Source organism: Ceratotherium simum, chromosome 5 (genome assembly GCF_057802395.1).
Source record: "Ceratotherium simum simum isolate JZ-2026a chromosome 5, ASM5780239v1, whole genome shotgun sequence".
In the NCBI taxonomy this organism is placed as follows: Eukaryota; Metazoa; Chordata; class Mammalia; order Perissodactyla; family Rhinocerotidae; genus Ceratotherium; species Ceratotherium simum.
In genome coordinates, this window is record NC_141904.1 from 26,612,890 (window position 1) to 26,757,068 (window position 144,179).

The 144,179-nt window shown below is 36.6% G+C and overlaps 1 long non-coding RNA gene across 1 annotated transcript; it reads left to right on the forward strand.

Annotated features, from left to right (window-relative positions):
* Positions 1 to 4,727: 4,727 nt before the first annotated feature.
* Positions 4,728 to 115,177, forward strand: LOC147916988 (uncharacterized). The gene is made up of 3 exons (XR_015552352.1): positions 4,728 to 4,787; positions 29,006 to 29,107; positions 115,080 to 115,177. It is a non-coding gene; the product is annotated as an uncharacterized LOC147916988 (long non-coding RNA).
* Positions 115,178 to 144,179: the final 29,002 nt, after the last annotated feature.

Consider the following 144,179-nt stretch of genomic DNA (forward strand, 5'->3'; position numbering starts at 1 on the left):
TTAGGATTCTTTTTTTTTTTTTTTTGTCTCCCATTTTTCTGGACTTAGCACTTAATGCATCATAATGACGCAATCAAACGTCTTCCAGAAAACCCTTATCAAAGTGACAGACATAAGGTACAGAGAAGATCCCCATGAGTTTCAGTGTTCATATACATCATCACCCACAAATAGCTGGCCTTATGAAATGGCTCAATAAAACTTAATTCAGGCTGGCCTGTGGCTTGGCAGTTAAGAGCGCGGGCTCTGCTACTGGCGGCCGGGATTCGGATCCCAGGCGAGGCACCAACACACTGCTTCTCCCACCATACTGAGGCCGCGTCCCACGTAGAGCAACAAGAAGGATGTGCAACTATGACATACAACTATCTACTGGGGCTTTGGAGGGAAAAAAAAGGAGGAGGATTGGCAATAGATGTTAGCTCAGAGCCGGTCTTCCTAAGCAAAAAAAAAAAGAGGAGGATTAGCATGGATGTTAGCTCAGGGCTGATGTTCCTCACACACACACAAAAAAAACCTTAATTCAAATGCCAGCTAGGAGACATTACTCCAACAAGTGAAGGAGGTTTTGTATACTCTGAAACAGCAAAAAAAAAAAATCGGTGCTATAGTTCTCCCAGCCAAAATAGATAGAGCTAGTAACCAAGGATCAGAAATGGGGTGGAACCTTTTATATTTCTATAAAATGACCCACATTTTAAATATTTGATCCTGTCCCCAAGAATATGGTATCTGCTGGGCGAAAGGTTTTAGTGGTCAAGGTTGAATGTTTCTACAAGGAGATAGACTCTCTTGTGACCACTGGATTGGAAGATGAGGCTGCTCTTTGGCCATTGGCTTCTCCTTACAAAAGGGGGTTAAGGCATTAAGTGTGACAATTGACCTTTACTGTCAAGGGAAAACACAATTCTTCCAAATACAGGGGTAATAGAGTATGGTTGGAGCCCAGCTATTTCCTACACTCCTCTTTGTATTTTCGATGCCAGTGGATACAATTATTGGAAGACTACTACAGCCTTACATAGGCAGTATCACAAGCACTTATGTCTCTGGGGCATGAATGTTTGGGTCACGCCTATGTGCAAAAACACCTAACCAAATTAGGGACTGGCTAAAGGACAGAGGAATATGTAATATGTTGCAAAGAAAAAAGTAAAACATACTAACTGTAGCCTTGTGAGCAGTTGACCGAATAAAGGCCACAGTATTTACTGGTATTTTTCTGCTTGCCCTATCATTTCTTTCTCTTTCTTCTGACTACTATCTTATCCCAGATTTGTGGGTGGTGGTTATGTTTATCAAGTCATCTGTAGATTGCAGAAGAACAAGATGAAATAGTGTTGAAATTAGAAGAGAGAGAGACATCAACAGCAGGACCAGTTGTTGATGCCAAGTGCAAGAACTACACAGTCCTGTGGAGGTTTCTTTGGGTATAGGGATGAGTGTTAATTTGTTTGCCCAGCATTATTTCCCTTTCTTTTAGTAATGACATGCTTCATTTCTTCTGAGGACTAAATTTCCTGTTTCATGAGGTCCCTGCAGGATTCGCAATCCTCTGGCACATGAACTGAGTGAGGACAACCAGGCAGAATAAAGACACCTGAAAATGTGACTCTTGAGAGGCCTAAGACAAGGTTGCAAACAGTTGGAGCTCAGTCCTTGCGGCACCCGGAGGAAACTCCCCATTATTTTCTTCCAACTAGTCTTTGTGGCTTCTTAGCTTTCTGTTCTTGCTGAGGTCTTATAGTAGTTAAACGCCTCCTGGGAATTTGTAAGCTTCCCAATAGGCTTTCAATCAATCGTCTCTCTGCTTAAGTTAACACAAGTTTGTTTTTAACACTTGGGACCAAACAGTCTAAATGGTACATTTTCTTAATTTATTTCACAGGCTCTTATACCCTGAAAACAGTATTGCATCTTGTTCTTTCATATTTTTTCTTTGTTCTTTTATCAAGACTGGAAATTAGAGGTACCACTAAGTAGCTGTTCACCCTGGACACGTCATTAGTCTCTGTAGGTGTCAGAGTCTTCATGTATAAAATAAGGTAATTTTTACCCTAAGTAGCTCCCAGAGTGGTTGTGGAAATTAAACTATGAGCAGTATGAGATGATGTTTAGAGAGACGTAAGGTATAATATCTAGCACTCTTAGGCACAAGCCTAATTAGGACAAGCTTTTATTAGAAGACTATTTCTCTGGATTTACTCTCTCTCGGCACCAGAATATTGCCCATAAATGGTTAGGTATACTCTGTACAGCCCACGTATATATTCATAACCAGACTCTGTCCTACATAAAGCCTTCCCCAGTGACCATCCACTTCTTTCCAAAGAGTAATTTTTTTTCTCTTCTTTGCTTTATATTCTCATAGCATTCTTCACCATTCCCACCACAGCACTTACCACACACAATTAAATACTTGCATATCTTTCTTTCACCTCTTAGTGATTGAGCGTTACTTGAAGACAGTCACCACGTCTTGATTATCAGTACTCACTCTTCTTGTATACATTCAGTTTTTCAATTAATTAATAAATAAATTAAAAATAACAAGAGAACAAAGAAAAACCAATAAAGCAATATTAACATTCCACATTTGTGCTTTAATAACTTTGCAGTACCAGGCATGATGTTAATAAATGCTACACAGCTGAACTGCGCTTACCAGGAGATGGATCCATGGTGCTTTCCAGAAAGTATAATTATGAATCATAATGAGAACATTCTGGAAGAGCATTTTTCAAAGGAAGAGGCTCTGGTTTGGTAATTTAGTTTTAGGACAGGTACTGTGTTAGAAGAATTTGATAGAAAGAACAGCTGTGAATGACTTTAGGAAACATTTCCAGGGCTACTGTGAGTACTGCACAGTGTCATTGCACAATAGTATTCACCCAGACTCCCCTGGATGACCACCAGAATACAGAGAGATTTGTTACTGTAATGAACATTTCTTCTAACATTGGTTGGAAGTTCTATCTGAGCAACAATTTATGGACTGTAATAGCTAGGTAGAGGAAGGTAGCTTATCCCAGGCACTGCTGTCTAAGAGACCACGGGTAATGCGGTGAGATATTATGGAACTTTATTCCACACTAATCTACATAACATATAAGAGGGCTTTATTAATTTCGTACATGTGATTTTGGTTCATTGAGACCAGGGTCCTATAAATGGGGGAATCAGTGTTAATGAACACAGCAAATCAAAAGAAATGTCCATTAGTATAGGGGTTAGGAACCATATTAAGAAAATGGTGCTAGGTTTACTTCTTAAATAATATTTACATGAATTTTAAGTTCAAAAGTGGAATTTTAAGTTCAAAAGTGGAATCTCAGTTTGAACTGGCCTCTCTGTTCCACTAAAGGGCATGAGCAATAGTTAAATTATGATATCATGGGATAGCCAAATTTTTATTTAGTTTCACTCTAAAAACACTCTAAAGCTGTCTTTATCTCTAAATGTTTTTTATAAGAATTTGAGAGAAATAATGTTTAAACAAGAGCCTTGGACTTTTTTTTATTTGCACTTAAAATTTTTATTTCCACCTATTTTTGTTCAAAGTAATTCAGAGTATGTGTATCTAGGTGTCATATCTTTGCAAAGCACTCTTGATAGTCAATAGGGATTTTAATCACTACCTTGGTAGGAAAAAAGTCACGCTATGCAAATTAAAATCAATGTAATTTGATATGAAAACAGCTTTAGAATCAGAACAAACATAACTTCAAATCTAGGATCCCTCACTTAATAACTGCATGGCTTGAGTATGTTACTTTACTTGACCAACTTTCTGTTTCCCCATCAACAAAGTGAGGATTAAAAAACAAAAAGCTTATTAGAATTTGGAAGGATTAAATCAGAAGAACAGAAGTAAAGATCTGGCTCATAGTAATAACTGAGTAATATAAATTTATTTTTACTTTTTATATTGTTTCTAAGAAAGGGATGGAAGGAAAAAGAATCATAAGGTTCAAGGGCAAGTAGATGGGAGAGCAGCCCCACATCACTGGAAAGGAGAATAAGAATAATGTGGAACCACATATTAGGTATTCCCTTATAATGGGGGCACAGGAGTGAGAATGAGAGCCCCTCAAGTCATATGTGAAGTGGAAATGACTGCCCATCAGCTGTGCCTCGCCTGACTTTCAGGAAATCTGCATTGTGGAAGAACTCTGGTGTTCCATTCAATTACTAACTGTGTATTCCTTGACATTTGTCTCATGAAATATGATTGCTATTTAAAAGGTAAAAAATGTGATTAATGTATTTCTTTTAGCTTTCATGATTTGAGAAAGAAGCGTCTTTTATATAACATAAAGAAAAATGAATTTCAGAATTTTTAGGTGAGGGAGGTTTCTCTATTCTAATCTTTTAATTAATTAATTAGGTTAGTTAATAATATAATCCTTCTAAAAAAATTTTCAAATTCTCTAAACATCGATCAGTGCCAGGTCAATCTTTCCTTGAATTTATTGCATTGTATTTTCCCATTTAATCTGTATCTTCACAATCTTTGACAGGTATACTAGTTTTCTATTGTTGCTGTAACAGATTACCACAGACTTGGTGACCTAAAACAACACCAATTTATTATCTTACATTTTTGTAGGTTAGAAGTCAGATGCAGGTCTTGCTGGACTAAACTAAAGGTGTTTTCAGGGCTGTGTTCTATTCTGGAGGCTCTAGGGGCAAGAAAAGAACTGGTTTTCTTGCCTTTTCCAGGTTCTAGATGCTGTCCATATTCCTTGGCTCGTGGCCCCCTTCCTTCATCTTCAAAGCCAAGAAAGGTGAGTGGATTCCTCCTCACACAGCATCACTCTGACTTCTGCTTTTGCTTTCTTGCTCTGCTTTTAAGGGCCTTCTTCTTTTACCTTGTCCCACCCAGATAGTTCAGGATAATCTCCCAATATCAAGGTTCTTAACTTAATCGTATTTGCAAAGCTCCGTTTGCCATGTAAGGTAATATATTTATATTATGGTTTCAAGGATTATGATGTGGATATTTTTGAGGGAAAATATTGTGAAATAGCTCTCCAGCTTTCTTTCTTTTCTCTGTCTCTCTCTCTCTCTTTCAGTTGACATATTTTTAAGACCGTTACGTTTTGGTGTGTGTTAATTTAGTTTATTACTTCTGACTGCTGTCTAGTGTACCTTTTTGTACATTCACCACATTTTACTTACCATTCCTTTATTGACAGACAAGTAGGTTGCCAACACTTCCTACCACAAACACAGCTATTATGAACAACCTCATGCATATTCCTTTGTAACAAGCATGGTATTTTTCTGGAGTATATACCTAGGACCAAGATTACTGGATAGAATAGTCCACACATCCTTAATTTTCGTTAACTACTGCCACAGTTCACTCTAGACAGGCAGCACAAGTTTGCAATCCCCTCTGCCACGGAACATAAAAGTTCTCACAGACCCTTATCCCTGCAAACACTGAACATTATCTGGTTTTATAATTTTTGCCAATCTCATGGATATCATGTGGTTTTTAATTTATGTGTTTTTTAATGCTTTTTATTTCAGTGTAACATATGTGAAGAGCAGGGAACAGATTGTAAGAGTGTAGAGCTTAATCACTTATAATAAATTGAACATGCTTGTGTAGCCAACACCTCAAAAACAGACAGAAGCCTCCACAACTCACCCGTTAGTTACTGTCCTCTCCAAGTGTAGCAATTACTCAGATTTCTATCTCTACAGAATAAGTTTCTAAGGAATCTAAGTAGAATAAAATAGCATGTTTTTGTTTATTGTTTGTTTCCCAGCACCATTTGTGAGATTTACAGGTGGATTTGTGTGTAGCGATAGTTGTTCATTCGCATTGCCTCATAGAGTTTAGACGATTCAGTGACAGTTTCTAGCATATGAACACCCAGTAAGTAGCACCTGTTGTTTCTATGAGCTTTTGTGTTTCCCAGTCCCTTTCTCTCCTAGCTCCTAGATACGCAGCCCCTGAAATGGGTCTCTCATACAAACTGCTTTCATTGTCAAGTTTGAATTAACTGGCCTTTCAGCCCAACCCCTGCCTACCTCTATCTTCATCTCCCATAACTCAGCCTCCACATCATTTACTGTTAACTCACATGAACTGTTGATCCTGTTGCCTGAAATAACTCATTTGCGGTGATAAACTCCTACAAATTTGCTGCATGATTTGTTTATCTGTTCTACTGCAGATGTACCTTTGTGTGGCTTTAACATATTATGAATAGTGTTGCAATAAAAATACTGGTAGATGACCTTTAGTGAACGTATATTTTTATATATACATGTTTAATAGATTCAAACCCGGTGGTGTAATCGATGAGTCATATAGTATGAGTTTGTTAATTTTTTACAGATATTACCAGAGAGTTTTCCAAAGTGGTTATATCAATTTCTACTCACATCATTAGTGTATGAGTCCCGGTCGCTCCACATCCTTATCAACAGTATTGTTTGTTTCTTTTCCGTTTGTTCATTCTAGTGGGTGTGTAGAGGTATCTCATTGTTCTTTTTAATTGCCATTCCCTGATGTCTAATGATGTTGAGCACTTTCTGTATGTTTATTGGATATTTGAATTTTATCTTTTGTGAAATGGCTATTCAAGTATTCTGCCCATTTTTGTTGGGTTGTTTTGCCTTTTGTTATTGAGTTATAGTAGTTATTTATATATTAAAAATATGAATCATTTGTTGGATATAGGTGTAATAAACATTATCTCTAACATTGTAGCTTCATTATTCACCCTGTGAAATGGTAACTTTGGATGAACAAAATTACTGCTTTAAGGTAGTCAGACTTAGTTTTTCCTCTAAAGATAGGGCTTTAAGAGTCTAGTTTAAAAAACATTTGTTTCTGAAAGTGCTATTGTTTTACCTTTCACATTGATAACTACTGTCAACCTAGAATTGTTTGTTATGTTTACTCTAAGATTGGGGGTGAAGTGCTCCCATTGATCTACCACTATTTATTGAAAAGACCCTACTTAATCCAAGGCATTACCATATCACCTTGTTTATAAATCAGGTGGTTCTGTTTCTGGATTCTATTCTGTTGCCTTGATCTCTTTGTCTATCCCTTCACAAGTAAGTCACATTCTTAATACCTATAGTTGTATGTTATAGCCTTGGTATGTGGTGGTGTAAGGTCTTCAGCTTTGTTTTTCTTTAAAATTACCTTGGATATCCTTGGTACCTTTCTCTTCTGTCTTAGTCTCTTTGGGCTGCTATAGCAAACTACCATAGACTGAGTGGCTTATAAACAACAGAAATTGATTTCTCACAATTCTGGAGGCTGGGAAGTCCAAGATCAAGGCACCAGCGGATTCAACATCTAGTGAGGATCCACTTCCTGGACAGCCATCTTCTCCTTGTGTCCTCACATGCCAGAATTTGCAAGGGAGCTCTCTGGGGCATCTTTTCTAAGGGCACTAATCCCACACATGAAGGTTCTACCCTCATGACCTAATCCCCTCCCTAAGGCCCTAGCTCCAAATACCATCGCATTAGGAATTAGGTTTCAACATATGAATTTTGGGGAGATCATAGACATTCAGTTTATAGCAACTTCCATATGGATTTAAGAACTAGCTAGTAAATAGCCACAAAAAAATTGCTGACATTTTTATTGAGATTACATTGAATCTAAAGATCAGTTTCTGGAGAGTATACATCTTTAAAATGTTATCTTTCAATATATGAACATAGTGCTTTATTTATTGATTGATATTTGTTTTCTTTAATTTCTCTTAAAAATGTTTTGTGCCAACATCCACAAAAAACAACGCCATTTACAAATTGGCAAAGGACTTGAATAGCTATTTCTCCAAAGAGGATATACAAGTGTCCAATAAGCACATGAAAAGATACTGAACATCACTAATCATTAGGGAAATTTAAATCAAAACCACAATGAGGTACCATCGCATACCACTGGGATGGCAACTATCAAAAAACAGAAAACAACAAGTGTTGGCAAGGATGTGGAGTAATTGAAACCCTTGTTCCAATTGTTGGTGGAAATGAAAATGTGCAAATTCTATGGAAAACAGTATGATGGTTCCCCCCAAAATTCAAAATAGAATTACCATATGATCCAGCAATCCCACTTCTGGGTATATACCCCAAAGAATTGGAAGCAGGATCTTGAAGAGATGTATATATGTTCATAGCAACATTGTTCACAATAGCCAAAAGATGGAAGCAATCCAAGTGTCCATCAATGAATGAATGGATAAACAAAATGTGGTATACACATATAATGGAATATTATTCAGCCTTAAAAAGGAAGGAAATTCTGACACATGCTACATTATAGAAGAACCTTGAGGACAGTATGCTAAGTGAAATAAGGCAATCACAAAAAGACAAATACTGTATGATTCTGCTTACATAATTTACCTAGAGTAGCCAAATTCAATGAGATAGAAAGTAGAATGGTGGTTGCCAGGGGAGAGAGAAGGAAGGAATAGGGAGTTGTTGTTTAATGGATATAGTGTCTCAGTGCCTATTATCTATTGTGTTGTCAGACTTTTTCTTATTGATTTGTAAGAGTTCTTTATTTTGAGTATGGGTCTTTTGTTAAATGTAATAGTGAATATATTCTCCAATTTCATGTGCTGCCTTTTCATTCTATTAGTGTCTTTTGATAAATATAAGTTCTTTCTTATAATGTAGCCATTTATTTTATTTCATTTTTTAATATAGATAGCACTTTTGGGGCCCTATTAAGAAATCTTTGCCCACACTCAAGGAATAAAGATTTTCTTCTGTTTTTCTCCAAATAGTTTATTGTTTTACAGGTCACGTTTAAGGTTTGATCCATCTAGAATTGATTTTTTTTTTTTTTTGGTGTGAATAAGTCAAAAAATGTATTTTCGGGGAGTGATGTCAGGGTCACTTCCCCCAATAAGATACAACAAAAGGAACCAGTCACAGACCAATAATGGACTCCTAGACAGTGAAAAGGAAGATCAGAAAGATCCACACTGCCGCACATCTGAGAGTGGAACGTGCTGGGCCCCTGCAGGAAGTGAGGAGAGGTAAGGAGAACTCCTGTCCCTCCCCATCAGATCAGTGATACTAGTCTGCACGGCTCCCAGAGAGGGCGGAGGGTTGGCCCTCTGTGGGGCAACTGTAGCTCTTCAGGCTCTCTCAGCCAGTGGGAAACTCCCACACAGAGAACTCAGAACTGCTACAGGGGTACCATCAACATCTGAGCACCCCAGAAGAGTGGATAATGAGGGGCAAGCAAGAAGCCCCCCACACCAGGGACCCAGAAAGCAAAAGAGAGAGCCTCCTCCCACGGATGCCGGACAGTGCAGCTCAGCTGACCAGACAAGACCAAGTGGCTGGCCAATCGCAGCGAGCAGCTGGGGCAGAGCACAGGGGGCTCAGATTACACAGCCCTTAATGCCCACACAGTGGTGGCGGGTGGAAATTGCAACCAGATATTTCCAGGATGAGGAAAAACAAAGCGAATACAAGAACCACAATGCAAAGATACATGAAATCACCAGACCAGAAGGAAAATGACAAGCACCCAGAAACCAACCCTGAAGACACAGAAATCCATAAACTAAACGACAGAGATTTCAAAATAGCTATCATAAAAAAACTCAATGAAATACGAGATAACACAGACAAACACTTCAATGAGATTAGGAGTTTCTTCACAAAAGAGATTGAAATCATAATGAAAAACCAATCAGTACTGATGGAGATGAAGAACACAATGGAGGAGATAAAGGAGAATCTGGAATCTTTAAAGAACAGAGCTGACAATATGGAGGAAAAAATTAGCATTATAGAGGATAGGAATACAGATATGCTCCAGATGGAAGAGGAGACACAAGTAAGACTAAAAAGAAATGAAGAATGTCTCCGAGAAATATCTGACTCTATTAGGAAATGTAACATAAGAATGATAGATATTCCTGAGGGAGAAGAGGGAGAAAGAGGAACAGAGAGCCTATTCAAGGAAGTAAGAGCTAAGAACTTCCCAAATTTGGGAAAGGAGCAGGAAATACCAGTAAGTGAAGCCAACAGGTCACCTAAATAAGTCAACAGGCAAAGGCCCACTCCACGATATCTAGTGGTAAGGCTGGCTAAAGTCAATGACAAAGAAACAATATTAAGGGCAGCTAGACAAAAACAAAAAATAATGTACAGAGGAACTCCCATCAGGATCTCAGCAGATTTCTCAACAGAAACTTTACAGGCTAGCAGAGACTGGAATGATATATTCAAAATACTGAAAGACAAAAACTTTCAGCCAAAAATACTCTATCCAGCAAAAATATCCTTCAAATATGAGGGAGAAATAGTAACTTTCCCAGATAAACAAAAGCTAAGGGAGTTCATGGCCACGAGACCCCCACTACAAGAAATACACACAAAGGCCTTCAGGCCTGAAAAAAAAAGAGGATAAAGGGAATACAAAGCTTGGAGCAAGGAGAAAAATAGGTAGACAAAATCAGAAAAAAAAGAGGATAAAGGGAATACAAAGCTTGGAGCAAGGAGAAAAATAGGTAGACAAAATCAGAAAAATAGTAGATCTTTACCAGAATAGGTTAGTAACCATTAAATACCAAAATCAAAGATCAAAGCAAAGAATTCACCAAAAATAAATATAACCTCATCACTGTAAACACACATCCACAGCACAAGATAGAATAAGGTATAACAAGTACGACTTAGTAGCAGAAGAGGAAAGAGATTGAGTTGACTTAGTATAAGGAAATAAGAGGCCATCAGATAATGGACTATCTCATACACAAGATTTTTTATACAAACCTCAAGGTAACCACTAAACAAATAATCAAAACAAAATCACATATGATAAACAAAGAGAAAATTAGAAGAGTCATAAGACAGAACAACCAAACTGAATTGGCAGTCCGAAACAAATGGGACAAGAAACAAAGGAAATGCAAAAGAACTGGAAAATAAATGACAAAACAGCAAAATTAAGCCCTCATATATCAATAATTACCCTAAATGTAAATGGATTGAACTCTCCAATCAAAAGATACAGAGTGGCAGGATGGATTAAAAAGCAAGACCCAACAATATGCTGCCTCCAGGAAACACATCTCAGCTCTAAAGACAAGCACAGGCTCAGAGTGAAAGGATGGAAGACAATACTCCAAGCTAATGGCAAACAAAATAAAGCAGGTGTTGCCATACTCATATCAGACAAAGTAGACTTCAAGATAAAACAGGTTAAGAGAGACAAAGAAGAGAAGTATATAATGATAAAAGGGACACTCCACCAAGAAAACACATCAATTATAAATATGTATGCACCCAACATAGGAACACCAAAGTACATAAAGCAACTATTAACAAATCTAAAAGGAGATATTAACAACAGCACAACAATAGTAGGGGATTTTAATACCCCACTTACATCAATGGATAGATCATCCAGACAAAAAGTCAATAAAGAAAGGGTGGACTAAAATGAAAAACTGGACGAGATGGACCTGGTAGACATATACAGAGCACTCCATCCAAAAATAGCTGACTACACATTTTTCTCAAGCATGCATGGAACATTCTCAATGATAGACCATATGTTGGGAAACAAGGCAAGCTCCAATAAATTTGAGAAGATTGAAATCATAACAAGCATCTTTTCAGACCATAAGGCTATGAAACTGGAAATCAACCACAAAATAACCTGGGAAAGTGACAAAAATGTGGAGATTAAACAACATGCTACAGAACAACCAGTGGATCATTGATGAAATTAAAAGAGAAGTCAAAAACTATCTGGAAACAAATGAAAATGAAAATATGACATACCAAATCATATGGGATGCTGCAAAAGTGGTCCCGAGAGGGAAACTCAAAGCGATACAAGCCCACGTTAACAAACAAGACAAAGCCCAAATAAGCAACCTTAAATTACTCCTAACATAACTAGAAAAAGAAGAACAAACAAAGCCCAAAGTCAGCAGAAGGAGAGAAATAATAAAAACCAAAGAAGAAATAAATGAAATTGAGACCAAAAAACAGTAGGAAAGATTAATGAAACAAAGAGTTGGTTCTTTGAGAAGATAAACAAAATTGACAAACCCTTAGCCAGACTTACTAAGAAAAAAGGAGAAAAGGCTCAAGTAAATAAAATTAGAAATGAAAGAGGAGAAATTACAATGGATACCATGGAAATACAAAGGATTGTAAGAGAATACTATGAGAAAATATATGCCAACAAATGGACAATCTAGAAGAAATGGGTAAATTCTTAGACTCATATAACCTCCCAAAACTGAGCCAAGAAGAAATGGGGAATCTGAATAGACCAATCACAAGTAAAGAGATTGAAATAGTAATCAAAAACCTCCCAAAAAATAAAAGTCACTGGCTTCTCCAGCGAATTTTACCAAACATTCAAAGAAGATTTAATACCCATCCTTCTCAAACTATTCCAAAAAATAGAGGAAGTGGGAACACTTCCTAACTCATTCTACAAAGCCAACATCACCCCAATACCAAAGTCAGACAAACACAATACAAAGAAGGAAAATTACAGGCCAATATTGCTGATGAACATAGATGCAAAAATCCTCAACAAATATTGGCAAACTGAATACATCAATACATTAAAAAGATCATACACCATGATCAAGTGGGATTTATACCAGGGACACAGGGATGGTTCAACATCTGCAAGTCAATCAACGTGATACACAACATCAACAAAACAAAGAATAAAAACTACATGGTCCTCTCAATAGACACAAAGAAGGCATTAGACAAGATACAACATCCATTTATGATTAAAAACTCTCAACAAAATGGGTATAAAAGGAAAGTACCTCAATATAATAAAAGCTATTTATGACAAACCCAAAGCCAACATCATACCCAATGGGGAAAGACTGAAAGCCATTCCTCTAAGAACAGGAACAAGGCAGGGTCTCACCACTCTTATTCAACATCTGGAGGTTTTGGCCAGAGCAATTAGGCAAGAAAAGGGAATAAAAGGAATCCAAATAGGCAATGAAGAAGTGAAACTCTCACTATTTGCAGATGACATGACTTTATATATAGAAAACCCTAAAGAATCCATTGGAAAACAATTAGAAATAATCAACAGCTACAGCAAAGTTGCAGGGTACAAAATCAATCTACAAAAATCAGTTGCATTTCTGTATGCTAATAATGAACTAACAGAAAGAGAGCTCAAAAAGATAATACCATTTACAATTGCATCAAAAAGAATAAAATATCTAGGAATAAAACTTACCAAGGAGGTGAAAGACCTATACAATGAGAACTACAAGACATTATTGAAAGAAATCGATGATGACATAAAGAAACGGAAAGACATCCCACGCACATGGATTGGAAGAAGAAACATAGTTAAAATGTCTATATTATCTAAAGCAATCTACAGATTCAACGCAATCCCAATCAGAATCTCAATGACATTCTTCACGGAAATAGAAAAAAGAATGCTAAAATACATATGGGGCAACAAAGACCCCAAATAGCTAAAGCAATCCTAAGAAAAAAGAACAAAGCTGGAGGCATCACAATCCCTGACTTCAAAACATACTACAAAGCAATGGTAATCAAAACAGCATAGTACTGGTACAAAAACAGACACACAGATCAATGGAACAGAATTGAAAGCCCAGAAATAAAACCACACATATACAGACAGCTAATTTTAGACAAAGGAACTACGAACAAACAATGGAGAAAGGAAAGTCTCTTCAATAAATGGTGTTGGGAAAACTGGACAGCCACATGCAAAAGAATGAAAGTGGACCATCTGTTGTTGCCATTCACAAGAATTAACTCAAAATGGATCAAAGACCTGAAGGTGAGACCTGAAACTATAAAACTCATAGAAGAAAACATAGGCAACACACTATTTGACATTGGTCAGAAGGGAATCTTTTCTGATGACATGCCCACCCATACTAGGGAAACTAAAGAAAAAATAAGCAAGTGGCACTTTACCAGATTAAAGAGCTTCTACAAGACAAACGAAACCAGAATCAAGATGAACAGACAACCCACCAGCTGGGAGAAAATATTTGCAAAACATGTATCTGACACGGGGTTAATCTCCATAATATATAAAGAATTCACACAACTGAACAACAAAAAAACAAAACAACCTGATCAAAAAATGGGCAGAGGAAATGAAGAGACACTTCTCCAAAGAAGATATACAGATGGCCAATAGGCACATGAAAAGATGTTCAACATCACTAATCATCAGGGAAATGCAAATCAAAACAACATGAAGATATCACCTCATGCCCATTAGAATGGCTATAAGCACCAAGACAAAAAACAACAAATGTTTGAGAGGATGTGGAGAAACAGGAACCCTTATACACAGCTGGTGGGAATGCAAACTGGTGCAGCCTCCATGGAAAACGGTATGGAGAGTCCTCAAAGAATTAAACATAGAAATACTCTATGATCCAGCTATCCCACTACTGGGAATCTATCCAATGAACCTGAAATCAACAATCCAAAGAGGCTTATGCACCCCTATGTTCATTGCAGCATTGTTCACTATAGCCAAGAATGGAAGCAACCTAAGTGTCCCTCGACTGACGATTGGATCAAGAAGATGTGGTATATATATACAACAGAATACTACTCAGCCATGAAAAAGACAAAATTGTCCCATTTGCAACAACATGAATGGGCCTGGAGGGTATTATGTTAAGTGAAATAAGCCAGAAGGAGAAAGACAAACACCGTATGATCTCACTTATATGTGGAATATAAGCCAACACATGGACAGAGAAAACTGTATTGTGGTTACCAGGGGCAATGGGGGTAGGGGGTGGGCACAAGTGGTGAAGGGAGACATATATATGGTGATGGACAACAAAAATGTACAACCCAAAATTTCACAATGTTATAAACTATTAAAACATCAATAAAAAAATGTATTTTCACATGACTGACTACTGCATTACAAACAATCACCTTTGTCAAAAATCAGGTGACCACAGGCACATAGCAGTTAAGTTCATACGTTACGCTTCGGCAGCACTGTGTTTGCCTGTTTGGCTCCTGGGCACGGACCTACGCCCCTCTCATCAAGCCATGCAGAGGTGGCGTCCCATATAGAAGAGCTACAACTCTACAACTATGATATACAACTAGGTACCAGGGCTTTGAGGAGAAAAAAAGAAAAAGAGGAAAATTGGCAACAGATGTTAGTGCAGGGCCAATCTTCCTCAAAGAAAAAAAAAGAAGACACTACTGAGATTTGGATCTATATTAAATTGGACAGGACAAAGCAAAGAGAAGGCCCAAACAGAAGTGGGGAAGGGAACCAGTGCGTGGAGATCTCCACAAGTATGAGACCATATTTTTGACCTCTTCACAAAAACAAGAGAAGCTGGTACTCTACAGTATGAAGCTGAAAAACTCTCCTAATCCAACCCTCCTTCTTAAAGTTCAGGAAAATTAAAATTACATAAAAATTAGGAATAGAAAAATCTTGTGTTTGAATCCCTTACAAAGGCATTACAAGGAAAAATGTGGTGGGAAGGATACCACATAACAAACCTATAGACAAAAAAGTAGCATGTCAAACAGAAGAAATTACAACCCACTATTTCAAAGTGGCCTGGAATAGACTAAGAAAATAACAGAAGACATGAGAGAACAACATAAATTACAATTAAGAAAAAATATGAAATGAAATTACAGAAATTAAGAAAGAATTAGAATAAAAGAAATGTATTTCAGAAATTAATATTAAACTATAAAAAACATAAAAGAATTAAAACAACAGGTAATTCCTCAAGATAAATCAAAGTTTAAGAGGAAGAATATTCAAAGTGAAAAAGAAATGACACATCTCAGATAGGATTTGAAGGAAAATGATAAATGTAGAAGATATTCAAGAAAGATCCAACATATGTATAGTAGGAATTCCCAATGGAGAAAAATCAAACACAAATATTAATAATAAATATTTAAGAAATTGAAAAGTCACTAGCATGGCCAACACTGAGACTTGGTCTAGTAAAATATAACAATAAACTTTAAAAATACTCTCTAGACTTCTAAACAAAAAGAGCAAATCACTCATAAGGGAAAGATCATTGTGTCATCAGAACTTTCTAATAGCAACCCTTTATGTCAGATGACAATGCTTGCCTAAGGAAACATATTCAAGGAAAGAATATGTGAATCAAGAATAGTATATCTTGCTAAACTGATTTTCAAAATAAAAGCAGCATTAACAGTTATCAAAATATAAGATCCTGGAGAATTTTTTTCCCACGAAACCTTCCTCAGGAATCTGCTACAGAATGAGCTTTGATTACCAAAGTAATTGGGAAGATATAGATTAAAAGACTACGCGTATATAAGTACATTGCATTTAGAATTAAGAATAAATTATGCTTATAAGGGAGAAATTATAGTATATCATAGTTGTATGCTCTGACAAAAGATACAGCTCAATTATTTAAAAAAATAGGAGGACAATGGGAAGAGTATGTCAAAATATAAAATACCAGTTATTACCTGGAGGTAAAATAATATTACTTCAAGTTACATCCTATGGGAGAGGTTGGAGTAAGGGAATAAAAGTTTATTAGCTAATTTCAGTCTTCTTAGTAAAGCGCCAATAGAAAGTGATTCTGAAAGGATATCGTAAAATGGTATTAATACTAAAGGAAACATGGGAACAGAAATGCAAACTTCCCTAAAATAAACCATATATTAAAATGATATGCTATCCTCTCTCTAAAGGTCATATTGTATAGGTATTTACTTTTCCTAAATAATGATGGAAGGGTAAACCATAAAATAATTAATTAATTAATTAACCTATAAGGGAGAGAATAGAGATAGAGTTTACACTTCTTTAAATGTGACTAATTTTATAGATTTGACTTGGAAATATGCAAATGTTTTATGTAAAAGTTAAATAATATTAAATATTTATTAATTTCTAAAATTACAAATATTAACTGCAGTAAATCAACATGTACTTGGAGGCATAGAAAGAGATTATTCGAAGTCATGTGGAACACATTAATTTGATAATACTCACTAATGCGGTACATTGAATTACAAGAAGAAATGCAAAATAAAAATTTATAAAATTTTTAGTAACCATATTATTAGTGGTAGTTGTCAGTACTATAATTTTGTTTCACTGTGGGTAATGTGGGGTAAAATTAATGAGTAATTATGGGATGTTTTAATTCTAGCATCTCCAGTGTCCTTGACAACTGGAATTTTTCACCATTGAAGAGAGTAGATGAAAATGTAAGAGAGAAGTTATGTAAAAATTTTGAAATCCTGACTTTGCCTTTAAAGTATCCGCATGATGCCATTACTTATCATATTACAAAAAATATTTCTTGGTCTACCCAACTAAGAGGACTAAAAACAACAAATAATTCAGAAGCAATGAGTACACTTAATTCTCATATTGTGGTCACACCAAGAGGAACCAGGGGATTTGGAGAAATTGCTGAGTTCAGAACTGGGGCAATAAATATATGTGTCTGGAACAACTTTACAGATCTAACAGCAAGGAAATTATCAATGACCACCAGAGTGGGGTCGAAAGAATTCAAAAGACAAATTTGAAGAGGCTCTCATGGCCAAAAGGGAGATACTTTGTAAACCAATAAAAAGGATAACTACAAGAGATTTAGAACTCCAAGAACATTTAATCCATGATTTTAAAATCATTCAAAAAAGTTTGATCACCACTGAAGAATGATAATTAATCAGCTCATTATTTATAAGACTGTTAAATAAAGGTAACGAATCACACATGTATTCTTCTTTTTCAATATGAACTGCACCGTGGGGTAAACAAATAGGGTAAAGAGGGTAAGTGTCTCTTTAAAAAACTATTCCAGCTAATAGATGAAAAAGAAATAATAGAAATAGGATATTGCAATTTTGCAATGTGTATGCCAACGTATATGCACTTTATATGCCATTTTGCAATCTTTAAGGACTTAATGGATCTAGGCCCTGAGGATCAAAAGCTGCTAATATCACAAAATGAGAGGCAACTAGACATTTGATGAAAGAACTCAACATTATTTCTCAGGTAACAATGCCAAAAATCAAACCAAACCAAAGCAATCTTGAATTTGGTGAGATTCTAAATCCAGCTATCAAGTTATAGGACATGCAGAGCACAGCAGACCAAGTTAAACACCATGAGGATGCAGTCAGCAAAAATTAAACCATGGCAATTCTATAGGACCACATTTCTTGAACAAATACATCTCAAGAAAAGAGAGAGAGAGAGAGAACCTAGAGAGAAAGAAAGAGACTTAAAAATATCAAACAGTTGTACTATGTAAACTTTATTTAGATCCTGGTTCAAAGAAACAAAATATAAACATAAAATAAAAGATCTTTGATATTTATGGTGCAACTGAAAATTTGAACTATCTGCATATTTGATGATACTAAGAAACTATTGTTAAATTTTTAGATGTTCTTATGATAAGGTGGCTATGTTAAAAAAAAGAGCTCTCATATTTTAGAGACATAACTATTTTTACAGATGAAATTATATCATATTTGATATTTGATTATAAAAGGAGATGTGGAAAGTGGGTGGGAATTAGAATGAAACAAGTTTGCCCATGAATTGATAACAGCTGGTTGGTGGTACAGGAAGGTTCATTTTAACATTTCATATAGTTTTGCATATGGTTGAAGTGTTTCATAATCCAAAATTAAAATAATAATAATAGTAAGTTACACATGCTTATCTTGGGGACAGCAGAGAGCATAAATGACATACAGAGAAAACAACTTATCTCCCTTTTCTCCCTGGGCCTTCACTGGTGATATTTTTATTCCTCTTTCTCCAGGAAGATTCTTTCCTTGTTATATGCCGTATTTGCTTAGAGCCACTCAGCCTCTTCTCATAAGGCATCAGTCTTAGCATTTTATTTATTGCTTGTTATTTTTGTCTGTCATTCATAGAGCTTGTCAGCCTTTCATTGTGTTTATAATAATAAAACAAACCCTGTTCCTGGGACCATCTGGAGTTCTGCTCCTTAATAACATTTCTTTCAACACCTACGAGCCCTGAAGTGGTTGTGAGCATGCTTCTAGGCTAAAATAGACATCTATTTCATGGCCAAGTTCTGTCAAATTTATTTATTTGAACATTGTGAGATCAATTTGCTATGGGCTTTTGGTTAGATCAGTGTATTTTAATTGGCACTAGACATGCACTGGGTTTTATTTATTTTTTTTTTTTTTATTTTTTTTTTTTTAATTTTTTGTTTATTGCAGTAACATTGGTTTATAACATTGTAAAAATTTCAGGTGTACATCATTGTACTTCTATTTCTGCATGGACTACATCATGTTCACCACCAAAATACTAATTACAACCCATCACCACACACATGTACCGAATTATCCCTTTCACCCTCCTCCCTCCCCCCTTCCCCTCTGGTAACCACCAATCCAATCTCTGTCCCTATGTGTTTGTTTATTGTTCTTATTATCTACTACTTAATGAAGGAAATCATACGGTATTTGACCTTCTCCCTCTGACTTATTTCACTTTGCCTTATACCCTCAATGTCCATCCATGTTGTCACAAATGGCTGGATTTCGTCGTTTCTTATGGTTGAGTAGTATTCCATTGTGTATATATACCACAGCTTCTTTATCCATTCGTCCCTTGATGGGCACTTAGGTTGCTTCCAAGTCTTGGCTATCGTGAATAAGGCTGCAATGAACACAGGGGTGCATGTACCTTTGCAAATTGGTGTTTTCAAGTTCTTTGGATAAATACCCAACAGTGGAATAGCTGGATCATATGGTAGTTCTATCGTTGATTTTTTGAGGAATCTCCATACTGTTTTCCATAGTGGCTGCACCAGTTTGCACTCCCACCAGCAGTGTATGAGAGTTCCCTTCTCTCCACAACCTCTCCAACACATGTTGTTTCCTGTCTTGTTAATTATAGCCATTCTGACAGGCGTGAGGTGATATCTCATTGTAGTTTTGATTTGCATTTCCCTGATAGTTAGTGATTTTGAACATCTTTTCATGTGTCTGTTGGCCATCTGTATATCTTCTTTGGAGAAATGTCTGTTCAGGTCTTTTGCCCATTTTTTAATTGGGTTGGTAGTTTTTTTGTTGTTGAGATGCATGAGTTCTTTATATATTTTGGAGATTAAGCCCTTATCAGATGTATGGTTTGCAAATATCTTCTCCCAATTGTTAGGTTGTCTTTTCGTTTTGTTGATGGTTTCCTTTGCTGTGCAGAAGCTTTTAGTTTGATGTAGTCCCATTTGTTTATTTTTTTCTATTGTTTCTCTTGCCTGGTCAGATGTGGTGTTTGAAAGATGTTGCTAAGACTGATGTGGAAGAGCGTACTGCCTATGTTTTCTTCTAGAAGTTTCATAGTTTCAGGTCTTACATTCAAGTCTTTAATCCATTTGGAGTTAATTTTTGTGTATGGTGTAAGGTAAGGGTCTACTTTCATTTTTTTGCATGTGGCTATCCAGTTTTCCCAACACCATTTGTTGAAGAGACTTTCTTTTCCCCATTGTATGTTCTTGGCTCCTTTGTCGAAGATTAGCTGTCCATAGATGTGTGGGTTTATTTCTGGGCTTTCGATTCTATTCCATTGATCTGTGTGTCTGTTTTTGTGCCAGTACCATGCTGTTTTGGTTACTATAGCTTTGTAGTATATTTTGAAATCAGGGAGTGTGATACCTCCAGCTTTGTTCTTTTTCTCAGGATTCCTTTAGCTATTCGGGTCTTTTGTTGTTCCATATAAATTTTAGGATTCTTTGTTCTATTTCTGTGAAAAATGTTGTTGGAACTTTGATAGGGATTGCATTGAATCTATAGATGGCTTTAGGAAGTATGGACATCTTAACTATGTTAATTCTTCCAATCCAAGAGCACGGAATATCTTTCCATTTCTTTGTGTCCTCTTCAATTTCTTTCAGCAATGTTTTATAGTTTTCGGTGTACAGATCTTTCACCTCTTTGGTTAAGTTTATTCCTAGGTATTTTATTCTTTTTGTTGCAATTGTAAATGGGATGGTATTCTTAATTTCTCTTTCTGCTACTTCGTTGTTAGTGTACAGAAATGCAACTGATTTTTGTATGTTGATTTTGTATCCTGCAACTTTACCATAGTCGTTTATTACTTCTAAAAGTTTTCTGGTGGATTCTTTAGGGTTTTCTATATATAAAATCATGTCATCTGCAAATAGTGACAGTTTCACTTCTTCCTTTCCAATTTGGATCCCTTTTCTTTCTTTCTCTTGCCTGATTGCTCTGGCTAGGACTTCCAATACTATGTTAAATAGGAGTGGTGACAGTGGGCATCCTTGTCTGGTTCCTGTTCTTAGAGGGATAGCTTTCAGTTTTTCACCATTGAGGATGATATTAGCTGTGGGTTTGTCATATATGGTCTTTATTATGTTGAGGTACTTTCCTTCTATACCCATTTTATTCAGAGTTTTTATCATAAATGGATGCTGTATCTTGTCAAATGCTTTCTCTGCATCTATTGAGATGATCATGTGATTTTTATTCTTCATTTTATTAATGTGGTGTATTACGTTGATTGATTTGCGAATGTTAAACCATCCCTGCATACCTGGAATAAATCCCACTTGATCATGGTGTATAATCTTTTTAACATATTGTTGTATGCGATTTGCTAGTATTTTGTTGAGGATTTTCGCATCGATGTTCATCAGTGATATTGGCCTGTAATTTTCTTTTTTTGTGTTGTCCTTATCTGGTTTTGGTATCAGGGTAATGTCAGCTTCGTAGAATGAGTTAGGGAGCTTCCCCCCCTCCTCAATTGTTTGGAAGAGTTTGAGAAGGATAGGTATTAACTCTTCTTTGAATGTTTGGTAGAATTCACCAGGGAAGCCATCTGGTCCTGGACTTTTATTTTTGGGGAGGTTTTTGATTACTGTTTCGATCTCCTTACTGGTGATTGGTCTATTCAAATTCTCTACTTCTTCTTGATCCAGTTTTGGAAGGTTGTATGATTCTAAGAATTTATCCATTTCTTCCAGATTGTCGAATTGGTTGGCATATAGTTTTTCATAGTATTCTCTTATAATCTTTTGTATTTCTGAGGTGTCTGTTGTAACCTCTCCTCTTTCATTTCTGATTTTACTTATTTGTGCCTTCTCTCTTTTTCTTGGTGAGTCTAGCTAAAGGTTTGTCAATTTTGTTGATCTTTTCAAAGAACCAGCTCTTGGTTTTATTAATTTTTCTATTGTTTTTTTGGTCTCTATTTCATTTATTTCTGCTCTGATTTTTATGATTTCCCTTCTTCTACTGATTTTGGGCTTTGTTTGTTCTTCTTTTTCCAGTTCCTTTAGGTGCATTGTTAGATTGTTTATTTGAGATTTTTCTTGTTTGTTGAGATAGGCCTGTATTGCTATAAACTTCCCTCTTAGAACCGCTTTTGCTGTATCCCATAAATTCTGGCATGTCGTATTTTCATTTTCATTTGTCTCCAGGTATTTTTTGATTTCTTCTTTGATTTCTTCGTTAACCCAATCGTTGTTCAGTAGCATTTTGTTTAATCTCCATGTATTTGTGGCTTTTCTGATTTTCTTCCTATAGTTGATTTCTAGTTTCATACCGTTGTGGTCAGAAAAGATGGTTGGTATTATTTCAATCTTCTTAAATTTATGGAGACTTGTTTTGTGGCCTAATATGTGATCAATCCTGGAGAATGTTCCATGTGCATTTGAAAAGAACGTGTATTCTTCGGTTTTTGGATGGAATGCTCTGTATATATCTACTAGGTCCATCTGTTCTAGTGTGTCGTTTAAGGCCAATGTTTCCTTATTGATCTTCTGTTTGGATGATCTATCCATTGGTGTAAGTGGAGTGTTAAAGTCCCCTACTATTATTGTGTTACTGTCTATTTCTGTTTTTATGTCTGTTAATAATTGCTTTATATATTTAGGTGCACCTACATTGGGTGCGTAGATATTTACAAGTGTTATATCCTCTTGTTGGATTGTTCCCTTGATCATTATGTAATGCCCTTCTTTGTCTCTTTTTACAGTTTTTGTTTTAAAGTCTATTTTGTCTGATATGAGTACTGCTACCCCTGCTTTCTTTTCATTGCCATTTGCGTGGAGTATCTTTTTCCATCCCTTCACTTTCAGTTTGTGAGTGTCTTTAGGTCTGAAGTGTGTCTCTTGTATGCAGCATATATATGGGTCTTGTTTTTTTATCCAGTCAGCCACCCTATGCCTTTTAATTGGAGCATTTAGTCCATTGACGTTTAAAGTAGCTATTGATAAGTATGTACTTACTGCCATTTTTTACTTTTTTTTTTTTTCCCTCAGTGTTTTAGTAGTCCTTCTCTGTTCCTTACTTCTTCTATACAGAATTGATGGTCACTTTAGTTTGACCTCTGTCTGAAAGCTGTACTCTTTAACTACCCTCCTCCCTCCTTTTATGTTTTTGATATCATATCCAACTTCTTTTTGTGCATTTGTATCCATTACGTTCTAATCGTGGAAATAGATAATTTTTCCTATTTGTGGTCTTCTCTTTTCCCCTTAAATCAGTCCCTTTAACATTTCTTGTAACACTGGTTTCTTGGTGACAAACTCCTTTAATTTTTGCTTGTCTGGGAAATTTTTGATCTCTCCTTCCATTTTGAACGATAACCTTGCTGGGTAGAGTATTCTTGGCTGTAAGTTTTTTCCTTTTAGCACTTTAAATATATCATGCCATTCTCTTCTAGCCTGTAAGGTTTCTGCTGAGAAGTCAGCTGATAGCCTTATGGGGTTTCCTTTGTATGTAACTTGACATTCTCTTGCGGCTTTTAGGATTCTCTCTTTATCTTTAATTCTGGACATTTTGATTATGATGTGTCTTGGTGTGGGCCTCTTTGGGTTTATCTTGTTTGGGGCTCTCTGTGCCTCCTGTACCTGGATGTCTGTTTCCTTCCTTAGGTTAGGGAAGTTTTCATCTATTATTTCTTGAAATAGATTCTCTGCCCCCTTGTCTCGCTCTTCTCCTTCCGGGACACCTATAACACGGATGTTAGTGCGCTTGATGTTGTCCCAGAGGTCCCTTAGACTGTCCTCACTCTTTTTAATTCTTTTCTCTTTTACCTGTTCACCTTGGGTAATTTCTTCTAGTCTTTCTTCCAGCTCACAGATCCGTTCTTCTGTATCCTCTACTCTGCTTTTGAGTCCCTCTAATGAATTTTTCATTTCCAGTATTGTATTCTTCATTTCTGATTGGTTCTTTTTTATATCTTCCATTTCTTTGTTGACATTCTCACTGAGTTCATCTATTCTTCTCCCCAGATCAGTTAGCATCCTTAACACTCTTAGTTTGAACTCTCTGTCGGGTAGGTTGCTCATTTCTGTTTCACTTAGTTCCTTTTCTGGGGTTTTGTCCTGTTCCCTTACTTGGAATGTATTCTTTTGCCTCCTCATTTTGCCTCTTTCCCTGTGCTTGTGTCTATGTATTAGGTAGGTCAGCTACGTCTCCTGCTCTTGGATAGGTGACCTTATGTAAGTGATGGCTTAGGAGGCTTCCAGTGTGCTTCCCTCAGTTCTCAATGTTCCAGGGTGGCCCCTATGTGGGCTACGTGTGTCCTTCTATTGTGGCCTGTTAGCTCTCCCTATAGGCGCCCAGGGAGGCTGAGTTATGCTCCTGGCCAGCTGTTGTAATGCTCAGCTGCTTGTAGTTGTTGTGGGCCCTTCAGTCTCTTTATCAGGTGTGAGGAGCCCCAGCACAGTTGGCTGCAAGTTCTAATACCACATCTGTGTTGCAGTATTTCTTTTAAGTGAGTAGGCCCCCAGCGTGGCAGGTTGTTAGGCTCAGGGCCTTAGAATTGCTGTAAACCTCTAGCCTATTAGGTCTCTTGTCAGCTCTCTGAGGATTGCAGCTGGGTGGGGCTGGCCTCAGGCACAGGAGCACCCAATTGTTTCAGGCTTTGGAAGGTGGGGCAAACCTCCTATGTGGGTCTTTGAGAAGCACAAGTCTTCTGCAGCTGACAAGCCCTGCCGCCCACAGGTCCACACACACAGTCAACACAGTCCTGCCCCGTGTGAGCGCCCCGACCTCCCCAAGCGGACCCAGTCTCTCCACGGCGGGAGCCCCACACACTCCGCCACCACCCCACACTCTCCACCCGCTCCTTGTGCACACCCTGCCCCGCTCAAGTCAGCTCAGTTGCCAGGCTGCAGAAAATCCAGTCACCAATCTATGCAGGCCCACACGTTGCCTGAGGGTTTGTTGTTAGGTGGGGCCAGTCTCTAGGGTGGGCTGCCTGCCCTGGCTGAGCTGGATTAAATCGGTGCTCTAGCGGGTGGAGCAGACCCTGGGCTAGCAGGTCTCAGGGAAAACTCCAATGGCGTCTGTGTCAGCACGCTCACACCAGGCCACAACAATGGCCGCCGCCAATGTCCCAGTCCCTGGAGAGGTCTCACCCCTCACCGAGATGCACTCAGGGCCTATTAGGTGAGTCTCTTGTCACCAAAGCAGTGTGCACCTTTCTTTCTGGTGATTTTAGGATGCTTTCTGGAACAGGTGAGTTTGTGCGCGGGCCCTTTAAGAGCCAGTTTTAGTTTCTTTGTGAGCCGGGTTTTCTGGGGATGCTACCCAATGCTTTAGTAGCAGCAAAGTCAGATATTATGCCGCTGGTCTCGATTGTGCTGGGTCCACACAATGCCCACAGCAGGGGCGCTCCCCGGCTCAGGGCCCCGCGTCTCCAGGGAGGCTGTGTACCTGTGAGCTGCTCCCGGCGGCCGTGAAGCTGGCGGCTTGTGAAGGCGGCGTTTTTCCTCTCCGGAAGGGAGTCTCTGCCTCTTCCACCCCAGTCAGGATTGTCCGTTGTTGCAGGAGTTCCTCTTATCCAGTTTTCAGCTCTGTCTCAGGGGTAATTTTTCCACGAGTAGTTGTAAATTGGCTGTGTCCACAGAAGGAGGTGAGTTCAGAGTCTGCCTACGCCGCCATCTTGACTCCCTCTCTGCACTGGGTTTTAAATATACCCTTGACATCCCTAATTGCAATACTACTTATTGCCCTGTTCTGGTAAACACCTGCTTTAGAGCAGTCATCCCATTCAAACTCCAGATACAACTGCCAGGTGTTTCTGATAGATGACACCGGTCGCTAAGCTATAAATGACAGTCATTTGTAATCATGAAGCCTCCAAGAATGTAAAAGGAAAAGTTGACTTATTCGGCAATAACCTGGAATCGTGAAGTAGTCTATTTTGAATATTAGCTCAGTTCTACTAGGCCATGTGGACTGGTGAGCAAGAAAATAATTAAATTGTAGAAAATCTAGAGGATAGTGCCATAATTTATGAAGTTTTTAAACAAAGTTAGTGGTATGTTTTTCTTTAGGTTTTGGAATCAATTTGATTCTTTAACAGCAAGGATTTTATTCAATTTTGCTGTATTAAAATCATTTTTTTGCCAAGATGACTCAACTTCAGAATCCAAAAAAATTAGATAATTAGATTTCCAGTTATATCAAACCATGAGCTTAATCGTTATGCTCTAATTTGAGATGTGCATTTCCTTGTAATTGATCCCTTTAATAATTTTACCACATGTTGTTCTTCTCTGATGACCTTGGCAATTTTGATCATAGCCAAGGTCATCAAAATTTTTACATGGAGTTGCTAAGTCCAAGGGGGTAACATTATATTGTATCTCCTGGAGTACATAGAATACAATGAGAATAGTGTTCCTTGGAGTTGGGCAAAGTGGTGGCACTGATATTTAGAATGTACAGAAGCAAATTGCTCCTGCAGTAGACTGAATTTTTGTGTCCCTCCAAAATTCGTATGTTGAAGTCCTAACCCCCAGTGTGACAGTTTTTGGATGTGGGGCCTTAGGAAGGTGATTAAGGCATGAGGGAGGAACCCTCATGAATGGGATCAGTGCCCTTTTAAAGGGGCTGAAGAGACCAAAGTTCTCCGCTTCATCATATGAGGACACAGTGAGAAGACAGCAGCCTGTGAACCAGTAAGCAGGTCCTCATCAGAGACCAAATCTGCCAACACCTTGATCTTGGACTTCCAGAAATATGAAACATAAATTTCTGTTGCTTATAAGCCACCTAGTCCGTGGTATTCTGCTAGAGCAGCCCAGATAGGCTAAAATAGCTCCTCTAAAATGGAACAAGTTATTGTTCCAAGTTCCACAAAATCTCTAGGAAACATTCTAAACACACCACCTTCTCCAAAGGTGAATCATTTTTTAACTTCACAGCACATTTTCTCTTTGATTGAAAACATGGATTTTTGAAACAAACTCAGTTAAAGGTAAAATGTTTCTGTAACCAAATTAGAGACTGTGATATTTAAACTATAAAGATTCCTATTTAAAAGTAGTTGTTGATTTGTTTCCAAGGCTATGAGGGGAATAAAGTAGAAATTTAAATGGCAGGCTTGACGAGAGAGGTCAAAGTTGCCACAGGCAAATGGAACGTGAAGTTTGAAATCTTCCATGCTACGCTAAACTCCGAAGCTATTATTTTTAGGAGGGTTCTAAAGTTGGCAATCAAAATTCTCCCATTCTTAGATGAAAAACAGTGAATTTAATGTAATGCTCTTAAAAATAAATATACTCGATTGGATGTTTGGTTACTTTAGAGCAGGATAATCTGATCACAAACCCCAGGAAAAAGAAAGGAAAATGCATCTGGGAAATGTTTTTGAAAGTGAGAACTTGGATCTCCTCGCACATATTTCCTTTAGTTTCATCACATAAAGCTACAGCTTTTTCAGATATTTCCAGAAAACTCCCCTATTGGTCAATGAGTTTTCCCATTTCCTGCACATGTTCATACTGTGTGTATCTTCTGTTGTTCAAATCTCAACATCATGGTTTTCTGTAGTTGGCTAAACCTGACTAAAACAAAAGTATCTTCAAACCCTAGTGTCTAACGTGATGAATCTGACAGATCTGCCACATAAACCTCTGAAAAGGGGGAGAAATAACACGTTTGTTTTTTAGAGTTTTCATTATCATCATGATAATCCGAACTTCTGCTTGCTGGTCAAGTTCGGGAGACAATTCGTGTCTACCTTCTATTCTACTAAATGGTGCCTGTGTATAAGTGAAGACAAAATCCATACAACTGTTAACACAACAGTCATGCTACTAAATAGCTGTTCATCCACATTTTCTGTAAACTTTAGCTCTAAGAGTAAAATCAAATATAATGATATAAATTGCTGTGAAAGAGAGAAAAAAGCTAATGATTGTCCTCAGGATTAGTGGAACTCTCCTTCTCTTCCTACATAATTCACAGCCAATGTCCTCTGACCTTAACATCCCCAAAAAAGGCAACTTTCTTGCCTCTCCTCTTGCTTTCAGGCTCAAATACAATATGAACTTCTTGCCATGGAATAAAAAGGCCTTTTATAATTTGATTCTAATTTTTTTTTGTCCAGGTTTCTGAAACTATAGGAGAATAGATTACAGCCTAATAAGCAAGGGAACTTTGAAGAGAATTATCCAAAGATGGAATTGGTTCTTATCACAGGTGGTGGGTTTACTCTCAGTGGACAACCACTTGGCAGTACTGTTTCAGATGTGATAGACATGCAAATGGAAAAACAGCATAGAGTTAATGCATGGTCAGACTCCCAAAGCTCAAATCACAACTTCTCTACTTTACTAGCTTCATGCATATAGGCACATTACTTTTGTGTGTTTATCATCATCATACTTACTTCATAAAATTGTGTGAAGATCAAATCAGCTACCATACATAAATGAGGTAATCATATAATTTATCATCCAAATCGAGTTACCTTTGAGATTGAAGAGGAGATTATTAATAATTATGTCAAGACAACAGGTGTTCTATCCTGGACATTCTACATAGAACACATTTTAAACACTGCCTGGCACAAACAAATGATGAGTAGATGTTAACTCTTATTATTGTTGTGATATTACTATTGTTTTTTTAGTTCTTTTAATGAAAGAGATGACCCTTAAGGTTTCTTCTCTTCCTTAAGGTTCTAAGATTTGCTGATACATAGCTGTCATTTGCCAGCCCTGGTGATTCCACTACTAAATGATCCAGCTCAGCAGGGAGCTGAGAGAAAGACCTGTGCATGGTAAGTGTGAAGAAATATGTTTTTTCCCAGAATCAATGTGCTTTGTCTTCAGCGCACCAGCTAAGCATAAAATGGAGAATACCTCTGTCAAATCTGTGGAGAAGACCACTTTATCACAGTGGCAACTTCCTTTCTTCCTATCAACTTTGTATCATAAAAGATGAGTAAATTGTGTTGATGTTCTCTGTTATGTCATGCACTGACATGATTGATATGAGCCAACCTTCATGTTGCATAAGAGAAGAGAAAATAATGGCACCTTGCAGCCAATGGAGAGTGTCAGGCACAGAGGATCTCTCTGAGTCTCTGCAGTTGCCCAGAAACATTTATACTATTATTTCTCTTCAAGCTAAGAAGAAAAAAAAATGAAGTCACATTTTTACAAGATAGGATGTAGTTGAGGGAGTATATTAATGATTTTTCTATACTGTAGTTAAAGAATAATTTTCAAAAAAGGTAATAAAATGACTCTCAGCCATGTATATGTTGAACATGTGCTAAAATGTTATTTAATTCATTAAGGAAATAAGGGAAATAGCAGATGTCAAACCATTTCAAAGGAGAATCCAAAGAACCGACATATTGCAGATCAGGACTACTGAAATGAATGTGTGAATGGAAGGCTAAACTAGCTTCTTCCAGAGTGGGAGAGGAAAGTCAATTGAACTTCTGACAAGCAGAATTTACATGTCTCTAGACATAAATTATTTTGCATTGTTATCAGTTATCTACAACCACCCATGCTGGTTGTAATGTAGCTCCCATATAGTCTGAATCAGATATCTCAAGGATAAGCTCTAGGCTAGGAGCTGACAAACTACAGCTGAGGGCAAGCCATCTGTTTTTGTAAATAAAGTTTTATTGGAACACAACTATGCCCACTTGTTTATGTATTGTGTATCATACTAAATGACAGAGTTGAATAGATGTAACCTTATGGCCTGTAAACCTAAAATATTTACCATTGGGCCCTTTAAGGAAAGATTTGCTGGCCCTTGCTATAGATAATGCATAGGTTTCCACTGAAGCACAGATTTTCCCCTATATCATGTAGTAGTAAAAAAAAGAATTTGGGAATTAGATAAATCTAGATTCAAATCTTAACTTTATTACTTAAGTTTAAGTATATATACTTAAGTGTATCATTTTAGGCAAGTTACATAAACTTCTAGATATTTAGCTATTAAACAAGTATAAAAACATTATTTTTTATTAAATAATTATGATAATACCTCTCTTTTATGGTTATCATAAAGATGAACTAAAATAGTAGATATAAAGAGTCTAGTAGAATTTTTAGATAGAAAGTGGTAGGGGGTTCAAAAAAATGTTAATTTCTATTCATCATCTTCTATCAGAATTCATCCTTAGAGCCAAAACTACCTGTAAGTTAACAGCCTAAAATTACTGGGCTTCTCATCAAAAGAGAGTTGGCCATTCACGCTGCCTGCAATAGATCTGGCCACCATACTATTCTTTGGGACAATAAAGAGCAGCCTAGTGTATCAGCCAGCACAATAAATTGGAGATTAGGCGATTAGAGACCCAGCCTGGTGAACTTGGAGAACTCTCAAATCTCTCTGGTTGTCAATTACTTTATCTCTAAAGTGAAAGTGTTGAGCTAGAAGTAGAGAACTGTTGGAGTCCTTCAAGGCCCTGAAAATCTGTGAAATGATGCCACAATAGCCTCTTTCTCCTATCCTTTCACAGCTGAGAGTCAAGTTTTGGGTAAAGGGAAAAGATGACGGGAAATAGAAGCCATATAAAGAGCAATTCTTTTTTCAGCATAATGCTATTGCTTTCTTCTTATATTTTCTAACAGGTATTCCTTTAGGCAGAAGATAGTGTCTGATACAGTCTTTGTTATCCATCCACTCTGCTTCTTATAGAGTTGAGTTCTGTGCACACTGACACTTAATTAATACCCAGTGAAGACAGAGATAATTCTTTAATGATTATTATCATTAACTGTTCCTCATAATATCCCTGGGAAGCACTGTCAGTATAATTGCCTCGGTTTTACAGGTGAGAAATCTGAAGCCCAGAAAAGGTGGAGCCACATGGCTAAAGTCACACAGCTAGTAATTAGCAGAGCTGGGAATAGAATTCAGCATCCCATGTCCTGGGATTTTGTTCAAACAAAATTATAACCACAGCCTGCCAAGGGACTAGGAGCCTTGGGGAAAGACAACCATCTGAAAAGACCAGAGGCTTTATACTGCCAGCCAAAAGCTCTGAGCAGAGTGGGCTCCTGGGAAGCTATTTATTTCTCACACATTAATATATTTTCTCAATCCTTGTGATGATCTCTATATGAAAAGTGTCGTTGTGATTCTAGATACCTTGTTAACATGGGTTTCTAATTCTTGGGTGAAATGTCTAGGCTTAAAGACATGAGCCAGCAATGAAGTTAGTGAATTTAAGGTATTGGTAATTAAGAAAGTAGGTGACACATGAACCATTATTTATTTCATTCACTTACCCAACAAATATTTATTGAATGCCTACTACCTGCCAGGCACTGATCTAGACATTAGGAATACAGCCGTTAACCAAAGTTCCTCTCCTGATGGATTTTACAATCTGGTGAGATATGGAAAATAAGTAAGCAAATATATAATATAAGGTTAGTATTAACAAACGCAATGGAAAATCATAAAATAAGTTTAAGAAAAGAGAATAGACAGAGTTCAGGGAGTTTGCTGTTTATATACAATTGTTAGGAAGAGCCTTTCTAGGGAGATAACATTTGAGAAGAAAACTAAATAAAGTTAGGAGGTGATGCTGGAAAAAAGTAGCTGGAGGATTTGATGTGCTCCAAGGCCTCAAGATATCACATGCTTAGTGTGTTCATGGAATTAGCCCCAAGTAGGCCAGTAGGGATGGAGCACGGTGAGTAAGGGGAGAACGTCAGAAAATCATGTTGGAGAGAAAGCTGAGCAGGCTTATAGGCCATGGTAAAGACTTTGAGTTTTATTCTAAGTGAGAAGAGAAAGCATTGGAGGGTTCGAGGGAGAGACGTAACATGCTCTAATTTATATTTTACATTGCCATTCCAGTAGTGCCATGGAGAATGGACCATAGTGAGTATAGAATGAGAGAAGAGAGAATTCAGAGGTCATTGCGTAGCTGGGGTGAGAAATTATGGAGTGGTTATTGTGGAAGTGGTGGATAAATTTTGGAGATGGGATATACTTTGAAGATAAAGCCAACTTACATTCTAATGGATTGGGTGTAGAATGTGAAAGAAAGAATCCAAGTTTTTGGCCTAAGCACCCCTAGAGACTGTTGGTATATTGACTGAGCTAGAGAACACAGATGAGGAAAAATTGGGGAGGATGCAAGATGTCAGTATCGGACAAGTTAAATTTGAGATGTTTATTTGAAATCTGAGTGAAGCTGTTCACTAGGTAGTAGGACTCGTGAGTCTGTAGTTCAGAGAAGTTGGAATTAAACATATTTTTGAAGTTATTAGTGTGTAGATGCAATTTAGACCGTAGAACTGGTCTAATTTAGACCATAGAATCCCTGACCATAGAACTGGTCAAGATCTCATCAAGAAAGTAATTAAAGATTGAGCCCTGGGGCATTGCAATGTTTAGATTGAAAAAAGTGAAGGAAGATCCATATTGTAAACTGAGAAGAGGAAAAGCCAGGAGACTATGGGATCCCACAGGACAGGTGAAGCATATTTCAAAAGAGGCATGTTTGGGGGCTGGCCCAGTGGCATAGTGGTTAAGTTCGTGTGCTCCGCTTTGGTGACCCAGGGTTCACAGGTTCGGATCCCAGGCACGGACCTATACACTGCTTACCAAGGCATGCTGTGGCAGGCATCCCACATATAAAGTAGAGGAAGATGGGCACGGATGTTAGCCCAGGGCCAATCTTTCTCAGCAAAGAGGAGGATTGGTAACAGATGTTAGCTCAGGGCTAATCTTCCTCACCAAAAGTAAGAAAAAAGAGGGCATGTTTGCCTGTGTCAAATGCTGTTGAGAAACTGAACTAGAAGAGGACTGATAACTGACTGTTGAATTCGGTAACGTGGACTTTGGTAACAAAGTCCTTGATGACTTGACAGAAATGGTTTTAGTGGAAAAGTAGGAATGAAAACTTTGTCAGAGAGCATTCAAGAGAGAATTGGAAGAAAAATATTGGAAAAAAGACCAAAAAAATTTCCTTTTGAGATGTTCTAAAGAAAAGATCAAAGAAATTGGGCAATAACTGGATGGTGATGTCAGGCAAAGAAATAACTTCTTTTTTTAACGTAGGAGATAGTACTTCATGTTTGAATGCTTATTGGAATAATGTAGCAAAGAAAGGCTTGCCGGGCAAAGGGACGAGGAATTGATGGGGGTGATAGGCAGTGAAAGTTTATAGAACCAATGAATTAGAAATTCTTGTGGGTTTAAAAATCAATTGGATTTGTGTTACTGGAAGGATTGAGTTGGAAATATAAGAGATAAGAAAGCGCAATGCTTGAAGTTGAGGTCTTGTCAATAGACAAGGTCCAAGGGTGTAGGAGAGTGAGGCTATTGCCTCCTTGTACGTTACACTTGCAAATTCATTGATCCCCAAGAGGACAAGTGCTAATTTTGTTTTCAATTTTCACCATAAATACTCAAAATATATGTATCTAGAATAAAATGTAAATATAATTAAACATTCCCTATTTATAGGATGTTTATGCTTTGTGTATTCATAGCATTCGGCAATGGAAGTGGATAAAGGAGAAGGTATAATTGCTGGAGTACAGGCTGGGTGTAGGCTCCAGGGCACAAGTGGATGGACTGACTTTAGGATTAGTGACAATCCATCCATTCTAACAGAAAGGAAGGTGGAGTATATGAAGACAAATAGAGACAAGTTGGTAAGCTTGGAAGAAATATGAAGATATGGAAACTGTGTCCTGATTGCAATTTCCTCAGTGAAATGAGAAGCAAGAACTGCAAAGAAGGGAGAGTGAATTGAGTGGGCAAACGGAAGAGGATTGCTAGGCAGCCCTGAGGGCCTGTGTGAGGTCTGAGGTCATAAATTTAAAGTGAGACCAGCCAACACATTTATATGTAGTATAATATTAGGGTTTTCTGTTGAAATAAATTTTTTTATTGAAATCCCACTTCATCTTTTTTTGTTTACTACCATCAAACATAATATCTTCAGGCAATGAGAAGAGGATTTTGTTTACATGAAAATTGGATGATAAAATTAGGCAGCCCTCATCCACTCTTCTAGAAGCAAATAGACTCTGTACTTAAACGAATTTCTTTGCTTCAATTGAAGAGTTTTTCAGATACATTCCTTCTTCTAGAGATATGCATGTTAACAGACTTTCATTTTATATTTTGAGAAGAAATAACTTTGTATATTATATGTCATAATATTGATTATGTAAAATGTAGAAGAGTCAGTTAAAAATATAAGGAAATAAAAATCATCAGTGTTCCCATCAACCAGTGATAATCACTAGTAATGTATTAATATATTCTTTCTGGGACTGTCTATGTAAATAGATTTATTATGTCTCCCAATGGGGACCATACTTTAAAAAGTTTTATTATATACTTATTTAAATATAATAATATATATACTAAATGTCTTTCAATGTCATTCTTCTAGCATACCGTTTTTAATGAATTCTTCTGTGTGATATTCTCAATCATATTATACACAGCTTCTTCGTGCAGCTGAAAATTGATTCTAAAGTTCAATGGAAGAGATAAAGTCTAAAAATATCTAAGAATAATCGGAAAAAACAAAAAATAACAATAAAAATGTGCATATATTTTAACCCTAGCAATGCCATTTTTAAGATATATGTTATAGAAATATTAGTACTTCTGCAAAATAACATTTGTATAGGAAAACTTACTGAGGCTTTACTTCTAATAATTCAAATTAAAAAATCACTCAAATGTTTTTCAGTAGGTGACCAGGTAAGTAAATGATGATATATTCAATTTAAAAGACAGGGTTTTCAGGACATATTGTCCAGTGGAAAAAAAAAATCATCAAGTAATAGGTATAATATGATGTTTTTAATGAAAATGGAATAAAGAACAGCAAAACTTTCTATATTTAAATGCATATAAAAGAAAGTCTACGAGGCTATACACCAAACCAATTACAGTCATAATCTCTGTGACAAGAAATGGGATTTGGGAAAAGACAAATAGAATAATTATGTAAGAAATCATTACATTTTTACTCTGTGTATTTGTGATTGGTTTACTTTTTTATATTGAGAATGTGGTTATACATTATTTATCAATTATTATTTACGTATATATTTGTGTATATATTTAAACAGTACATATTTACATTTTATAAAGCACCAAAATAAAAGTATTAACAAAAGTGAGATTTATTGGCAAATTTTTGGAGCTTGTTATAGTTAACTTTATCTGGGACATGTGTGTTTATGGATGTGGGCAGTTGAGGTCTCGTTAAATAAGTGAATTTTAAGTTAAGGTGCAAAGAATTAGCACATGTTAGGCAAAAATATCAGAGACATAGGAAACAGCACGTGTGAAAGCTCAGAGGTAAGAAGGAGTGTGACATATTTGAGGAACAGAACTAAAGAATGGCTGAAGCATCAAGATTAATGAGGGGAATACAGATCATGAAGGGTCCTGTAATCCATGCTAAGATTTGGAGATCATATTAGAGAGCAGTAATTAAAGAGTTTTTAAGTTAAGGAGTGACGTGATCAGATTTACATTTAAAAAATCTCAGGTGTGCTTGGGAGTGGAGACTGCATTGGAAGAGAGCATATTTGGATAGGGAAGACCTGTCCACACAGAGTGGTCCAGATGAGACAAGATAGTAAAGTGGACAAGTATGGTAGCAATGGATATGGAAGCAACTGGATTGATTCAAAGAATATTTATGAAGGGGATTTACAGGAATTGCTGGTAGGTTGGATATGAAAGTAAAGACAAAAAAAGTCAAGGTTTATGCTTTAAAGAAGAGGCACATGTAAAACACACAGAAAGGTTGCAAGTATAACAATGAAAAGATATAGATGAGGCAAGTAATTACTTAGATCTAAATATTTAAGAACTTCTGTAAATTGATAAGGAAACAAAGCCCTATTTATTTATTTATTTTTCCAGCTTTATGGAGATATTATTGACACATAACATATGTAAGTTTAAGGTATACAATGTGATGATTTGATACATATATATTGTAAAATGATTACCACAATAAAGTTAGTTAACACCTCCATTCCTTCACATAATTATAACTTTCTTTGTAGTAATAACATGTAAGATCTACTCTCTTAGCTACTTTCAAGTATATAATACTTTAATTTTAATTATAGTCACCATGCTGTACATTAGATCCCCAGAACTTATTCATCTTATATCTGGAAGTTTGTACCCTTTGACTAACAGCTCCCTATTTGCCCCACTCTCTATCCGCTGACAGCCACTATTCTACTTTCTTTTTCTGAGTTGAGCTTTTTCAGATTCCACATATAAGTGAGAATATACAATATGTGTCTTTTCTCTATCTGACTTATTTCATATAGCATAATGCCCTCAAAGTTCGTCCATGTTGTCACAAAGGCAGGATTTCCTTCTTTTTTTATGGCTGAATAGTATTCCTCTGTGTGTGTGTGTGTGTGTGTGTGTGTGTGTGTGTGCGCGCACTCATGTAAGCCACATTTTCTTTATTTATTCATCCTTCAATGGACACTTAGGTGGTTTCTATATCTTGGCTAATGTGAATAATGCTGCAATGAACATGGCAGTGCATATATCTCTTGGAGATAGTGATTTCATTTACTTCGGATATATACCCAGAAGTGGGATTGCTGGATCATATAGTGGTTCCATTTTTAATTTTCTGAGGAGACTCTATATTGTTTTCTATAATGGCTGTACCAGTTCATATTCCCTCCAACAGTGCACAAGGTTCCCTTTTCTCCACATCCTCTCCAGCATTTGTTATCGCTTGTCTTTTTGATAATAGCCATTCTAACAGGCCTGAGGTGACATATTGTGTTTCTTTTGTTTTGGTTTTGGTTTTGGTTTTGGTTTTCACTAAGGAAGATTTGCACTAAGCTAACATCTGATGCCAGTCTTCCTCTTTTTTTGCTGAGGAAGAGGAAGAGTCACCCTGAGCTAACATCTGTTGCCAGTCTTCCCCTATTTTGTGTGTGGGCTGCCGCCACATGGTCACTAATGAGTGGTGTAGGTCTGCACCCAGGAACCAAACCTGGGCCGCTGAGGCGGAGCGTGCTGAACTTAACCACTAGGACACCGGATCTGGCCCTCATTGTGGTTTTGATTTTCTTTTATGATTTCTCTTACGGTTAGTGATGTTGAGCATCTTTTCATGTGCCTGTTGACCATTTGAATGTCTTCTTTGGAAAAATGTCTTTTCAAGTTTTCTGAGGATTTTTTAATCAGATTGTTTGGTTTTTTGCTATTGAGTTGTATGAGTGCCTTATATATTTTGGATATTAGCCCCTTATCAGATATGTGCTTTGCAATTATTTACTCCATTCCATATGTTGATTTTTCATTTTGCTGATTGTTTCTTTTGCTGTACAGAAGCTTTTTAGTTTGATATAGTGCCACTTGCCAATTTTTGCTTTTGTTGCTTCTGTTTTTGATATCATATCCAAAAAGTCATTGCCCAGACCAATGTCAAGGAGCTTCTTCCCTATGTTTCTTCTAGGAGTTTTATGGTATTAGGCCTTATATTTATTTTAATCCATTTTGAGTTAATTTTTGTGAGTGGTGTAAGACAGGGATCTAATTTCATTCTTTTGCATGTGAATATTCAGTTTTCCCACTTCCATTTATTGAAGAGACTATCTTCTGCACATTGAGAATTCTTGGCACCCTTATCAAATATTAATTGATCATATATGTGTGGGTTTATTTCTAGGCTCTGAATTACAGTCCATTGATCTAAGTGTTGGTTTTTACATCAGTACCATACTGTTTTGATTACTATAACTTTGTAATAAAGTTTAAAATCAGGAATTGTAATGCTTCCAGCTTTGTTTTTCTTTTTTATGATTGCTTTGGCTATTCAGGTTCTTTTGTGTTCCATAAGAATTTTAGGATTGTTTGTTCTATTTCTGTGAAAAATGACACTGGAATTTTGATAGAGATTGCATTGAATCTGTAGATCACTTTGAGTAGTATGGACACTAAAAATATTAATTCTTCTGATCCATGAACACAAGATATCTTCCCATTATTTGCGTCTTCTTAAATTTGTCAATGTCTTGTTATTTTCAGTGTATAGATCTTTCACCTCTTTGGTTAAATTTATTCTTAAATATTTTATTATATTTTATGTTATTATAAATGGGATTTTCTTCATTTCTTTTTCAGATCATTGTTAGTGTATAGAACTGATTTTTGTGTGTTGGTTTTGTATCCTGCAACTTTACCGAATTCATTTATTAGTTCTAATAGTTTTTTGGTGGAGTCTTCAGAATTTTCTATGTAAAAGATCATATCACGTGAAAACAGACAATTTTACTTCTTCCTTTCTAATTCTGATGCCTTTTATTTCTTTATCTTGCCTGACTGCTCTAGCTAAGACTACTAGTACTACATTGAATAAGAGCAGTAAGAGTGAGTATTCTTGTCTTGTTCCTGAAAAGTTTTCAACTTTTCACCATTGAATATGAAGTTAGCTGTGGATTTGTTATATATGGCCTTTATATGTTGAGGTATGTTCCTTCTGTACCCAAATTGCTGAGCATTTTCATCACGAAAGAATGTTGACTTTTGTTAAATGTTTTCTCTGCATCTATTGAGATTACGATATGATTTTTATCTTCAATCTATTAATGTGGTATACCACATTTAATGATTTGTATATGTTGAGCTATCCTTGCATCCCAGGAATAAATCTCACTTGATCATGGTGTATGATCCTTTTAAAGTGCTGTTCAATTTGGTTTACTAGTATTTAGTTGAGAATTTTTGCATCTATAATCATTAGGGATATTGGCCTTTAGTTTTTTTTTCTTGTAGTGTCCTTATCTGGCTTTGGCATCAGGATAATTCTGGTCTCAAAATGAGTTTGGGAGTGTTCCCTCTTCTTCAATTTTTTCAATTCCTCTTCTTCAAACATTAGTTTCAGAAGAATTGGTGTTAATTCTTCTTAATTGTTTGGTAGAATTCAACAATGAAACCAGTTGTTCCTGGGCTTTTCTTTGTTGGGACGTTTTTGCTCACTGATTCGATCTCCTTGCTGGTAATTAGTCTGTTCAAATTTTTTATTTCTTCATAATTCAATTTTGGTAGGTTTTGTGTTTCTAGGAATGTGTCCATTTCTTCTAGGTAATCCAAATTATTGGCATATAATTGTTCATAGTAGCCTCTTAAGATCTTTTGTTTTTGTGTGGTGTCAATTGTAATGTCTCCTCTTTCATTTCTAATTTTATTTATTGAGTCTTTTCTCTTTTTTCTTAGCTAATCTAGCTAAAGTTTTGTCAATTTTGTTTATCTTTTTTTAAAAAATGGGCTCTTAGTTTCATTGATCTTTTCTATTGTTTTTCTGGTCTTTGTTTCATTTATTTCTGCTCTTTGTTATTCTTTTCCTTCTGCTAACTTTGGGCTTAGTTAGTTCTTTCTTTTTTTCTAGTTCCTCAAAGCGTAAAGTTAGGTTATTTATATGAGTTTTTTTCCCCTTAATTTAGGAGTATATTACTTATAAACTTTCCTCCTAGAACTGCTTTTGCTGCATCCTATAAGTTTTGGTATGTTTTGTTTCCATTTTCATTTGTCTCAAGATTTTTTTGATTTTCATTTTGATTTCTTCTTTAACCCATTGATTGTTCAGTAGCATGTTGCTTAATCTCCACATATTTGTGAATTTTCTGGTTTTCCTCCTGTTAATTGATTTCTAGTTTCATACCATTGTGGTCAGAAAAAAAATACTTGGTATTATTTCAATCTTACATTTGCTAAGGTTTGTTTTGTGACCTAACATATGATCTATCCTGGAGGATGTTTCACGTGTGCTTGAGAAAAATATGTACTCTGATGCTTTGTGATGGAGTATTCTGTATTTGTCTATTAAGTCCATTTGTTCTATGGTATACTTCAAGTCCAGTGTTTCCTTATTTATTTTCTGCCTAGATGATCTGTGTGTTGTTTAAAATGGAATGTTGAAGTCTCCTACTATTGTTGTATTATTATTTTTCCCTTCAGATCTTTGAGTATTTGCTTAATAGATTTAGCTGCTTTGATATTGAGTGCATACATATTTGCAATTGTTATATTCTTCTTGATGAATTGACCCAATCGTCATTATACAATGACCTTCTTTGACTCTGGTGGCAGTTTTTTACTCCTATTTTGTTTGATATAAGTATGGCTACTCATGCTTTTTTTAAGTTTCCATTTGCACAGAATATCTTTTTCTACCCCTTCACTTTCCGTCTGTGTGCCCTGAAAGCTGAAGTGTGTCTCTTGTTGACAGTATATAATCGGGTATTGTTTTTTAATCCATTCAGTCACTCTATGCTTTTTTTTTTTTATTCTACATTTTTTTTATTGATGTTTTAATGGTTTCTAACATTGTGAAATGTTGGGTTGTACATTTTTGTTTGTCCATCACCATATATATGACTCCCTTCACCCCTTGTGCTCACCCCCCACCCCCACTGCCCCTGGTAACCACAGTCCAGTTTTCTCTGTCCATGTGTTGGTTTATATTCCACATATGAGTGAGATCATACAGTGTTTGTCTTTCTCTTTCTGGCTTATTTCACTTAACATAATATGCTCCAGGCCCATCCATGTTGTTGCAAATGGGACGATTTTGTCTTTCTTTATGGCTGAATAGTATTCCATTGTATATATATATACCACAATTTCTTAATCCAATCATCAGTCGAGGGACACTTAGGTTGCTTCCACTTCTTGGCTATGGTGAATAATGCTGCAATGAACATAGGGGTGCATAAGCCTCTTTGGATTGTTGATTTCAGGTTCGTTGGATAGATTCCCAGTAGTGGGATAGCTGGATCATAGGGCATCTCTATTTTTAATTCTATGAGGAATCTCCATACCGTTTTCCATAGAGGCTGCACCAATTTGCATTCCCACCAGCTGTGTATGAGGGTTCCTGTTTCTCCACATCCTCTCCAACATTTGTTGTTTTTTGTCTTGGTGATTATAGCCATTCTAAGGGGCCTGAGGTGATATCTTAGTGTTGTTTTGATTTGCATTTCCCTGATGACTAGTGATGTTGAGCATCTTTTCATCTGCCTATTGGCCATCTGTATATCTTCCTTGGAGAAGTGTCTCTTCATTTCCTCTGCCCATTTTTTTATCAGGTTTTTTGTTTTTTTGTTGTTCAGTTGTGTGAGTTCTTTATATATTATGGAGATCAACCCCTTGTCAGATGTATGTATTGCAAATATTCTCTCCCAGCTGGTGGGTTGTCTGTTCATCTTGATTCTGGTTTCGTTTGTCTTGTAGAAGCTCTTTAATCTGATAAAGTCCCACTTGTTTATTTTTTCTTTAGTTTCCCTAGTCTGGGTAGGCATGTCATCCGAAAAGATTCCTTTAAAACCAATGTCAAGTAGTGTGTTGCCTATATTTTCTTCTATGAGTTTTATAGTTTCAGGTCTCACCTTCAGGTCTTTGATCCATTTTGAGTTAATTTTTGTGAATGGCGATAGCACATGGTCCACTTTCATTCTTTTGCATGTGGCTGTCCAGTTTTCCCAACACCATTTATTGAAGAGACTTTCCTTTCTCCATTGTATGTTCTTAGCACCTTTGTCGAAAATTAGCTGTCCGTATATGTGTGGTTTTATTTCTGGGCTTTCAATTCTGTTCCATTGATCTGTGTGCCTGTTTTTGTACCAGTACCATGCTGTTTTGATTACTATTGCTTTGTAGTATGTTTTGAAGTCAGGGATTGTGATACCTCCTGTTTTGTTCTTTTTTCTTAGGATTTCTTTAGCTATTCGGGGTCTTTTGTTGCCCCATATAAATTTTAGTATTCTTTTTTCTATTTCTGTGAAGAATGTCATTGGGATTCTGATTGGGATTGCATTGAATCTGTAGATTGCTTTAGGTAATATAGACGTTTTAACTATGTTTATTCTTCCAATCCACATGCATGGGATATCTTTCCATTTCTTTATGTCATCATGGATTTCTTTCAATAATGTCTTGTAGTTCTCATTGTATAGGTCCTTCACTTCCTTGGTAAGATTTGTTCCTAGGTACTTTATTCTTTTTGATGCAATTGTAAATGGTATTATCTTTTTGAGCTCTCTTTCTGTTAGTTCATTATTAGCATACAGAAACGCAACTGATTTTTGTAGATTGATTTTGTACCCTGCAACTTTGCTGTAGTTGTTGATTGTTTCTAATAGTTTTCCAACAGATTCTTTAGGGTTTTCTATATATACAATCATGTCATCTGCAAATAGTGAGAGTTTCACTTCTTCGTTACCTATTTGGATTCCTTTTATTCCTTTTTCTTGCCTAATTGCTCTGGCCAAAACCTCCAGTACTATGTTGAACAGGAGTGGTGAGAGTGGGCAGCCCTGCCTCATTCCTGTTCTCAGAGGAATGGCTTTCAGTCTTTCCCCATTGAGTATGATGTTGGCTGTGGGTTTGTCATATATGGCCTTTATTATGTTGAGGTACTTTCCTTCTATTCCTATTTTATTGAGAGTTTTTATCATAAATGGATGTTGTATCGTGTCAAATGACTTCTCTGCGTCTGTTGAGATGATCATGTGGTTTGTATTCTTTGTTTTGTTGATGTGATGTATCACGTTGATTGATTTGCGGATGTTGAACCATCCCTGCGTCCCTGGTATAAATCCCACTTGATCATGGTGTATGATCCTTTTAATGTATTGTTGTATTCGGTTTGCCAATATTTTGTTGAGGATTTTTGCATCAATGTTCATCAGTGATATTAGCCTGTAATATTCTTTCTTTGTCTTGTCTTTGTCTGGTTTTGGTATCAGGGTGATGTTGGCCTCGTAGAATGATTTAGGAAGTGTTCCATCTTCCTCTATTTTTTGGAATACTTTGAGAAGGATGGGTATTAAATCTTCTTTGAATGTTTGGTAAAATTCACTGGAGAAGCCATCTGGTCCTGGACTTTTATTTTTTGGGAGGTTTTTGATTACTATTTCAATCTCTTTACTTGTTATTGGTCTATTCAGATTCTCCATTTCTTCTTGGCTCAGTTTTGGGAGGTTGTATAAGTCTAAGAATTTATCCATTTCTTCTAGATTGTCCAATTTGTTGGCATATATTTTCTCATAGTATTCTCTTACAATCTTTTGTATTTCCATGGTATCCATTGTAATTTCTCCTCTTTCATTTCTAATTTTATTTACTTGAGCCTTTTCTCTTTTTTCCTTAGTAAGCCTGGCTAAGGGTTTGTCAATTTTGTTTATCTTCTCGAAGAACCAACTCTTTGTTTCATTAATCCTTTCTACTGTTTTTTTGGTCTCAATTTCATTTATTTCTGCTCTGATTTTTATTATTTCTCTACTTCTGCTGGCTTTGGGCTTTGTTTGTTCTTCTTTTTCTAGTTCTGTTAGGTGTAATTTAAGGTTGCCTATTTGGGCTTTTTCTTGTTTGTTAAGGTGGGCTTGTATCGCTGTGAGTTTCCCTCTCAGGACCACTTTTGCTGCATCCCATATGGTTTGATATGGCATATTATCATTTTCGTTTGTTTCCAGATAGTTTTTGATTTCTCCTTTAATTTCATCAATGATCCATTGGTTGTTCAGGAGCATGTTGTTTAATCTCTACATTTTTGTCACTTTCCCAGTTTTTTTTTCATGGTTCATTTCCAGTTTCATAGCCTTATGGTCTGAAAAGATGCTTGTTATGATTTCAATCTTCTTAAATTTATTGAGGCTTGCTTTGTTTCCCAACATATGGTCTATCCTAGAGAATGTTCCATGCGTGCTTGAGAAGAATGTGTAGTCAGCTGTTTTTGGATGGAGTGCTCTGTATATGTCTACTAGGTCCATCTCGTCCAGTTTTTCATTTAAGTCTACTATATCTGTATTGACTTTTTGTCTAGATGATCTATCCATTGTTGTAAGTGGGGTGTTAAGATCCCCTACTATTATTGTGTTGTTGTTGATGTCTCCTTTTAGGTTTGTTAATAGTTGCTTTATGTACATTGGTGCTCCTATGTTGGGTGCATATATATTTATAAGTGATATGTCTTCTTGATGGAGTGTCCCTTTTATCATTATATAGTTCCCTTCTTTGTCTTTCTTAACCTGTTTTATCTTGAAGTATACTTTGTCTGATATGAGTATGGCAACACCTGCTTTCTTTTGTTTGCCGTTAGCTTGGAGTATTGTCTTCCATCCTTTCACTCTGAGCCTGTGCTTGTCTTTAGTGCTAAGATGTGTTTCCTGAAGGCAGCATATTGTTGGGTCTTGCTTTTTAATCCATCCTGCCACTCTGTATCTTTTGATTAGAGAGTTCAATCCATTTACATTTAGGGTAATTATTGATATATGAGGGCTTAATGTTGCTGTTTCGTCACTTATTTTCTGGTTCTTTTGCATTTCCTTTGTTTCTTGTCCCATTTGTTTTGGACTGCCAATTCAGTTTGGTTGTTCTGTCTTATGACTCTTCTAGTTTTCTCTTTGTTTATCATATGTGGTTTTGTTTTGATTATTTGTTTAGTGGTTACCTTGAGATTTGGGCAAAAAATCTTGTGTATGAGATAGTCCATTATCTGATGGCCTCCTATTTCCTTATACTAAGTCAATTCAATCACTTTCCTCTTCCCCTTCTAAGTTGTTCTTGTTATACCTTATTCTATCTTGTGTTGTGGCTGTGTGTTTACAGTGATGAGGTTAAATTTATTTTTGGTGAGTTTCTTCCTTTGATCTTTGAGTTTAGTATTTAAGTGGTTGCTAACCTATTCTGGTAAAGATCTACTATTTTTCTGAGTTTGTCTACCTACTTTTCTCCTTGCTCCAAGCTTTGTGTTCCCTTTCTCTTCTTTTTTTCAGGCCTGAGGGCCTTCTTGAGTATTTCTTGTAGTGGGGGTCTCATGGCCATGAACTCCCTTAGCTTTTGTTTATCTGGGAGAGTTACTATTTTTCCATCATATTTGAAGGATATTTTTGCTGGATAGAGTATTCTTGGCTGAAAGTTTTTGTCTTTCAGTATTTTGAATATATCATTCCAGTCTCTTCTAGCCTGTAAAGTTTCTGTTGAGAAATCTGCTAAGAGCCTGATGGGAGTTCCTTTGTACGTTATTTTTTGTTTTTGTCTAGCTGCCCTTGATATTGTTTCTTTGTCATTGATCCTGGCTAGCCTTACCACTAGGTGTCGTGGTGAAGGCCTTTGTCTGTTAATATATATAGGTGTCCTGTTGGCTTTGCTTACTGGTATTTTCTGCTCCTTCCCCAGATTTGGGAAACTCTCTGCTATTATTTCCTTGAATAGGCTCTCTGTTCCTCTTTCCCTCTCTTCTCCCTCAGGAATACCTATAATTCTTACGTTACATTTTCTAATAGAGTCAGATATTTCTCGGAGTCTTTCTTCATTTCTTTTTAGTCTTAGTTCTCTCTCCTCTTCCATCTGGAGTATATCTGTATTCCTATCCTCTAAAGTGCTAATTCTTTCCTCCATATTGTCAGCTCTGTTCTTTAAAGATTTCAGATTCTCCTTTATCTCCTCCATTGTGTTCTTCATCTCCATCAGCACTGATTGGTTTTTCATTATGATTTCAATCTCTTTTGTGAAGAAACTCCTAATCTCATTGAATTGTTTGTCTGTGTTGTCTTGTATTTCGTTGAGTGTTTTTATGATAGCTATTTTGAAATCTCTGTCATTTAGATTATGGATTTCTGTGTTTTCGGGGTTGATTTCTGGGTGCTTGTCATTTTCTTTCTGGTCTGGTGATTTCATATATTTTTGCATTGTGGTTCCTGTGTTGGTTTTGTTTTTCCTCATCCTGGAAATCTCTGGTTGCAATTTCCACCTGCCACCACTGTCTGGTGGTAAAGGGCTGTGTAGTCTAAGCCCCCTGTGCTCTGCCCCAGTTTTTCTGCTGCGATCCGCAGTTTTGTTTTTTGTTTTTTTTTTTTCATGCTGCGATCCACAGGTCCAGTCGTTTGATCAGGTCTGCCGCAGATCGCTTGGTCTGGTCTGTCGCGGATCTCTTGGTCTGGTCTGCCATGGATCTCTAGGTCTGCTCTGGTCAGTTGAGCTGCAGGGTCTGGTTTGCGGGGACGGGGGAGCTCTCTCTTTTGCCCTCTGGGTCTCTGACATGGGAGGCTTCTCGTTTGCCCCTCATTATCCACTCTCTGGGGTACTCAGATGTTGATGGTAGCCCTGTGGCTCTTCTGAGTCCTCTGTGTGGGAGTTTCCCACTGGCTGAGAGAGTCCGAAGAGCTAGGGTTTCCCCGCCGAGGGCTGCCCGTCCCCCCTCTCTGGGAGCCGCCTGGACCAGGATCGCTGATCTGATGGGGAGGGAGAGGAGTTCTCCTTACCTCTCCCCACTACCTCCGGGGGCCCAGCACGTTCCCCTCTCAGATGTGCGGCAGTGTGGATCTTTCTGCTCTAGCTTTTCACTGTCTGGGATTCCATTGTTGGTCCGTGACTGTTCCTTTTGTTGTATCTTGTCGGGGGAAGAGTTCACGGGAAAGCTCACTCCGCCATGATGCTGACGTCACTCCACTCTATGCTTTTTGATTGGAGAATTTATTCCAATCACATTTAAAGTAATTATTGATAGATAAGGACTTACTAATGCCATCTTATTAGTTATTTTCTGGCTGTTTTGTAGTTCCATTGTTCCTTTCTTCTTCTTTTGCTGTCTTTCTTTGTGAACTGATGATTTTCCATAGTGGTATCCTTTGATTCCCTTCTCTTTATCTTTTAAGTATCTATTATAGGTTTTTGCTTTGTGGTTACCAGGACTCTTTCATAAAATATCTCGTAGATATAACATTCTATTTTAAGCTGATAACAACCAGCTGGAGTGGGTCAAAAGCCTGGGCCCACAATAGTCATCCTGGTGCTAGACCCAGCTGGGAGCCTGGGTTTTGCAGGGGCTGATGTTAAGCCTGGTGCTGCTGGAACCACTCAGAGCTGCAGGAGCTGGCTGGTGCTGGGATGGGCTGGGAGCCTGGATTTGCTGGAGTCTACTGGTAGCCTGGTGTCACAGGAACTACCAGGAGCTTTGGGAGCTGGCATATACCAGGATGGGCCAGGGGACTGGGTTCATCGTGGCCTACCAGGAGCCTGGTGTTGCAGAAGTCTCCGGAAGCCATGGGAGCCACCTGGGGCCACTGTAGCTGGCAAGCAGCTGAGTGAGCTAGAGGCCTGGGTTCACAAGAGTCCAATGTGAGCTACCTAAGGCCACAGATGTTGGCCTAGTGCTGGGGCGCCCGTGGAGGGTCCATGGCAAAATTGGGCACTCACTGCACTCTCTTTCTCTCATGGGGAGAGTGTCTCCATACTGGGCTGCTCAGGTTTGGTGGAGGGGTGATGGAGGTAATGTGAATCTATCTTTCCTATTGTCTTCAATTTGTCTTTTCTTATTTCTTTTCTTCACTCAGGTGCTATAATCTCTTACCTGGAATCCTTAGTTCTTGTGATGGTATTTTTGTGCGCAGATAGTTGTTCACATTGATAAGTTTGGGAGGGAATGGCACTAGGAATTCTTATACTGCCATTTTACAGACATCACTTTCCCCAGAAAACCCAATCTAAAAAGGAAGTGAAGGTATGACTACACCTTGCAGAGAGTGTGGGCAATGAAAAAGTATTCTGAATAGAATCTCGGAGCTCTTCTCATTTTGTGAGAGCCAGTTGTCTGAGAAAGTGTAACCCCCTTCTTCCAGCTGGAAGGACTGGACTCAAACAGCTTCCTATAGGTTCAATAGCTCTCTACACCTGCAAGTAGGTTCTCCTCTTTCCAAAAATCAACACTCCAGAGAAGAGGAGCAACTACCTAATGTTCTTATTGATGCAGACTTGGGTCAAATATGGACAGTAGTGAAAGCAAGAAGTATCTCATTATCATCCCTCCTTTATACAACAATAATTATTTCAAGAGATGAAACCTTGATTTTACATGAAGCAACCCTCCAAACACCCCAATGGTTCATTAGAGTTAAAGTAATGGTGATGCAGCCCAAATTCTGACATTAGGTTAAGTGGCAGTTCTATTTTTCAGTGTACCAAAATCTTTTTTTTTCAGCTCATGTTTTCATTAGAATGGCTTTTTTTTTTCCTTAGTTTAAATAAATTAGAAAAAAAAAGAATGCAATTGGAGGTTGGAAGCTGCATGGCATATTAGCAAGATTCTATTTTTCTCTTTCATCCTAACTTGAAGTATAGAAAATAAAGATCTCCAAGTGCAGGCAAGATGCGTTTCTCTATTTCTGGGGATGACAAAAAGACAGCAACTTGGCTTAACAGCAACAGGGATGATTTCGACTGAGCATTATAAAGGCTATCTTAGTCATCTTAGACATAAAACATTGAAATAGGCTACTAAAAGAAATTGACGTAGTTCCATCTTTAGAAGGCTTTGAGAAGGGAGAGGAGATAACATGATATAATACCACTTCAGTGACGAGGAAGATAATTCCATGAAATACCAAGCCAAGAAAATGGGGAGAGAGAACACTTTTCCTTAGGTCTTTGAAAGGGGTAAATTGATTTATTTCAGGTCTTTCTAGAAGAGGGTTATCTTCCAGGTGGAGACAATTCCAAACCTGTTTTCCTGTTCTGAATGACTGGAGAGAAGAGTGGATAAAGAGGACACTTTTTGTGGGCTCCAAACTATAATCCCTTTTATCATCAAAAGAAAAGCTCCAAACCTTAGTCTAACGTGGTCTAATGTTAATTGCTAATTTGACTTGACTGACTCATCAATGATCTTCTTTGGGGCTAGAGTGAATGAGGAAGAGAAGTCAAGTGTTTATTCTGCTCTAACTCATTAACTTTAGCAGTGGGTTCTATTTTGTCATTCATAAAATGGCTTAAAATAGTGTTGTGAGTATATTTTTTTTCTTTTTTTTGAAAATTTAAGCTGTGTGGAATTGACTTAGGCATCTCACTGAGAGTAGAGGTGATAGGGTTGAGGCTCCATACTTCCTACTCCTGCCTTTCTTTTTTAAAAACAGCTTTGTTGAGATATGGTTCACATACAATACAAGTCACCCATTTAAGTGCACAATTCCTTGTTTTTTAGGATACTCACATATATGTGGAAACGTTACCACAGTTAATTTTAGAATATTTTTGTCACCTCAAAAAGAAACTCATGTCCTATAGCTATCACTCCTAACATCCCACCTTCTACCCCATCTAGGCAACCACTAATCTACTTTGTGTCTCAACAGATTTCCTTCTTTCGGAAATTTAATATGAATGGAATCACATAACATGTGGTCTTTTGTGACTGGTTTCTTTCACTTAGCATGATGTTTTTGCATGTTGTAACATGTATCTGTGCTTCATCCCTTTTTGTGGCTGAAAATTATTCCATTATTAAGTGTCTTTTTTTAGAAACATGGTTACAAATAAATTTTTATTTGAAATAAACACATATCTTTAAACTATACTAAATATAAATAAATATATTTGTTCTATACTAAAAATAGTAATTTGAATACTAGCAATGTGACAGCCTCTAATTCTGCTGCAAATCTGGTATTCTTTGGGCCTATAATTCATCTTTTCTGTAACTAGAGATTATACTAACTATTCCCAGTGAGCAAGTGATCCCAACTTCCTTTACTTATAATAGAACTAAAGAGAAGGTGAGTTAGTACGTGATCATATTTAGTAGTATTTTCAAGTTAAAGATGACTGTTCCCCATCAAGTCTTCCTTCTTAACAAAATACAGTATCCAGAACTCTATCTGATGTGCCAAATCTCTTGAAAACCTCCACGTAAAATAGTAAAGTGATCAAGTCTGTGTTTTCTAGAGTCCATTGACTTAGCTTTGAATGCTGATTTCATTGTTTTCTACCTTGGGTACCTTTGGCAAGATACTTACTTATTCTAAGCTTCAATTTTTTCATTTGTGAAATAAGATAATAATTATATCTGCATCATAGAGCTTCTTTGGCAGACAATTTAATGAGAAAATATATGTGAATTTCAGGCATAGTTTCTGGCATACTGAATGCCACTAAGCACTTAATAAATATGAATTGCCATTATTAATATTATTATTATCTTTATTTTTTATTATTATTCACACTTGAATCCTAATATGTAGCATAGTGCTGATTGCATATTAATTGCCCCCCAAATATTTGTTTAAGGAAGGAAAAGGTGAATTAAGGAGCTTCCTAAGTCAGGGGGACTCTACATTGTATTTTTCGCCTTATGAACCCTTGACTTCGCAACAGTTATCCATTTTGTATGAGTCATTTAGGGAAGCAACTGGAGAAAGTCTTTCTCAATGACAATAGCTAATGTCAAATTCTGTCTTGAACCTCTTGTTGTCATCTCAGGGAAGAGAGCAGATATCATGATATTTCATTTCTATGACGAAAAAGAGTGATGATATCACATCCCCTGCCCTCCCTCCCTTGATGAGATGATAACATCAGAATCCTTGGAAGCATTTCCTCTAAAACCACCCTGCATTGATTTTTTTTTTCAGCTGCTCTTCCTGGGGACTCAGCAAATTCACAAAGTGAAGGAAGCAATAATTCTCTGGCCGAGAAAACTGCTGAAGTAAAGCCATATGTTCTTTCCATACCCACTGGTAGAACACAGAGCCAGCCTGAAAAAAATGCTGATCCCCTGCTGTTTGAAACTGTTAATTTCTGAGCAGTGGGGAGCCTGGGGTAAAATCTCTGTATTTTTGTTGCTTTTAAGTTCCTGTGGGTGTGTATGTTCATTTGAGTTTTAGGTTGTAGGCTCCTTTGATTTAAGACAAGGAAAGTCCAGAGTTGTCTTTTAGGAATAAATTACAGTTTATTGAAAGCTTGCCTTTTCCCTGAACATTTTTTGGATACATAATAAAACATAAAATGGGACCTTTTTAAAATATAGTAGGGAAAAGATGATGCAGTTCTGCCCTGTCCTCTGAACTCCTGAATCTAAGCAATTGGAGAGGTTAGGTAGATATTCCTTGAGTAAACATGGGAGTGAAAATGAAATTTTGTAAGGATAATGAATGAAGGAGAGAGATTGAAATTGTAGGAGGGAAGGTCTCAGATGATCACAGCTGTCTCTAATTTCACCTCTTCAGCTCCTGTCTTCCTGTGAGCCGCCATATCTCCTTCTGGGACTGATGCTGTCTCTACCTTGTCTGTTCTTTGGGCTCACTACACTCCCTGGGCAGAATGGGGATAAATCTTTATGTTCAGCCAAGATAAACTTGTAGTTTTTCAAAAGGAATGTTTTAGGAGAAGGAAAAGAGGGGAACTAAAACAAAACTAAACTAAAGAAAACTAATCCCTCCCCTGAAAGAATAGAGAAAATATAAAAACATGGAGGAAATAGAGGCCATAGAGATAGGTTCATCATTCTCAACATAGCTATAGATTGGCTTGGTGGCCATGCCTTAGCAGGGACACAACCCTTTGCTTCTTCTCTCTGTTTACCTGAAACATCTGTACTTATCTCAAACCTGTGTTTGCCCTGGGCTTTTATAAGGGCTCCCTATGAACTATTTGCCTAGTTCAGTTCCTTTTGAAGACACATGACCCGAATAGATGTTATCATCCTTGGAGCCTCTATGCTATACGTGAGCCTTTTTATTCGGCCTTGCTTAAATCCTGGATTCACTACGTTCTAATTGTGTGCTCTTTCTAGGTCTCAATGGTGTCAACTATAATACGCTGAAATTCTAAAATCTACCCTGGAGGGCTGTTGTAGGTATTATTTATATCATCTTCATTGTTATTAGCAGAGGGTCTAGCACAATGTAGGAGCTAAGCAAAATGGTAGGTATTTTTATTAATACCATGGCTAATTGGAAACATCTATCTCTTCCTGTGGCTGACCTTTGCCACCTATTGGAGTGTTCTAAGTTCCTAGCTTCCAGTTTTCAAAGCATAGGTGACTGACAAATTATTATGAATCATTTCTATATCATTGCTGTTTATCATATATCACGTCTAATTATAGTACTTCCTGTTGTTTTCGGTACTCCATGAAACAACATCTATAAAGTTCCATCCACAGAGTGAGGTATACAACAGGCACTTAATTCTTTCCTTCTCTAACAGCAATGTTCACTGTTTCCCATCTCAGAGATGCTAGAGCAGCTTTTATTTTTAGGAGAATGTGGCTGCTTATCAGAACTGGAAAGGAAAACAAACATGTGATGAGTCAAAGTATATGTAAATTCTACTCCCCTCTTCCAGGTTTATTTATTTATTTGTTTATTTATTTTCTTGAGGTAACATTGGTTTATAACATTACATAAAACTTTGGGTGTACATCATTATATTTCAACTTCTGTATAGACTACATCGTGTTTACCACCAAAAATCTAGTTGCCATCCGTCACCATGCGAGTGTGCCCCTTTATCCCTTTCACCCTCCTGCTACCCCTATCCCCCCTGCTAACCACAAATCTACTCTCTGTATCTATGTGTTTGTTGTTGTTGTTTTATCTTCCACATAAAAAGTGAAATCATACTGTATTTGGCTTTCTCATTCTGACTTATTTCACTTAGCATAATACTTCAAGGTCCGTCCACATTGCAAATGGCAAGATTTTATTTTTTATGGCTGAGTAGTATTCCATTGTATATACATATACCACATCTTCTTTATCCATTCATCTATGGATGAGCCCTTAGGTTTTTTCCAAGTCTTGGCTATTGTGAATAATGCTGTGAATATTGTGAATAAGAACATAGGCTAGCATATGTCTTTTCAAATTAGCATTTTTGTGTTCTTTGGATAGATACCCAGAAGTAGAATAACCGGATCATATGATAGTTTCATTTTTAATTTTTTCAGGAATCTCCATACTGTCTTCCATAGTGGCCGAACCAGTTTACATTCCCACCATCAGTGTACAAGTGTTCCCTTTTTTCCAACTCTTGTTATTTCTTGTCTTTTTAATAATGGCCATTCAGACAGACATGAAGTGATAGTTTGTTGTGGTTTTGATTTGCATTTCCCAAATAATTAGTGATGTTGAACATCTTTTCATGTGCCTGTTGGCCATCTGTATATCTTCTTTGGAAAAATATCTGTTCAGATGCTTTGCCTATTTTTTAATTATATTGTTTGTTTTTTTTGTTGTTGAGTTACATGAGTTCTTTATATATTTTGGTTATTAACCCCTTATCAAATACATGATTTGCCAATATCTTTTCCCAGTTTGGTAGATTGTCTTTTCATTTTGTTGATGATTTCTTTTGCCATGCAGAAACTTTTTAGTTAGATGTAGTCCCATTTGTTTGTTTTTGCTTTGGTTTCTCTTGCCTGAAAAGGCGTATTCAAAAAGATACTGCTAAGACCTATATCAAAGAGCATACTGACTATGTTTTCTTCTAGGGTTTTTATAGTTTGGGGTGTTACTTTCAAGTCTTTAATCCATTTTGAGTTAGTTTTTGTGTATGGTATAAGATAGTGATCTACTTTCATTATTTTGCATGCGGCTGTCCAGTTTTCCTAGCACCATTAATTGAAAAGACTTTCCTTGCTCTATTGTATGTTCTTTGCTTCTCTGTCAAAAATTAACTGTCCGTAAATGTGTGGGTTTATTTCTGGTCTCTAAATTCTGTTCCACTGATCTGTGCATCTGTACCAGTACCATGCTGTTTTGATTACTACAGCTTCGTAGTATACTTTGAAATCAAGGAGTGTGATGCCTCCAGCTTGGTGTTTTTTTTTTTTCCACCCCTCAGGATTGTTTTGTCTATTTGGAGTCTTTTGATTCATATAAATTTTAGGATTCTTTGTTCTATTTCCATGAAAAATGTCTTTGGGACTTTGATAGGGATTGCATTGAATCTCTCAATTGCTTTAGATAGTATAGACATTTTAACTATGCTAATTCTTCCAATCCATGAACATGGAATATCTTTCCATTTCTTCATGTCTTCTTTGATTTCTTTTAATAATGTTTTACAGTTTTCAGCGTACAGGTCTTTCACCTCCTTGGTTAAAGTTATTCCTAGGTTTTTTATTCTTTTTTTTGAGAACATAAATGGGATTGTATTCTTGATTTCTCTTTCTGCTATTTTGTTGTTAGTGTATAGAAATGCAACTGATTCTTGTTATGTTGATTTTGTACTCTGCGACTTCATAATTAATATTTGTTAATTGTTTCTAATAGTTTTTTTGTGGATTCTTTAGGGTTTTCTATATGAAGAATCACATCATCTGCAAATAGTGATAGTTTTACTTCTTCCTTTCCAATTTGGATCCCTTTTATTTCTTTTACTTGCCTAATTGCTCTGGCTAGGACTTCCAATACTATGTTGAATAAGAGTGACAAAATGGTCATCCTTGTCTTGTTCCTGTTCTTTTAGGGATAGCTTTCAGTTTTTCACCATTGAACATGATGTTAGCTGTGGGTTTGTCATATATGGCCTTTATTATGTTGAAGTACTTTCCTTCTATACACATTTTATTCAGAGTTTTTATCATAAGTAAATGCTGAATCTTGTGGAATGCTTTCTCTGCATCTATTGAGATGATCATGTGATTTTTATTCATTTTGTTAATGAAGCATATCACATTGATTGATTTGTTGTTGTTGAATCATCCTTGTATCCCTGAGATTAATCCCACTTGATTGTGGTATTTGATCCTTTTAATGTATCATTGTATTCAATTTGCTAATATTTTGTTGAGGTTTTCCAGACTTAATTGTCTAATAGTGAGTTGTCTAATCCACATTCAAACTTCACTTTTCTGTTGGCATTGACTTAAATACTGAGTAGTGTAATAAACCGTGTGCCACACTATATTATTTTTAGTTGGGCATCCGCTATGCTAGGCTTGAGCAGTAGTGAACTGGCCTAGAAGACAAAACACAGACGATTTGATATTTTAAGAACAAAACGTAAGGTGAAGCTAAACACTAAGTCTAGAACCATGTAACAGATTGACGCCACTAACTTGAGCAGAGCAGAATATCATAATTGGGCAATGGTCAAAAGAGCAGAAGCAGTCGCCAGGAGAAAGAAAACATTGAAAGAGAAACAAAGTGTATTTAACATAGAAGGAAGGTTGTTGAAAAGACATGAGTCTGTAAATTGCAGTTTCCTCACCTATAAAATGGGAATGGTATTTGTCTTACCTTTCTTCCAAGACTGTAATGATATAAACAGTAGTAAAGCATTTGATCAACAGTCAAATACTATGTATATTATAAGGTAAAAGTAACCTATGGGTTGGATCCTGCATGCAGAAGTATTTTGTTTGGTCAACACGTGGCATCCAGCCTGTGGGCTACAGGCAATATGGATTTCCTTGAAACACTGAAAGATCTAGAACCTCTAGGCCAGTGTTACTATATAAGGACAATTGGCTGGCCATTTGAGTTTGTAAGCTGTCATAAGAAATTCATGTCTCCTGCTCAGGATATGATTAATCAGGGCTTGGGGCTGAGGGCTCAGGAAGCAGCTCTCTGCACCTGGCAGAGTCTGACAAAATCTTTGCAGTCAGATTAACAAAGCAGTGATATGTTGTCCTATCATGGGGGGCATGGACATGCAACATCGTTATGCAAAACAATTCATTATCATAGCTGACCTTGTATTGGGCTTTGACTGCATACTGATGTGGCAGAGCTCACTGAAGATACATGGATAAATGCCATGCTTAAGCATTGTGTGAACAATTGGTAGCAGCTAGAAAGCTAGCTCTTTCTACCACAAGCTCAGATTGAAGAGAAATGCAGTTCTGGGGACACTAGTCATTTTGCTTTTTCTGAGTCCTTTCACCTCTGCTTCAGCAAGGTACAAGGGATTCTTTTATTTATTTCTGAATGAGTTTTTTTCTTTTTCTCCTTTAATTCTTCTTCCACTCTGGTGCTTAGGGGATCAGTGGGGTGAGCCAGTAGTGGGGGTAGCACTTTTTCATTCTTTTTAAAGTATCAGTTCTCCTCTTCTCCTTTTTGAATAGTCCATGATAAACCTACTTCCTCCAGAATCTCCTTTTTCTCAAAGCCAGTTCTCCTCATTCAACGGGTCTATGATGTCACTCGCAGATTGTACCGTGAGGGATCACTTTCTTGCACCTACATTAGGCTACTGCCCTCAAACACCATGATCTCATCAGGAATATTTAGTAGAATACCCAGCAAGAAATTTAAACAGAGCTTCAGTCATGCTTCATCTCTGCTATTTATGAAAAGGGGAGGCCCTTGTATAATTTGACTAACTCTCCTTAGTTTTAGTTTCTTCTTTCTCAAAATGGCCGTCATAGAGAGAGAGAACAGTAAACCCTGTTTTCTGGGTACCTTCACAGCATTAAAATGCCATAGATTTCTGGGTGCACTCTGAGCGTGGGACAAGTCAGGTAATCCAGGCTTCAGTGTGCTTGTCAGACCTCGTGACCCTAGACTTGGCTGGGAGAAGTACATAAGAGGTCCCACTGAGACTTTCTGGAGTAAGCCACATTCTCCAATTTATCAGAGGGTGCTTGCCTACTTACTCATTTGATCACTGTCCTTGAGTGCACAGCTCCCTTATAAGAAGCAATTGCAATGGTGGGGGAGTAAAACTAGTTTCATTCACATGCCAAACCTGCACCTCAACCAAAGCAACATTTATAAAACACACTGATCGTCTTCGAAAAAGATATTGGTGTCACAGGTCAGTTTCCCCAGGACGTGCCCTCTGAGGTACAGGTTTGTGTATGTGAAGTTAATTAGGAAATGCTCTTGAAATCAGTACTCCTAGAACAAAAAGGAAGGAAGCAGGATTGGGCAGAAGGAAAGGTTGGGCTGTGATGCAATCTCAATAAAATTTTTAGCCAATCGCATGGATAAATATGGCTAGGATAGCTGTTCAGAGTTTTCCTACTTCACCACATTAGGGTGAGGGTCAGGCCTTTATACCCCATATTAACTAATCATTGGTTGTGGGCTTCCTGTAAGAAGGGGGGCGTAACCTTCAAAGGGCAACTCTCTCTAGGCCAGAGCAATTTGGGATGGGGAGCACGGGGTAGAGAAGCTGGACGAATGATAGATTTTATGCTTTTTCTTAGTACAGACGTTCCCCCTTTCAAAACTACCCAGATCTCTGCATGTAAAAAACCCTTACTTTTGCATAATGCTTTATATTTCACAGACATTATCACATATGTCCCTCCTCCATGACACTTTTTGAAGCCAGTGAAGCAAAGATTATCCCCATTTTAAAGAAAAAGAAACAGAAATTTCCAGACTCTTTCCAGTGACTTCTTCCCTGTGTAGCCTTCAGCAAATTATAATCTCTGTGGGATTTCGCTTCCTTTTCAACAAAATGGAGATAAAAATAATTTACCTCTCTAATGTTTCATCCCAGATTAGGATCTAAGATTGTGTACCTTGCACAGATTTATGTGTTTGCTAAGTGGAGGAGCCAAGCACAGCATGCATGTCCTGTGGACTACTGCTCCAGGGCTCTCCCAGGATAGAGAGACTATCCTGTGGACTACTGCTCCAGGGCTCTCCCAGGATAGAGAGACTATCCTGTGGACTACTGCTCCAGGGCTCTCCCAGGATAGAGAGACTATCCTGTGGACTACTGCTCCAGGGCTCTCCCAGGATAGAGAGACTATCCTGTGGACTACTGCCCCACACTGCCCTGATGGGACTGAGGTCAATAATGGGACTACGTTCTGAGATTTCAAAGACAGCAGCATGTGAAAGAACTAGAATGCAATCTGAGAAAATATCCCCAGTGTACAGATGTCCTTGGAGTATTTGGAATTGCATGAATAATAATGAATAATATTTCCATGCTTCATGTGTCATGAGATTTTTTTTTCCTCCACATAGAATGATTTGTGCTCCTAAAGTGGAATCACGTGGAACCGACTTGGCAGGATTCCATGCAATGCTCTTACCTAGCTTTTTTAAACCAACGGTTGGCACAAGCCTTTTTCTGGGGTATAAACGCTATTCTCTAAATTTAGTTTACTCCAATGGTGAAAGACAGAAGCCATGATGTCTAACTCAAGTGTTTGTCATTCTCAGATTATATTCCTATCCTCTGGGTATTTCAGTTACACTCATTCCAACTGAGAGGGTTTGCAGAACGACTCTGTACCCGTGAGTAGTATCTTTTTTCCCTATCTGTGGGGGTGACGTTTAGCCTACCAAATTTTCTTGCAATTTCAGCCAGCATTTAGTGCCCAGGCAGATTACCTGAAAATGAGGGGCTAGAGCTGACCCAAGTCAGACCTCGTCAGCGTTCAGCAATACAAGTACAAGGCGAGTAAGAAAAGAGGCAAGGCACGTGGAAAAGAGTTCTGATCAAAGAAGAGCAGTGAAGCAGAAAATAAGGACATCGTCAGGTTGTTTGGTCCCAATTTCATGTACTTTACAAGCTGTTTATTACAATGCGAGGCTTCCTGATCTACCTAAGTGTGGCTTTTCTAATACTATGTTTCTGATATTTTAGGAAACCTGGCTGTGTTCTGTATAAACTTTGATTTTAAAGAAAGGAAGTGAAAATATGCATTTGGACCATCAATTTAGAGGAGAGAATGCTCCTAGCACCCAAGTTGAAAGAAATGGCTTAAGGCGGGAAGGAAGAGGAAGTAGTTCTGCTTACCATTCTGCCTTTGTCCTTGACAACTGTTCTTGGAAGATTGGATTATGAACTACCTTCCTAGATTTGTCTGAACTTTCTCTGATGTACCCTGTTGCATCAGAAATGTTCATTCCTCATCTCAGGTACTTCTCTCTTAAAAGCTTCACTTTTAACTCTTAAATCTCTTTGAGGGAATTTCTTAAAGCGTCATATTGGTTTAAATTGCATTCTTTAATACATCCATTCATTTCACTTATTTGTAATCACAAATATTACTGAATGGTGCATTTCCCATCTTTGCAAGAAGCCAAAGTGTCCTGGTCACCATTTAGTTTGACAATAAATAGTGAATTTCACTTTGTCCCCTCCTAATGTGCTATAGTAAAATGACCTGACATAATGCCATCAGAGAAAGTTGTCAAGTCCCTCAGCTTCAAGTTCTGTCACCTTTTGATGGGGAGCGACAGGAGCTTATCAGTCAAATTATAGCATTTAGAGATGAAATAAAAGATTTGAAGTGAGATTATATGAACAGCCAGAGGTACTATCAGAGCCATAGTAGACATAAGCTGGAAATAATAACTTCAGCTATAATACCGACATCCATTTTTTAGAATGGGATAGGCACGTTAGAGCTTCTCTAGAATATTCTCAAAAGTGTGGTGTGCATTAAACCAAATGAAACTAAAGCACAACAATTTTGTCTAAAACCATAAATAATGTCAATTATAAACTCTCTAGGAAGTCACCTCTTAAAGCTTCCTTCATCCTCTGTCTTCAGGATTATTCTGATCATCATTTAAACATCAGGTCTGTCTCATCTTAAACAATCTAATAAACAAAAACAGTGAAAGGCACCAATGATTATTCAAACAGCAAAAACTCTTTAACCTCAGTTTCCTCTCTAGCTATTTAATCATAGCTACCCATTGTCTCTTCTGTTTAGAGTGAAATATCTGAAAAAAAGTGTTGTCTAATATAAGATGTTAACAATAGGAGAAACTGGTTGTGGAGTACATGGGAACTCTCTGTACTATCTTTGCAATTTTGCTGTAAATCTAAAACCATTCTAAAGTAAAAAGTCTATTTAAAAAAAAAAAAAAACCAATGTTCTCTCTTCACTGCCTCCATTTTCATCAACTCCCACTCACTACTCAGACTACTGTAGTCTGGTTCACTCAGCACTGAACTGAAATGATTCTGCAAAGTTACCAATAATCTCCATGTTGATAAATCTAGTGATCACTGTTAGTCCTTATCTCCTTTAACTTCTCAGTCATATTGAACACTTCTGATCACTCCCTCCTTTTTGAAACATTTTTGAAGGAAGAGACTTCTGCTGTTTATCTGAAACAGAAAGCTGAAAGTGCTGTGTGCGAAGTAAGGGAGAACTGTATTTGAAGAGCACGGTCATTTTTTAACAATCAGTAGAGTCTGGGGAGGTTTCGAGTATAAAGATTGACAGATTTTCAGAAGTGAGCGTATTTAGGGATAGGTTAAACTTCAGCTTTGGAAGATTGGTTTATTGGAAGGAAGTTGTTGCTGATTGACTGACTTTTAAATGTATGGTTACCAGAGCCAGTAGCCATGCAGATCATCACTGACCAATTGAGATGAACTTAAAATCAGCTCTGGAAACTATTTTTCATATCTTGCACTATGACCAAAAAACAATCAGTCTTTTTCTTGGATTATTGGAGTGAATCATCTTTTTAATTTCTCCCTTGGCCTCTGTTCCTCTCCTAACTTTCCTCCTATGTCGTTAATTCACCCCTTTCAAGTTTTACTTCCCACATCATCTTCCCTTTTAAAATGCTAGACATTTATGTGTTAGAATCCCTACATTCCATACACTTTATGACTATGCAATTTCACCCAGCCTTTGGACCTCTTCTCTCCTCATCAATCCCTTGATGATTTCATCTAATCTTACGGCTTTAAACACAATTTCCTTGTCTATATCTGCTCAAAGTAGATTTCAAGCTGACACCTTACCCCACTACCCCGTATATATCTAACTGCCTGATGAATATCTTCACTTGGTTGCCTAATGCACATTTCAAGCTCAACATGGCCCAAATGAATCTTTCCTGCTAAAATTCACCTCAATCCATAGCTTTTCTCATCTCAGCTAATGGCAATTCAATCACTTTTTAAATTTATTTTTATTGAGATATAATTGGCATATGACATTGTGTAAATTTAAGATGTACAACGTGTTGATTTTATATATTTATATATTGCAATCTAGTTACCCCTATAGAGTTGGCTAACACCTCTATAAAGTCACATAATTATTTCTTTTTTGTGGTGGGAACACATAGATTTAGTCTCTTAGAAACTTTGAAGTTTGTAGTACAGTATGGTTGTTTATAATCACTATGCTATGCATTAGATCTGCAGTACTTATTTACCTACTAGTTCCAAGTTTGTACCCTTAAACCACATCTCCCCAATTCTCCCACCCCCTAACCTCTTAACCACCATTATATTCTCTATTTTTAATGAGTTCAGCTTTTTTAGACTCACATAAAATTGATATCTTACAGTATTTGTCTTACTCTGACTGACTTATCTCACTTAGAGATCTATCCATGTTATCACAAATGGCAATATTTCCTACTTTCTCACAGCTGAATAATATTCCATTGTGTGTGTGTGTGTGTATATATATATATCCATGTATCCATTGATGGACACTTAGGTTGTTTCCATATCTTGGCTATTGTGAATAATGCTGCAATAAACATGGGAATGCAAGTATCTTGGCAATATCCTGCTTTCATTTCCTTTGGATATATGCCTCTAAGTGGGATTGTTGGAAATATGGTAGCTCTATTTCTAATTTTATCAGAAACCTCCCTACTCTCTTCCCTAGTAGCTGAACCAATTTACATTCCCACGAATAGTGTACAAGTGTTCACTTGTCTTCACATGCTTGTCAACACATATCTCTTGTTTTCTTGATGATAGCCATTCTAACAGGTGTGAGGTGATATCTACTGTGGTTTTGATTTGCATTTCCCTTCTGGTTAGTGATGCTAAGCACCTTTGCATGCACCTGTTGACCACTAGGATATCTTCTTTGGAAAAATTTCTATTTAGTTCCTCTGTCCGTATTTTAATCACGTTGTTTGTTTTTTTTGTTATTGAGTTGTATGAATTCCTTATATATTTTGAACACTCAATGGGGAAAACATAGTTTCTTCAACAAATGGTCTTGGGAAAACTGAACAACTACATGCAGAAAAATGAAATTGCATCCTTATCTTACACCACTCATAAAAATTAACACTAAATGGACTAAAGATTTAAACATAAAGCCTGATGCCATAAAACTCCTAGAAGAAAACATAGGGAAGAAGCTCCTTGACATTGATCTGGGCAATGATTTTTTTGGATGTGACATCAAAAGCACAAGCAACAAAAGCAAAAATAAACAAGCGGGACTATATCAACCTAAAAAGCTTCTACATGGAAAAAGAAACAATCAAAAAAACAAAGAGGCAACCTATGGAATGGGAGAAAATATTTGCAAACCGTATATTGGAAAAGGGGTTAATATCCAAAATATATAAACAACTCACAACTCAATAACAAAAATAATATGATTTAAAAAGTGGGCAGACGATCTAAATTGACATTTTTCCAAAGAAGACATCCAAATGGCCAACAGGTACATGAAAAGATGCTCAGCCTTGGGATAATTCAGCCCCATCCAGTGTTGCCTTGAGAGAGTGTGTGGCACTGGGAAAGTTCCTCTTACCATCTCCACTGTGAATAAACTTTTTTTTTTTGCTCCAGTATTGTGCTGGAATCTCCCCTTGTGAAGGCTGGACTTCTGCAAATTCTCTCTCATCCATGGTTATCTACCCAGTCAACCTTCTCCAGGTTTTTCCAACACTTTGGTGAGAGGCGTTGGGGCAGGTTCACTGGCTCTTCTGGTTCTGCAGCCCAGAGGTGTATCTGCCTATTATTGGATGCATAGGTGGGCAAGACTCCTTCCAGGCCCCTGGCATATGGTGTTGGATCTCACAACTCACACAAATGTGCTTTTGTTTGTGGATGGATATTTAATTCATCTTTAAAAGAGAAGGACAAAAAGGTGGAACGTCTTAATGCCATGATGCTGGTGTCACTCCCCACTTCTGGCCTCAATCTTCTCAGTTGGAGTAATTCTTGACTCCTCTCACACCACACTATCCAGCCTGTCAACAATCTAGTTGTCTCTAACTTCAGAATAAATCTGTAACATGATCACTTCTTGCCATCTCCATGGCTACCACCTTGGTCCTCAGCACCATGATTGCTTGAGAAGGTTATTGCAATAGCCTCTGAACTGGTTTCCTACTTCTACTCTTTTATTTTTTTAGTTGAAGTATAATTGACATACAACATTATATTAGTTTCAGGTGTACAACATAGTGATTCGACATTTGTATACATTCGTAAATGATCACCACAATAAGTCTAGTTACCATCTGTCACCATACAAAGTTACAGTTTTTTTGAGTGTGTGTGATGGGGACTTTCAAGATTTACTTTCTTAGCATCTTTCAAATTTATAATACAATAGTACTGACCATAGCCACCATGCTGTACATTACATCCCTACGACTTATTTATTTTGTAATGGAAGTTTGTACTTCTTGATCCCCTTCACCCATTTTGCCCATCCCCAAACCCCACCCCTCTGGCAACTACCCATCTGTTCTCTGTACATATGGGTTTGGTTTGGTTTGTTCATTTGTTTTATTTTAGATTCCATATATAAGTGAAATCATACTTTTACTTTTGATCTTCTCATCTACTGTAAAGTTGAGCGACCAGCCTAGTTTTCCCAGGATTTCCTGGTTTTAGCACTGAAAGTCATGTGTCTCAGGACACACCTCAGTCCCAGGAAAACTGGGATGGGTGGTCACTCTATCTATTATATACTCTCAAAACAACTTCCAGAGTTTACCTTTAAAAATATAAATCAGATCATATCAATCTTCTACTCAAGTCCTTCATTGACTGCCTACTTCACTCAGAGTAAAAGCTAATACACTTACAATGGCCTATGGGACCCTATGCGCTGTATCCCACTGCTTCCTCTGTTTTCTGCCTTTTGCTATAACTCCCGTTCCCATTTATTTTGCAACAGCCACAGTGACTTCTTTTATGCTCCTTGAGCCATCCTGGTGTCCTCCTCCCTTAGGATCTTTGCACTGGGTTCTCCCTCTGGGATACTCACCCTCTGGATACAAACATGAATCACACCTTCACTTATTTCAGGTCTTTGCTCAAGCATCACCTTTTCAATTATTCCCACCCTGACCATCTTATTTAATATTACAGTGCCCACTCTCATTACTCTGAATCTTAATTTCCATGCTTTTTATCCTTCATTATATTTAATACATTCTAACATATATAATTTACCTATCAATTATGTTTATTATTTGTCAACAATAGAATGTAAGCTAATGAGGGTAGGAATCTTTGTCTGTTTTGTTTACTGATATATCCCCAGTGATTAGAACAGTTTCTGGCCCATAGTATGTTCTCAATACGTATTTGTGAGATGAATAAATGAATGGCTTCATTTACCATCTGCACATGGAGTGTTCTCTCTCTTTCTCTTTCTCTGTTTCTCTCTCTATTTCTCTCTCTCTCTCTCTCACCTAGACCTCTCTTAACAGTTTAGACCTGTATATATTTCTGCCTTTGTAACTATAACCACTAGAGTGTCCTACTGGAATTTCAGACTCAATTTATTCAAAGTTTAATTCATTATCTTCCTATTAAAGCCACACCTCCTCCAGTGTGCTCTGTCTTAGTGAATGACCATATTTTATATCTGATTATGTATGCTAGGGACTTGAGAGTTATCTATGACATCTCTTTCTCTATGATCTACCATATCTAAAATTGTGTTACTTCTGAATAAACGGAATCTCTTCATTTTACTCCACCTATACTATCAATATCCATGCCCACATTTCTATCATTTCTCTGCTGGAAAATGTCCTTAACTGATCTTTTTTTTTTTTTTTTTTTGGTGAGGAAGATCAGCCCTGAGCTAACATCCATGCTAGTCCTCCTCTTTTTGCTGAGGAAGACCGTCTCAGAGCTAACATCTATTGCCAATCCTCCTCCTTTTTTTCCCCAAAGCCCCAGTAGATAGTTCTATGTCATAGTTGCACATCCTTCTAGTTGCTGTATGTGGGACACGGCCTCAGCATGGCTGGAGAAGCGGTGCGTCGGTGCGCGCCCAGGATCCAAACCCAGGCCGCCAGCAGCTGAGTGTGCGCACTTAACCGTTAAGCCACGGGGTGGCCCTTAACTGATCTTTTTATCTTCTCTCCTCTCTGCTACTCTGCAGCCAAGCTAAAACACAAAAATATAATTATGTCGCCTTGTGAATACACACATACCATCATCACCATGCTAAAACATTTAAATAATTTTTATTGTCTTTAGAGTAAATACTAAATCATCAATATGGCCTCCAAGGCCTGCCATGATCTGGCCTTTGCCTACTTCACAGACTTCCTCTGGTGGTAACCTCCCGCCAGTTCTCCTAATTCTAGCCATGGAAGTCAGCTTGAGTTCCTTAAAAGCTTTATGCCCTTTCTGGCTTGAGGCTTTTACACATGCTTTCCTTCTGTCTGAAATGCTCTTCCTTTCCACCTTTTCCTAATTACTACCTGCTTCAGAGCTCAGCTCAAACACTGATCCCTCTAGAAAACCTTTTATGACTCTTCAGACCTGATCAGTGTCACTGGATAGGCTCTCATAAAATCATTCATTTCTTTTCATAGACCTTTCACTGCTGTTTCTCAAGCATTTAAACAGTTTGTCTTAGTCTGTTTAGGTTGCTACAACGAAGTACCAGACACTGGTAGCTTATAAACAACAGAAATTTATTTCTCACAGTTTCTGAAGCTGGAAGTCCAAGATTAGAGTGCCAGCATAGTTGTATTCTGGTGGAGGCCCTCTTCCGGGCTGCAGACTACCAGGTTTTAGCTGTGTCTTCACATGGTGGAAGGGGCTAGTGAGCTCTTTGGATTCTCTTTTATAGGAGTACTAATCCCATTCATGAGGGCTCCACCCTCATAACCTAAGCACATCCCAAAGGTCTCATCTCCTAATACTATCACATTGGGCGTTAGGATTTCAACATATGAATTTTGGGGAAACACAAACATTGAGACCATAGTGCAATTCATTGCACATTTTAGGCGTTCACTAATATTTATGAATGAATAAATGGATGAACGAGTAAGTGAGTGAAGATTAAATTCTGGTTGACACCTCCCTGGGCTTGTCCTTCCTCTCCCCTCTTTCTCCTTATAGTATATTGATGCAAGTCCTCCTAACTGCAGGATATTTACTTCTTGAGCATCACATCTATCACATGTTTTTTCAGTAGTGATAAAGAATTACTTTTCTTCCCTTAGCAAGCATAGTTACAAGTTAATTGATAATTAATTTTCAGATGTTCATACGTATGTAAAATAATAAACCTCTGCATGCTTTCAACTCTTAGTGTAGCGCTGATAGGAAGCCAGGATATCAAGAAACTAAAAGCCTGGGACAGCCTCTCACTTGAGAGGCTTTAGGTGAGGGAAAGTGTCCTTGGGTGAAATTAGGATGATTATAGAGTGTTTTAATGGAAGACATCAAGTGCTGATTGGGGTAGTTATCAGAACTACAAGTGCAGATGAAAGCAAATATTAGAAGGTGAATTGCACAAGAGAAAATTTCTACTCAGGTAGGAAACACTAGGCAAATTGATCCAACTCTCTTGGAGAGAGCCTTGCAGACTGTCTTGTAAAAGCTTCAGTCATCAGTATACTTATCTTGCCAGCTGTATTAGGATAAGTGCCTTATTTCTGGTTGTTCCTACCATCCAATTTGTATTCTTAACATAAATGTACAAATTTGAGTATATGAAATTTCTAAAAAGATTGTGGAAATATGTGTTAGTCAACAAAATGTTATGCTTGTTTCTGAAATTCAGGCATATTAGTAATGGCAGGATAAGATTAGCTCTTCTAACAGAGAATCAAAATACTAATGGCTTAAATGATTAAACAATTTTTAAAAAATGTAACAATATGTGTATTAGTGGCTCAGAGGTAGATTAGATCTTTCATAGTGTTGGGACCCAGATCTAGATCCTGCTCTTCTGTCTCCAGGTGCTGCTGTAATCCACTACTACTTATAACCCATATTATAGCTCCTTGAGAAGGACACAAGGAGGAGGGGAAAGTATGCCCTAGAAAGTGCACACATCACTTCTGCTCACATCCCATTGGTCAGAACTTAGTGGTATCCATAGCTGGCTCCAAGGGAGGTTGAGAAACGCACTCATTATGATGAATGACCATGTGCTTGCTTAAAATGGGGGATACTATTACTATGAGAGACAAGGAAGAACAGATTTTGTGGGAAAACTAACAATCTCTATTATAGTAAGTAATTCTAATCTCATCCATTTTTTACAAACTTCTCAATCAACTTTTTTGCTGGAGTTGGTTTCCAGGGAAAATACTTTTTGGAATACTTTCTGCTTTTGCTTAAAGAAGGCAATGGTAAGTAAAAATATTGGTAACTAAAGTCAACATCAGAATGAGTGGAAATTCTTAAATGGAAAAAAATAGTTAGCTAGGAATGAGTTAGCTAGCTAGTTAGTGAGTTAGCTAGCTAACTCATTCTAACTAAACAATTAGCTAGAAACAGAAGTCAACTGAGTTGTGTTTTTCTTGATGCAAACAAAATTTTGTGAATATAGACTACGTGTGCTAGAAGCTCCATATTCTTTTTGTTTCCTCTATGCATTCTGAGTGGCTTGTATTTTTCCTAGTTAATTCTTGCTCCTATCTGTGGCATCCACTGAATTAGGGAAAGAACCATCTCCTATCTCACTTATGGCACATTGTTTACCATTGCTGAAATCTAGTTGCAAAACAGTCAATCTTCTTTGATTTCTCCCAAAGTCATCACTCACACAAAGCATTAATGTGGATTGTAGAATTTATGGAAGATTTTCTTTTGTAATGCTGGGTGTGTGTGTTCGTGTTATCCATCCATATTGAAGACAACAAAATATTTACTATTAGTTTGTTTCTTAAAATGTCTCTTTAAAATTTCTGCCAACTTAGTCTCAAGCCTGCCCTCTCTCTTTTCTTTCCCTTCTCTTCTCTGCTCTTTATCCCTCTTCTAAATTCCTATTTATTTCCTATCTAGAATAATTTAGCTTTTTCCTATTTCTTATTTTCCTTTCAGCTCTGCTCATATGAAAGTATTCTTTTAAGCATAGATGGTTTTCAGCTAATTTTTGGTACCAGATATTAAATATTGGTGTTTTTTTCTTTCTATATGTGATCTAACTATATACATTTCCTGGATCTGAACCATCTACTAAAAATATAGTGTGAGCCATATATTTACTTTAACATTTTCTAATATCTACACTAACAAAGTAAAAATAAACATTTATAATTAATATGACTAGTATATTTTATTTAACCAAATAAATCTAAAGTAATATAATTTCAAGATGTAATGAGTATAAAAATTATTGAGATATTTAATCTTATTTTTTATACAAAGTCTTTAAAATCTGGTGGGTATTTAAACCTCTAGCAAATCTCAATTCAGATGCTAAATTTTCACTGGATATGCTTGATCTCTATTTAGATTTCATAACATTTGTAGTTGAAAGATTAGATTTACATACTTAAGTCATTCTCAACATAAATAAGTTTTCCAATAATTGAACTGAACACCAAAATATAATTTTCCTTTAATATTGACATCTGCCTTGATAAAACTTGTTCATCCTTTATAGGAAAGTTGATTTGACTTTGAAGCAAAAACATATCAGTTTTGAGACTTTAACTGTCCAAGTTAAGTAAATTCACAACTCTTGTGTCAATTGAGGATTATTAACATTGAATGCAAAGAGGCACTCCAAAATTGAGGGGCAATTCTAAATCTGACAATATGAACAAAGCCTTTTAAAATTTTTCTTGGGGCCTGCCTTGTGGCATAGTGGTTAAGTTTGCATGCTCTGCTTCCCACTGCCCATGGTTCACAGGTTTGGATCCCCTGGCATGGACCTATGCACTGCTCATCAAGCCATGCTGTGGCAGCATTCCATATACAAAGTGGAGGAGGACTGGCATGGATGTTAGCTCAGTGACAATCTTCCTCAAGCAGAAAGAGGAAGATTGGAAACAGATGTTAGCTCAGGGCTGATCATCCTCACCAAAAAAAAAAAAAAAAAAATTTTCTTCTGTAGTTTCACAGCTAATTTACATTAGCACAGTCCATTCTGCGTATTGATTCATATTAGAAAAAATGTGTAAAATCAATATTATTGATTTATATTTTAAAAAGTCTTAATTTCAAAATATATTCTAGAACCTCTCTAATCAGCTCACAGATAAACTCTTCTTTCTTTGAAGGTTTAAATTTAGTTTGTTCATATGCAGTAGAGAACAATCCTAATTTATATTGCCATTTTTGTCTTTGACTTTTGAACATTTGGCGAGCACTTCCTTTCTTTCAAGAAAAGTTTGAATTTGAGTTAACAGTACAGTAAATCTTTTTAAAACTATTCTATTGCTCAACCAATGAGCGTTGGCAAAGAACTTAAGATCATTAAGTATACTGCCTTCTATTTCTTTGAAAAATTCCCAAAACCGGCTATGATTCACATATTTATGACGCTTGTCATAGTCTACTTCAAAAACTGAAGCATAAATATTTTCAACATGTATCATACAGTGGAATGAAGCAATAAGGGAACTCTCAATCTCTTGTTTTGAAATCTCAATAAATCAGGATTTTTGACTTAATATAGAGTACTATTTATAATGATAAAAGTTTTTTTTTTTTCTTATCCAGCTGAAATCTTTCTTTGAAAGCTGTAAAGTATTCAAAGGCATGTATGCCCTGAGGTTGCTATTTTAGACTGCAAATTGACAACATTGCCTCATAAATTTGAAAGACCATTGAGACAAAACACACCCAAATATTTAATTAGGTAGTGTGTTTTATATTACATGACTCATCTAAAGCAAAAAAACTACTGGAAATTTTTCAAATTTTGAATCAACTGATCTTTGATATATTTGGAAAGGTATACTATGGGAAATTGTTTGCTGGCTTAACTAAAGATCTTTCAATTTTTAAAAATTAAAATCTTTTCCTTGTGACTCACTGAATTTTTATATCTGAATAATTTATTTTACCATCTCTTGATCTAAAAATGGTTTTTTGGGTGTGTGTAAGAATCTCAGCTGTTTTACAGCTGTCCAATAATACACTCTTAGATCTTGTTAAAAATAATTTATAAATTTTTTGGACATGTAGTATTTATTTTAGATGATTAATTTCTTCAGTTCTTTTTTGGCTATTAACATAAAATTTCTCCTCATATTTATTATGTCCACTTAACATTGTTCTCTTTATTATCCCTAAGACTGTTTCTGCAAATCAAGCAACTTTTTTATTTTTTAATTTATTTTATTTATTCTCTTATTTTTTATTTTATTGAGGTCATATTGGCTTACAACATTGTGTACATTTCAGGTGTACATTATTATACTTCAGTTTCTATATAGAGTGCATCATGTTCACTACTGATAGATTAGTTTTTATCCATCACCATACATATGTATTCCTTTACCCCTTTCACCCACCCTCTACCCCCATCACCTCTGGTAACTACCAATCTGTTCTCCTTATCTATGTGTTTGTTTATTTATGTTACACACATGAGTGAAATCATGTGGTATTTGTCTTTCTCTGTCTGACTTATTTCACTTAGCATAATACCCTCAAAGTCCATCCATGTTGTCACAAAGGGCATGATTTTGTCTTTTTTATGGCTGACTAGTATTCCATTGTGTGTGTGTGTGTGTGTGTGTATATATATATATATGTATATATACACATACACCACATCTTTATCCTTTCAGCCATTGATGGACACTTGGGTTGCTTCCATGTCTTGGCTATTGTGAACAATGAATCAAGCAACTTTTTTATTTTGCTCTGCTGCAGCTAATTTTAATTGTCATATTTATATTTTTATTTAAGAAATAAATTAATTATAATTAAAATAATAATAAACATTTTAATTTAATTGCCAGTTACAATTTATACAGGTATCGCTGCTGTCTGCATAAAATATTCTTGCCGTCTGCATAAAATATTCAAATAAACACTTTGCAATATTACATTGGTTCATAGAAAAAAGTCATTCAAACTAAATCAATCTATAGACGTTGCCTAGACTGATGATAGGTTTATGTATAATACTAGAAATGATGAATGTTCCTAACGTGTGCACTATAATATAACAATAACATCCTACACAATCCAACAGTTAAAGTGAAATGTAGCTCTACCAAAATAATAAAGTTGTGTAACACAAAAATATTTTACACTGCTTAAGGGCCAGCCCAGTGGTGCAATGGTTAAGTTTGCATGCTCCACTTCCATGGCCCGGGGTTCGCAGGTTCAGATCCCGGACACAGATATACACACGGCTCAACAAGCCATGTGTGGCACCCTCCCACAGATAAAGTAGAGGAAGATGGGCATGGTTGTTAGCTCAGGGCTAATCTTCCTCAGCAAAAAAAGGAGGATTGGCAACAGATGTTAGCTCAGAGCCAATCTTCCTAACCAAAAAAAAAAAAAGATTTTACACTTCTTAAGTTTTTAAATGTAAATAAATTTAAATTAAATTAAATTAAAGGTTAAGTTCCCAGTCTCACTAGCCACATTCAAATATTGAACAGTCACATGTGGCTAGTGGCTACCATATTGGATAAGACAGTTCTAAGTGCTACACTGACATTTCTTAATGTTTAACACTCAGTGATTTCTTACCTTTCTTAATTACAATATCTTTTAAAAGAATATATTTCTCTGGACTGTGTACTTTGTCATAAATATTGTCTTTTATGTTTTCTTCCTACCAAGCACATTGACTAGGCCTCAGTAAATATTATATGAATGAATAAATCAGTAAACCTACATTTTGGCATTGTTTTATATTCCTTCCAATGATAAACTTTTCCAATGTATTTAAAGCAACCTTTTTGAAGAAAGAAGAATTCATTTAATTCTTCATTATCTCTCATTTAGTATCAGTATGATTTAGATAACTTTACTTGATTCTTTCTTAAAATCTCTTATTATGAATATTTCAAACAATCACAAGAGTAGAGAGAAAAATATCAAAATCTCTTCCCTAAATCATCAGATTTAACTTACCAACATATAGCCAATCTGTATCCCCCAAACTCTCCCAACCCCACAACCACCACCACTGGATTACTTTAAAGGAAATCACTAACTCACTCATGTATCCTTCAGAAATACTTCAGTATGTTACTCTGAAAGACACACTTTGTTGAAACATAAACACAGTACCAATTTTATATCTACAAAATAAAAAAATAATATCATAAAATCCCTAGTCAATGCTCAAATTTCCTAAATTGTCTCATAAGGGAGTTATACAGCTAGTTTGTTCAAATCTGAAACTAGACAAATCCTACACACATCAGTTAATTCTCTTTTAATCTATAACAGTGTCTTTTACATCCATTTTATTTCTTGATATTTCTTGATGTTTTTGAAGAAAGAGGACCACTTTTCTCTTCAGAATTATCCACGTTCTTTATTTTTTGGGGGATATCTCTATGGTGACATTCAACATATCCATCTATCTCCTGCATTTTCTGTAAAATAGTGATCAAATCTAGAGACTAGGTCAGCTTTTTGGCCTTCTCTGCAACCATCAGCTTTCGTTTCAATTCTTTTCAATCATCTCAACCATTATTACTCACTTAAATGCTTTTCAGATACCAGACTGTTGGTGCTATCGTTCTCCCATAGTCTCCTACTCCTAGTGGGTTTATGCTTTTTTAATATCAATTCAGGAAAATGTAGAAATAAATGCTTGTATCCAATTGCTATGTTTCCATTTTCTCTGTCAACTCAATATAATCTGCATTTTGGCCTCCTCTCTATCATAAATACTCTCTTTAAAGTTACCAATAACCTCCACTTTAGCAAATCCCACTGACAGTTTTCGTTACCACAATATTTCATATAAGACTTTATCCCCTCATGTTTTAGAGATGACGTTCTCCTGGTTCTTCTATTTCTGTATTCTTAGTTTTCTTTAATTTTTCATCATTCTTTCCTCCTCTTCTATTTGTCTCTCAAGAAGCCTCTATTTTCTTGTCTAGTCTTTTTATATTTTTATGGAGATCTTTTTATGTTTCTCTCAACTTAAGACTATCCACACTTGAATTCATTATTTTCTCACAGACACATATTTCTTGTTTTATGTAAACTTTATAGAAAAGGGAAATATGTTTTCCTTGTGCATAATTTTATTCCCAATCTTAGTAAGTGCCTGGCATGTGGTAAGCATATAATAAATGTTGTAGAATGACTTAATCAATGAGACTTAATCCCATTTGGTTTCAATTATTTTCAGTCATCTCAATCATTATTACTCATTTAAATGCTTTTCAGCCACCAAACGGTTGGATTTAATCCCATTTTAAAGGGAAATTTTGTTTTCTTATGTCTCTAACTAGATATCTTCAATTTCCTTCTTTGGATTTTCTATCTCTGTCACTAGTTAAATGTTGTTCTCCAGGTTTCATTCTGGGCCTTCTGTTCATCTCACTCCAAACTCCCCTTCTATGTTTTCTCTTAAACAGCCGTGACTGTGGCTACTGTGTTTATACTGGTGACTACTTATGTTTGCATCTCTAGTTCCAACTTTTACATAAAGCTCAAAATTCATATTTTCAATTTCCTCTTGTGTACTAGATTATAGAATCACTATCCACCTACCTGTCCAAAATAGACTCTCCCTTCATCTTCCCATATTATTGAATCAGTCACTAAATCCTATGTTGTCCAATTTCAAATCCAGTTGCCTTTTAGGTTAAATACTACTATCTAATCAATATCCCTCTTTTTCCTTTTCTCATTGTAACACTGTCCTAATTGATCTTTCTCTCCCATTTTAGTCAACTCCCATATTCTCACACTGCTTAGAAAATTATCTTTTTAAAAATCAAACTCGACTCTATATCTCCCTTGAATAAAAACTTTTTTTTTTTTTTTGGCTCCTGTTATCTACACACAGAAGGACCTGACAACCTATCTTTCTAGACTTATTTTTTAACTCCAGTCCTCCACCCTCAACTCTTTCCTCCTCCTTCTATAGTGAGCAATGGTGGGCTCTCTATTAACAAACCCAGTGGAATTATTTTATCTATTCCTGAACGTGCTACCTCCTTTAAGGCATTTCTGTATATTTTTTAAAGATATATATATATATATATATATTTACCTCTTCCTGGAATACCTTTCTGCCTCATCTTCACCTGAGGAATCATTCAATATCACTTTCAAGTGGATATTCAGAGGATATCTGTAGATTTTAACATATTTGAAAAACTATCTTCCTTTATTTGAAAAAGTTATTCTCTTCTGCAAAGCCTCTAGCTTTCAAGGGGGAGATGTATGGGAGGAAGGGGACAGTGCTAAACCACACATGATCAAGCAAGTCAGTCCTGCTAATTAGTAGAATGGCAAGTGTGGAGTCTGGCCAGGGTCAGACCTAGCTTAAAAGCAACTCAGCAGCTCAAGTCCTATTTCTGTTCTGATGCTTTCTTGCAAGCAGTCAGAAACATTCTGTGTTTCCTTAGCACTCTGTTCATAGTTCCATTAAAACACATATACATAGTTTTCTAGTCATTTGTTGACATGTCTACTGAAATGTGAATTTCTTGTGGATAAATCCAGTTCATCTTCATATCCCTGGATATATAGTTTACTCTAAACTCGTTTACTTTGAATGAATAAATTTGGAAGAAAAAAAGAGTGAGAGGCATGTTGAAGACTCATCAATAAAAAATATATTCTTTATGGCTCTCAAGTTTCTTGGATTATGTATTTCTAGAGGGTAGACTGCACTTGCCATGGCAAGAATTTTTAATAAAGGGTTTCTCTTAACAGAAGTCTTTTAAAGTATCAGAGTTTCTTACATCTGCAGATTGAGATTTCAGTTTATCTTGAACAGAGCTTCTTGTTTAGGAGCTTTTAAATAGCCTGATGTGTGATTAGCTCTTGGTGGACCCTTTTGTGACTTGAGCAAGGCCACAGCTCCTGTGGTCTCTGGTATGTAAAATTGCTAAGGAAGGAGGAGAAGAAGGACTTTGCCCATGAATCCTAGTTTCTGCTCGGAAGCAAACGAACACTACCTTCCCTTTCTTTCATTTACTATATAAGAATCCTTTTATTTAAAATTCTTGCCTTGGCAGGCACTGTGTAAAAAATATTTTAATCACCAGATCTTTTATTAAAAAGTATGGTATTGGCCCAAGTGCTACTCTCTACCTTCTAGAAATATGTAATCCAAGAACTTGAGAGCTATCAAGGATAAGTTTTTCATTTCAGTGTTAGGGAGATTTACTTAGTGAACTACAGAGCTCCAACCAAGATTGATAGAGGCATGTTTAATAAGGTTCCTGCAATAACATCACCTTAGGGAGGCAAGAAATCTAAGCTTGAGTCACCTGAGTTACTAAGGGCAAGTATAGGTTTCGCTGTGTGTGATTCTGCTAGTTTCTCTAAATCCAAATACTTGGCAAGAAATTTGGTTTGGGGAATACTAGCTGTATATGTGACTCTGAACTAAAACAGCTATAATTTGGAGCCCACGAGTTGCACCACATTAGGAGGCGTATGGGACTGGCATTATCCTCTGGACAAGTTTCCAAAGAACTTTATAGGATTCTGCTCCAACAATAACAGCAATAGTACCTTCACCAATCTCCAGATCCTTCTATTCTTGATGTCAGGAGATAGCTGACCTACCTTTGGACTGGATTAGCCCCTAGAATTCCTGGACAATTAAAGGTCAAGGGAAAATAAGCCTTGATGGGTACTGGTGAGATTCCTTCTAGTAAGTCAAGGGGAATATGAATGATTAATTAAAGAATAAAGTGATGGCATATTTGTTCTCTGCAGTTGTGGTGAGGCTTATAGCAGCTAGAGTACTTTGCAGAAGTCCAATTGTGTGATATCTTTTAGTGAAATCATGCAGTTATGAGTACTTAAGTGAAAAATACTGTACACATGAAAGAAACTTTGTAATACATTAGCGTGAATTTAGAATTTACATAATATCTATGAAAATATTATAGTAGCAGTTACTTTGAATGAAATTATTTTAAATAATTTGAATGAAGTAACCTTGCTAATATTATTACTCTGATCTTGTACAAGGGAACTATCCCAGGTATATATCTATCATAAACCATTTATCCAAGGCTATGATACAGATGTTCTTAAGTCTAAAATACAAATAATATGTATTTAGAGACAAAACATATTCCAACCAGGAAAAAAAGGCAAGACTTTTGTTGTCTTTCATGACCCATTTAATCCTATTGCTTTACATTTATTATGGATGTCTCTGAACAGTGCCAAAAATGACAGGTGAAAAGTGAAAGATTAAATCATTTTCAACCAACCACTTGCTTGTCCACACTGTGCCAAAAATAAACATGCCATTTAAAATTTTTTCTTCACCAAGTTGCATGATTTTTTCCCACTCTCATTTCTATTATTTTCTTTCTTTCTTTCTTCTTGCTTTCAATTTAGTTTGCTCTTCTTTTTTTAGTCTCTTAAGTGGAAATTTAGGTGATTTACTCTAATCTTTTTTTTTCCTAAGGTAGGTATTTAAAGTTATAGGTTTCCCTCTAAGCACTGCTTTCACTGCATTCTATAATTTCAACAACATACAAAAACATGCTTCCATATAGTTTCATTTCCCTCCCTCCTTTATACTGTTATTAAATTCTATCTTTATATATGATGTGTCCATCAACTTAGATTGATAAATATCTCATTATTCCATTGTCTTTTAAATTAGATAGTAAAAAACAAAACAAAAAGAACAGGAGTTAAAAATAAAAAAATACATTTATCCTGTCCAAATTTAAACTGGTAAATTTATACATATTTACCTATGTGATTATCTTTACCAATGCTCTTTATTTCCTCATGTGGATTCAAGTTACCATCTATTGTCATTCATTTCAGCCTGACGGACTTCCTTCAGAATTTCTTGTAAGGCAAGTCTACTAGTGACAAAAATATTAGTTTTTATTTATCTGGGAATTTCTTAATTTCACCTACATTTTTGAAGGATAGTTTGCCAGAAATAGAATTCTCAGTTGACAGTTTCTTTCAGCACTTTGAATCACCCCACTGCCTTCTAGCCTTCATGGTTTCTTATGTGAAATCAGCTGTTATTCTCATTGAGGATCCCTTGTATGTAATGAGTCACTTCTTTTTTGTTGCTTTCAAGATTCTCTCTTTGAATTTAGCAATTTGATTATAATGTGTTTTAGTGTGTATCTTTGAGTTTATCCTACTTGGAAGTGTTATGCTTCTTGGACATGGAGTTCATAACTTTCATCAAATTTGGGAAAATTTTGACTGTTATTTCTTCAAATATTCTCTTCCCTTTCTCTCACCTCTCCTGCTAAGACTTCCATATGCATATGCTTCTGTGTTTTATGATGTCCTACAGGTCTCTGAGGCTTGGTTGATTTTTCTTACTTCTTTTTTCTTTTTGTTCCTCAACTGACCTGTCTTCAAGTTCACTGGTTCTTTCTTCTGCCTGCTCAAATTTGATGTTGAAATGCTCTAGTGAATTTTTTATTTCAGCTCCATATATCTGATTAATACTTTTCAGCCGCATAATTTCTATTTGGTTCCTTCTTATAATTTCTATATCTTTATATTCTCATATTGTCTTTAGTTATTTAGACATGATTTCCTTTAGCTTTTTGAACATATTTAAAATAGCTGATCTAAAGACTTTGTCTAAGTCCAATATCTGTGCTTTCTCGGAGACAGTTTCTATTTTGATTTTTTTTTCTGGGAATGGGCCATACTTTTTTATTTTTTTGCATATCTCACAATTTTTTGTTGAAAACTAGATATTTCAAATAATATAATGTGGCAACTCTGGAAAGTAGATCCTCCCCCTGCCTCAGGGTTGTCATAGTTATTGTTTATTATAGTTGTTCTTATTTGTTTAGTGACTTTTCTAAACAAATTAAAGTCTGTAGTCTGTATCTCTGTCATATATGGCTACCGAAGTCTTCACTCAGTCTGCTTGTCCGTCAGCTGATGATTTAATAGATATTTTTTTTTAATTCTTGGAACCAGTAATTCTCAAAGTCTTTGCTGCAGAGCTACGTGTGTGTTGGGACATGCCTTTAACACTGAGGCAGGCAGTTTACAACTTTGCCTTAGCCTTTGCTTTCTGTTTTCAGCACCTCAAGGAGGCGAGAGGGCCTTCTCAGTTCTTTCCTGAGCAAATACACCACTGTGCAGAGCTCTGGGAATGCACATGGCTTTCGAGATTCCCAGGAATAAGAAAGAGCTTTTGCAAGCCCCTACAGATACCTTATCTCTTAGCTTTTTCTTCTAAGCTTTGATCAGTCGATTTTTTGCCTCAACTGATCCATCACCTCAGGTAGCCACAATGTTAAAACACTTGACCAGGTTCCCCTCCCCCTTATTCCACCCACCAGGGAGAAGTGTTTAGCACTAGGTGAGTCTATGTGAGCTCAAATAAAGACAAACTTTTAGAGTGGGGTCTTGCAAGTAACCATCAGACAGATCAAATAGTGGTAGTTCTTTGGGAATGAGATCCATTCTTTTCCCTATAGTACTGGCAACACAAGTTGTTATTTTCAAATCTTCCACTGATCTGGGGAATGGAAGATGGACTAGAGTAAGTTAAAACACTACAGAGCTTGCGCTTCTTAGTGATAGGCATTTTTCTTGATTAAATGCTCCCCAGGTTGCTGCATGCCTGTGATTAATTTGAAGAATTTTTAAAAAGTTGATTCTGACCATTTCTTCCAGTTTTATTTTTATTGATTTTGTGGAGGGACAGACTTGCAAAGGTCTTTAATCTGCCATTTTCACTGAAGTCACCATGAATGATTTTTTTTAAATTATATTGATGTAGAGCTCAGGTAGACATATAAAAGGAGGTTTTAATAACTCAGTCTCCAACTTAAAATAATTATATCTTTATTGAACACTTATGTAATGGGTAATGTGCTAGGGGATTAAATGTGTTATTGGATTTAATCTTTTTAATACCTGAAACTGGTTGGTACCATTACTCACTCCCGTTTTACAGATGAGAAAACTGAGAGACAGAGAAACAGATGGTGAATTAATTTGCTGAGGAGACAAACCTAGCAGACTAACTCACGATCTATTGCTTATATTAAATATGATGTCAGGTTATCTCTAAGAAATTCAAGTTTGGGATGACTGAAGGTCCTTAACAGGATAAATAACTTCCTGTTATGATTGTTGTTGGGAGCATTTTTGCATCACATGAACAGTAGGTTCGGAAGATCTTGAGCATGTACTATGCAAAACACCTTACCAATAATGTCATTTTAGACCTCAAAACAACTTTATGAGATATTTCTAGTATTCTTATTTTTCTAATGGGAAAGATGACACTTAGAAAGTTTAAATAACTTGTCCAAAATCAGTGCCACAGAAGAAATTTAATCCAGAACTGCTTAACTAAAAAATCTCATTCTCTTCATCTCAAATCACTGGCCTTAGTGATGTATTTGGGAGCTAAAAACTATTAGCTTATTCTCTCACATAGTAACCCATTACTTTCCTGGAAACAACTGATGGAAAAGAATGTATGAAAATTTTGATCTTATGTTAATGTTAACATTCATTTAGCATCCACTGCATACCACATTCTCGCCATGCATTATCTTTAATCTTCATTTCAATCCAGTAAGGTAGGTATCTTGATTCCTTTTTTTATATAAAAACTAAAGTTGAGAAAATATAAGTATTGCCAAAATCACACAGTTAGTAAATGGCTGACCTGAAAATCAATTGCAGGCTTATCTGATTCCAGAGCGCAAGCTTTTCCCATTGTGCACAGCTGCTTAGTACTTTGTACAAAAAGTACTTGGAAGATATTGTGGGTGATAAATGGGCATCAGTCGCACACAATGGCAAGGTACCATACTCCTGTTAAGACTTAATTGAATGGCCATCCAATTTTTTGAGAATAATTGCTCTCTGTTTTGGAAGCTCAACATGAAGTTCAAACTTAACACAAATGGAAATGTATATCCCACTGAGAATACTTCTCTCAGACAATGAAAAGTACTCAGATATATCCAAAATGTACCAATCAATTCTTCTCTTTTAGAACCTAAAGAAAAGCAGAATTAAAAAAACATTTTCTTCATGGATCTGCTGGTACAAAATGTAACTGGTTCTCAATAATGTGTTCTATTATAATGCCTTCGCTCTAATATTCTGCTAGGTTTTTGGGATACAGAATGGAAAATCCAGTCCCCAACCTCAAGGAGTTCCCATTATTTATCCATATACATAAAACATTGCATCATTGCTGTAAAACAGAGTCACAAATTCTGGGTATGGAGAAAAGGATAGGCTGGTAGTTTTCCTTCGCTTTTCTCCAATGAGCCACACCCATGGCTTTAAATCTCAGCTATATTTATGCAACAGAATGGAGAGATGAAAAACTGATCCATGGGTTCATGAGAATTCAGTATATTATCATAATGATAACTACCATTTAATGGGTACTTACTGTGTGTAAGACACTATCTTAGTTTTACCTGTATTACCACCTCCTACTATGGAGGTATCAGCAATATCCTTGCTTTTTAGATTAGAAAATTAAAGCCAGAATGAGTTAAGCAACATACATAAGATCATACAGCAGATGGACGTCAGGGATGGGATTTGAACTCAAGAATTTTAGCACCAGGGCCCTCTTTGTACCACTGCATTGTGTAGACTGACAGACAAAGCCAATGGGGGAAATATGCATTGTTCAATTAAATGATGGTGCATTTAGCATCAACAAAGTATAACTCCAATATGTTCAAGGACATAATTAAAATAAGTTACAAAATGGGACATACTTGGAAAAGTATTTGAAACCTATGTGATGGAAAAAATTGATATCTTTAGCATGAAAGTTATTTAAAATCAATAATAAAATGATAGACACATTACATATTAAAATAGACTTAGATAAGAAACAAAAGAAAAGTTGTAAGTGGCCAATTAGCTCAAGGCAATAGGTTTAGATCCTCTGGTAGCTAAAAGAACGCAACTCAAAGTCTCAATAAAATGCCAGTTTAACCTACACAGTTAGCAAAGGTTAAAATTTCTAAAAAATGATTTGCAATTTTAGAGAGTACATGGGGAAAATGACATGTTCACGCATATACAATAGTTTTAATAAGCTTTTGCAAAGAATGACACAGGAAACAAAAATGTGACAAGCAGAAATAAAATTGTCTACATTAAATGAAAATATATAATGTCAACATGACTAAGGATATAATTAAAACAAATTACGAAAGCAGATATATGATTGCAACCAAGAGTCTGAAGCAAGCCTTGAAGATACATAGATTCTTCCCCCAAAGACTTATGGAATATATTCTCTAAGACCTTAGGTATGCTTTTAATGACTGCATGTTTCCAACTCAAAAATTCATGCGTATAAAATTTTTTCATGAAATGTGGCACTCTATCCTATAAGTTTTAAAATGTCAGGTTTACATGAAATGTAAGTAACCTGGCTCCTGAGACTGGTTCTATATTACACTGGTTAGTTATACAGAATGAGAGTGAAGGGACATAGAAAAATTTTGAAGCTAAAAAGTGTATGTTGTCACATTTTTTTAAATGTTATTTTATGATAGAAGCAGTAATTACATTTCTATTTCAAGATGAAAGCCTAATTGAATCCTTAATATGATTTAGAAGGAAAAGAAACTTCTTAAATGTACATGAAATCATTCAAATGTACTACCTGTAGGTACAAACGTTATTTAGAAAGAGCTATAATATTTTCTCTGTGCAGGTATTAAATCCCCTAATTTGCAGGTATTTTCTTTGTCACAGGAGTAGAGCACTTATATACTTTCCTAAAGTGCTTTAATGCATGTTTTCCCATTTGACTGTCAGAATTATGTAAAGAAAGCAAATGTAATCACCCCTATTTTAAATACCAGGAAACTGAGGCATAGTGATTTTAAACTCTGTATATAAGTCTCATAGGATGTTGGTGACAGAATATCACAAACTGTTCTGTTGTTTCTTTTTTTTTTTCTGGTCTGATTGTCTTGTTTGCTTTTTCTTCAAGGGTCGTTGAAGCACAGGTTGGGGAAGGCACTCTTTATTCATTTGTACATTGATTTCATAAGTAACACATTTAAAATTCTATTGAACCAACTTAACCTCTCATTTCCTTTTATACTTTCTTGACAAAGTTGCTTCTCTGGCTAAGTGATTGTCATTACATATCTTCCCCCAGCCCTGAATTTGGAGGAAAAAATAAAACTTACTGTATATCTTTTAGCACAGCATTGTTCAATAGGAATGTAATGTGAACCCCCATGTAATTTAAATTTTCTAGTAGCCACATTTTAAAAAATTAAAAGAAATAGGTAAAATTAATTTTATTATATTTTATTTAACCTGTTAAAAACAAAAATTCAACTGAGTAAATTTTAAAGATCATGTTGGCTTTATTTGATGATTTTTGAATTGGGCAGCCTCCAAAGAGCTGTACAAAATGAAAGCCTTTTATAAAGAGAAGGGGGTAGGAAAAGGAAGTTACTAGCAAAGAGTGGATTGTTTGTGGCAAGGTCATCTTCCCCTGGAGGTGGCAGGAGTCTATCAGGCAGATCCCCTCACTAGTGCTGACCATGTAATTCCAGATTGACTGGTTTATGATACCACTCCTGGGAAAGATGGAAACTGTAAGTAAGTTAGATATTAAGTCCTGGTCTGGTGACATAGGCTTAGCACAAGTGACCCCATTTTGGTCCCGTTGTCTCTTTTATTGACAATTTCTCTCTTTTCATCAGACTCTCTGCCTGAGAAATGTGACCAAAATTTAAGGGATCACTGCCACTCCCAGCTACCACTCTGAAGTTCTCACAGTTTTTGCTGTCCTCTGTGTGGTATTCACAGGTCATGACATTTTTTTGCTGAATTTCTGTGATAGTCACAGGTCATGATTTCAGGTTCACATTTTTTAGGTTGATCTTTCTCTTTGTTCCTTTTCTGATGTACCAGTCTTAGGGAGATCATTTGCTTGGTTGTTAGTGGCTGCAAACATGCATTTAAAGCCTTTGAGAGAATACAGCGCATCAGTGAAACTACTATGATTATTATAAGCAAGATAATTCTCAGTGTCTGGAGTGCACTTTGGAGCCTAATACCCAAACCAATCCAAATCAAATAATTCAAAGAAAGACCCCATAGAAGGAGTCACTTTCATAAGCCAAGTGGCTTGTTCGGTGATCTTATGTAGCTGAGTTTCAACTTCCCCAGAAGTATTAATCCAGGTGCAGCAGGTGGTATTGGCCACAGCACAGACACCTCTTTGTTCAGCTGAAAGAAAATCAAAGGTTATCCTATTATCGAGAACAACCCTGGCTAGAGAGTCTAAGGATTTTTGTTGGGCAGCTATCACTTTTGTAGCAGACTCTGCAATATTTTCAAGAGTTAAGAAGAGATACCTGATCATAGCCTCATTTGTACTCGCTCCTAACCAGAGAAGTAGGGACCTGCCAAAGGAAGCAAATCCTAAATCATGAAAGCATCCTGGTAGGTCCTTTCTAACTCGACAATATAAATTCAGGGGAGTTGACCAATGAAGTATCTCAGTTTGTTTGTGAACAGTTAGGGGCACATTAGATAATCTAGGAGGCATTGCTCAATTATGCACTAGCCATCTAGGCATTCACAGGCCCAAGGAGAGTGATCACCACCACAGACAAAGGTAAATCCTGTTGAGGCACAAACCACTCCTGCTAAGGTCGCACTAGATGTTCTGGCCATAAAAGTCAGACTCTAAGTGACTTCTAAGGGTGGCGTGAATCAATTGTAGTTTATGGTGACATTGGGAATAGAAGAAAAATTAGCCACAGGGAGGACCAGGGGGTCTCTAGAATCATGGACATAACAGAGTTTTTGATGACAAATCCCCTTGGAAATGTCCTGGGAGATATGGATGATGACGTTATCTTTCCAGGCCAATGCCAGAGTAAAGGAAAGAAAGAGAAGAAGAGAGGATTTCATGTTTAGTTAGAGGGTTTCATGTTTAGTTAAAGTATGAACTCTTGATCTGGCATCTTGGGTGGAAGCAGTCTACATCAACGTCAGCTACTTCTCTTCCTTGACAATTTGATTCAGAGGTCTCTAGCATCTGCACAGGACCGGATGTCAGGTGGAGACTTCTTCAGTTGTGGGATGTGTACCCAAGGCTCAATGCCTTCTAGTTTCACAGCAGTGCCAGTGGTCTGGAGCACTTGGCAAGATCCCTTCCAATGGGGTTCAAGAGTTGTCTTCTCCTGATGGTGTTTCCAGAATACCCACTCGCCAGGTTCCAGACTGTGACCACCGAGATCTTTTGAATTGGGATCCAATTCAAAATTGGGATGCTTTAAAGAAAAGCATCTTTAACCTGTTGATGATAAGCTTTAGCATAAGACATTCAAGACTTACAATAGCTGGGCATATTAGTGTGAGATAACAAATGATCAGCAGAATGTTGTATACCAACAGACATCGGTCTACCAATGACTATCTCATGTGGAGTGACTTTATGTTTCCCAAAGAGGGTACTGTGAACAGTCAGCAAGACCAAAGGCAATACCTTAGGCCAAGGGAGTCCAGTAGTTTCAGCAAGTTTAGAGATTTTAAGTTTGAGAATCTCATTAGTTCTATCAACTTGGCCTGATGATTGCAGGTGATAGGGACAGTGATAATTCCAAGAAGTTTGCAAGATTTTCATTAAAGCTTGTATTATTTGCTCAGTGAAGTGGGTGCCTCGATCACTGGAGATTGTAGAAGGTATACCCCAAGTGGAAACACATTTTCTAACAATTTCTTTGTCACTGTGAGGGCATTAGCCTTGCAGCAGGAGAAGGCTTCAACCCACCCAGAAAACATAACAAGAACATACAATAACAAGAACATATTGGTAACCCACACTAAGTGGCAGTTGAATGAAGTCCAACCGCAGGTGGACTTCAAAGGGTCCAGAGGGAGAAGGTTTGAGGCCTCTGGAAACAAAAATATTTTCTCCAGGATTATGGACCTGACAGGTCAGACATTGGTGGTAAACGGTTTCTGCAATTTTATAGAAGTCTCCTCATCAGTATTTCTTCATAATTTGAGTCATCTTAATTGCACCATAGTGGATGAAGCAATGTAATAACTGAAAAATGGAGTCAGTCAGGGAGCCAAGAAGAACCAAGCAGCCATCTTGGGTTTCCCATAGCCCCAACTATTCATTGAATTTACAGCCATTGTTTGCCCCTTTTAATTTCACTGATTCAGGAACAGACTGTTGCCATGTTGCAAGGACATGAGGATGGCAAAAGTATGGCAGCAAGGGGTCATTTTTTGCAGAAGCAGAGTGGATTTCATCCACATGTGCCAAAACCTTTATAGATTCTGTTGCTGTTGCCTTTGCATAAAATTAACTAGGGCATTCTCCTGATACTCAAGTTCAGTCTTTTCAGCGTGATTTTGATGACAGCAATTTCAGAAGGTAAGAGAATAGCAGTAAGAAGCTCATTAACTTGTCCATTTTTTTTTTTTCTGAAGAAGATTTGCCCTGAACTTACTTCTGTTGCCGATCTTTGTCTTTTTTTACTTGAGGAAGATTAGCCCTGTACTAACATCTGTGCCAATCCTCCTCTACTTTTGTATGTGGGTCACTGCCATAGCATGGCTGACAAGTGGTGTAGGTCTGCGCCCAGGATCCAAACCCACAAACCTGGGCCGCTGAAGCAGAACATGTCGAACTTTAACTGCTACGCCAAGGGGCTGGACCTACTTGTCCATTTTTGATTGAGGTCCCAGTGGATGTAAGAAATTCCATTTGTTTCTATAACATTCTCAAATCATGGATGGCCCCAAAGGCATACTGGCTATCAGTATAAATATTAACCATTTGTCCTTTTGATAACAGGCATGCTCTGGTAAAGGCATGGAGCTTTGCTTGTTGGGCTGATTTAGCTCGTGGGGGATTCCCCTCTCAAGTGGTTCCTATTGGGTAGTAACAGCATAACCAGCTTGGGAATTCCCTTTTTCAATTTTACAGTATGACCCATCAACAAACAAAATTAGATCAGGATTAGTCAAAGGAGTGTCTAGTAAATCAGGACACCATATCATGAAATGAGACTTTATTACCTCATGGTAGTGGGGCTCAACTTTGTCAGGCAGGGATAGTAATGTACAGGATTAAGAATGTTGCAATGTTTAAGATGCATATTACATGGTCAAAGCAGAAGGGTCTCATAGGAGGTTAGTCTGCTTGCAGAGAAATGTTGAGTCAATTCAGAATTAAGAAGACTTTGGACAGTGTGTGGAGTCTGTAAATAAATGTCACTTCCTAGGGTTAAATCCGCTGAGGCTTCTACTAACTTTGCAGCTGCAGCTGTAGCCTTCAGGCAGTGGGATAGGCACAATCAACGTATATGCTATAATAGGCAATAGGCCTGTGTTTATTGCCATGTTCTTGCACGAGTGTTCCCAGGGCTTGGTTATCTCTTTCATGTACAAATAAGGGGAAAGGTTTTGAATAGTTAGGTAGCCCTAGGGCAGGTGGTTCTTGCAGTGCTTGTTTTAGTCTTATAAAGGCCTGCTTATGTTTATCTTCCCAAGGAAGGGTTTCAGAGACTGAAATTTTAGTAAGTTCTTAGAGTGGGGAAGCCAATAGAGAAAAATTAGAAACCCACAGTCTACAATAGCTAGCTAGGCCTAGGAATCCACGAAGCTGTTGCTTAATTGTGGGCCTAAGGAATCCTTGGATTAGCTTAATTCTTTTTGGAGATAGCAGGATTCCTTCAGCACTTAGATTATGATGTACATAACGAACAGTGTCTAGCGATAATTGTAATTTTTCCTTAGAGACTTTATGTTGTTTTTCAGCTAACTGTTGCAGCAAATAAATGGAATAGTTTATGGATACCTCTTTGGTAACTAAGCATAGCAAGAAGTCGTCTACATACTGTAAAAGGGTTAATTTCCTGAGGAACTGGAGGGTACATAAATCTTGGTGGAGCACTTGGGAGAAATAAGAAAGGGCCTAATTGAACCCTAGAGTCATAATTGTGCAGGTATATTGTTGATTGTTCCAAGCAAAGGCAAATAAATATTGGCTATTTGGATCTCAGGAGATGCTGAAAAAGGCTGAACATAGGGCCACAACTGTGAATCATTTTGTGTGTGGTGGAACTTGTGACAAAAGGGAGCTAGGCGGTGAGCACTCTAATAGCTTTGAAGTGCTCGACCTGTGCCCACCAATTTTGTGGCTTTTTGCCTTCTGAGATTTCCATTAGCAATAGCATTTACCTACACAAAACAAGACAAACTAGCATGTGCACATTAACGCACCAGCAGTAACCAAACAGATGTTACTACAGACTGGACAAAAAAAGAGAACAGACCTTAAGTGCACACCACCAGCGGCTCCCAATGTGGAATTACAGACTGAACCAGCAGACCACATCAAATGAGGACTGCAGACTTAACCAAGGGCTAGGGACTCCGGTTCTGAGTGGAACTGTCTTCCAGTTCAGGCTGACCTGCTAAGCCACAGCCTGGAAAGTCAATTATATCAGGAGCCCAATGCAAAAATAGCAGAGCTCAGAACTGAGAGAAACTTACCTACAACCCTCAGAAACAGCAAGAAAGACAGAGAACTCCAAGGGTTTGCAGGTACCACGTCTATATTTCTTGTTGTTCATGAAGCCATCAGAAGTTTCCTTCAGATCCTGTTGCTGTCACCAAAAACCAAAATTCAACTGTGTAAATTTTAAAGATCTTAGTGGATTTATTCAATGATTCATGAATCAGGCAGCATTCCAGCTAGCAAATAGAAATGAGCTCCAAAGAGCTGTACAAAATGGAAGACTTTTACAAGCTGCAGAGGGTGGGACAAGGAAGTTGCTAGGAAAGAGTGGATTGTTTGTGGCAAGATCACCTTCCTTTGGGGGATGGCAGGGGTCTATCTGGCAAATTAGCTCACTAGTGTTGACCAGGTAATTCTAGATTGACTAGTTTATGATACCATTCTTGGGAGAGGTTGAAACTATAGTTAAGTTAGGTATTAAGTCTTGGTTTGGTGATGTGGGCTTAGCACAAGTGACTCAATTTGGGACCTGTTGTCTCTTTTTTAACAAACCCAGTATGTCCAAAATATAATTTGAACTTATACTCAATATAGAAATTATTAATGAGATATTTTCCTTTTTTTTGTATTAAGTCTTTGATATTTCTTGTGTATTTTAGACTTACAGCACATCTCAATTTGAACCAAAATTTTGAGTGCTCAATAGCTAAATGATTGGACAGTACAGTCTGAGAGCAATTGGAACCTCTGATTGTCTATTTTGACTCTTTGTTAAATAAAATTTGAAATATTTCTAGACTTTAAATGGACTCTGGGAAATATGTCTGCTTGCAGATTTACCATTGAAGCTCTGCTAGTTAACTTTTGTTCTCATAATCTGTGCATAATTAATGAATTGGATTGTAAACTTCTTTTAACGATTCTTTGTGCTTTCTTAGCTCCTCACTTATTCTGATCTTCTTCTTCCTCTTTTCAGTAAGATCTTTCCCATCTCCACAAGAACCAGCCTTAGGATAGGAGCAGTAAATCACGTATCTTGAGAGCAAAGAATGTTTCCTCTTCCAAAAGAATCCCATTTTCCTTATTGATGCCTGATTTCCACAGAAGTCATTTAGTTCCTTTTATTTATTATTTTATTAGTCTACTAGCCTCTATAATAGATAAACTCCAAAATTTCAGTTGCTAAACCCCAAATTTACTTCTCTTTCAGATAATAGGCCAGATACAGGCTCCTTTTCAGCAAGGACCCCGGGGAAAAGGTGGTGGTACTTCCAATCCACAAAGTCATTCAGATGCCAAGCAGACTAAGGCCCTGCCTTCTTGAACATATAGTTTCCAAGATAGTTCTTTTAAGCACTGCCATTCAAAAGTCAAGGAGCAAGGATAAAGAAGGTACATACATTCCCTAGCTACCTCAATCTATAAGCAACACACATCATTTTTAATTATATTCCACTGGCAAGAGCTAGTCACACACTCACACTAAATGTAAAACAGTGTGAGAAATGTATTGCCTGGCTGCTCTATGCTTCTTAGCACCAGCTCTCCTAAATGGAAATAGGGCATAAATCTTCGGTGGACACCAAGCCTTCTCTGTCATAAGTGCTGATCTCTTTTAATCATAAATCTTGTGGAGGATCCCAAACTGAGAAATCAACAGTGAAATACTAGAGATGTAGAGACCTGGATTCAAATTCTGGTTCTAGCACTTGAAAAAATTAATCATGTTCCTTGAATCTAGTTTTTCCCATTTCTATCAATACGATTAGGAATTGTGGCAGAGATGGAAATCATTTTTCCAGGATCATTATCCCCTTCTTATTAATAAAATAAACTGTAGCTTTGTTGGGTTAGGAAATTCATCAAGCTAAAAGCCACATTTCCCAGTTACGGTTGAACATATAATTCATTTTTGGCCAATGAAAAAACTGGTCATTCATTATTTTTGGTTTAGTTGTTGATTGTTTACTGATGTTTCCACATGAAAGTACAAAAAAGTTTTAGAGATTCAGGTCCTTTCTTAGGAGCACTATCTCGTAGGAAGTAGGTAAATGTATACAGAATTTCTGAGGGATCAAAAAGTTGTGTATAAGGTAGGATAAACTATGTTGTGCTACAGTAACAAACAATCCAAAATTTCAATGGCTTAACTCAACAAAAATTTTTTTATGACTCACGCAAATTCTGCTGCAAACCTAGGCAATTCTTTATGACAACTATTCTCCATGCAATAGATCAGTAACAGGGGCTAAAGATGTACTTACTTTCCCTCAAATTCAGAGATTGCCAGGAGAGCAGCATAGAGACCTGCAATAAGTTGGTCTGTGTCTAAAGGATGCAGACATTAAAATCTTACTGACAAGACAATGAAAGAATGTTTACATGTGTAACTATATCTCTTGTACCCTCCAATTTTAAGTACTCTGTTCCAATTTCTTAATATGTGATGAGGTCTAAAAAATCTCCTTTGGAAAGCTTTAAATGATTATGAATAAGTAGCTTTCATTTCATAATACATTGAGTGCAATTATTGATCCACTTTACCACCAACTCTGTTGTAGTTAACTAAACATGATTCTCTCGTAAAGGCCTCTCTTCAAAAGCTGTCTCCAAATCACTGTTTTCTGAAAGCCACCAGTTAAAGGGTGACATCTTGCCCAGGTAGACTAATGGAAGTCAAATCCCATTGTAAAAGCAGAACTGAAAGTATACTTCATGCACATCTGGCAACGCGTCCATTTGTACCTAAGAAAGGCGTGAATAAGATTATGTCTCAAATAAATTATCCACTAATTATGACAATTAACTAGCTGTCATAGGTATTCAATTATCTAATTATTTGACAAAATTGTGTGCCAGGTGTTCCCTATGTCCACATTTCCATTATGTTACATTTTATTAACAAATCTGCTTCATTTTGAGGAACATTCTAACTTAAAATACCTGGACTCCATCAAACTATTTTCTTTCTTTTTTTAATAAAGACCCCAATTTACAAATGAAGTCATCTGAATAATGCATGAAGAATGTGTGTGGATTCAAACTCATTTGTCCACATCACAGCAACTGTTTGTACTGGCCCAACTGCTTACTATGCATACAGATGTTAAATTGTGCATCTTCGATTGTCTGTTTATAATGCAAAATGACAGTTTGACTTGATTTTATCTAGCAGAAATAACTAAGGCATCCACATTGGTGAATTTGACCCAGGTTTTATGAAATGTCTTGCAGTGAAACCTATGGATGAATTAAAATGCATCTCTTCATTTCTGTATGAGTGTGTATGTGTGTGCTCATTGCACAGCATTTTTCAATAACCGGAGATTTTCCTTCTTAAGCTCCAAAGAGAAGCAATTTTCCCCATGAATCAAAAGAGTGTAAATAACACTGTTTTTCCCTTTTGGTTTTACCTCCCACTATAAAATAGCTGTGAGCGATATGCTCAGGAATACGGGTACCTGCTTTAGCAAATGTAAAGAAATAAGTCCTTTGAAACTGCATTTTATTTACACGGAAATTCATGTAGGATTTTAGAAGGACTTGTTAGGCTCTACCCTGTTTGTGATGGTGAATATAACTCCCAGTGAAACCAGGAATAAACCTTGTTCTACAAAGCAAGTGACTTTAAAGGCCTTTGATTGCATTGTCCAATATTGTATCAAAAGCACCCCTACACTGACATCCATTGATAAACATAAAAACAAAAATATCTAAATATAAACGCAAAGAACACAGGGAAAGAAAGCATAAAGAAGAAACTCTTTTATAAATACATGGTTCTGATTTTTGTAGAACCAGAGTTTACCACAATTCTTTTCCCATTGTCCCTTTCCACTCCAAATCCTAATTAAATTATTTAGACATTTTCAAAAACGAGCTGGTCTTTCTGCCACCTGTGCTCTGCTCCCAGCCCTCACCCATTTACTCTTCCTTGTAAAATTTAAATACAGCTTCAAGAGAACATAATTAAGACCCTGATCTTATCATCTTATTATGCTATTTCCCCACACATCTTGTGTGGGTTTGGGGTCAAGAGTCATCTTTGTAAGGCTCAGATGGAGAAGCAAGTCTAAATAATTCACTTAGCTGTTCGAGATTCTCTACTATAGAGCTATGTAGAATGTCTTGTCAGTAAGATAAGTTTTCTGGGCTTATCCCTTGCCGTAATCCATTCTCTTCCTTTTTCCTATCCGTCTCCAACACCTCAATACCACTCAATTAAACATTATTCTCCCAAATAACATATATTGCTCCACTTGAGGGTCCTTGTTAATATATATATAGATTATATATATATAATCTATCTATATCTCTATATCTTACTAGAATGTCCTTTCCTGAAATATCCACTCGTCAAAACACTGAGATATTTTTACAGATCTGCCAGTTCCACTGAGCAACCAACCTACCCACCCAAGCAGGAATATTTTTTTCCACAGCCCCATCCAGAGCATTATATTCATTTTTATTGCCACATTTATATATTTATGTTTTGCCTATCAGAGGTGTTTCTATCAAACTGCACTATTAAATTATAAACTACTACATTACATAGTGGAGACTGTTTATTTTCCTTTGCACTGCCTTCACAACTACCAAGATGCTGAACACAAGAGAGGTAGATATTTGTTAAAATTGAATTTAGATCACTTATTCGACAAGTAATTATTAGCCACATAGTATATACTTGATGTGGGGCTAAGAGTTTAAAATGAAAATATGAATGAGGCACAGAAATATAAAATATGTAATTTGGGGAGATTCTGCTACAAGATGGTGGAATAGGAAGTCCCAGTCCTCATCCTTCCACAGAAACACTAATTTAATAACCATATATAGAGCATAATGCCTTTATAAGAACCCCAAAAATCTAGTTAAGAAATTGTAGCACCCCAGGAAAGCACAGGAGCAAGAACAATTGCATTGAAAGGGGTCAAAGGAACAGCTTCACTTTATCCATGTCTCTCTTTCCTCCAAATCAGCACAGCTCAGCCGAGAAAGATCTCCTTGGTGATTTCTTCCATGAGGAGAAGAGAGAGCAAGGGTGCATTCAATGACCCCAGCCTTTCAGGGCACTGCCTGACAGATACACTCTTGTCTCACCTCACCCAGAGTGCTGAGAAATCCAGCATAGTTGAAATGCCTTAGAGCAGCTAAAACAACAAAATGGATGAGTGACTCTCAGCAGATTGTGAGGATCTCAGCAGCCAGTTTGGGTCTGCAGGATTGAGAGATGGCACACAATTCTGAGACTTATTCTTCAGGAGGGAGGGAGAGAAGTAGAGCTTACACTCAACGTACCAGCATCTCAGTGTACTCCCCTAGGGAAAACAGGAGGGCAGCTCTTAGTACCTGGCACAGTTCAGTGGGATTGGGACAACATGCACAATCCCGAGTTTTCTTCTTCAGAAAGGAGGAAGGGAGGGAGGGAAGTGAGCTTGTACCCAGTGTCCCAGCATTTTGGTGCACTGCTTTAGGGAAAGGAGCAGATGACTCTCAGCACCTGCCACGGCTCTATGGGACTGGGAAAATGCACACAATCCTCAGACTTCCACCCCAGTAGGAGAAGAATATGTACATCCATAAAAAAGTTTTGAGATACTCTCAGAATCTCCTGCTGGGCAGATTGGTGACGGTGTTTCTCTGCCGAGGCCAGTCTATAAAGACTGGAAAAAGTGGCTGCTTCTTAAAATGTACAGACACCCATGCAATGCTACAAGAGACACAACAAATTAGGGAACTATAACACTATCAAAGGAACAAAAAGTAGCAAACACTAAAGAAACCTATGAATTGCCTGACAAAGAATTCAAAATAATATTCTTAAAGAAGCTCAGTGAGCTACAACAGAACAGAGATAGTCGACTCAATGAAATCAGGAAAACGACACATGTACAAAATGAGAATAACAACAAAGAGATAGAAAACATAAAAAGCCAAAAAGAACTTCTGGAGCTGAAGAATACAACAACTGAACTGAAAAATTCAACAGAGAGCTTCAATAGCACAGTTGATCAAACAGGAGAAAGAATCAGAGAACTCAAAGATGAGTCATTTGAAATTATTCAGTCAGAGAAACAAAAAGAAAAAGAGTGAAGAAAGCTTAAGAGATTTATGAAATATCATCAAAATAAGCAGTATATGCATTATGGGAATCCCAGAAGGAGAAGAAAGAGAAAGGGGCAGAAAGCTTATTAGATAAATAACGTCCAAAAACTTCCTAAATTTGTGAAGGGAAAAAGACATCCAAATTCAAGAAGTCCAAAAGACTCCAAACAGAATGGTTCAAAAGAAGTTTACACTGAGGCACATTATAATCAAGATTTGAAAACCAAAAGACAGAGAATTTTGAAAGCAGCAAGAGAGGTGACTCTTCACATACAAGGGAGCCCCCAAAAGACCGTCAGTGGATTTCTCAGCAGAAACGTTGCAGGCCAGAAGGGAGTGGGATGATATATTCAAATAGCTGAAAGAAAAAATATTGCTAATCAAAAATTTTATACATGGCAAATCCGTCTTTTAAAAGTGAAGGAGAGAGAAAGATGTTCCCAGACAAACAAAAGCTGAGGGAGTTCTTCGCCACCAGAATTGCCTTGCGACAAATGTTAAAGGGAGCTCTTCAAGTTGAAATGAAGGGACCCTAAACAGCAACATGAAGCAAATGAAAATAGAAAACTCACTTTATAAAAGTAAATACAAGTGCAGAATACTGTATTACTGTAACGGTGGTGTGTAAATCACTCTTAATTTTAGTATAAAAGTTAAAAGAAGAGAGTATTAAGAATAACCATAACTACAAAAATTTGTTAGTGACACATAATATAAAAAGATGTAAATTGTGACACCAATAACATAAAATGTGTGAGGGGAGAAGGAAAAGTATAGATGTGATTGAAGTTGTTATCAGCTTGAAATAGGCTGTTATAATTATAAGATGTTTTATGTAAGCCTCATGGTAACCATACATACACAAAATACCTTTAGCAGATACACAAAAGAAAAAAGAAAGAAAGGAAAAGTACACTACAAACAGTGAAACACAAAGGAAGACAGCAAGAGAGTAAAAGAGGAAAAAAAATTACATGACAGAAAACAATTAACAAAATGAAAATAGTAAGTCCTTCCCTACCAATAATTAAAGTACATGGATTATATTCCCCAGTCAAAAGACATAAAGTGGATGACTAGATTAAAAAGAAAATATTCAACTATATGTGATCTACAAACAACTCATTTTAGATTTAACGGCACACGTGGGGTGAAAGTGAAGGGATGGAACAAGATATTGCAGGCAAATAGTAAACAAAAGAGAGCACAAGAGGCTGCACTTAGATAAAATAGATTTTAAGTCAAAAACAGTCACAAGAGACAAAGAAAGGACAATAAATAATGATAAAAGGATAAATTCATCAGAAAGATACAATTATAAATATAGATGCTCCCAGCATCAAAGCACCTAAATAAATAAAGCATATATTAACAGAATTGAAGGAAGAATGGACAGTAATACAATAATAATAGGAAACTTGAATACCCCACTTTCAACAATGCATAGAACATCCAGACAGAAAATCAATAAGGAAATAGTGAACTTGAATAACACTGTAAACAACATGGACCTAACAGACATAGATACAATATTCCACTCAACAACAGCAGAATACACATTCTTCTCAAGTACACACAGAACATTCTCCATGACAGATCACATGTTAAGCCACAAAATAAGTCTTAACAAATTTAAGAAGCATGAAGTCATATTAAGTATCTTTAATGACAACAATGGCATGAAACCAGAAGTTAGTGATAGGAAGAAAATCAGAAAATTCACAAATACGTGGAAATTAAAAAACATTCCTGAACAAGAAATGGGACAAATAGTAATCAAAAGGGAAATCAGAGAATATTTTGAGACAAATGAAAATGAAAAAATAACACACTAAAACTTATGAGATGCAGGAAAAAGCAATACAAAGAGGAAAGTTTATAGTAATAAATGACTACATTAAAAAGGATGATCACAAATAAACAACCTAACTCTGCATTTTAAAGAACTAGGAAAAAAAGAACAAACTAAGCATAAAGGTAGCAAAAGGAAGGAAATAATACGAGAGTAGAAACAAATGAAATAGAGACTATAAGAATAAAAGAGAAAAAATCAACAAAATTGAGTTAGTTTTTTGAAAAGATAAACAAATTGAAATATTGTTTGCTAACCTAAGTAAGAAAATAAGAGAGAAAACTCAAATAAATATAATTAGAAATGAAAGAGGAGACAATACAACTGATGCCACAGAAATAAAACCCATCATAAGAGACTACTATAAACAATTGTACACTAACAAATAGGATAAGCTAGAAAAAATGGAGAAATTCTTAGAAACATACAACCTAACAAAACTTAATCAGGAAGAAATAGAAAACTTGAACAGATTCAAAACAAAGAGATTGGATCAGAATCAGAAATCTCCCAACAAAGAGAAGTCCAGGATCAGATGGCCTCAGTGGAGAATTCTACCAATATTTAAAAAAGAATTAATGCCAATCTTTCTCAAATTCTTCCAAAAAATTGAAGAGGAGGAAACACTGTCAAACCCATTCAATGAGGCTAGCATCACCATGATGCTAAAGCCAGACAAAGAAAGTAAAAGAAAAAAAAAAAATTACAGGCCAATATCCCTGATGAACAGAGATGTAAAAATCCTCACCAAAATACTAGCAAACCAAATTTAACAGTACATTAAAAGGATTACACGCCATGATCAAGTGGGCTTTATCTGTGGGATGCAAGGATGGCTGAACATTTGCAAATCAATCAATGTGATACACCACACTAACAGAATGAAGGGTAAAATTAATAATCATCTCAATAGATGCAGTAAAAGCATTTTACAAAATTTGACACCCTATCATGATAAAAATGCTCAATAAAAGATGTATCGAAAAAATGTACCTCAATGTAATAAAGACCATATATGACAATTCCATTGTTAACAGTATATTCAGTGGTAAAAACTGAAAAGATTTCCTGTAAGATCAGGAACAAGAAAAGGATGCCCACTCTCACCACCTCTATTCAACACAGTATTGGAAGTCGTTGCCAGTCTAACTAGGCAATAAAGAGAAATAAAGTCACCCTAATCAGAAAGAAAGAAGTAAAATTGTCTCTATTTGCAGATGACATGATCTTATATACAGAAAATCTTAAAGACTCTACAAAAAACTGTTAGAACTAACTAATGAATTTAGTAAAGTTGCAGGATACAAAATCAACATACAAAAACCAGTTGTGTTTCTATACACTAGCAACAATCTGAAAAAGAAATTAAGAATACAATCTCATTTACTACGGCATCAAAAATTTCTTTTACTATTTAGGAATTTACCCAAGGAAGTGAAAAACTTGTACAATGAAAACTGCAATACATTGATGAAAGAAATTAAAGACACAAATAAATGGAAAATCATTCCATCCATGTTTATGGATTGGTAGACTTAATACTGCTAAAATGTCCATACTACACAAATTGATCTACAGATCCAATGTTATTCCCATCAAAATGGTATTTTTTATATAAATAGGAAGAAACAATCCTAGAATTCATATGGTATAACGAAAGATCCAGAATAGCCAAAGGAATCTTGAGAAAGAGGAACCAAGCTAGAATCATCATACTTCCTGATTTTAAAATATATTGCAAAGCTACAGTAATTAAAACAGTATGGTACTTCCATAAAGACAGATGTATAGACCAATGGAACAGAATAGAGAGCTCAGAAATAAACTCATACATATATGGTCAGTTGATTTTCAACAAGGGCATCAAGAATACACGATGGAGAAAGGACAGTCTCTTCAACAAATGGTACTGGGAAAACTGGATATCCACGTGCAAAAGAATGAAGTTGGACCCTTATCTTACACCATACAAAAAAAGCAACTCAAAATAGAGTAAAGACTTAAGTGTAAGACCTAAAACTGTAAAACTCCTAGAAGTAAACATATGGGGAAAGCTTCATGACTTTGGTCCTGGCAATGATTTCATGAATATGACACTAAAAGCACAGGCAACAAAAACAAAAATAGTCAATTCTGACTACATCAAACTAAAAAGCTTCTGCACAGTAAAGAAGAAGTCAACAAAGTGAAAAGGCAACCTATGGGAATGGAGAAAATATTTGTAAACCATATATCTGAAAAGAGGTTAATTTCAAAAATATAAAGTAACTTCTACAACTCAGTAGCAATAAATAAATGAATGAATGAATAAATAAATAAATAAATAAATAAATAACCAGACTGAAAAATGAACGAAGGACCTCAATAGACATTATTCCAGAGAAGACATAAAAATGGCCAACAGGTATATGAAAACATGCTCAAAATCACTAATCATCACGGAAATGCAAATGAAAACCACAATGAAATATCACCTTAAACCTATTATAATGGCTATTATCAAAAAAACTGAAAAGATAACAGATGTTGGCAAAGTAGTGGAGAAATCGCAACACTTGTACACTGTTGGTGGAAATACAAAATGGCGCAGCCACTGTGGAAAACAGTATGAAAGTTTCTCAAAAAATTAAAAATAGAACTACTATAATCCAGTAATTCCACTTGCAGGTATATATCCGAAAATAATTAAAACAGGATCTCAAAGCGACATCTGCGCTTCCATGTTCATTACATTACAGCATTATTTACAATAGCCAAGTATGGAAACAACCCGAATATCTATTGACAGGCAAGTGGATAAAGAAAATGTGGTATATACATACAATGCAATATTATACAGCCTTTAAAAAGAAGGAAATCTCGGGGGTGGCCCGGTTGCGTGGCGGTGAAGTTCATGCTCTCTGCTTCGGAGGCCTGGGGTTCCCAGGTTTGGATTGAGGGCATGGACTTTACACACAGCTTATGAAGCCATGCTGTGGTGGTGTCCCACATAAAGTAGAGGAAGATGGGCACGGGTGTAGCCCAGGGCCAATCTTCCTCAGCAAAAAGAGGAGGATTGGCAATAGATGATAGCTCAGGGCTAAACTTGCTCACCAAAAAAAAAAAATAAAGAAGGAAATCTCACCACTTTCAACAATATGTATTGACTTGGAAAACATGCTAAGTGAAGCAACTCAGTCACAGTAGGACAAATATTGCATGATTCCACTTACATGATGTATCTAAAATTGTCAAACTTGTAGAAGCAGAAAATAGAATGGTGTTTGCCAATGGATAGGGTAGGGGAAAATGGGAAGTTGTTTTTCAATGGGTGTAAAGTTAGTTATACAAGATGAATAAGTTCTAGAGATCGACTGTAAAACATAGTGCTTATAGTTAACGATATTGTACTGTGCACCTAAAAATTTGTTAAGAGGGTAGATCTCATCATAAGTGTTCTTATCGCAAAAAAAAAGTGAGGAGACACAAGGAAACTTTTGGAGGTGATGGATATGTTTATTATCTTAATTATGGTGATGGTATCAGAGTTACATGTATATGTCTAAACACATCAAATTGTATACATTAAGTATGTGGTATTTTATCTATTAATTATACCTCAATAAAGCCATAAAAAAATAAATACCACACAAGAGTCAAATTCTCCCCCCACCCAAATTTAATTCACAGGGAAGTAATTAACTCTATTGGTGATTGAGGTGTCCAAGGTTATTCTGTTTAACCTATACCTTAAAACCTGAGCATGAAGTTGTGAAGAGGGAATTTTAGTAAAAGGAATATTATGATGTAGATACTAGAATACGTGTTGTAATGTCAGAATGACCAGTAATAATACTAGAAAGATAGGCTGAGTTCAGCTTTTGAGTGGTCTCAAATGTCAAGAATAACTCTAATTGTTTCCCACCCAACAGCAACACTCCATGATCCTTTTACCATGCTTGCAAGACTACCTTCAACTATTAAAGCTGAAAGTATCAGAACTCCCCTTTCCCAACCTCCCTTGAAGCCATAACAGGGAATTTGATTCTGTACTGAACAATATTTTGTGAGAAGAAATTTTCTATAGGGCTTATGGGGAAGTTTTTTTCCCCCTAACACGAAGGAAAAGTCAGGAGATACTGACTTTGATTCTTGTTGTGTAATATTGTGATGCCTGGAGCAATGAATCCTGCACCTCTAACTTTTCCCTCCTGTATCCTTGTAGAGCAAAGCAGAAAGTTGGAAATACACAAATCCTTGATAATATTCTTGTTTTACTGATTTAACCAGCCTTGAAACTCTCTACCCCTGAACTTGTTATGTGATAAAATTCTTATCTGTGTTGCTTGAGGTACTACAAATTGGGAGTCTGTTACTTGCAGCTAAATTTTCCTAATTGGTACAATCCTACAAATACTATGAGGACATAGAATGGGGCAAAGCAGAAAAGTAACAGAATCAGATTTATATTTTACAATACATAGCCGGGGAGAAGAATGGATGTAAGATTAGTTATAAGGCTTTAATGTTAAGGTGGGTAAATGGTGATGGGAAAATAAAGTCAGCAGCAAGAGATGTGTTAGAGCACTGTTTCCTTAAGCATGCTCCATAGGATGTTGGCTTTGAAGGATTTTAGCAGGTAGTAAATAGAAAAATTGGGGGATCAAATACTAATTTGGAAAAACACTAAATTAAGTCAAAATAAGTAAACTCTGATTTGCTAAAATGCAGTGTAAACTCTTATCTGGAGGATCAAGTAACAGGATTTTCTGTATGTAAAAGAATGTTTCTTTTCACTGAAGCATTTTGTGGAACTAGTGTTTCACAAAACACATTGTAGGAAATTCTAGACTTGGGTTATATTTATCTGATAGAATCCCCAAAATCTGAGGACTAAATATAAGATAAAATGCCTCAGTTTCTGTTTTGAGTGGTGAGATGAATAGTGGTACCATTAATTGTGAGAGAAACTTTTGTGGGAAGATAGTAAGTTCATTCTCAGACGTCCTGAATTTTGAGTTGCTTGTGGGGCATCCAAGTGGGAAAATTTCTGGTAACTATGTGAGTATGCATCTGAAGCTCAACAATGTTTTTCCTAGACATGTGGGTAGTGATTAAAGTCTTATGAGTAGAAGAAATTGTTCTGTATTAAATTCTTTAGTATAGACTTTGATTGAGCTTTCTTTCTGTCTAATTAAGGGCATTTGAGGCCTGAAGAACATCCTTTGCAAATAGAATTTGACAGTAGTTGCCAGTGAAATGTCTGAGATAGGGAGATGTAGGGTTGGTGCAGGCTGCACATTTTTAACATAGCTCTTCATCTTATATCGCTTTTCTCCATTGAAAAAAGGCTCCTTTGAAAAGTACGGATTCACTCCTTAGAGTTTAGAAGTGGATAATGAGTGTTAACCTCCAGTAATACCTGTGATGTGTGAACTCTGGGCAATGACAGAATTTCTCAGGTCTATCTCAGTCTTGAGTGCAAGGGTTTCTGTTATTAACTTCAGCTGAACGTGAAGCAGGACTTCTTGAGATGGAAAAACTGGAGTGTCCATTATGAGCTCTCTGAGCTACAAAGCCCTATGAACCCGACTAAGTTTATATTTTTAAAGAGGCCAAAAGCTTCAAATGTTGATGTTTTTAGGTGGAGAAACATGGGCACCATTTTGTGGACTCTAGAACACGGTGATTCACAAAGACCACTCATTAAACACTCTCTCCTTCCTGAAGGTAGTTTGTGTGTTTATCCTTCTAACACTTCATGTGAACATGTATATCTGAACTCTCTTCTCTCTTAACCGTCTACTGTGCTCTACACATGACATGATATGGAGAAACTGCAGAGCAAAACTGCCAAGTCTGCCATCATCTCAGTCAACTTGTGGAGCCCAGCTATAGACATTGGGATCACTGATCCTCCCACATTTTCTTGCTACGTATTCAGGTAATGACCAGTGGACATGCTTAAACCTTTGACACAGAAACAAAAGCAAGCAGGAAGTGATGAAACAGGGAAGAGAAAACAGTGAAGCATATGTAGAGCATATATACAAGATTATATAGAGCATATTTGCCAAGAGAACACACGTTATAGAATTTTCTCTCCCAAGATTTACTTAAGTTTAATTTTATTTGGGGCAGTTATGCTGAATGTCTGACATTATGTTACACTTGGCAAGAAAAAACTCAATAAGAAGATATTCTTACAGTACATCTCAGAATTTTGAAGTCAAATGAAATTAAGAGAATTTAATATTTTCTCGTGACAGCCAAAATAACTGGTCACTGGACATATGATGCATTGGAGATGACTATCAAATCTTTGTCACAGCCCCATGAAGAAAGGGTGTTAATACGCCCTTCCCTTGGGTTTATTTATTTATTTTTGCTATGTGACTACTTAATAGAATGTGGTAAAAAAATCACACTGTGCCAGTTGGAAGTTGAGCCTTTAAAATATCTAGCAGCTTCTGTTTACTTACTTTTGGAACAATCACTGCTAGGTATTCCCTCTCAAATTCCGTCTGCTGCTCAAAAGCCAAAGTCACATGGAGAGACCACAAGTGTGAGTTCAGTTCAACAGTCTCAGTTGAGATCCCAGCCAAAAGACAGCATCATCTACCAGGCATGGGAGGAAGCCATTTTGGATGTTCCAGCCCAAACCAGTCCCCAGATGATGTAGCCCTAGCTTACATCACACAGAGAGGAACTACCCAGCTAACCTTGGTCAACATACAGAATCATGAGAAATAATAAAATGTTTGTTTTAGCCATTTAGTTTTGATGTGGTTTATATGCAGCAGATGAAACAGGTAACATGGCTTATTCTTGGGGACAAGTACGTTCTCAATTCTTTTAGAGGACTTTAGTAACACTGAAGAAAACTCCTGTCAGGTGACACTAGTGAGAAAATAAGGAATGGGTCAGTATGCCATTTATGAATTAATAGAATTTGATGAGATTTGTGATTAGCTGCACTAGGGGATCCCAAGCACATATTGGTATCTTATTTATAAAGGAAAAACAGGAAGCAACTATGTTCAGCTAAAAAGGTATGGAGAGAGGCTGGCCCCATGGCTTAGTGGTTAAGTTCGGCACACTCAGCTTTGGCAGCCCTGGTTCACGGGTTCAGATCCCTGGTGTGGACCTACACCACTCATCAAAATCCTACAGAGGAACAAAGGAGGGAATAGTTAGATCTTTCTTGGTCAATCAGAAATGGTATTCATTGAGGAGTTTTCACTTGAGATGAGTTTTGCAGGATGAGTAGGAATTCGTCAGGTGGTCAATGGAAGAGAAAAGTCTAAGCAGAGGAAGTAACGTATACAAAATCACAGAAAGAGACAAAATAGCAATGAGAAGTAACTATGAGAAACTGCAATTAGGGTAGTTCTGGTGCACAATTTGTGGAAGGAGGCAAGAGATAGGAGGGCATGTTGTGGTATTACAGACCAATCTACTAAGCTCAATATTTCCATTTGGATTGATTTCCCCTCTTTGAATGCCCAGGATACTTTGTTTAGTTACACTTTATATTGTAGATATTTGACGGCATTTTCCACATTCTATCCTAGATCATAAATTCTTTGTACCTGAGGCATTTGTTTAACAAATATCCATGTGCTCCCCTAGATTTCCCAGGTTCCTTTTGGCTGTTTAAGATTTTTAAAAAGGCCCGTGGGACTCTAACCTCCTGAGAGCAGAAAGTGAGCCGAGATGGTTGTACAACCCAAAATGGTCATACTCCACAAAGCCCAGAGCAGATTATGGCTGAGGAAAAAATGGATGAGGAAGAGGACAGAGCCAAGGGAAAATAGATAACTTTTAAGAGAGAAGAGTCAGGGCCTAATCAAGGGACTACCTCCCCAATCCCCAGAGTAGGGTTCCTTATAATATTTTCCTAGTGGGATTTAGACTTGTTATGTTCCAGCAACTACTGTATGTCTCCCATTCTTCTCCTTCCAAAAAAAGTGTGTATTGTAGTTATCCTATTTCGGCATTGGTGTGGAGAGTAAGATAACTGGCCTTGTTATTCAGCAATCTCAAGAAGGTGATGTTCTATACCCATTCTGATGGAGAAACTACTGATCCACACCCAGAGACTCTAGATGTTGAGGATGCGGTGTCTGTGTGGGACTTCTTGTTGTCTCTCTGTGGGAGAGTTTGAGTGTATGCACTGTATTTGAAGAAAGGAACAAAGGGATATACTGATTCTAGAAATATGACCTACAATCACCAAATATTTGTATGCACTCTACTCATTTCCCAGACATGTTTGCAATTAGGTTGGGTCTGTATGATTAGATACAGCCAATAGACTGTGAGCAGAACTAATGTGCGTCACTTCTATAATAACACATAAGGTCTAGTTGATGCGTCTAACCCTTTCTTACATTGCCATGCAGTTTGAAGCGCATCTGGTTTATATAGTGTAACCAAAAGATGGAGGAAGATATCCTAACCTGCACAGGACTGTGTTAAATCACTGAAATCTAGAAACTTATTTATTGCAACAACAACTGTTAATCACTTTAATGAATGGATTCCTGGGAGGAAGTGCTTAGCAAGAGCAAGCACATAGCAAGGCTAAATAACTAGCATCCCTCATTTCTTCTCCAATATCACAACACCCTTGTGAGAGATATTTACATCTTTTATATCTTTCAATCCTTTATTCAATCTCTGCTCCATTTCCACAATTGGTATAACAAAAAGTTTGTTAATTTGGCCTTACCCTCTGTGTGCTTTCTGAAGTGAAGTAACATATCTCTGACTGTGGCCTATTTTCCAAACATGAGTGAATTTATTATCCTACCATTCAGCCAGAAATTACTTTTCCTTCCCTGTTTTGCAATCCCCGTCTAGTGGATTGTTAGCTGCAGTCTCATAACTTGAAATGTTCTCTCCAACTTGTTGGAACAATAATATCTCTAACTTAAATTTCCAGGGCTGGTGTTTCCCATTGGTGTTCTTTGCTTCTGCTAATTTAATATCAGGACACTTCTTTTCTTACTGTACATTTCTTCAAAGAGAAAGCAATTTTCCATATTTAATACAGAACTCAAGAGTTTAAGGGCTCATTCACATATGGCAATGTATTTGATTCTCAAACTAACTCTGTGGAATCAGGCATGAATGGTATTGTTTATACCTTATCCCCATATTCCAGATGAGGAAAATGAGACCCAGGGGACTTCCTCAAATCCCCTGGCTGTGACTGCTCACCCATAAATTCTTATTCCAAGTCTCACTTTTCCACTATACCTTTATTACCTTTAACCAATTCTCTCATTTGTTCCTGATCCTATATCTTATATATCCATCAATCATTCATATGAAATCTGACATGTTTTGAAATCTGTATTACTATGCCTAAACTCATGTTAATATAACATGATATAATGTCATGAATTTTAAGGAAAAAAAAATGGAAATCCAAACAGGAAATAGCAAAGCTAAAAATAAAGGAAAGAGAAAAACAGACACTTGACTCGCTTCCAGTCGTTTTTTGTTTGTTTTGTGTTTTGAGTTTGCGTGCATGCACACGTGCTTTGTTTTGTTTTTTGCTGTTCAAGACAATTCTGCTGTGAACGTTCTTGTTCAACTCTTGATGCTCATGAGCGAGATTTTCTCCCAGCCTAAGTTACAGAGCCAGAATTGAAAATGCTTGGAATGTTTGCCTGAAAAAATCAATTTAAACAATATATATACATATATACACAAAAATTGTATCATACCATATATATAGTATATGATATGATAGCGTATGATACAATTTTTCTAAAGGTCAAAAACAAGTAAACATAAACAATATGCTATTTAGAAATACACATGGGGTAAAACTATTTAAATAAATTATGGAATGACAAACATAAAAGTTAAGATAGAGATTACCTCTGGGGTAATGTAGAAGGGTAGCGGTAGCGTTAGGCAATAGTTGCACACTGGATTTTCACTGGTATTTGGTAATATTTTAGTTGTCAAGTTAGTGGTGGGTTCATGAGTGTTCAATTAATTGCTATAATTCATAACACGTATTAACTACATCAAGTTTGAAAATATTAAATAAACAATTTTTGAAAAATTCAGAGGTGACTTGCTTCTAACCAATTGAATATGGCATATCACTCCTATAATTAATTTAGGTTATGTGGCAAAGGTGATAGGGTATCACTCCTGTGATGACATTATGTTATATAAGATTCAGTTTTGCTAGCAAACGGGAGCTAGAGATTCTCCTTGCAGGCTTGATAAAATAAGCACCCATGTTAGAGAAGACCATGTAGCAAAGAACTGTAGGCAGCCATTAGGAACTTCAGATGTACTCTGGGACCTAAGGGCAACCTCCCCCAGACAGGCAGCAAAAAGCTGGGGTCCTCAGTCCTACAACTGGGTGGAAATCAATTCTGCCAACAATCTGCGTGGGCTTGGAAGTAGATTCTTCTCTAGTCGAGTCTCCCAATGAGAATGCAGCCTGTCCAATGAGGTCATTGTAATACTATTTCTGACATCATACATATACGTTTTATAAAATTATCAAACCTACAGAAGATATTTTATTTTTGGCTACAGTTATTGACATCTCACTTCTTAAGATAATAAAAATTGATAATCTTTATTATTTCTACTAAATGGCATAATATTAGCTGCCTTTTCAAATAGATATTTAATTATTATTTTAGTATCACGTGGTATTGAATACTAAATTTAAATATGGTTATAGCCTACTAGTTATAAGTTTAGTTTGTAATTTCAAGTTTTTTCATTTCTGCTTAGGTTTGTATTAAAAGAAATTGAATTTTTTCTTAGTCTATTGATTGATTTAAAAGTGAAGGTAATCAAAAAAATTAAAGATGTAACAACTCAATTTTATAGTAAGATAGTACCAAATAGATAAAGAAAATCATAAAAAGAATAATTCTTATAGTGAGCAGATAAAACTTGGTGAATACTATCTAAAAAACGGTCCTGTGACCCAGTATAGAGGAAATTTTATATTTTTGGGCTGTTCCACATCCAACCCTCCATCTCATCTCAGGCCTTAGAGTTTGAATGATGTCCAACCTAGTGAAGTGACTGGCAAAACCTCGAACCAACATGGAGAATGAAAGATCCAAAAGAAAGATTGGGAAAAAGTAAACAATGTCACCATGTCCTATTGATATTGTTCGAGCCTCTGGTTCCACTTCAGGTCTGGAGTTACATGGTCGGAACTCAGCTCTATATTTTGTATGTAAGATTTTTGATTCCCAAATGTATTCCAGAAATAAAATGGCAACCTCAGCTGGTTAATGACAGATAGATCTCTCCATGGTGCTCATTGTGATAGAAGGTGGTCCTAAAAAACAGTGGTACCAGTTCATTAAGGTATCATTTGGATAATTGCATTGAATGAAATATATTGCACTAAATGAAATTATGTGGACAGAGCTCTATTGGAAAACTGCCAAGTATCTAAAGAAAAACTGTTAAAAATTATTACAAATTCATTATTATGGGGCCGGCCCCGTGGTTTAGCGGTTAAGTGCGCATGCTCCGCTACTGGCGGCCCGGGTTTGGATCCCGGGCGGGCACCGAAGCACCCCTTGTCGGGCCATGCTGAGGCGGTAGCCCACATACAGCAACTAAAAGGATGTGCAACTATGACATACAACTATCTAGTGGGGTTTTGTGGAGAAAAAGGGGAAAAAAGGAGGAGGATTGGCAATAGATGTTAGCTCAGGGCCGTTCTTCCACAGCAAAAAGAAGAGGATTGGCATGGATGTTAGCTCAGGGCTGATCTTCCTCACAAAACAAAACAAAACAAAAAAGTTATTACCAATTCATTATTACAGCCATGGAGGTGAGCTGCTTTTGTCTCCTTTCAAAAGAGAATCCGGTGCAAGGAGTGCACTAGCTGAAACCCCAGCACTTTAAGGTCTGTCTCAGCTTTCAAGTCGGCACACACTTTCTAGGCAGTCTCTAGCCAGCGACTGATCATGGTGGGGACTCAAGGGCTCCCCATTCTGGTCATTTTGGCTCTCCATTATGGGCAATCTTTGCACTGAAACTACATGGTGGGCTGGCTGAGACTTTCTCAGAGCTGCACTGCAGCATGAGGGTCTTCCTACCCAATCCTGCTTCCTTCGTCTTCCTTTACAAGTGTGAGACCAGCATCATGATGAGAAGTCTTTCTCTGCCTACTTTTGCTTTCTTTCTCTTTCTCACAGGAATTACCTCCAATCACTCTCTTGCACTTCTATTTTCCTTTTGGCACCTGTTTCCCAGAGACACAGAACTGTCACTTGGGAGTCATTATTGACCTTTATGAAATAGAGAACTTGTAGCTTCTTCCTTTTTTTGGTGGCGAGGACAGAGAGAGCGTGCACCTGTGTGGGTTTCTTTATAACTAGCTCAAGGAAGAGCCTCAAAAATCTCACAAAACACAATTAGTGCCCCAAAGATAATTTACTTGCTTAACTTTTTTTTTTTTTCTGAGGACAATTCATCCTGAGGTAACATCTGTGCTAGTCTTCCTCTATTTGTATGTGGATTGCCACTACAGCATGGCTGATGAGTAGTGTAGGCCTGCGCCCAGGATGCAAATCTGCAAACCCAGGCCACCAAAGCAGAGCACACAAACTTAACCGCTATGCCATGGGGCCAGCCTCTACTTGTTTAACTTTTGTAAGCAGAAAGTTAGCTGACAATCAAAAACTGTTTGTTTGAATGGGCAGAGGGATAAGATTATGTGGATATTTAGCCAAAGAAAATGACATTATAGATATTTGTAAAATTCCAATACATCGTAGGATATAATAAAACCTAAGCTGCCTCATCATTATTATTGCTGTTAATTTAGATTGTATTTCACTGACTCAGGTCAGAAAATTCTCCACTTTATGCCTTGGAAGTTAACCAAATTCCTATGGACTGTTTATTGAATAGTACCTCAGAAATTAACTGACTGTTTAGAGACTCATTTCCAATGAGAATATGTCTTACGATAGATTTCTTCACATGGTAAGGTCTATGATATAATGAATCCATGATAAAACAGTGTGTGTGGTAGCAGAGAAAAAAGATTACAACCTGCCTCTAGACTGTGGGATAGTTGAGGGCCTATCTTTACGTCCAACTTTTGAGAGCACTTAGGACTAGTAGGCATTTGTGAAATGTGTCTTAAATTGAACTGAAATCCAATTTTTGGTTATTTTGTGCCTGTAAATCCAGACACAAAATAAGTTTATTGCACTAAGTTTCACTGACATTTATGGCCAATATTTGCCATGAGAATTGGATGGGAGGATTTAGAGTTGAATTTCAAGGTATATTATTTGAGGGAACTTCTATTCTTTTCACTTTGTCAGGACCTTAAATGAGAATTTTGAGTTGTGTGTAACTAAAATGGGAGAAAGCATTTATTGGTCTGGCTTGGACTGCAGATGTTTGGGATTACACCTAATTGCTTTGCTGCTGCTATTTTTATCAGCCTGCTGAAAGGATTTTTGTAATGCTGGAAGAAAGCCTAACTTAAAAGGGTTAAGCTTCTAAACTGCTGTGATCTACAGTCAGTTAGAAGTGACAAATTGTAAGCAAAAGATAATCTCTTCCACTTACAGAAATGCTAGCCCAAACATCATCTGTAGAAAGATTTCAGCAACTTTAATATATTCATGTTAGAGAAACAGAATTTAAAAATAGAAATTCGTGGATCTTTTAGGTCCCTGCTGCTTTATAGATTTTAACTGTGCTGGTTAGCAAGTCTTTTCAGCTGTGGTCTGATGGTTTACATGGAGACTCTACTTTTTATGGAGATTTATGGAAAGCCCCTACCACAGAGGTAAGCTAATTCTCAGCCTCCTGACTTCATGTATCTTCCATACAATGGAAACCACAGCTTATGAGGCAAGGACTTTGGATCTATTAGGAAAGTTTTAAGCTGCAGGTAACAGAACACTCAACAAAAAGTGACTTAAAAAAGAAAAATTACATACAAATTATGGAGGTGTCTCTCTCTCTTTTTTTTTAACAGAATCTCAATTATATCAGGGATGTGAGTCTTTTTGTTCATCTCTAGTCCTTCCCTCATGGGCACAAAATGGCAGCTGCAGCTCCAAGGAAGCAGGACATCACCACAGCACATTCCAAACAGAAAGGGAGAAAGGGAATAGAAAAAGGGCATCCCTTTTATTAAGAAGTAAAATCTTTTTTTGATTTCCCAAGTAATCTTTTTTTATGTCCAATTAGCTAAAATCAGATAATATGGCCATCTCTGGGTACAGAGGCGGCTAGGAAAGTGAGGATATGATAAAGAAGAATGAGACAGTCATAACTGGCTTGAATAAAGCATGTTTAATTACATGGGGTTGAATGCAGTTTTCCTTTTGAAGAAATTTGAGGATTTGTCAGCAAGGAAAATAGAAAGAGCTATAGAATAGCCTTGCACCAGTGTTTGCAAACTCCTAGTCAATCCTATGATGTTCCTAATTTGAAGGATAGTCAAACAAATATCACCACTTGTCTCCACATACCCCAGTGTTGATACTTGTTCAGCATAAAAGGACCAACAAAAACAAAATTAAAACTAGTAAAAGTTAACAACAGTAAAGACACTTAAAATGTATCCATACTTTTATCACTAAAAAAGGAATCTGCGTCCAAATTCACATATTGCTATTAACTTGTTCATATTATTTTTACACAATTATAATTCTAAAGTTTATATTCTTTTGCATTCTGCTATTTTCATTTGTCATAAATTTTTTCCCTTTTTCTACATTATTTTAATAATTTTCACTTAATAGCTTCATAGTTTTCATCTGTCATTGGCCCCAAGTATATGTAACAATTTTCCTACGATTGGAAGTCGGTATAGCATAGGAGGAAGCCACCTAGCCGATCACGAACAAGAGCGTAATCCTACCTGGCCTGAAATTTCAGTTCTACCACTTATGAAGTAGGTGACCTTGGCAAGTTATTTAACTTCCCTGAACTACAGTTTTCACCTCTGTAGAATAAAATTAATAGTAAGATTGTAAAGTTAATTAATTATTAAGTATATTAAGTATGTTTTTATTATTTAATTAAAGTTAATAATAATTAAATAAGATACTTCCTATAAATTGCTTAATATGGATTATACTGTGCAGTACAATATGGTAGTCACTAGCCATATACAACTACTTAAATTTAAGTTTAAATTAATTAAAATGAAATAAAATTAAAAATTTAGTTCCTCAGTTGCACACTACATTTCAAGTGTTCAATAGCCACATGTGACTAGTGGTTACCATATTCAACAGTACAGGTAAAGAATATTTTATTGGACAGCACTGGCTAGAATACAATAAGAGTTCAAGAAGTAGTTGTGCGTTTACCTTGTCCTTCTTCAAAATGTCCTTGAGAAAATATCCCTAGATGTGTGGTTTCTGAGTCAGAGTATGTACTTCCTTATGGCCAGGCTCATAACATTTAAAATCATGATATTTATATTTAAGTAGAACTGAACATCTGTCAAAATGCCTTCACAAGTATTTATACCCTCTGCAAGCAGAGTCTTTTTATACATTTTATTATTGAACCACTAGTTTAAAATAATAATGTCGCATAATTCACACTCAATAAATACAGTTATTGAGTGAATGAATGATTCAATGAATGATACTGCAACCCAATGAAGTATCTGAGCAAAGATCTGTTCCATTTTACAGATGGAAACGTTGAGTCATCCAATAAGTCACCAACAAGTTTCAAATGAGAGCCTAGTTGTCCAGGCCTAGTTTTTATTCCGTAATATCATTAACAGATATTCCAAAGTAGAATTATAGAGAAAGCAGTACTATTTCTAAAGATCAATGTAGAAATTTCCATCTCTAGTCTATGACAAATGTTTCTAAAATTAGTGCTAGGAGCAGTATATATACATACACACACACACACACATATACATATATATTATATATATAATATCTGTATGAACACCACATTTATATTTAATCAAATCTAAAGTAATGCTCAAGTATTAATAATATTAATATTCTACTGTTATCGGGAGACCCAGGTTGCTAAATACTGCCCAAAACATGTCCATGCCTGCCTTTGAAGATCCCGAGGGAAATTTGTAAACAAAAAACAATTACAAGTGGAAATTAAAGGCTGATTTTATTGTTTACTGGGCTTGTGCCCACAACTGCCATGCAAAGCATTCTGGAAAAGTGAGGTGGAATTTGTGAGCTAACCCAAAGCCTCCAAGAGTATTTCCCTCCTCTTGTGTCTCAATTCTGCCATAAGCCAGCTTTCAGAGGCTGATTGATTACCAAGCCACAGTATTCTGTGAGAAAAAGAAATATTTCAAGGACAGCCTAGACTGTCTTAACTGATAGTGCAGCATAAACAGAAGAGGCAAAATCTGAGCTCCAGAGCGATCCCTAACTTCTCTCAGAGCAGGCCCTAGAATAGCTTCCTGCTTTGGCATCTAGGGGACCAGAGAATGGAGAGAGAATATGGAGGAAAGAATTACATCCATGTCTATGTGCATGACCTTGTAATGTACGGTCATCTTTCCCACTAGTAAAATGGTCTAATTAGATTTCCAAAATATAACTCAATACAATGAGCTGCTTCTTTGTTTGGTAGGAACTGACAGTAGGGGTGGTGGGAATGAATTCCTACTGCGTTTGGTATCATCAAGCAACAGCGGGCTCTTCTTGATCTCTTAGCCAGATTTTATATTTAATTCTATTACAGGGTGTGCCTAACTTTGCTTAAACAACCTTGTTTATCTAAAAGTATCTTTTTGAAGTGTTTTTCACTGACCAGAGGAAAAAAATTTTTTAAATGTCCATTTGATATGGACTCTGCTATAGACTGAATGATTGTGTCTTCCCAAAAGTCATATGTTGAAACCTAATTTCCAATGTGATGGTATTTGGAGGTGAGCCCCTTGAGAGGTGATTAGGTCATGAGGGCACAGAGTCCTCATGAATGGAATTAGTGTCCTTATAAAATAGACCCAGAGTGTTCCCTCACCCCTTCTGCCGCATGAGGGCACAGTGAGAAGAAGGCAGTCTACAACCCAGAAGAGTGCCCTCACCAGAACCCAACCATGCTAGCACCTTGATCTCAGAGCCGAGAACTGTGAGAAATAAATTTGTTGTTTATAAGCTACCCAGTCTATGGTATTTTGTTATAGCAGCCAGAACTGACTAAGAGAGACTCTAACTAAATTTAAGTAGAAATTGACAGAAACTATTGAGATAGATGCTTAAGTCCCGTAAGTACTGAAGGGCTGAAGCTTTGTGACATACAAGAAGCTCAAAGAAAGAAGAATCACGACACATTATTCAGTAAAATCGTGTGGGTTTTGGGTGATCTATGCATTTGTGTCAGACGTCACCCCAAGGGAAATCATTCATTTTTTTGTTTCCTGAATTATTTCTGGATGTAGCAAAACAATGCAACCTTCTTCCTGAAGGATTCTTCACAGACTAAATATATCATTTTATTGTACAACTGGAATATTGTTTTTAGTCTTATTTTCCACCCATTGCTCATTGCTGTACAGGCCAATTCAAACACACACTGTAAGCTAACTTTTCTGTATTATTTTATGCTAACATTTATCTCATATATATAATGCTTTTAAATCAGGCAAAACAGCAAGGATCAATTAATGTAGTCTTGGTCACTTTCCTTTCAAAATTGTAGAAATGGTGAGTCTAGATATTGATAAAAAGTGATGGAAATTTACAAAGATTTTCTAAAGAACAAACAGTCTGTTGGCAAGCATGATCACAAATAACTAGAGCAGTAAATCCCAGTTCTTCATTTGATATAATTTTGTACACTAGCCTGGATTAGGAAATATATCCAGGCTTTTAATAAAAAATATAAAGTGGGATTATCATTTTCTATTATAGATTATCATGCTCAGATCTACACTTTTTATAATAATGATGTTGATATATCATTATTTCAGTTTGTTAATCATTTGATAATATCTATCAGATGATGAGACATATCACTTCTGTTTGTAAATTATTGTATTAAACATAAAACAGTTCTATGCAATTAAGGTCAAGGATAATGAAAGCCTCAAAAGGCAAAGAGATGTATGTGTGTACATGTGTATTTGTATAGCAATATGATAAACAGTGGGGGTGGAGGAAGAAAACTACCGTTGATTGGATGTCTACTGTGTTCCAGGCACTATTGTGGATACCTTACATTCATTCTTTTAGTTTCTGCATACTTTTAATTAATTATATTTGAGGGGTTAATGCATCCAAATACAGCAATATTTTGTCATGAAAAATATTCTAATTCGGTCCGCTAGGTGGTATTAAAAGCAATTCGCATTTCATCTTTTGGCAATGCCTTTAGTTTTTGAAGTTAGTATAACTGCTGCTTAACTATAAACAAATTTTTAGTCCCAGAGGGAGACTGAAATTAGCATATCTAGTAAACATCCTTAATTTAAAAAAAAAAAAACTATTTTTGTGGTTTCTAGATAAAAACATATCTGTGTGTATACTCATGCAAATGTATTATCACAGTATATTAAAACTGATATCTAAAATGATTTCAAATGTTGTGTGTACAGAGGTATATTAGTCTGCTAGAGCTGCTATACCAAAATACTACAGACTGGGTGGCTTAAACAACAGAAATTTATTTTCTCACAGTTCTGGAGGCTGGAAGTCCTAGATCAAGGTACCAGCTGACTCAGTTTCTGGTGAGGACTCTCTTTCTGGCTTGGAAAAGGCTTTGTGCTTGTGGAGAGAGAGATCTCTGGAGTCTCTTCCTCTTCTTACAAGGATGCTAACTCTATTGGATTAAGGGCCCACCCAGATGACCTCATTTTACCTTAATTACCTCCTAAAGGCATTATCTCCAAATATAGTCAAGTGTGAGTGCTTTGAAAACTGCAGAACTTTCAGCACATAACAGCTCTGTCCAAACCCTTGCACTCAGAGACTTGACCAAACTCTAGCGTGGCTTCTAATGGCAGGAGCCAGGTCTCCGGGATGACCCCAGAGCCCCCATTAAAATGCCTGCCTGAGAAAATACTGTCTGGAGAATATACTTTTTGTTCTAGGCAACACTGGAGGATAGGCCCCTGACCTCTCTTTCTTAGAGCATTTACTAAGAAGGGCTTATAATTGTGAATATGTAGCTCTTACAATATGTGTCTTTCTCAAGGACCTGAGAGCCATTCCTTTGGAAGGTAATCATCAGGAAGGACAGAGTCAATGTCTTCCAGTCTTTGTGGGAGGACAGAATCCTAACTTCGATACTCGTCAGCTTGCAAACACAGCTGACCATTCATTTACACTGGCCAACTGTTTGTAATTTTTCACTTCTCTGACTCTACTGAGCCCTGGCTCTCCCTCTCCCTCCTTCTTCCTTTAAAGCACCCAGTCACCTCTCCACAAATTCCATTGGCGCTCAGCTCTCTTCCCTGCTCTCAGTAGTTACTGAGTAAAATCTGTTTTCATCACTTTAACTAATGTCTGCCATGTTTATCTTTGACAGCTTCAACATATGGATTTGGGAGGACACAATTCAGTCCAGAATAAGGGGGTAACATTAAAGCTCACCTATAAGTAGGTGAGTCCACGTCTACCAAAACTGAATACAAGTAAGTATACTTTTTCCACTTTCCAGGAAGAAAAACTATCATGGGTTCCTGCCTCCTCTACCTCTGCCTAGAGTGAATTTCTGTCAATATTTGCGATCAGTCAGCTCAACACTCTACTTACCTTTTTGAGGGATGACTGCTCTTCATTTAATATAGGCCAATTACTCTAGGTAACCAGGTGGCACGGAAGCATCGAAGTGCTTGGGAACCAAAAGAGCAAAACCTTTTTCTCACTATCCCAGGTTACCTGACCATGACTATGACAGCTTGGAAGCTGAAGGAAGCTAACTCTAAGGGTCAGATTGGCATGCAGGAGGCTGAATAGGGAATACTCTTGGAAGGAAAGGGAAGGAAGCAGGATTGTGCAGAAGAAGAAATTGGGCTGCAACATATTCTCAATGGAGGCCTCAGCTGATGCCACAGGGAGATCTGGAGCTCCAATAATCCTTCAGTGTTGTGCTGAGTTAGGATGAGGGGAAAGCTCCATGTCGGTCATTGAGTACAGACCACTCCAGTTACGGGAAGTGCAGCTTTCCTCAGCTAAACAATCCCCATGGGGGCTGTGAGCTAGGGCTTTCTATTCACAGCACTGCCAGCAGCTGGGAGAGTAAGTCCTTCACTCCTGAAGCAGAATATTCATGGTACATTACAACATCCACCACAATGCTCAATAACAGATCCCTTTCTGTGATATTAAATCTTGAACTAATAACAATGAGAGAAGACAGAATGGTCAGAATTCATTCATCCTAGTGACAAATGGCTAGATCTCACAAACATAATATTCGGCAAAGGAAACCAGGTGTAAAAGAGTACACATCTTATAATTCCATTTTCCTAAGATTTAAAAATCAATTGGCAAAATTAATGTATGGGTGTTAAAGTCAGGATAATGTTTATATTTCCTTTTTTTAATTTGGTAGAATTTTTATCATTAATTTATTAATTTTTGTACTTATTTATAATTATAAATAGCTTTAAGCACAAAGAATCTATACCTAATTTTATGTGTATATATATTTAAGAAACATAATAATAAATATTAAGTGATATTTGTTAAATATTTATATATTCATAATATGTATTTAGAAAGTTAGTCAAAATTAGGGTTCCATAAAAATTTTTACTTAAGAAGAGTCTTTCAGTTTTTCAAACTTTTAAAATGCTATTTTTTAGAAACTAAATTAGGTGGAATCCAATGTTTGGGCAGACAAGAATAAGCAGATAGGAAAATGGAGGCTAGATTACCCAGGCTGAAAGGAAAAATCTGCCATCAGAACTGAGAGACCTGAGACAAACACTGGCAAAGACAACACTAAACCCTAGAAACCAGAAACTAAAGACACAGAGCTGTCGCAGGAGGTTTGGGGATGATTTTTCACAGAATAATAATAACTGCCATAGATTGAACACTTTCATGGGTCAGAAATGCATTTTAAAATACATTTTAAAAATATTATGTAAAGTTTGCAGAACAAAAAAGCTGATGTTTTCGTCTGACGTTTTACTGAAGCAGGCACTGAGGCTCAAAGTGGTTAAGTAATATGCCCAAAGTCACAAAACAAAGTGTTGCAGCCAGGATTCAATCCGAGTCTGTTCCAAAGAAAGTTTCTACTCCTTACATTATCTAATAATAAACTGGAAGTCATTTCATATATATAAATATATATTATATGTGATTATATATAACATATATTATATTATTATAGTATAATAATACACATTATATGTATATGTGACAATAACAAATGTATTTAGCCACAATAGTTGTGCCATAAACCATAAGGAACAGATAACCTCAAATCAGAGATGATCTGACCAAGAGAAGCCTTTCAATTCTGAGGCCATTCTGCTCAGACATTGCACATACTTTGGTTTCCTTCTTCCTCATTTTAATCAGCAGAGGAATTTACTTGAAAGCAAAAACCTGGGTTTCTTAACTATTATTACCCACCTGAAGTCATCGTTTCTGTTTATCACATCATAATCATCTCTACTTGCCGCCAATTGTACATTCCCAAAGAGGAAATGATGATTTCAAGTGAAGACAATGGAGCAGGAACAGATGTGCTACTAAAAGAGACACGTCCTATTATCCTGAAAATGTACTCCGTAATGAAGAACAAGGGAAAAGAGATCAGAAGACATTGTCATATTTCAAAATAGAGCCTTTTCTAACAGCAGGATTTCATTTCAATAGAAATATCTGCTGAAGTTTCCATGTGCCATTCATGGTACTTTATGCCTGACACTTCATATACTAGAGAAACTGTAAAAAATTAGAAAGAAAAAATTTCTTTGCAGTATTTTTGGCAAATCTTTTACTGTAGCCTTTGCAACATTTTTCTCTATTCTGATTTTCTTTAGTCACAGCGAGTTGACCCTATTTCCAATTATGACACTTCTATACAGTTCTGACTCCCTTATTCCCAAGACCTCTGTTGGATTGCCCCACCTACTTCTTTAGTCTTTGTAAAATATCTGTGTCTTTTAACTCTAGGGAAGGAGACACTGTGGAATGATTCGTACTCTTTGTTTTTGTTTTGTTTTTTTTTTGTGAGGAAGATCAGCCCTGAGCTAACATCCATGCCAATCCGCCTCTTTTTGCTGACAAAGACTGGCCTTGGGCTAACATCCATGCCTATCTTCCTCCACTTTATGTGGGACGCCGCCACAGCATGGCCTGACAAGTGGTGCATCGGTGCATCCCCTGGATCCGAACCCGGGCCACCAGCAGCAGAGCGCGTGCACTTAACCGCTACACCACGGGGCCAGCCCCTGATTTGTACTATTTTTAAAAGTGGATGTTTGGCCACGCCAATTCACTCATAAAAGCAGATCTTGTTCCCTTAATATGTGTCAGATGTTTGATAAGCTAAAGGTACAGAGACTAAAGACCTGTTACATAAACTCAAAGAGGCCATGGTAGAGTAAGGGAGACAGATAAGGTAATAGATAATCACAAAACAATGGGATCAATGCTATGACAGAGATATTCACTCCGTTTACTGAAAGCTCCTTGTAAATACAGACTAAGAGGCAGATGAGACCGGCTGGGGAAGACTAACCATGAGCTAAAAGAGTGTTTGCAAAGGTACAGAAGTAAAACCAAGCATGGTATGTTAGGGACAGGGCCAAGTAGCAACACATACCTGTTTATTCTATCGGCTATGGAGGAGTCAGGTGAAGATGGCAAGGTGGACAAGGCAGGACTAAATGAGCTTTTTAATCAATATTAAAGTGCACAGACATTTGTTTTACCTCTAGAATCACTCTCAGAAAATTCCTAAAGTAAACCTGCTGCTGATGTTTCCAAAGCCCCTTGGGAGCCCAGTGAAGACCAACCTGTTTTCTTCTCAATCAGCTGCCCTTTTATCTCCCTTTCCATTTCCTAGGTTTGAAATACCTTGTGCTACCTCTATGAGAATAGGAACATTCCTTCTGTCATTTTCTTTCTATTTCTCTCTGTTCATCTACTCCTTTCCTATTGACCTAGTGAGTTAACTTTGATTAACTCAAAGTCAACTTATTAGTAGCATCATTACACTTGCACAATCCCTGGACTAATATATCCTCATATATACATATTCTGCTCACATTCAGGGAAAGGGACTACGTGAGGCATCTACCCCAGGAGGCAGGAATCATGAGGGCCATCTCAGAATTCTGTCTACCACAGGGACTATCCCACAATGCCTATCACACAGTATTTTATATCATAGATCCTCAATACATATTTGTCTATTGATTTAACATATGTGTTACCTTTGTAACAAAATTATATAAATAATACTTAAAAATTTAGTGATGCTGTCTCTCTTCCCTGGGCAAAAGTTCATTTGGTCCTTTAGCTCTCTGTGGGTCTTTCTCCATTTAATCTTTGTTTGTTTTATTGAGATATAATTGATATATAACATTATATTAGTTTCAGATGTACAACATAATGATCTATATTTGTATACCTTGCCAAATAATCACGACATAAGTCTAGTCAACATCCTTCATCATACATAGTTACAAAAATATTTTTCTTTTGTTTTCACATGAAGAGGACTTTTAAGATATACTTTCTTGGCAACTTTCGAATATGCAATACAGTATTATTAACTATAGTCACCATGCTGTACATTACATCCCCACGACATTTATTTTATAGCTGAAAGTTTGTACCTTTCGACCCTCTTCGCCCATTTTGCCCGCCTCCTCCCCTTTGGCAACCATCAATCTTGGTTAAATTTATTCCTAAGTATTGTTTTCTTTTTGATGCAATTATAAATGGGATTGCTCCATATAAGAAAAACATATTGATACTTGGTAGTATCTGGAGTTTCAGATACTATGTAGGGATTTTTTTTTCCTAATGGTCTCTCATAGTAAACATGTATAATAAAGACATAAGCAGTTTTACAAAACATATTTTATTAAAAGCCGTACAGAGATAGGAAAAGACAACAAAGTTTGCTGTGCATCTATTATGTACATCTGTAGAAATATGAATGTAAGTGAAAAATCATAATTGCTCTAACATCAGTTTCCCCAAATTTGGAACGCAGCACAGAGTTTCTTATGCCCATATAGTTCATAGAGTGATGCTTACAAAAATGGACAGAGACAAAGTGTAAAGTTATAGCATGGTTCACGTCAACTATTTGAGTACTTCAAAATGAAATAAATGATGTTGGCTGTTACATCTCCATTAATATGTTTTTCTTAAAGTTGATAATGAACGTTTACCTAAATTGCTTAGAATAGAAATTTCAATGTTTGCTAACTTCTTATTTTTAATTATGAATTAAATATTAGAAAAAAATTCTAATACTGAAAATACTGAAATCCTCCAAATATCCACCTCATAAAGAGTCATGAATGAAAAGGTGCTTGGATTTATAAAGAACAAGTAAACCAAACCTATTTAATTGCTTCTGTTGATGGAATTAACACATAATAAGGGGAATAAATATGTTATATTTTGAATTTGGATTCCATGAAATTTCTTAGTATGTGTTTCAAAACATTTTGACTTGAAAGAATTGATGCAAATTGGGCTAAACTTTTTTTTCATACTTTCACTTGGGCAAACAACTCAACACAAAGATTCTTTCATGAGACAAATGGGGTTGTGTTTTACATGAGTAGCATTCTATTAGTGATGACTTGGAAGAGAAAATAAAAGAGACATCCACAGAATGATAATATATTGAAAGATGCTATACGTTAGACATAAAAACATCAGAGGCATGAATAAGGATGGACAAATTGGGATTCATCTCAGAGACAGTTGAATTGTTATGACAGTGGAGATTTAGTTGGAATCAAGTGTGCAAATCTCAGAGAAGCAGTGCTCTAAAGATTATCACAAATATCCCTCTTCCTCCTTTTTGTTCCCTAGTTTGACCTTCTCCTTCACAATTCTCTTTCTTCCTATAAGACTCCCATTTTGTTTTTTAATTGACTTCTGCAAAGGACTATTAAACCCTAAGTACGTCCTAAATTCAGTAGTTCTTTTTAAATAAAAGCACTGGCTACTTAAACACAATACGTATAATAATTGCTTCTTGCTAACACTGTTTTCTTCCAGTTAATTAGAGTCCTGGGACAAACAATAATTCATCCACATTCACACACACACACACAAACATACAAACACACAAACACATGCATACACAATGCCAAATATGCCTTTAGATTGAAAAAGTCATAATTTTTTGGTTGTAACTATTATTTATTTTTTGTGTGTGTGTCTGAGAAGGACTAGCCCTGAGCTAACATCCGATGCCAATCCTCCCCTTTTTTTTCTTGAGGAAGAGTGGCCCTGAGCTAACATCCGTGCCCATCTTCCTCTACTTTATATGGGACGCCACCGCAGCGTGGCTTACCAAGTGGTGTGTCGTAGCACGCCTGGGATCCGAACCTGCGAACCCCAGGCCACTGCAGCGGAGCGCGCTCACTTAACTGCTTGTGCCACCTGGCCCACCCCTGTAACTATTTTTTTTATTTTAAATTTCTGTTAAAATCATTTGTTATTTATAGACAGATACCAAACACTATTTCTTGTACCAAATTCCAATAAATGAGAAGAAACACAGAAGGCAATGTTTTGGTAATGTCCTTGGGCTTTTCCTGTGCAACATAATGCATTATGGGAGGGAGTCCCAGAGGACTGATTTATAAAGCAATACTTGTATTGCTGGATTTGAATAATATCATATGATTTAATGATGAACTATGGAGCTACACGTGGAAAGTATACAAAAAGATCAAATAAACTTTAACATGAGGAAGGAATCACTTTTTTTCTTAGGAACAAAGCAAAGAACTATAGGCTAAAGTTAAGAGAAAGAAGAATTTACTCTGAACATAACAGAAACTGATCTGCCCACAGTGATGACTTGTCAAGGGAAGAAATTGCAAATTAATTCAATAGTTTCCTCCCTAGTGGATTTTTAAACCAGAGTAGATAACATACAGCAAAGTATATTAATATGAACAACAATGAACTGGCAGAAAGATAGAGTGAGAAATCTCTCAGGTCATTTTCATTATGATTCATCAGTTTTTAAAAATGCATTTGATATCTTAAAAGGTCTTGGAGTTTATGAACATATTTTTCTGCAATGTTCTAAGCGAAACTATAATAATGGAAAAAAGATCTTTAAAAAAAAAAGCTGCACCCTGAAAGCAATTTCAACCATTTTCTCAGCAAGTTGAACATTTAGAAATATCTTATGGCGCAAATTAATAGAGTATCCTAAGATTTATGCGGTAGTAAGAAATTCCTGGTTCCAGAGCCACAGAATTAGAATTAGAGCTTAAGGCCCTTAAATACCTGATTTCCAAATTGCATTCTGAGAGCATTTTAACCCTCCTTCATATAACTTTTGCCATCACCAGACAACAACAACAACACAAACCCTGTTCTCTTCTTCCTTGTTCACACACCACATGTTTTCTGGACTCCATGCCTTTGCTCATGTAATTTTCACCTGCGTCTACACATCCAGCCACATCCTAAGCATCCCCAGAAACTCTATTGATTATTCTCCTGGGTAAGTTCCCAGAGACCTTTGTTCAGACCTCTTTTCTAGTATGTTCAATTTTGTGTTTTAATTATTTGTGCACTTAATTTATTTTCACCGTAACAGTGGTTCCCCAAAACTAAATCTTCAGCCCCTGGGGAGGAATGGAACTATTGTAGGGGGCCATAAATTTATATGTACATGTGTATTTTTTCAATCAATAGGGTAGTAAAACTATAGCCATTATTGCGTGAAGAAATATAAAATATTTAGTCTAACAGAAAACAGCAAATTATAGCTTGTGGGCCAAATCCAGCCTGCTGCCTGTATTTGTAAATAAAATTTTGTTAGAACACAGCCACACCTATTCATTTATGTATTGTTTATTGTTGCTTTCATGTAATAATAGCAGAGTTGAGTGTTTGCAACAGAGACCATATGACCTACAAAGTCTAAAATATTTATTATCTGACCATTTACAGAATAATTTTGCCTACTCCTGGTCAAGAATATAATCATCTTGAGGACAGTGGTAATATCTTAAATATATTTACATTACCCTCTGTGCATACCTTAGAGAAAGTGCTCAAACTCTGGAGATTAGAAATCAGAAATTATTATATTTCCCCCAAACATACTATTCTTCCTTCTTTATTACCACTCTTTCTTACAGTTATCAACAAATATTCACTTGTTTGAGTTGAAAAATATCACTCTTACTAACTGTTCTCTCCTCACTGTTCATATCTGTTAATCATGTCTTATCAATTATTGTGTTTATTCTGTTGAATCATCTGGATATTCCTTCCTCAACTCAGTCCCCCTCTTTCCTCTAGATGTGACATTTAACTGAATATGTATACTTTTCATACGTGATCTCATACTTTAAACATACATTTTTGCATATATAAATATTTTTAATACAGAGTACTATTTTTAATGTTTTAATAATTTACATATATGGTCTCATATTGTACCTCCATTTCATAGAGCAAATCTTTTTTTTCTTTTCACTCCACATTGTATTTTTTTGATTTATCCATGTTGACATATTTTCTGATTCATTTATTTGGTATTCTTTCAGATGACTAGACTATTTATCTGTTTTCCTACTGATGGACATCTGATTGTTCCCAATATTCCTATTAAAAATGATGCCCAGATATCTTGGCCACATGAATGAGGCTTTCTTTAAAGCCTAGAAATAGAAAATAGAAATACTGATCATAGGGTATGGTATTAGTTTCCTATTGCTGCTATAACAAATTACCACAAACTCAGTAGCTTTAAACAACACAAATTTATTATCTTCGAGTTCTAGAGATCAGAGTCTGAAATGGGTTTCACTGGACTAATATCAAGGTATCAGCAGAGACTTTCTTCCTCCAGAGGCTCTAGGAGAGAATTCATTTGCTTGCCTTTTCCAGCTTCTGGAGGCTGCCTGCACTCCTTGGCTTATGGCCCTTTCCTCCATCTTCAAAGCCAGCAATGCAGTATCTTCAAATGTCTCTCTGATTCTGACTCTCTGCTTCTGTCATCACATCTCCTTCTCTGACTCTCCTGCCTCCCTCTTAAAAGGACCCTTGTGATTATACTAGGCCTACCCTGATTACCCTGATAACTCAGGATTATTTCACCATCTCAAGATCTTTAACTTAATCACACTGCAAATTCCCTTTTACCGAGTAAAGTAACATGTTCCAGAGATTAGGATATGGACATCTTTGTTGGGACATTATTCAGCCTACCACAAGTATAAACATCATCGTAGTTATTAGATACTACCAATTTCCTCTCCAACGCAGTTATAGCAATTTAAATACTGCCTCCAGTGTTTCCATGTCTTCATCAATGCCTGGCATTGTCAGCCTCTCTGGAAGGTATAAAATCTAAACTTACTGCTATTGCTTACAACTTTACATTTTGATATAATTTTAAACATACAGAAAAGTTTCAAGACTAGTAAAAGAAATCTTGTATGTCACTTACCTACATTCACACATTCTATATATTTTGCCCCATTTGAGACTAAGTTGGTAAAGTATGTCCCTTTATCTCTAAACATTTCAGTGTGTGTTTCCTAAGAACAAGGACATTCTCTTATTTAGCACAATACATTTATGTAAATCATGGAATTTAATATTGATTCAATATTATCATATAATTTCCAATCACTATATGAATTTCATCAGTTGCCCCAATAGTATCCTTTATAACTATTTTCCCTTTGTTCATGATCCAATTCAGGATCACATATTGTATTTATTTGTAATTTCTCATTAGACTACATCCAGAAAATCTCTTCAGTCTGATATTTTGAAATTGTACAGGCCACTTGTTGTCTAGAATGCCCTTCAATTTGGGTTTATCTGATTTTTCTTCACTATTGTATTCATGTTATATACATTTTGGCAGGAATACCCCAGAAATGATATTGTGTACTCAGCGCCTCTCATTAGGAGGCACACGATGTTGATTTATCCCAAAACTAGTGAATGATATCTTTGGTTACTTGTTTAAATAGTTTCTGCCAGATTTCTCCACTGTAATGTTATTATTTTTCCCTTTGTAGTTAATAGTAATCTGTGGGGAGACATTTTCAAACTATACCCATCTTGTTCCTTGAGGACAAGAGGACATCTTTGGGAGACCATTATTCTGCCTACCACAGTAGCCAAGGCTGATAATATCTCTGCCCTGATGGAAATTGTATTTTAATGAGGGAGAAAGTCAACAAACATAGAAACATGTCATAAATTTTCAAGAATAGATGAATACTTGAATAGAGCAGGGTAAGTGGAAATAGATTGATGGGGATTGGGAGTTATAAAAGTTGACTACCTTGGGGCCAGCCCGGTGGTGCAGCGGTTAAGTGCACACACTCCGCTTCAGTGGCCAGGGGTTCACAGGTTCGGATCCCAGGCACGCGCTGACGCACTGCTGATCAAACCATGCTGTGGCAGCGTCCCATATAAAGTAGAGGAAGATGGGCACAGATGTTAGCTCAGGGCCAATCTTCCTCAGCCAAAAAAAAGAGGAAGATTGGCATGGGATGTTAGCTCAGGGCTGACCTTCCTCACTAAAAAAAAAAGTTGACTATCTTATCTCCATTTTATAAGCAGGGTTTTAAAACCAAGAAGAGTTAGGCACTCTTCCCAATGTTAATGTAGCATCTACATCTTTGTCTCCAAATCTCATGCTCTTTCCATGATGCAGCTCTGCTTCACCATCTACCCAATTCTCAGGTTAAGATGGGAATGAATCTGCCCACGGCGCTCACTATTGCATCCCTAGTGCCTGAAACATAACGAAACCTCTGTAATTGTGTTGTTGGTATTTTTATTCCTCTAAGCCATTCTCATCTCCTATTTTTCATTGTTGCACTAAGCCAAGAGAATAAGGGAATTATTCTTCTAATACACACTCAGAAGTTTCCTTTAAAAAATTTCTGTGAGACAAACCAATGGAAATATCTATAACCTATAATATTGCCCACATTTACCCACAGATTTTTTGAATGCTCTCTGCAGGTGGGCCAGAGTCATGGATGAAATATCAGTAAGCAAATGATGTGCCCTCTAAGAAAACAAACAGGGCAAAGTTACTCAAAAATTATGACCAAATGACCCATATAATCATGAGGTCATCTTTAATAACATGGCATTTCTTTGAAGTGGAGAATAGTACTCAAGAACCAGGTTGCTTAATTGTTTGGGGGGAGGGATAATTTTCTTCACTTTCTTGATACCGCTATTTGAGTCATCCCACTGCTTTAAAGTAAAATCCAGTGATTCCTTATTACCTAAAATAATCCCAAATCCCTGTCATCACATTCAAGGCCTTCACAATCTGGACCCAATCTGTCATTCCAGCTTCATTTCCTACCACTCTGTATTCTATGTAGACCACATCATGTTGCATCATAAATGTTTCCAACTTCCAAGGAAGTTCCTTGCATTCCACACTTTTATAAAAGTGTGAGTTCCATAAAAGCAAGGACAGTGACATTTATTTTTGTAGCATTGGTGGTTAGCACAGAGTCAGGGACATAATAGGTATCAATAGATGAACTATAACTGACAAGCTGAGTGAATAAATGAGTGAATTAATGTCCTTATCAGGACATTTTGACTGCTCAGTAATTCTATTCTTGTTTCTTAGATCTGTAATTGCGCTTATCTATGTTAAAAATATGGAACATTTCCTTTATTTTCAGTGCTGAATTAGCTTAGGAATTTCCTCTTTTTTAGATTCAAGGCATTAGCTTGACTATGTCTCATGGTGAATGACTCTAGGGAAACTTTGGTCTGTATGTGCCCATCTCCTGATCAGCCATTTACCTTTGCTTTGGTACATTAGGACTTTAATAGAAACTGCCTAATCTATGGGTAAAGTCAGCAAGAAATGAAATATAGGTCATTCCTCAGTGGTATCAATTGAGCTGAGCAGCAAAATGTAAATCACTGAGAAATGGGGATGGTTCCTGCCACTTTGCACTTTGAAGTAAGTCTGAGGACTTCATGTGGCTCACAGGTCCCGGGGGCTACTTTAGAAAGCTGAGGAGAAAAGTCTCTTCCCTGTAAGGATCTACCTGACACCAGCAACTCTGAGCTCTAGGAAAGGGAAGTGAAGACTTTGTATTTTTCCCCTATGCTCTGCAATTGTCTAGCCCTATCTTTCATGTACATACATTATAGTATGTGACCTTAAGTTTGTCACTTGGGTTCTCTAAACCTCAGCTACTTAATTCACAAGATGAAAATGATGTCCATTCTACCTTCTTGGCACAATTCTTTTTGAGCATTAAATAAAATATGCAAAAAGCATGGATAGCGGAACTTGTCGGTGCCCCACCCATAACTCTAGCATCTTTCAGTGTCCTCTGGCCAATACCCAATAAATTCCCAGTATCTGGACCTCTATAGACACTGCCCTTTTTAGCAGAGGAACTGTGGAAAAGCCCACTGCCTGTGTGCTCATGTGTGTGTGCACATAGGCAACAGGTAGAGTGCTGAGAAACGAACACCTCCAGGAGTAACTCTCAACCATTGGTTCTTCAGAGCTAGTATATAAATATTCCAGTTGTCTAATACTTCAGCTTGCATGTTTATGATGTGTCTGTTTCGTATCAATTTCCAGAGTGCAGGTAAAGATTTAGCTCGAGTTGCACACCATCACCGCTAGCTTAATAGCACACCTTCCATTGGCTGCTTTCTATTCCTTTTATCATGTCTCTACCCGTGTTATCTGAACCTCCCGAATATAACACTTACAAATGGATCCAGGTCTCAGGATCTGCACCAAGGAGAACCCAAATAACAGCCTGTACATTGTGAAGGGCCACCTGAGTGGGGGATGATGATGTTATTATTTTGATACATTAGAAACCTAAAGCTAAAAAAACTTTTTGTGTTTGGGACTTTTCAGGGCATAGAAGGAAGGGAGATGTGAAGTGATCTGGGTGAGAGCCTGAGGTAGGGTCAGAAATGGAGCAAGGCAAGTGTCTAGCTGAGCCCCAGGATTTGGCCTGAGGGCAGATCATCAGACTTCAGCTCAGAAAAAAACATTTTTCAAACGCAGTAATGGTCTCTGGGCTCGCAAATATAACTCAGACAAAGAAAGGAATGGTAGCAGATTGCACCCGAGGAACAGTCCAATGTGTAGGAATATCCACAGCATGTAACTTTAGCCCTAAAAGGGACCTTACCAGCTCACACCAAGTTACCTTCACAATTTTTCTGCCACTTCTAACAGATTGATTCATTGTCCCAGAAAAAAAATTTGAGAAAGAAAACCAATAATGATAGTACTGGATTGTTACCCATAGAGCAAAACAAGAAGTCTTGATTTCATATTGATTGAAAAAATGAATGAATGATGAAGAGGGGATTGTCTTTCCTTAAAGCAGAATTCCAGCTAATAAATTTAGAAGAAATAAAAAAAATATAAATTGTTTCACGCAGGAAAGATCTGTGGATGCTAGGCAAAAGTATGATGAGAAAAAAATATTTACATAGTTTCAATGTATCTCCCCATATGATACCAGTTACGAGGGGAAAAATAGGAACTTTACAATTGAGAAATCTGGCGGATACCACCCTAACTTCACCAGTAATAAGACGTACAGGCATCATGAGTCTGAGATAAGCATGAGGCACTGAGAAGGCACGGCATCACTTCTGTGGTATTTTTACCAAAAATACATCATCACGAGAAAACATCAGACTAAGTCAAACTAAGAAACATCCTATGAATTAACTCTCCAGTATTCTTAAAAAGTTTCAAGGTTATGAAAGACAAAGGTCAATGAACTTTTCCAGATCAAAGAAAAATAAGAAGCCATGGCAACCAAATGCACCCTCATCCTACATTGGATCCTCGCTCAGTACAAGAACATTCGCGGGTCAGCTGGCAAAACTGGTCTGTAAATTTAAGTATTGATATTGCGTCAGGGTTAATTTCCTGATTTTGATCATCAAACTGTAGTTATGTAAGATGTTCACATTTAGAGAATCTAGGTAAAGGGTATAAGAAATTCTTTGTACTATTTTTACAATTCTTTTGAAATCTAAAATTATTTCAAAATTACAACTAAAAAGAAAAAATATAAAATATTACAGACACAGTCACTCAAGGACATCCATACATTAGTCAGAAACATGCCAATCCCAAACCTCAAAACTAAAGACCAAAGTTTAGAAATCATATGCTGTTTAAATTAAACTTGGGTATTAAATCAGAAACTATTTCATGAAAATACTGTTATGTATCATTTGCTTCTTTGAAAATACATGTTTTATAGGAATTCATCTTTGACAAGGTGTTGTGTGCCACTCTCAGCCTATCAATAACCAATGTTGTGGCTGAACCAGCCCTTGTGGTTCTTATTATGATTGCAAGATGCTCTTCAGCAATAACCATCAGGAAACTTTGAAAAAAAATTTATTTTTTACAGGACCTGGAAATTACATGGCACATCTGGGGCCACACAGCGAGGTCATGGGTAGAGATAGAGAGAGTACACGGTCCTGGGGTTCGGCTTTTGTTGGGGTGAAAGGTAGAGGCCTAGGTTTTCACCAGCTCACTCTTTATTGGTGAACTTAAGACGCAAGAGTGGGAATTTAAAGCATAGAAAGAGAGGAAACAAATGGCCCACATGATCAGTTATCAAAATCAACCACGGTTTCTAAAGCAAAGGAGCCTCAGTACAGGAGGTGGCCTGGCTCTTTATCTAGTCATGTGCTGGCTATTTTTGAAGTGGATGCTTCTCCGAAGTGGATGCCTCAGCAATCAAAGCTTAAGTCAGGCACTTGCATTCCAAAAAAGAGAAAATCCAACTGTCAGGACTTACACTACACAAGGACTCACAAAACCAGTGCTTCTCTCTGTCTTCACCACTAGGTTATATATCACTGGATGCCTCTGTGTCAATTTCCTTCTCTGAAAAAAATGGAGATAACAATCATCTGCCTCCTGAGATCTTGAAAGAAATTGTAATAAAGACAATCAAAACAATTATAGTGAAAATCCTCCAAAAGCAGTTCTTGCTATCCTCTGTACAGGTTCAATATTTCACTCTGAATTGAATGTGTTAAAAAAAAAAGTACTAGTATTTTTCACTCAAAGTGAATGTTTTGAAATATGATTATATTTTTCAACAGGTTTCTTTTTATTGAAACTGGATTTTTTTAACCCAAAACCTTCTTAGTTCTCAGGAGGCTGCCTTTTAATTATATCATTCCTTGATCTGGAGTCTTTCTTATTATTTGTTTAAATGTTATTGTTTGGACTTGAATTGCTTGCACCTGTTCAATTTCAGGGTTAGCATTTTCTGTGACACAGAATGAATTTTTCCTCCTGTTGCCTTGAGGACATTCATCAGAAACATCATGTTGTGCTTGATGGAGATTCTCCTGATGAAAAGGATCACAACAAAGAACAAGTTAATTTTTGGTAACAATCAATGGCACTATCCAATGCATTTTCCCATTTCCTTCACGTTTCCATTTTCTTTCTCATTGTCTCCTAGCCTCCTGATTTTCTTCATGTAGAAAATGGACTGCAACTTTTTTTAAGAACTCCTATGGCTGCCTCTTGTTCTTAATTAAAACAGGAACCATAGCTTATCTGGAATCCTAACTTGGCTCTGAATGCTCAACAAAGAACCTCAGAATGATAGCTCAGACCAGGAAAACATAAAGAATCAAGGGGAATCTGTCTGTCCTTTTGCTAAAGAGAAATGGCCCCTCCTGGCTATGAGGAAACAAATCGCTACCCCAGTCAACTTTCTTTTCTTCTCTTTTAAATTATGTACATATATATATACACATACACATTAAATTTAATTTATATATAAATATAAAATTTAAATTATATGTGTATGTGTATATATTATATATACATGCTTATTTGAGATTTGTTTAGTTGTGTTGTGCTATTTTCACACTAAAAGGTATATTATGAATCCACTTGGAATGGCTAAATTATTTGTGAATTTATTGTACACCAGCTTTTTCACTGCTATTAATCTTGCTTAGCACCTAGGAGACTTCCTTTGTAGTGTATGGGGATTGTTGAAATGAAATGCGGTGTTATTATGACATTGTTCTGCATTCAATACAACCTCAAGGGCAGCCAAGCTGACCTGAAATGGCCAATTTACCCAGCTCGGTTTGTCAGAGTGGTTTTGCATGTTGAAAATTATCTATTCAACTCAGGAAGAGTATTTTTCTCTCATAAATACATATTTGGTATCCCTATGCATTATTAACTATACGCCAAGAATTATTCTCCCTAAATTGCTATAAGAAAATCAAATGACCCATGTTTCTGAAGAGTTTTGGATGGAAGGAAGCAACTATGAATTAAGAATATAAAGTCTAGCTTCTAACTATAACAAAGGGAATGAGTTTCCATCGCCAATGCTCTCAAGCAGTTCTTATAATTGCAATACTCAAAAGGAATTATCACTATTCTACATATACTAACCAATGCCTACAAAATAGAACGTATATGGCCAAGTGACACAGTTGCCTGGAAATTCAGCTTATGATTAAAGAGTTTTCTGTTTGTTTGTTTGTTTGTTTTTCCCAAAGAGCTAATACCATCTTCAAAACACAGTAAAGACCACACCAAAATGCATATTGTCAGATAACCCTCATGTGTCTGGATAGACCCTGTCATGGAAACACCCTAAGTGAGGTAGGAGAAATGGGGACGAAGAATCACAAGAAAAGAAGGAGGTGAATGAACATAGAGATTCCAGAAATATGTCCAATTGGGCCATCAAGTGGCTTCTCAAGTTTACCTCAGGCCAAAGTTGTCTTAATTTCTTTCATTTCTTAAATGGGGAAATAGAATAATTTTTATTTTAGTTATAAATATTCTGAGAGTGTAGGTCATCTGCATAATGGTTTCCATTAAGATTCTTTCAATATTTCTTTCTGCTTAATTTTCACATGTGTGCTAACATTACCATAGAAAGCTCCACTAAAGTAAAATATTATTATAGCCAAATGTTACAGGTGTTACATTATAATTCATGATAAAAGGTTATTCATTAGTTCAAGGTTCTGTTAGCACAATCTTTCTGCCTTCATGACTAAAAAGTAACAACGTTTTTTGGTAATAGTGAGTTAATTGTTCGTTTTCCTAATGTTAGCCCTTAAGAAAATGTAAAGAATGTGGTGACAATATTGTTCCTTGCCTCATTAAATAGAAGGATATAATAGTGTACTTGAAAGAGCTACAATCACAGAGTTAGAAAAACTGGGTTTGAGATTCACCTTCTGTGCCTGCATATGTCATTAAGAAAGTACTTTCTTCTTTCTGAACTTGTTTCTTAACTGTATGATGGGAAAAAGAACAACTGAACCTATCCTTTAAGGATGCTGTGAGACTCAAGTGTGATGGTGTATGTGACCGTGCACGGATACACTTGTGTAAAGTATTATTACCATTATCTTAAAATTTTTAAGCATTTGCCTATGAGTAAATACGACCAGTTTTTCCTCCCAAATTGCACCAAAGGCTCTGAGGTTTTTATACGGTTCTTTAGATATTTACAAGCAATCCATGATACAAACATAAATCCTTAAATAATAACAAATTATATTAATATTGAAAGCTATTTGAAATAAGGAACATACTATAACATAGAGAGAGTTGATAGCATTGGATATGGAAACTTTAGGAAACCACATGTAATACTTTGATGGATGCTGATGAACTCTGCCTTCTCCTCAGGCATCCTTGTGTGGTGGAATCATTCAGCACCTAAATAAATCCTAAGGCTCATATTTTTGTAAAGTGGCTCAAGACGACAAAGTTCCTTTCTTGTGGGAGAGCAGTGGGTTTTGTTCAGGAACAGCTGAAGATGTTGAACTGGGGAATTTAAAAGAGAGGGCTGCAGGGAGGACATGGGAGCTGGTGGGCAGTGAGATCTGGAATGAGAGAGTAGCTGCAGGAACACTCTCATTTCAACAGCTGAGTCTGAAAGAGTCTCTGCACAATCTAAGTGAGCAAGTAATTTGGACAGAACTTCCACTTCCCTTTCTCCACACTGTACTTTTCTGAGATCTACCTGACCATCCCAAACAGCTTCTCCTATACCCCCTTGCAGACCTGATTGTTTGATCTGAGGACGAGAAAGGTTCAGAGTGGCCTGGAGAAGGGATGGACCTTATCTATCTACAATCTTCTCCAGAGGAATGTGACCAGAGTTTTGTCCACCCACACTCCTTACGAGTTTCACCAGCCAGAGGCACCACCAACTGGCCACAACCCCTGTGTCCTGCGTGATCTGGCCCTGCCCATCTTTTAAATTTCATCCTGAACCATTCTCCTCTTGACTTACTACACTCTAGACATGCCAAGCTCCTACTCATTCTTTAAAAAATGTTATCTTTCCCACCTCAGGACTTCTATATTTTCTATTTTCTCAGCCTAGAACATTCTCCTCTCTGTTCTTCATCTGGTTGGCTTCTCCTCATGTATGAATTATAAACAGATTGGTGGACTAGAGTGAGAGCAGTAGTGGGCTCACAAATATATAAACAGAGCAAGGTACAAAATAAAGCTGGCATTAACACTTTGAGAAGAAAGGGTGGACCGCTAAATAAATGGTATTAGGATACTTAGCTATAAAATTTGGAGAAAAATATTAGTTTCTAAAAATAAGTTCAAATGAATTAAAGCCCAATATATTTTAAAAAGGCATTAGAAAATAGATGAAAATATGTTCTTAAACTTAGAGTAGAAAGGGACTTCTTAAACCAACACAAATCACAAAATCTTTAATTACTCTATAAAAATGAGAATTCTTCTACAGGAAAAAGCACAGAAATAAAGTTAAATGTAAGTGGCAGACCTGGAGAAAATATTTGCGATACATATTGCAAGGGAATGATATCCTGTGACCAAGACAGCCTCACTTAATGATGTTCCCCTCACCTTCTTCCTGACTCTAGGCCATGACCTAACTTTTCTTAGAGAATTTTCTGTAGAAAATGTGTAAATGTAAATTCTTTCTCTGCCCCTTTGAGATATACATAAATCTTTTTTTCTCATTTTTTTTTATTGGGGTAAAATACATGTAACATAAAATTTACCATCTTAATCATTTTAAGTGTATAATTCCGTGGTATTAAATACATCCATAATGTTTTGCAATCATCATCATCATCCATCTTCATAACTTTTCCTCTTATAAAAATGAAACTCTATACCCATTAAACAATAACTTCCCATTCCTGACTCCCCACAGCCCCTGACAACCACCTTCTGTCTCTGTGGTTTGACTACTCTGAGTACCTCATGTGAGTGGATCATACAGTATTTGTCTTTTTGTGACTGGCTTGTTTCACTTAGCATAATGTCCTCAAGGTTCATATGTGTTGTACCATTTGTCAGATCGTGCTTCCTTTTTAAGGCTGAATAATACTCCATTGTATGTATATACCACATTTTGCTTATCCATTCATCCATTGATGGATACTTGGGTTGCTTCCATGTTTCAGCTTTTGTGAATAATGCTCCTATGAACATGGATGAACAAATATCTCTTTGATAACCTGTTTTCAAATCTGTCGAGTGTATACCTGGATGTGGAATGGCTGGATCATATGATAATTCTATTTTTAACTTTTTTTTTTTTGAGGGAGATTGGCCCTGAGATAACATCCTTTGCCAACCTTGTTTTTCTTTTTTCTCCCCAAAGCCCCAGTACACAGTTGTATATCCTAGTTGTAGTTCTTCCTAGCTCTTCTATGTGGAACGCTGCCTCAGCATGACTTGATGAGTGGTGAGTAGGTCCGCACCTGGGATCTGAACCAGTAACCCTGGGCTGCTGAAGGAATGCACAAACTTAACTGCTAGTCCACTGGGCCAGCCTCTATTTTTAATTTTTTGAGGAACCACCATACTCCCTTTCCCTAGGCATGCACGGTCACCTTCTAATTTTCCTCATATATGCAGTTGTTTTTGAATGTTCTAATCCTTAATTTCTGGCTCCTGAAAGTGAAAAAAAGACGAGAATGAAGGAGGAGGAAGGGCGCTGGACCTTTTTAATCCCCTGGAAGTGACTTCAGTCAGAGAGGAAGTTACTTCAGTTACTTGCAACAATGAGGGGAGGTCAACAACAATGACCACAGCTTTTTTGTCTGCCCCTCTGGGATCAGAAGTAGCAGTCAGCAATCAAAGCACAGATTCCCAATATCTTGAGGACAGGGTACTTTTGCTCTATTCTGGTCCCCACAAGCTGTGTGCATAGAACATGTACAGAGCTGTCTGCCATGACTGGGAGTGGAGGATAGGTGGCTACTACTGTGATCAGAGGTGAAATTGAGCAAAACTAACCGCAATTTACCAATCAAGTCTTCTCCTGGAAGTTGCAAGCATTCAATAGACTCCAGATGATGAAAATACTTAACAACAGATAGATTCTGCCAGTGCAATTGTTGTCTAAGTGGGGAGATAGATTCCCGGTGCTTCCTACCCTGCCATCTTCCCAGAGTCCTCTCTGTAAATCTTTAAAAATGCCTCTTGCCAGTTTTATAACCCAGGAATGTCTTTCTCAAAGGCCTGTGAGCTGTGTCTTTGAAATGCAGTCTTCAAGGGAGATAGCACCCCTATCTCCCAGTATCTGTGGAAATGTAAGAGCCTCCCTCCAAGTTATAAAACTACCTCCTGTCATGAATATATGAGAAAGTTTACTTTTCCTTGGGCAAAACTAATTAGCAAACACAGGTGGCCTGTGTTATCCCTCTCACCTCAGTACTTAAAACTTCTCTGCCCTTTGGTTCAACAGACTTGAGTTCATATTGAGCTCTGGTCTCTCTACCTTATTGCAATAGCCTTGAATAAGGTCTTCCTTGTGTGTTTAATTTTGTCTGGTGCAACTTTTGCTTTGACACCAGAAAGCATACAGAGTTAGCACAGACAGAAAAAAAAGAGACAGCCAAATTTTAAGTGGTGAATGAAACAGTATATTCACATAATAAAAATCTAAAATGGCCAATAAACATATGACAGCTTCTTAAACTAACCAATTTTTGTCAGAGAATTACAAATCATGAAAACAATAAAACATCAAACCTTAACATTAACCAGTATCCAGGCTTGGCAAAGGCATGAACAGATGGAAATTCTCATATATTTCTTATGGGAGTAGATTTTTAGTGTATGTTTTAAGCATTGGTTGGTATCCATCAAAATTTTAAATGGACATGCCTTTTTGTCCCAGAAATATAATTTCTAGTTATCTATCTTAAATAATTTCTTATTAATTAGCTATTAAAAAGAATAATAGAAATCATTTGTTAGAATATTTAATGACAAAGTAGTTACATTTTAATGATGAAAAGAAAATTTAGTTTCAGAAGGAATGTCTCCCCTAAATGGAAAAATGACTGAATGGAAATGCAGGACACAAAATGTTAAAACACGGTAGATTTAAGGAATTCGTTTTTATTATATTCTTTATACATTTTTTATAATTTCCAAAATTTCTCCTATTAGTTTTACAATCAAAAACATTAATAAATTGTTAGAACAAAAATACACAATTAAATTAAAAATTGCCGATAGTATTGACTCACATCAAAATATAAATCTTAGCTTTAGTACAGACTCTTTGTCATTGCTCTACAGTAACCTCCCAGAAATGAATGAGTTCTCAGAGAGATTTACCATCTGAAATGGGGCACTTGAAAATTAAGTCATCTCATCCACTTTCTTCATTTCATCTCTGGAAAAAAGAGAGAAAGAGAGCATACCCTCAAAACAGCATTCAACATTACTTTGATATCAGGATTACTGCTTAAAAAGATTCTTAAATCTCACCTTTGCTTCTTCTCCTTTTGAAGGCCTGTTATTGCAGGCGAGGAAGTTTCCCACCAGTGTGTACCATCTCAAGACTCAGAAATAAGTAGCATCTTTCTAAATATTGCATGTACATTTGATGGAGCCTGGGTGTTTGTTTCATCTTTGGCATGTGCTGAATTTCATCTGCTTCTCTCTTTTAGGCATAGTGATGCCTGCAGCCTGTAAAGCGCTAGACACATTGTAGACACTGTGATAAATATTAAATGATGATGATGGTAATGACAGAGCAGAGCCCTGTCTTTGCAGCTGTATAATTCCTCCCTTACATTGTGTGCCTTCTCAGATAGCTGTCACATCCTTGCTTTCAGAGGCAGAGATTCCTTGCCAAATTAAAGCTTGAGAGGAGCACATTACATCCTCATGTCGTGGTGGGAGGGTGACATGTGAATGCCTACAGCCATACACGTCACTTAGAGACACATCTATTTGATAAATGCTGTCTCGAGAGCCAATTCAGATTGACTACCTGGCCAATTCGATCAAGTGTACAGATGTCTGATCCAGGGAGTTTATTCGATACCCAACTACTGGCCAATTCCAGGGGGAAAAAAACCCAGCCCAGTGAGACCTTTTAGTCAGCACATTTTAGTTGAGTTATATTAATTTAACAATCATGTGTTTTTAGATAAATATTTTTAAACATGCAATTTAATTAATCTATTTATTGAACGACTGAGTAGATATTATCATCAATATCAACATCGACTTTTAAGTAATTGATAGTACTATCAAGACTTACAATTTGCTAGGTATTGTACAATTTGCTAAGTACTTTTTATGCATTTTCTTGTTTAATATTCGAGCAAAAACCCTGAATAGGTAGACACTGATACTATACTTTGTACACATGGAAAAACCGAGGCCAAGAAAACCTCAGCGGTTTTCAATGGGTCACAAGTAAGTAAGAGAATGTGTCCAATTCACTTCCCTGTGACTCCATAGTTTTTATAAGCTTTTTTGAGAATATTCTGAGAATGAAAAGAACACCTTAACAATAATAGTATTCATTCACCTATGTATTTTAAAAATGTGTACTAAGTATCTCTTGTTCAAGTTCTAACAAGAAATAAGCATAACTGAAGAGTAAGAAAAATTTCAAGTTCATGTGCTTCAAGCTAGCAATTCCACTTCTTATAACCATTTTTAAAATGGTAATTCTATTCAAATTACAATAAAATATACAGATAAGAAAATGTGCTTGTCCCGGTAATAAAGGAATGGTTTGAAACCACAGAATGGAATATTCTTCAATCCTTAAAATGGAGTATTATGAAGACTAATAAGCTCAAAATGCTGATTGTATCACAGAAAATAAGAAAAACATCTGCATGTAAACTGGCTGACTGCATGATGTTAAAAAAACTAAATAGGAAATAAGACTAAAAAGTACAACAAATGTATGTTAGGCCGTAAAGATTGTGGGTGTTTTTCTTTTATGTTTCAGTAATTTCTAAAAATTTGTTATGTTAATTTTATAATAGAAAAGATTTTAAAAAGAGATCCACTATCAATCAAATCAGATCAGCTTCTTTGTTCTAAATGGTGGTCATATTAAATTATGATAACTAAAATTTAATCATATATGTATTTTTTCTTTCTCAAATAACTAATTAATTCAGCAGAAAGAACAGTCATGATTTATCAAAAGTGTTTAAAAAGAGATACTTTGCTAAATCATTGGCTGGATTCATTTGCATAATATCTTTTCTTTGATTACACATTTCCAACTGTATGCTCACTGAAAAGGTATTTTTTTAAAAGGGAGAGAACTTTAGGAATTTTGATTATGATTTATGCAATTTATGATTTGCATAGTTTACTGGTGCTTTATATTTTAATTGACTCACCATCACTAGCATATTGAAATTGTATTTTAGTGCACTAATTGAAAAAAAAGTTGTCAATTTCTGCGCTTAGTCATGCAGCTATAAATTTCATTGTCTCCTTCATGAGATTAAAGAGTATCTAATTAAGACAATGATTTTAATCTATGAATTCATGAGGCATTTCCTAAGCTTTCCTTGGTTTCTACTAAATTGCATAATAAACTAGATTGTAAAGGCAAGCCATATCTGAAGAAAAATAATTATCACCTTGTCTTGGGAATGGAAACATATTCATATAGAAGCTCCCCATAATGGGAAGTGGGGAGGGCCTGCTGTGAATCCTTGGCGTTCAGAGTCAGGCCTCCAAATAAGTGCCCTGGAAGTTAATAGGGCAGGCAACAGTGGATAGGAAGGTTTTTGTGACAAAATGGGGCTGTCAAACCATATTTGTAGTAAATCACTTTATTTTAAAGTATTTTATTCTATCTTTAAATGCTGGCAGCTTCTGATGTTAATTCATTTCTAAAACATCTACAGTAAAGCTTTTAAACTAGAAATGCTTGTTTAAATTAAGCACTTAGACTATGCAAGAAGGTATTTTATTATTCCAACTGGAAAAATAAATACTGTTCTTGATTTCCCAGGAGTGGGTGAGCTCTGTCTTTTCAGAAATCCATCCACCCATCTGTCTGTCTGTCTATCTATCTCTTTAGTTGCTATTTTCCCAAGTGTTCTGTTACTCTCCCCATTTATATATTGAAAATAAACATATTCCTTCTTTAAGTACCAAAGAGTCATAAAAGTTTGTGATAGGAATTATTTATTTTTTCTTCAACATTCAAGCTACCAATTTCTTTTAAAAAAATTCTTTTAAAAAATGTCTACATTAATTCATTTGTTCAAATGCAAATACCAAAATAAGGATTCAAATTTATTTCAATTGTTCCTCTTGTAATCCTTAGAATACTCATAAAAAGAGGTACTGCCTTTTTTTTTTTTTAATTTTTTGTTTATTGCAGTAACATTGGTTTATAACATTGTAAAAATTTCAGGTGTACATCATTGTACTTCTATTTCTGCATAGATTACATCATGTTCACCACCAAAATACTAATTACAACCCATCACCACACACATGTACCGAATTATCCCTTTCATCCTCCTCCCTCCCCCCTTCCCCTCTGGTAACCACCAATCCAATCTCTGTCTCTATGTGTTTGTTTATTGTTGTTATTATCTACTACTTAATGAGGGAAATCATACGGTATTTGACCTTCTCCCTCTGACTTATTTCACTTTGCATTATACCCTCAATGTCCATCCACGTTGTCACAAATGGCTGGATTTCATCGTTTCTTATGGCTGAGTAGTATTCCATTGTGTATATATACCACATCTTCTTTATCCATTCGTCCCTTGATGGGCACTTAGGTTGCTTCCAAGTCTTGGCTATTGTGAATAACGCTGCAATGAACACAGGGGTGCATGTACCTTTACAAATTGGTGTTTTCAAGTTCTTTGGATAAATACCCAACAGTGGAATAGCTGGATCATATGGTAGTTCTATCCTTGCTTTTCTGAGGAATCTCCATACTGTTTTCCATAGTGGGTACTGCCTTTTAAGAATAGTTTTGTGGGAAAAAAAATCTTGCTTTGCCATTCTAAGGTTTGACAGTATAAATATTGCTATGAAGAAATTAGTAGAGGCTGAATGCTTTATAAACATAGTGGACAGATTTATCTTCTATTCAGAGATAACAGTTTGTACTATCCCATTGCTGATTTAAAACACAATAGTTGAGATGTAAGCAAAGACAAAATTGAGTTATATCAAGGTGCTGTGTGTCACTGCGCTAGCCAGGGTATCTAATGTAATTTGTCTGTTATAGTGTTTATGAAACATTCCATCTGGCACAATATGCCTCTAAGACAGAAGGTGTTGGCATATTAAAGACGCAAGCATCTCACACATGACTATTTACCCATTTATTATTTCAGCAGAAAGGGAGACAACCTTTAGAAAACAGTGAAGAGATTAGCAAACTCAGACATTTGACTCAAATATAAATTTGAGGACTACTACATTCATAATTCATCAAGATATTTTGACAGGAAGTGGGATTTTGTTTTGAAGCTAAAAGCAAATAAATCCCAGAGAATTTTTTTCTTTCTGTTCATGGAAATCGTACCTTTTACTTTGCTTAGCTAATTTTCATTTTAAGAGAAAGGGATTTTTGAAACAAAAATTGCAATGTCACTTCAAGATATGTTAACAGAGAAAATTTTCAGGCAGAGTCCAAGAAAGAAAAACACTTCATTATAGATCCAGCTCTCTCATTAAAAACAAAAGAATCACTAGATGGTGTTGATTGCATTTCATGGATCTTTTAACAAATTGCAGTGAATGCTATCTTACCACGCATTCCCACTGTCGTCTAATTTGGCACATTTTTTTTTTATAATAACTGCCAGGGTGATAAGACCTAGAATTGAAAGGAGGGAATGCCTCCCAATGCCGAAGGAGAGAAGAGTTAAATGTCCTGTTTTACATACTGAGAATAATGGGCATGTTGAAACTAAAAGCACATTCACATTCTCAGCGATATTAATTCTGTAATTATCGTAATTTGAGAAGATACTATGTGGGAGATACCTAGTCCGGCACCTCACACATTTCATCTCATTTAATCCTCAAAACAAATCTTGTGAGGATGCTATTATTACCCCATTTTGTCTATGAGGAAGTTGAGGTTAAAAGAGGTTAAGCAATTATTTAAATTTGGCTTTGCCCTCAGGAATATCTGACTCCAAATCCTATGTTCTTTCCATTGAGATTTCCTGAGATGGAATATTTTAGGAAGAAGTCACACTATGGGAGTACTTTGATAAAGTATAATTAAAAATATTCTAAATCCCATTAGAAGCTCAGGGGTTTCTCTGAGTAGATTATTCAATCTTACTTCCCTGAGTTGAAATTTGAAGAATTCATCAAATACAAATCCGGTATTCTTACCTCTAAAATACATTCCAACAGATCTGTGCCTCTCGCCGTTCTCTTCTGCCTGAACTTCAATTCCTCCTGCTCCAGAGCACTGCACCTTCATATCTTTCTAACATGTGAAACAGAATATATGGCATGTTGACTTTATTTTCCTCTCTGCCAAACTGTTATTCCTTTTAAACATTTCCATTGTTGACAAAACCACCGTATGATAATAAACGGCATTCTCTCTCCTTTTTGGTTTTTCTTTTTTACTATCAACTCCTACCATTTCTGGCCCACTACATTGCACAGAAAGATAGCTTCTTTTTCAGACCTACACCAAAAAAGAAAAACTTCTAATTTCAAATTGTTTTCTAAATGCCTTCTTTTCCTCATGGGTCTTTCCTTGACATCAATCATCCTGCTATCTATAACACACAAGATCTCACCTGTAAAAACAATAATAAAAATATCTTACACAGTAAGAACCATAGTTACGCACTATTGCCTTAATCTACGTCTCTGAAATAATGGTTTCACCCGCTTCTCCAATTAAATGAAAATTCCAGGGGATGGTCTTTCAATTTCTTCACTAATTTACAAATTAACCGCACTCCCCTATACTTGCTGCCTTAATATCTCCATACATGAGTTGTTTGATCTTCTATACGATAAACTCCACCTGCCTCTTCTCTTCATAAACTTTACATATATTTCTGTATATACACACAAACATATACATACATACTGTGTGTACATATATGCATATGTTATACATTATAATATAATGTGATATAATCATTTCTAATGTAGGCATTCATGGTGTTGAAATCCTTATTACTGTCAACCTCAATGATAGTATTAGCTAATAATTATTAAGTACATATTATATTAGGTGCTTCATAGACATTATGTCCTGTAATTATTAAAATAACTATGAGGAAGAAATGACAAGGAAAGAACCAAAGATGTGACTTGTAAATAACTAATAAGAAGGGAAGTAGGTCCATAAGCTGTTTCTTGCTATATTTTCCATTATTTGAAAAAATAGGTTCAAAAAATTCTGCCAATAAATTCAAATTCAAAAGCAATCTTGCCAATCTCTAACAAGCCTTAGCCACACTCTTTTTTCATTTTTTGAGATAAAATTTACACGTAGTGAAGCGTACAAATCTTAAGTGAATTTTAGAAATGTATATACTCAGTTAACTACCACGCTGTTCAAGACATAAAGCATTTTTGTCACCCCAGAAAGTTCCTACATGTTCCTTCCAGACAATCCTCATCAACATAAGGATCAATGTTCTAATTTCTAACACTATAGATTAGTTTTACCTTCTCTTGAATTTTATATAGATTGAAACGTGCAATGTGCACTGATTTATATCTGGCTTCCTTCTCTTAACATAATGCTTTTGAGATTCACCCATGTCTTACGTGTATCATTTGTTAATTCTTTTTATTGCTGGGGAGTGGTCCATTGTGTGAATAGACCACAATTTCTTTAATCACTCCCCAGGTGTTGGATATTTGAATTGTTTCCAATTATTGGACGTTATTAAAAAATTTTGTGGGCGTAAATTTCCTAATGGAATTTTTAAAAATGATCTGAAAAAGTTACTTTACTCTTACTTTCTTCCTAACAGGAATACATATTTAATTTCTCTCTGTTAAGCTATCCTCTTCTGTTAGATTGCAATTATCATGAGGAAAAAGATTGTATCCTTTTATCTATCCTCCTCTGCTGGCCAGCACATGACACATGGAAGATCTCAGTTCATAAGTATTAGCTGAATTAAACTTTGTCAAATTTCTACTTAAGACAGCTCCTCAGAGAACCCTGTTTTGAGATCCAAAACTAACCTCCTAGCACTCATGAACATTGTTTTGTGTTCTGTCCTTTCAGGGACTTTTGTTTGAGGGTCTCTGGAATTGTATGTCTCCCCTGCCCTCCTTAGTAATCCTGGTTTGTATTTCCTTTGTGACAGTACACAGGGACCTTCACGTGGTCGTTACCCACTAATGATGGGTGGCTGCTTCATCAGTCTCATCCCAAGATGTAATACACACACACCGCACACACACACACACACACACACACACACACACAACCCCCAAATCCCCTTCAACCCTCTAGGTTGAAGGCTTACCTCAGGGAAGAAGGCTGGAATAACTCTGTTTATTCAGATTCATCTCTTTATGGAATTATCTCCTGAAGGAAAAGGGTAAAATATGAAGGAGCAGGGAAAGTTCAGGAGCCTTGCTCCTAACACTGAGCAAAAATAGTATAAATCAGAAGACACTGTAGTACCCCAAACTAGCCACTAAAACATATATATTTGATTCTCAAAATCACATTATAAAAGAATCATAAGTCTGGGAAAATCTTCCAACAAATTAAAATACAAAACTTTCCAGCATATGAGAACAAAAGTTCACATTTCTGTTTTCTCATAATGGCACAGTATAACAGAAATGACTAAGCCATAGACCACACAAATAGTTCTCAAATGTTAGTGTGCAAAAAAACCTGAGGATTGTGTGGGAAATTCAGATTCTCAAGCCTCATGTTCAAGTATTCTAATTCAGTAATCACATCTTAAATAAATGCACCAGGTGACTCTTACGCAGGTGTCTAAGGTTTTGCTGCTCAAAGTGTGGTCCTTGGACCACCAGCATCAGCATCATCTGTGAATCTTGCTAGAAATGCAGTATCTCTGGGCCTTCCTGAGACCTACCAAATCAGAACCTACATTTTAAGAAAATCCCCAGATGCTTCTTATGCCC